Genomic DNA, 123,138 nt, shown 5'->3' on the forward strand with positions numbered 1-123,138 from the left:
ACTTGACTTCACAATCCAGGATGTCTGGTTCTAGGTGAATGACCACACCATTGAGGTTATCTGGGTCATTAAGACCTTTTTTGTATAGTTCTGTGTATTTTTGCCACCTCTTTTTAATCGCTTCTGCTTCTGTTAGGTCTTTATCGTTCCTGTCTTTACCCTGCCCATCCTTGCATGAGATGTTCCCTTTATATCTCCAGTTTTCTTGAAGAGATTGCTGCTCTTTCACATTCTATTGTTTTCCTCTATTTCTTTGCATTGGTCACATAAGAAGGCTTTCTTTTCTCTCCTTGCAGTTGGGCATACCTTTCCCTTTCTCCTTTGCCTTTTGTTTCTCTTTTTTTTCTCAGCTATTTGTAAAGACTCCTCAGACAACACACGTCAGGTTCCCCAAGTAGGGGTCTGGGTTCTGTCTCCTCACAATGTGACCTGGCCTTAGCCACCTGATCACCAGGGAAGTCCCTGAAGTATGGATTTAACTCTATTTTTTTCTTGAAGACGCTACATAGCAGTTTTCTCAAACCATTTATTGAATGAAATCCATCTTAACCAGTTTGAAATACCACCTTTATTGAATATTAAATGCCTACATGAGTTTGGGTCTATCTGGGAATTTCCTTTCTCCTCCACTGATTCATGGAACTTATTAGATACTAGTACCTAATAGTCTTAATTATAATAGTAAAGGCTTTATGATACATTCACTACGTGGTCAGGCATTTTCAGAAATGTTTTCTTGTTGATTTTTCCATAGGAATTTTAGACATGGTTCATCTAGTTCTAAAACAAAACCCTGTTTGTGTTGTTCTTGGGCTCTCATTAAATGTCTATTTTATATCTCATTAACCACCCTTATGGCAGAAAGTGAAGAGGAACTAAAGAGCCTTTTGATGTAAGTGAAAGAGGAGAGTGAAAAAGTTGGCCTAAAGCTCAACATTCAGAAAACTAAGATCATGGCATCTGGTCCCATCACTTCATGGGAAATAGATGGGGAAACAGTGGAAACAGTGTCAGACTTTATTTTTAGGGGCTCCAAAATCACTGCAGATGGTGAGTGCAGCCATGAAATTAAAAGACGCTTACTCCTTGGAAGGAAAGTTATGACCAACCTAGATAGCATATTCAAAAGCAGAGACATTACTTTGCCAACAAAGGTTCGTCTAGTCAAGGCTATGGTTTTTCCAGTAGTCATGTATGGATGTGAGAGTTGGACTGTGAAGAAACCTGAGCAGTGAAGAATTGATGCTTTTGAACTATGGTGTTGGAGAAAACTCTTGAGAGTCCCTTGGACTGCAAGGAGATCCAACCAGTCCATTCTAAAGGAGATCAGTCCTGGGTGTTCATTGGAAGGACTGATGCTGAAGCTGAAACTCCAATACTTTGGACACCTCATGGGAAGAGTTGACTCATTGGAAAAGACCCTGACGCTGGGAGGGATTGGGGGCAGGAGGAGAAGGGGACGACAGAGGATGAGATGGCTGGATGGTATCACCGACTCGATGGACATGAGTTTGAGTAAACTTCGGGAGTTGGTGATGGACAGGGAGGCCTGGAGAGCTGTGATTCACGGGGTCGCAAAGAGTCAGACACGACTGAGCGACTGAACTGAACTGAACTATCTGGTATCTTAATAATGTAGAGTCTTGCTGGCCATGAACATAGCTTATATTTCTATTTGTTGAAGTTTTTCCTGTGTCAATCTATTAAATTTTTTCTTCACATAGGTTGTGAATTTTTGTTGTAATGTTTATTCCTAGGAATTAAATAATTCTTGCTTTGGAAATGGGGTCTTTCATTATATCTTTTGTTGCATCCCTAAGATGTCTGAAATAGCCCTAGGAAATCGGTCTACCATTAATAATCACTCTGACTGGCAAGTAGTTCTCAAGCACTTTCCCCTTGCAACATGTAGTATAGGTGACCTTGACATACGCCATTCAATCCTACAGGTGTTCCTTGTTTTTTAGAGACTCCGGCAGAGAAAGAAAGGCTCTGGTTCTTTAGCAGTTGATGGAAATTTATATGTATCAGCTATTGTGTTGACAGTTAGGGATACCATGGTGACCTGAGTCCCCGCCCTCATGAAAGCTGATCACATAGTCCTAGCCAAACAGAACAAACTCAGCAAATAATTGAGTAATTATAAAGATGCAAAGTTCTGCCAAGGGGCTATGAGATTGGAGCAGTGATAATTGTCAGGTGTTAACATCAATTAACACCCACACTGAAAGCTTCAATTACCTCGCAAATGCTGCTCACTCACCTGCCGTGTCTCCAGTCCTGACTTTCCTTTAAACTCCATTTCCACTTCTCCCTCATGAGGTAGAGTGTAATCGCCCTAACCCAGTCTGGACTGGCTTGTGTTTTGCTTGTAGCCAGTGAGTGCCTAGTGAGTGGGCCAATGAGTGGCTTAAAGCTCAACATTCAGAAAACTAAGATCATGGCATCCAGTCCCATCATTTCATGGCAAATAGATGGGGAAACAGTGGAGACAGTGGCTGACTCTATTTTTGGGGGCTCCAAATCACTGCAGATGGTGATTGCAGCCATAAAATTAAAAGCCGCTTACTCCTTGGAAGGAAAGTTATGACCAACCTAGATAGCATATTAAAAAACAGAGACATTACTTTGTCAACAAAGATTCATCTAGTCAAGGCTATGGTTTTTCCAATAGTCATGTATGGATGTGAGAGTTGGACTATAAAGAAAGCTGAGCACCGAAGAATTGATGCTTTTGAACTGTGATGTTGGAGAAGACTCTTGAGAGTCCCTTGGACTGCAAGGAGATCCAACCAGTCCATCCTAAAGGAGATCAGTCCTGGGTGTTCATTGGAAGGACTGATGTTGAAGCTGAAACTCCAATACTTTGGCCACCTGATGTGAAGAGCTGACTCATATGAAAAGACCCTGATGCTGGGAAAGATTGAGGGCAGGAGGAGAAGGGGACGATGGAGGATGAGATGGTTGGATGGCATCACTTACTCAATGGACATGAGTTTGGGTAAACTCTGGGAGTTGGTGATGGACAGGGAGGCCTGGTGTGCTGCAGTTCACAGGGTCGCAAAGAGTCGGACATGACTGAGTGACTGAACTGAACTGAATGAGTGCCGAGGAATTGATGCTTTTGAACTATGGTGCTGGAGAACTCTTGAGAGTTCCTTGGACAGCAAGGAGATCAAACCAGTCAATCCTAAAGAAAACCAACCCTGAATATTCATTGGAAAGACTGATGCTGAAGCTGAAGCTCCTGTACTTTGGCCACCTGATGTGAAGAGCCGACGCATTGGAAAAGAGCCTGATGCTGGAAAAGATTGAAGGCAGGAGGAGAAGGCAACGACAGAAGACGAGATGGTTGGACGGCATCACTGACTCAGTGGCCATGAGTTTGAACCAGCTCTGGGAGATGGTGAAAGACAGGGAAGCCTGGCTTGCTGCATTCCATGGGGGTTGTAGAGAGTCGGACAGGACTGAGCGACTGAACAACAACAAGTGAACGACAGCAGATGTGGCTCTGTGTGCCGTCCAAGGCTCAGTCAGATGAAGAGTGTATGTCTGCCTTGCTGTTGTTGTTCAGAGCCCTGCCTTGCTCTGTGGGATTCTCTCTTTAAGCCTTCAGCTGCCAAGTAAACAGTTTGATCACCCTGAGGCTGCCATGCTGTGAGGAAGCTCAAAGTAGCCCATTGAGAGATCACACGGATAGGCTTTCCAGAGGCCCAGCCGGCACCCAGGTACTCTATCCCCCAGTGGTCCATTCCACACTATGCTATGCTATGCTAAGTCACTTCAGTCGTGTCCGACTCTGTGTGACCCCATAGACGGCAGCCCACCAGGCTCCCCCGTCCCTGGGATTCTCCAGGCAAGAACACTGGAGTGGATTGCCATTTCCTTCTCCAATGCATGAAAGTGAAAAGTGAAAGTGAAGTCACTCAGTCGTGTCCGACTCTTTGTGACCCCATGGACTGCAGCCCACCAGGCTCCTCCGTCCATGGGATTGTCCAGGCAAGAGTACTGGAGTGGGGTGCCATTGCCTTCTCCTCCATTCCACACTAGAGATCCCAAATTAGAAGATCCTTGTCAAGCTCCTTCCAAATTCCAGACCCACAGATCTACTAGAGATAATAAAATGATTGCTGTTCTTTCAAGCTACTAAATTTGGGATCAGTTCGTCTGGCAGTGTAGTAATGAGACCTGGGCCACGTGTCCCAACACAGGGCTTTGCACATGCTTTCCCTCCTACTTGAAACACTTGCACTGCTTTTGCCTAGTTACCGCCTACGTGTCTCCTTGGATCTTGGTAAAGCTACAAAGCTTCTGGAGGCTTCACTCTCCAAACCTTGAAACTGGGATTTCATAATGCCCTCATAACACCAGGCATCTCTGGTACTTGTCACAGCTGTACTTAGAGATACTTTCGCTCGTCTTTTTCACAAGTCTTCAGCTCCATAGACCAGCATTCAGTCCATGCAGTTATGTAGGCCAGGCACTGTAAACTCAAACATCAACAGGAACAGGAGAGTAACATAAATGAGAGATGCGGGGAAGGCAGAGGTTGTGGTGAAATAAAAGTACTCATCTCTAGGACACAGTTGCCACTCAGCAGGCTCTGTGCAGCCAAAACTGCCTCCTTTTTAAAAATTTATCATTATTTGGCTGCACCGGGTCTTAGTTGAGACACTTGGAATCTTTAGTTGCCACATGTAGGATCTAGTTCCTCCACCAGGGATGGAACTCAGGCCCCTGTATAGAGTGTGTGGAATCTTAGCCTACTGGATCACTAGGGAAGTCCCAAATCTGCCTCTTTAAGGAAATGATACAAACCCAGATTATTATGTGAATGTTACAATGACAGCTTCCCTGGTGGCTCAGATGGTAAAGCGTCTGCCTGCAATACGGGAGACCCAGGTTCGATCCCTGGGTCGGGAAGATCCCCAGGAGAAGGAAATGGCCACCCACTCCAGTACTCTTCCCTGGAATATTGCACAGATGGAGGAGTCTGGTAGGCTACAGTCCGTGGGGTTGCAAAGAGTCAGACAGGACTGATCGACTTCGCAATGACAGCAACAAATTAAAACTAAAAACCTAGAAGAAAGAAAAGGAGAGAAAAGAAAAACAACAATCACCTGAAGATTTAATACTCCTTATTTTTTTAGACCAACTTTGAACTCTCACTTTGTATAACCAAGGAACTGTATTTAACTGAGGCACAGGTTAGCCGTGGGCTGGCTGAGGTTCAGGAGTAGGTCACTTGGATTTGTTTTTCTCTATTTATACCTAGAGACTGTCAGTCAAATTCTCTTCCAAGGGCCAGAAGACTTGACTCTTGCCTAATTATTAAAAAAAAATTATTTTTAGGAATTACTTATTTTTCCTTAGGAAGAAGGTGGAAATGAGGAATTGTGACCATTAAGTTACACTAAATCCTGTGCATTCCTTCCCAGAATTTACATTATATGTATTTATAATAAGGAATGGGAACTCACAGAGCTCATGAAGGTCCTGTGAGAGGTTGATATTTATCTAAAGATCATACCTATGATTTCACGTATCGGTTAGAAAATAGAGAAATGAGCTATCAAGCCATGAAAAGATATGGCTTGATATCTTTTCAAGGAATCAAGGAGGATGGACTTCCTGGCTGTCCAGTGGTTAGAACTCTGTGCTTTCACTGCAGTGCCCCGGGTTCAATCCCTGGCTAGGGAACTAAGATCACGAAGTTACACAGCACAGCCAAAAAGAAACAAAGAGCAGTTGGTCACCTTCGCTGATCAGAGCAGCATACTTAATTCTTTACAACACTAAGGCGAGTCCTACGAGTCTTTAGATGGGGAAGCTGAGAAAGGGTGTCTTCAAACTACTAATTCTCATGACCCCTAGGTCAAATGGGAACTTGTTCCTATTTAACTAAGAGGAAAACTGAGGCCCAGCTGTATTGATGCCCAAGGCATAAGATAACCTCCAAGGATTGTGTTGGGGCTGCGGGATGGGGAAGAGAAATACCCCCTCAATATATAGAAGGAGGGAAGAAAGCTGAGACTGGAAGTCACAGGCCCATCAGCTGGGTCACCAGGGGTGACAGTGAAATGGGTCAAAACGCTACCTTCTACTTTTAAACCTTTGAAGAGATTGTCTGATTGTGCAGAGACCTCAGCACTGGGTTTAGGGAAACCTTTCTGTGCTCCTTTACCCAAGTGAACTATAGGATCTAGATTGCTTGAAAGTTAGAAAGAAAAATAAAATTAACCTTTAGCAGAGGGCTGGGCAGAATGTTGCTTAGTACTGTCTTGCTACTGCTGCTGCTAAGTCACTTCAGTTGTGTCCGACTCTGTGCGACCCCATAGACAGCAGCCCACCAGGCTCCCCGGTCCCTGGGATTCTCCAGGCAAGAACACTGGAGTGGGTTGCCATTTCCTTCTCCAATGCATGAAAGTGAAAAGTGAAAGTGAAGTTGCTCAGTCATGTCCTATTTTTCCCGACCCCATGGACTGCAGCCTACCAGGCTCCTCCGTCCATGGGATTTTTCAGGCAGGAGTACTGGAGTGGGGTGCCATTGCCTTCTCCGTAGTACTGTCTTACATGGGTACTAAATGGACAGTGAGGTTCCTTTGACTGTTTTTGGTGTCCTAAAATTCAGGTTTCTTGTATTTTTTTTTAAGACTACATAAAAGTGCCTTTTAATTTAGCTAATTTATTATTTTATATACAGATTATAAGTAAGGAAAATAAAAAATCTTTTTTAGATCAATGGGGGAAAATAATAAAATCTTTAACTCAATATTACTTTCTCATCAACAAGCTGTTATTTCAATTGTTTTTTAATTATTTTCTTTTTTTCCCCTAACTTTAAACTTTTTATTTTGTATTGGGACATAGCGGATTTAACAATTTTGTGGTAGTTTCAGGCCAACAGTGAAGGGACTCAGCCATATATACATGCATCCATTCTCCTCCAAACCCTGTTCTCATCCAGGCTGGCAAATAACATTGAGTAGAATTCCATGTGCTATACATGGAATTCCATACGTAGGTCCTTCCTTGTATTTCATAAGGAGCAAAGTCAGGAGGCTTGCCCGATCCGGAAAAGGGAGTCCTCTATGCCTGGGGCAAGGTCCCAAAGCACTGTTTGGAGCAGCCCCATCAGCCACTTGATATTATGAACTCATGCAAATTAAACTATATTGCCCTGGCAAGAGAGATTGAGCAATAGTTAGATTGAGAGATCCCGAGAAAGAGATAGAGAAACTATTTTTAAAGAGTAAGGACGCAGTCCTAGAATAAGCAAGAGAGAACGTGCCTGGACATCAGCAGCCCCTTCGTTTACTGTTCCCTCAACCTCCAACAACGTGTGCGGTTCTTAACAGTGGCTGATTCAACGTTCCCCATGCGCAAACCTCAATCTCTTATATGAGGGCTGCAAAACACTACTTAGTTCATCTAAAACTCGGCGAAAGAACTAAAAACCCGGCCCTTCTTGCCTTTTAACTCATTATAAAAGTTGGGGCTGTTATTGTGTTTTACTCTCCTTAGAACGTAAGTTCCATGAGGGGAGGGGTTTTGTCTGATCACCACTATATTCTCAGCCCTCGGAGCAGTGTTCTGCACGTAGCCGGCGTTTCATAAACATTTACGAAATGAGGAATTGAGAGGCGAGAAAGGAGTAACGCAGGTCGGAGGAGACGATGACGGAAAGGGGAAAAGGGAAGAACCAAGCGGAAGGAGGAAAGAAGGAAGGCCCAGCCTCCGTTCCTCTCCAGCGGGCAACCCACACCTGCCCCCCCGACCCCCAGAGAACTACAACTCCCAGCAGGCCCCGGGCGCCTAGGGCTGGCCGAGGAAGCACAGGCGGGGCCGGCCCGGCTCCAGCCAGCCCGGTTCCCGTCGCGCCTCATGTGACGGCGGCTGCCGCAGCGCCCGCCGGGACCTGTAGTCTGGGCCGCAGGTGGGGGTGGGGTTGGGCACGGAGACGGGCGGGGGCCGGCAGGGCGGGCGCAGGCCCCTCCCCCGTCACTTCCTGCGGGGCTGCGGGCGCCGGGGCGGCTCTTCAGCGTTTGCGCCGGCGGCGGCCGAGTCTGGCTCGGCTCCCCGCCTCCCTCAGACCCCCCCCGGCCCGGCGGCGCCCGCCTCCTTTGCGGCCACTCCGCCTCTCCCAACCCGACGTCCCTTCCTTCTGCCCCTTCCTCCTTCCCCTCCTCGCCGCCGCCCAGGACCGCCGGCCGGGGGACGAGCCCGGGGCAGCAGCCAGGTGAGACGGCCGGGCCTGACGGGGCCGCGGGGGCCGGTGGGCCGCGCGCCTGGGGCTTAGGCCGCGGCGGGCCTGCGCGCTCTCGGCCTTGCTCGGCGCCCCCTCTCCACCCCCCGCCCGGGCCTCTCTCTCCCGCCCGCGGGGCCTTCCCGGAGGAGGCGGGCTCTTCCGCGCCCCCCAGCCCCCGGGCGCCCCGCGCGGCCTGGACCCCGGGGCGCCCCCAGCCACTCCGTCCCGCGCTGGGCGGCCCAGAAAACAGGTGCCACGCCGCCTTGCTTCATTCCTTTTCCTCGCGCGGCGTTGCCGAAGTTATTCTCGGGGCCGGGGCGGGAGGGGTGCGGGGGGGGGTCCCCCCGCTTCCAGTCCCTGGGGGTCCGGGACACCCAGATCACCTCAGCCGGGTATGGAGCGTGATACGAGCCTGGCCCAGGTGTCCCACGCGGGGGTTGGGGGGCAGATCCCAGCACTATCCCCCCCCTTCGGCAAGTCGCTGGAAGTCTTTTGTGTTTTGGTTACTAAAAAAAAAAGGGGGCGAATGCCGTCCCTGCCTCCGAAGGCTGGTAGGGTTCAGTGAAACGGGGCGTGGGAAGCGCTTATCAGGGTGCCAGACCCACAGCGTGTCCCAATACACCGCCTGCATAGTTTATTAGCGTGATGTTAGGGTCAAACTTAATGGGTAGAGAGATTGGACCAGAGTTGACCTACCTACCCGTTTTGGGTTTCCTTAGAGGCGGAAACGTTTCAGCTTCGTGCCCACCGCCAGCGCCGGGGCATTGTTTTGGGGTGGTCAGCATCTGAAAGGGGCGTCTGTTTCATGGGGACACCCTGAGCCGGCAGTCTGTGAAAGATAAGTGGTGTTATTTCCATCTCCTCCGCTGAGTCAACTGCAGGATTTTCACCAGTTCCCTCAAGTCTATGAGCAACCTGTCCTTTTTTTTTCTTTCCCCCTGCCCATCATCCGGCTTCTTGTTGTCATTCCATTTCTGGGAAAGTTTCCTTGAGTTTAGCAAACCATTCTGGAGCACTTGCTGTGTTTTGTCAGGCTCTGGAGGGAGGGTGTCCGTGTCCGGAGCTGGAAAAATGTCTTGTCTTTTCTTGCCGCTGCATCTCTAACTTCTGACTTTTTTTCCCCCTCACCGCAGCTTTGCTTTTAAGTCCCCTCTGTCCCCGCGGGCCGGCCTTGCTTTTAAGCCCTTGCCCCACCTTCGTGTTGCAGTGTTGCTTATGTGGACGTTTCCTTCTGTTCGGCGAAGATGTGTGCTTCCGTCTGTTCTGCCTCTGTTCTCTGGCTGTGGGGACGTTTTTAAGGTCACTCTTGCCCTTTTGCTTGTCGCTTTCATCGTTTAGAGGGTGGTGGAAAAAGAGACCAGATTTTTGGTTGATTTTGGACTTTTCAGGAATCAGTGTGCTTACCAAAGGTAGATTGCACTGCAGCTTGTTGAAGTCAAAACTAAAAATACAGTGGGGTGGTGGAGGGAGCTTCAGTCATCCTGGTCACGGGTGGGATTTTTAGTTTTTAATTTTTATTTCTTTTGTTGGTGGTGATTATTTAGTTGGAGCATAATTGCTTTCCAGCGGTTGTGTTAGTTTCTGCCGTACAACCTTGTGAATCAGCTGTATGTGTGTCTATATCCCTTCCCTTCTTAGCCTCCCTTCCAACAAGTGGGATTTTTACACAGCAGCTTGATTTGAAGGTACTGAGTTTCTTTTAATTCTGTTTTCAGTTGTCCAGTTGTCCCCTTCATTAAGGAAACTCAGTTTATGGGGGTTCTAACTTATGGAAGAGTGAGGAAGGTGTGTTTGCTCTGCTGACTGACCCTCCTATATCATAGGGTTGTTTTAGGGAGTACATTTCCTTCTGAACTTAAACTTTGATTTACACCCATCTCTCAGTAACACACTGGATGCAAAGTGGCCTCCTGGATTTTGACGTTTTCCTAGAATTTTTTGACACAGTCTTACATCCAAGAAATAGTTTAAGTCTTTGGATGACTCTCTAAAAACAGCTATACAGGCAATACAAAGCATGTCTTCTGCCATATTCAAAATTGTAGTATTAGGGAAATGACTTTAACTCTGCAGTTGATAATCTAATTTAAAAAAAAACATTTTATTATGGAAAACATACAAAAGTCGAATAGTACAGAGAACCCCCTGAATTGATCATTCACATTTGATAATTATTAACTCATAGCCAAGGTCAGTCTTGTTTCATGTAGTGCCCCCTCCCCCAAACTAGGTTATTTTGAAATAAATCCTGAATATCATACAATTTTACCAGATTGCCCCAGACTCTTAATCTGTCACAAGGTTGACTTTTAGTGGAATCATAGTTCTTATTTTGTTTGTTGGGCTTCTTATCTCTGTTTATACATGATTACTGTATATCGGGGGGGGGTGGACTTAACCACCCTCAAAGACCTATCCAAAATGCTGCCCTGCTTCTTTGTGTACAATATCAACAGTTCTTGAGCTATTCACTGTAATTGAAAAGCAATCATAAATACATAGATCCCTAATCTTGTTTTGGTGGAGGCCTACCTGTTAAACCACTTTTAATGGAGAAAAGCTTTGTGTCAAAGTTAAAGTACAGTTAATAATTCATTATGAAACCTCCAAAGTTTCTTTACAGTAGTTGTGTAAATACACTATCACCTTAGGGTAAGAATTAAGCAAAGGATATTTTATTTCAAAGATTTATTTTAAAGATGGCCACTCCCCACAATCTGCTGTATTTATAAACCAATTTTGTAAATAAGAATTCACAGCATGAATATTCATGTTTTTCCTTCTCATCTAAAAAGAGATCTCTCTTAGAATGGAGGTTGACAGGAATATTGTGTTTGTTACTGTTACTTTTGAAATTTCTGGTTATGAACAGTTTTCAACTTGTAGACCTGTCATATCATTATTTCAATTGTTCAGATTTACTTTTGAGCTTAATCAGTTAATTTACTTGTTAGTTACTACAACCTGGGAGATGAGCAGGAATATGCCTGCCTCTTAAAATTAGGGAGGGGGGAAACCCAACCATTTTGATATCTAAGAAAGGACACAAAACATAGTTTATTTTTAAAAAATGCACAGTGTTTCCCAGTAGGCGTTAAGTAAAACTTTTAAATATTTGGAATTGTTACTGTTAGTTCAGACTAAAGTGCTCACTTTTAAGATTCGGCCAGAAAGCCTATTTATATACAGATTATCTTAAGTTTAGAGATGAGCATGACTCATGGAACTTCCCCCTCTGCGATTCTGAAGTCTAAGCCATTAACATTCTGGATATAATTATTAAACATGGGCTATAGCGTGCTGCTTTATCCAGAGTTTCTCTCCAATAAGACTTGACCGTGGGCGGAGGCATAGAGTGGGTCTCAGCTTATGGGGCAGTTTTCTCTGATGTGCTTTGACTGGATGGAGTGAGAAAGAGTGAAATTCACCAGCAGAAAGATGAAACTTTCATGAAAAAGGTATCTTTCTGTAGGATGTCGTATATCAATACTAGAAGCCTAGTTTATGAGTTTCCAAACTGGATCATATTTGATGTCCTACTTAGTAACAAAGAATTGCTCAGTTTGGGGAAATATTAATTTCTCTCCCTCAAATGAGAGCTTTTGGAGTTGCTTTATTTCTCTCAGAATAGGATTTGGCGCCTTCAAAATTATTTAGAGAACTTTTGTTTCCCTTATGTATGTGTACGTATTATATATGTGTGTTCATTGAGTTGTTGTGTAAAATTATTTTTTCAATCAGTAAAGTTCACAAGCTACTATTGTTAAGTTATATTGGTGCTGCTGCTGCTGTTGCTGCTGCTAAGTCACTTCAGTCGTGTCCAGCTCTGTGCGACCCCAGAGACAGCAGCCCACCAGGCTTCCCCGTCCCTGGGATTCTCCAGGCAGGAAGACTGGAGTGGGTTGCCAATTCCTTCTCCATATATTGGTGCAGATTCACCTAAAAAAAAAGTTTAGAGAATTTTATAGCATATTTTTGTTTCACATTAGATCTGTAACAGATTGTTTCAGATTAACTTCTTGTGACAGAGACCTTTGTAGTTAAAATGCTTCTGGTGAATTTTCTGCATGGGCTTTTCCTTAAATGCTTGGTTTTGACCAGGTTTTATCCAAAAAATATAATTTATACATTTAACCATGAGAAGACATTTTAGTTGCTATGGTTATTTTTCCCTAACATTTTGTTATGAAATTTTTCACACATATAACAGTTTCAAGAATTTCAGTGTACACCTCTGTATTTACCACCTACTTTCTGCCATTATTTTACTATATTTGCTTTATCATGTGCCATTTCTGTCTGTCCATCTCTTTTAATTCATTAATCTGCTTTATTTTCAGTACATTTCCAAGTAAATTATAATATCAGCACACAGCATGATTATCTACCAGAGTTAATCTTAATTGAGACAATTCTACAAGGTATTCCTTGATCCTGAAAGCCAAGAGCTTTGTTGACTTTTGTTTCCAAATTTTATTTTAGTTACAGAACTCTTTGCTTTATTTTTTTGGCTGCACTGTGCAGCATGTAGAACTTCCCTGACCAGGGACTGAACCCGTGCCCTCTGAAGAAGAAAACCAGAATCTTAACCTCTGGACCACCAGGGAAGTCCCAGAACTTTGCTTTCTAAAGGGAATTGTTTTAAGAACTTTTTGCATGAAGATGTGCTTATCCATGTATCAAGTATTATAAAGTTTGAGTAATGTTGATCAGATCCTTTCTTCTCACATAAGGAGATAGTAAGATTATAAATATGCAGCTATGTTGATCTTAACAAATGCTGCCAGATGGATGGCTTGGATATATTTTGCTGACAGCTTCATGCTCTGAACTAAAAAGTTCTCTGAACTATCAAAGATAATTATTTATTTTAATAAAATGGTAGAATGAGGAAATTACTGCCAATAGCTTGTTTATTTTAAATATGTACATTTCCATAGAAGTGAATAAGGCTGATGTAAAGTGATTTGTGTCACCAGATAAATGGAGGTAGAAGCAAACTCTCTTCAGACTTAATTATATTTTCTGAAATAACACATGTTCAATTGTTAAAGGAGTATATTCAGGGGACTCCCTCAAAGTATATTTACTGAAAACAAAAGTAGGAAAATCTATCCAAGAATGTATTTGCTTTCAAATAAAAATTGGTCTTCTAAATATTAAATCTGTAGCCCATCTGCTTCTGTTTAAACTGGAATCTAATTTGGAAAAGTGTGATGACTTTTTGAGTTTTTAACAGTAATGAAAGCAAAACAGAAAATTGTTTTATCATATAATAGAGGTCATAATTATCCTAGAGGCCTTTTGAAATGTCTGCTGAACTACAAAGTCTAAGAAAACCTATTTAAATGCCCTGGGGTCTTTTCCCAAAATGAAATGGTTGCTCATCAGATTGTGTGTCTACCTGAGGTATCGGTACAGTTGGTTACCCAGTGAGTGTGGGTTGATTTTAATCAGCATGTTCTCTACTTCCATTAAAAAAAATTTTTTTTTACAAGTGGTGTGTAACTGTAAGTTTATATTTATAGATGTTTTATGACTGAGGACAGGATCAGTGAATTTGCTGGACAATTTTTGCTACTATTTATTGAGCTCTTACCATGTGCCAGGTTAGGATTACAGGGTGAGAGTTACTTGATGCAGCAAAGGAATCTGAAAGGTCAGATTGAATTTATTTAATAATATAAAAGCTGCTGTTGATTGAGCTCTTCCTTTGTGCTAGAGGTTGAAGTGGACACTTTATGTTGTATTTCTGATCCTCCTGAGCTGCCTTTGCAGTGAAGGGTTGTAATAGCTGAGATCCATCCAGGAGGCCTGGTACTGGAGCGGGTCCTGAGCTCCTCCTACTGAGCACGCCGTCTCTAATTATTCTCAGGTGCTTTTTGTTTAGGATGATTGATTCTGCCGGTCAACAGTGCTTTCTTCCCAGTTTTCCCACCCAGGGCAGTTAGGATGAATTTTGTTCACTAAGGCTTTAGACCAATCCGGGAAAAAGTTTGGCTCAGTAATACTCAGTCTTTTAAATGAATGCTGTGTCATTTCCTTGAAGTAGCTTGGATTTACAGTTTCCTTTTATTTGTTGTGATAGATTGCTCCAGTCAACTTATCAACTGTTAGGCTGATTCAAAGGTTGAGGGTAGGGCTTAGAAGTAAATGGGGAGGAGGAGGTTTCCTTAGCCTTTCCCTAAATTATTGCTATAATCTCCCTTCATGAAGTTTATTATAAATGATTGATTAACTATAGACAAGATTGTTGCTAAGAAAACTGGTTTCTTTAGAGTCGCGTTATTCTACTTTATTGGAAATGAGTTAACTAAGCCTCTAACTTTATAGAGCTGTTGCCCTCTTTGGTTCCCAGCCGTTTCTAACATTCATTTCCTGGCTGACGGTACTCAGAATATTTAATGTAACTTTCTATTTGGTATTGGACTGCCTCTTAAACAGTTTTTTTTTTACTTTCTTTGAATCGATGATCCCCTGAATGAGAAGCCTCTTTGGTTCTCCAACTCTGCAGTCGTCATCTCTTATGGCTAATCTTAAAAGGCTAGATCAGTGAAACTAAGTGTGCCTTTGGTTTTGGCGTTTTAGTGAGATGGTATTTGAGTTTCCATTCTGTGTTTAATCTCAACCAAGGTGTTGTAAGTGTGTCTCATTAATCAGGAAAAGGTGTTGGAAATAGGTCTTTTCTGGGAAGGGAGTGAGCAGATAATGCTTCTTAAGTGGCTACTGTATTAGCTCCTCTCAGGCAGGATCTTTGGGATCTACCTGCTGCTAAGTCACGTCAGTCATGTCCGACTCTGTGCAACCCCATAGACGGCAGCCCACCAGGCTCCCCCGTCCCTGGGATTCTCCAGGCAAGAACACTGGGGTGGGTTGCCATTTCCTTCTCCAATGCTTGAAAGTGAAAAGTGAAAGTGAAGTCGCTCAGTCGTGTCCGACCCTCAGTGACCCCATGGACTCCAGCCTTCCAGGCTCCTCCGTCCATGGGATTTTCCAGGCAGGAGTACTGGAGTGGGGTGCCATTAGATCTTGTCTAATTCTCGCACATTTTTTTCTTTTTTGAAGTCCATGCTTTCTATAGATTAAAATTAACTGAGGCATGAATTTTCTACCCTTGTAGATTCCATCCTGATACAGATAGGGCCACTGTCTGCCGTTGCCATTGTGATTTGGTATAAAATGCTAGGTGGTCCTTTCCTCTGTTAGCAGAGAATTTATATGTAATAATAAGTCTGATTATTCTTGGATGCTCATGTTCTTTGTTGCACAGTTTAACCTGCTCCTTGAAGCTCCATGACACTTTACCTAGATGACAGTCAAATATGGTTAGGTAAATAAGTTTCCTTTTGGTTTGTCGTAGAATGAACCTTTAGAGTCTGGAACAGTTAGAGGATGACTGCCTCAGGGAACTATTTTTCCCTGTTAACTCAGAATTTATTAAACACCAAACAAAAAAGAATAAAGTAAAAAAATTTTTTGGAGGGGATGAGGTTGTTTTTAAGTTTGTTACAGTCTTTTTTTGCCCGTTTACAAGGCATGTGAGAGCTTAGTTCCCCAACCAGGGATCAAATCCACGCCCCCTGCAGTGGAAGTGTGGACTCTTAACCCCTGGACCCCCAGGAAAGTCTTATATATTTTTTTCTTTCTCAAATAATGTATCTTAAGCATAATTTATTAGTATTATAATGTTGGTTACTGTGTACCCTAAGAAAGTGATGTTTAACAGCTGACTTTGGTGTGACATGTCATCATTTACAAGCATTTCACCTACATTACCAGTTAATCCACCCAGGAATAATATGATTATGGTTTATTAATCATGTGAAATTGGTGGCAGTAACTCTATTTAACATATTAAAAGGTTGAGCCTACAGAGTAAGTTGCTCAGGATGATTCAGCTGAGCACCAAAATTGGGACCCAGCCTCAGATCCCCAGTCGAGAGCTTTCTCGGCCACTCCTTCTGGGTTGTCCTGCCCTCAACGCTTTGAGGGTGCACTGTCCTTTGTTTACCAAATAAAATTCTGAGGTGTAATCAAGCTGTTAAAAAAAAACAGGTTTCTGTACCTCACCCAAACAGCCCTGTAATAGCTAGTCTGCCTTATCCTACATCAGTGTCTTGCAGCCAAAGTGCCTTTTATGTTTTGTTGTGTCTTCTTTAGTGATGAGGTAATGTGTATTACAAATGATGTTACTACTAATTAAAATGCTACTGTAAATTATTTGGAGAAGGCAATGGCAGCCCACTCCAGTACTCTTGCCTGGCAAATCCCATGGACGGAGGAGCCTGTTAGGCTGCAGTCCATGGGGTCGCTAAGAGTCGGACACGACTGAGCGACTTCACTTTTACTTTTCCCTTTCATGCATTGGGGAAGGAAACGGCAACCCACTCCGGTGTTCTTGCCTGGAGAATCCCAGGGACAGCGGAGCCTGGTGGGCTGCCGTCTATGGGGTCGCACAGAGTCGGACACGACTGAAGCGACTTAGCAGCAGTAAATTATTTATTTAAATTTGTGTGGGTTCAAGGTTGTTCCTATACAAATGTGGAGTCCGTGAGGACAAGAACTTGTGTACTCCTCTCTCCCTAGTGCCCAGAATAGTGCCTACAATGTAGTGGGTGTTCAGGAAGTACTTGTTGAGTTGAACACAACAGTGAGTTTAATTCACTCTCTTGCATTCTAGTGTGTTTCTTGAGTGGGAAAGAAAGGGAGTTGGGCTTAACCTATAGTCTTCTCTGCTGCTTCTTGGCGTGAATGCTATAAACATACACGGATAATAACCATGTTGGCTTTGGAAATGGTTGGGGGTTTAAAGAATAAGTTTGCTCATGGAAATGTGAACGTGTATGTGAATCTCAGCTATCACTTACATGTGTTGAGACATTTGAAATCCAGGTGGTTGTAGACTGCCCTCCCCCCACCCCTATTTTCCTTGCTGTTAAGTTGCTGGCAGTTGTTTCTCACTGTTTTCTGAATCTATTAATAGCAGCTGCTTTATTCCATTTGAATTTTTTTAAAATTAATTAATTTATTTGGCTGTGCTAAGTGTTAGTTGCAGCATGCGGGACCTTTCGTTGAAATGTGTGAATTCTTAGTGGAGGCATGTGGGATCTAGTTCTCCAACCAGGGATCAAACCCAGGGCTCTTGCATCGGGAGCACGGAGTCCCAGCCACTGGACCACCAGGGAAATCCCCCATTTTAGTTTTTTAACTTCAGGTTTGGGCTGGAAAACCAAACCTACCAAAAGCATTCAGCATAGATTTAGATGGGCTTGGATTGAGGAAAGCCCCATTGATCAAAGGCACAGGCTCTGTTAGGTGGCCTTAGACACCTGTTTGGGCTCTGCACAGGCCTTTTCAGTTCCATTCATGCTAGTCTTTGAATGGGCAAGATTGTGGAACAGTAGGGTTCTAGATTGGAAAATTGTTAGTGTAGTATACTATTTACAGGAAGAACTTGGGTTGTTAAAATACTGTAGAACATTAGAACTCATGATTTTATTTCTGAAATTAGTTGGACAGCAAAGCTACTTTTTATTGCTTATTAATCACAGTAGCAGTGTGTAATTGAAATGAGCAACATTAAAATTATTTTATGTTGTAAGAATGCAAAAAGCATCTCAAGGTAAGGAATTCTGTTTGTTACTGACTATTGGCCATTTAAAGAGGAGGAGCCGCTAGGTAAATGAGACTTGGGAGTTTGAGAGTTAAACTCTTATGTTACCTGAAATCCAGTCCTAAAGAATGATTATGGTTTTAGATTTACTAGAGGTAATGTGTTTTTTCATATTTTGCAGTTTAATATAAGAATACTTGTGTACAGAGTGCCTTTTTGTAAATTTTCCCATGTAATTGCATTTGCATCATCAAGCGTATGGTAAGGACATTTATGCCCTAAAGTATTTAACCAGTAGTTAAAAGAGGGGGGCTGCAAATTTAAAAATCAGACTTGTGTGGTTGGAAAATATTTTATGTCTGGATCCTCTTTTTCCTTTTCGGCCACACCATGTAGCTTGAAGGATCTTACATCCCCAGTGAGCAATCGATTGAGCCCGTGCCCTAGGCGCTGAAACAGTGGAGCCCCAACTGCTGGACCACCAGGGAGTTCCCTTGAGTTCCTTTTAAAAAATTAATTTCCGAGGTATTCATAGTTCGCTTAGCAGGAAGTAATTAAGGCTTAAGAAGGACATTTCTGTTGTCCCTTATGTCTGTGTCTGCGACGCGCTTTGCACCCAGTCGGCTCCCAGGCAGGTGTGTCTTCTAGTAGATGCTACAGTGTGCTGCTGCAAGCCTTGACTTCACGCTTTCAGAAGCTTCCTGGTAAATTCAGCAATATATATCTTTGTTTTCAGAAAAAGATTGACTCTAGTAAAGTACCATGCTTTCTTATTTTCCAGGAGTTTCCTAACCACGTAACTAACCTCTCAGAACTGAACCAAAACGACATTGTTGCTGAAGCACTTGTTTTTAAGGTATGCATAGTTTGGCTCTATAATTTCAGGCTTGTTCATAATCTATAATGTTTTTGAATTCTTCAGTGATTTATATGGCAAATGGCTTTTACTTCTGGCTATAATATTAGAGAAACAGAAGAAACTTTTATGTAGTTTGATTTCTTTTTACTTTTAGGATTTAATTCGAAAGTAAATACAGGGGAAATTGTTGAAATAATGTAAAACCTTCTAGCCAGCCCTACCATGTACTTTAAATGTAGAGACATGAAAATTGACCACTGAAGCGGCATTAAACATAGCATCTTGGTTATAGAAACTTTATTTAGTTTGCCTTTGATTTAGAGATTTATTTAGAGATTTGCCTTTGATTTTTGCTAAACTTGGTTTTTAAGCTGGTGGGAATAATTCAGCATTTTCTATTGTGAATGAAAACAAATTCCATTTCCCACTGGCTGCTTTTGATTGTCTCAACCAAAAAAGGTTTACAGTAAGCGTGTTCAGGATTTTACAGTCCTTGATGAGGAGACTGCAAAACACACTGCAAGCACTGGCCCTGCTCTGTGCTCTGTAGCAGTCTCCCTCTAAGAGCTGGAAGCCCATCATCAACACCCTCTCTCTGAGGTGGCGATTAGGAGACAAGTGAGCCCTTGCTTTCCTTGGGAATGAGGAAATTGATGCAAAAGAAACTTATACAAAGCCCAGGGAAATGGATATGTATGCACTCAACACACTGAATTTGTAAAATACTTTTCTTTTCAAAGAACTGAGTAACTGTTACAGTGCCTCAGGATTCCGTCAGGGTTGTAGCTTTCAGATCACTACAGCTGAGGCTTTGTCAGAGAGCCTTTATGTGGCGCTTTGGGCAAACTGAGGCAAGCAAGCAGTGGATTGCCAGGAGCTGGACATAGAATTGCGGTCTGAGGTGGGAGTAGAACTGAAAGCTACAACTCAAAAGTTTGATCTGATTTAACATTGTTGGTTGCTACTTAGCAACAAAGGGCTTCCCAGGTGGCTCAGTGGTAAAGAATCCACCTACCAATGCAGGAGACGCGGGTTCAATCCCTGGGTCGGGAAGGCCCCCTGGAGAAGGAAATGGCAACCCACTTCAGTATTCTTGCCTGGAAAATTACATGGTCAGAGAAGTCTGGTGGGCTGCAGTCTATAAAGTTACAAGGAGTTGGACACAACTGAGCACACAGCCTTAACAGCAAGGCCGGTTTCTTAGAAACGTAAGTCTTGGCACTGGTCCGTTTTGCCTGAAGATGGTGGTAAATGCTGTTGTGTTTCTAGGTAGATGGCACAGGGCTACAGTCTACAATTTCTCTTCTCTGAAAGGAAAAGCCAGTTAACGGAGTTGAACCAAGCCCCTTCTTATTCAAGATATGGTACACAGTACTACTCTTAAAAATCTCCAGCGAATCACAGATGGATATTTTGATTTAAAAACATTTCCATTTTGGGAATGCCCTGGTGGTCCAGTGGTTAGAACTCCTTGCTTTCACTACCGAGGGTCCGGTTCAGTTGCTGGTCAGTGAATTATAGAAGATCCCACAAGTTGTGCTGCGTAGCCAAAAAAACATACCAACCTCTCAAACCCACTTCCGTATTTACAAAAATAATGTATTTGTGTTATTTTTAAGAGTTTCTTCTAGAAGAAGGGAGATTGGCGGGGCGGGGAGCTCTTGATAAGGTTTCAAGCCTAGAAAAGAAAGATTTGCAACTTGCTAGGCTGCAGAACGAAATCTTTTTTTTTTTTTTTTCACTTTAGCCTATGGTATGGTGTGATAGCTTTTCTGTGATAAACAATTAATAATGAATTCTCTTTTAGGAAGTATTTCTTTAAATGGACTACCCAGTGGTTACATTTGTGTGGAAAGAGAGTTGCCCACTGCCCACATGGCATTGGGCCAACTGTGTGAGGGCTGCAGTCAGGCTCTTGTATTGGGTGCAAAGGTCTTGACGAGTCCGGGTTTCCAGGTGTTATTTTTGGCTCACTTTATTGCCTTGCAAGTGATTGTGCCTCAGCATGGCTGTTTGTCCTGTGTCTTTCTCCTGGGCACCAAGTACATTGCTGTCTCTCTTTCTTTTTCCTCTTAAGTAGTTCAGTCATATTTCTTTTGAAGAACCTTTTATTATTGTGTGATTTGGTATATGGGCCTGTTGTTGAACATTATTTGCTCGACATTGACATTGTCTTTTTGGAAATGATTATGTAGGATGATAATGACTGCCGTGTTTCTGTGCTTCTGGTGCTCTGCCTACGGGTGTTTGGATAACCTTTGGAGTCAGTGAAGTGCTGTCTTTGTGGGGGTAGGGGGTGGAGGATGCTGCTGGAGGGGAGGTGAAGGTAGGGTGAAGTGGTGGTTGGGGGAGTGAGTTCACTTGCAGAAAACTGTATAACCTCATTGCAGCTAGAAAGATGTCTGGGAGAAGGATCTTGGAAGTAACCTGTTGGATGTAAGGGAATGATGTGGGTATTTTAGGTATATTTCAAGACTTTTATAGGAAAAGTGGTTTGTTCCTTAACTTTTTGTTGTTGTTGACGAAGTTGCTCTAAGTAAAGCCTCTCAGAAGCTGTAGAGAACAGATTAATAGATGTACAGTTGGTTGCTTAAAGAGCTCTTCTTGTGTCTTTGAGGAAAAGTTTAACAAGTAGTTCTAGCACTTGAGAATGTACAGTCTGCCATAGAAGAGTTCACATGTAGTAGAGGCTTAATAGATTTTGTTGAATAGTGAATAAATGTATCCTAAAATTGCCGTTGGTACTGCTAAAGCTGTGTTATGGTGAAGCACAGATCCTTCATATCTGTGTACCCATACTATGTAAGATTTATTAAGTTGGCACAGAAGTAATTGTGGTTTTTTCGGATCGTGAATTTTAAATCACTATAACTAGGCTCAAACACATCTTTGTTACTTAAAGTAGGGATCATTACAATCAACATATTTTTGTCAATGAGAAATAAGTTAGTTTATTCCTGTAGCATAAAAATCTGTGCTTCAGGATTCAACGAACTCATGGAAAGCATCTTCTGCCTCCTGCTGGTTGTGGAAGCGTTTTTCCTGCAAAAAGTTCTCGAGATGCTTGAAGAAGTGGTAGTCGTTTGGTGAGAGGTCAGGTGAATATGATGGAGGAGGCAAAACTTTGTAGCCCAATTCATTCAACTTTTGAAGCGTTGTGTGACGTGCGATTGGATGTTGTGGAAAAGAATTGGGCCCTTCTGTTGACCAATACCAGCTGCAGGCATTGTAGTTTTTGGTGCATCTCATCAATTTGCTGAACAGACAGAAAGCTGTAGTGGATCAGACAGGCAGCAGACCACCAAACAGTGACCATGACCTTTCTCTGGTGCAGCTTTGGCTTTAGGAAGTGATTTGGAGCTGCTTCTCAGTCCAGCCACTGAGCTGGTCATCGCCAGTTGTCATATAAAATGACAACTTTTTTTAATGACACTTTTCGTCGCATGTTACAATCTGATTGAGAAATGGTTTGTCGTTGGCGTAGAGCAAGAGAAGATGACACTTCCGAACGATTTTTTTTTTTTTTCTGGTCAGCCCACAAGGCACCCACTTACTGAGTTTTTTCACCCTTCCAATTTGCTTCAAATGCTGAACGGCTGTAGATGGTAGATGTTGAGTTCTTTGCAGCCTCTTGTGTAGTTGTAAGAGTATCAGCTCTGATGATTGCTCTCAGTTGGTCATCGTCAGCTTCTGATGGCCGTCCACTACACTCATCTTCAAAGCTCTCATCTCCTTTGCAAAACTTCTTGAACCATCACTGCACTGTATGTTCATTAGCAATTCCTGGGCCAAATGTGTTGTTGATGTTGTGAGTTGTCTCCACTGCTTTACAACTCACTTTGAACTTGAATTAAAACTTGCTCGAATTTGCTGTTTGTCTAACATCATTTCCATAGTCTAAATATAAAATAAATAGCAAATAATGTCGTTCGCAAAAAAAAAGTGAGAAATGTGCATTAAAATGATATATTAATACAACATAACCACATTTAAGGATGCATTTCCAGTATCAAATGGCAGGGTTTAACAGGGCAAAATTGCAATTACTTTTGCACTAACCTAATAATAAAGGCAAGAAGGGGAAATACTTAGTGCGGTGTTTTGGCTTTTAAAAGCTTGTCCAGAATTGGGATGACTTTTTTCTTTTCTTTTTCTTTCCTTCCTTCCTTTTTTTAAAAAATACATCTTGTTTGGAAACATCACTTATTACAAAAGGGAATGATGTGTAGATTGCACAAAAGTATGGACACTTATGTGTTAACGCTGTTAAAAAATGGGTATTAGTAATAGAAATGATGTTTTCCCATAATTGCTGAAGTAGATGTTTCATACTGCGCAGTTTAGCAGTCTGTTAGTTGAAAGGGATTGGTACTAAGCAGTACTGTAGGTGGTTCTGTAAACTGTTTCTAGAAGGATCTGCCTTTTTGTGTATTAAGTCACTCAGGCTGTGCACTCAGTATGGCCCAGTTTTGGTAGATTCATTGGCTGAGTTAGGAATGTGCATTTTGTACCTGATCACTTTTTAGCACATCATGTACAATTTTTCAAAATGCTTTTATAATGTGCCCATATTCCCCTTACTGCAACCCATTAAAAAGTACTTGACACTTGTAAAGTGGAAATTGCCAGGTGAGACTGTTTTTTATGAGATTTTTATGTCGCCAGGCCCAAGTTAGGATCTGGGGGGACTTGGAATTAGGAATCTTTTAAAAAGAGGTACCCATAACTCTTGTCATCTCACCACTCACAATGTTGTAGTCCTTTATTTGCATTCCGTAAATTTAGGATTTGAGAACAGGATGAAAATGGTTTCTTGAGTTGGTATCTCAAGCTCCCCAATTAGAGGAAAAAATCAGTAGATGAATGGTTCTCATCTGTGCTGGAGGCAGGAGGCAGGGAAACAGCACAACACAGGCTTCACAGTCAAAAGTGTTTCCAGCCTCAGGGAAAACTGTAGTCTTTGTGTTTTAAACTTTTCAACCTAATTTTCCTGTGTGTGAAATACTCTTCTGTAAGAAGACTCTAATAAAGCATTTACATCTCTTTTAAGTCCCTAATTTATCTGATGGAAAACAATGCTTAAAGACAAGTGTAAAGGAAAGTGTAAGTTTTCATTTAAGGATTTAATCTCAGTATGGTTGAGCAAAAGGTTCTTAATTTATGCAGAAATAATATCTCTGAAATTCTGTGATTCCCCTGAATGCTTCCATGAACTATATAGATGGCAGTAGTGAAAAGCTTTATTTGTAGCTGCCTGACTTCTCTTAGGGGAAGAGCATCTGTTTGGGTAAAATATTAGCATCAGTATTTCAGGGCCTTTTGAGATGAAAAGGGGTTTTCTTTCCTCTCTGAGAATATGAGCTCCTTCATACATGAGTAGGGTTCTGCTCTGTGAATGCATATGTATGTGCTAGAAATGGCACCCTTGCTCCTCTCCCCACTGGGTCACCAGTAGGTTCTCCCATTTCCCGGATGTGACGGCCAAATGATGTCTCCAGATATTGTCAGGTGTCCTTGGGGAGCAAAATTGCCTCTTTAAAACTATTTCTTTAGATTCTATTTTCAGGCTTAAAAACACATAGGAAAGTTAAATTAGTAAATGACTTAAAAGGAGTACTGTGCTGAATTTTTATTGGCCATATTGCAAACTAAAAAATTATAAAATATAGAGCCTTATTAGGGTTTAAAATATTTTCTGTCTGCAGTTTTGAACTATTTATTTCAACCAGTTGTTTGAAAGATAAAACTCCTCCAGGTGTACATGAGGTTAGCATTTTTGGGGCAGTCTTAATTAATATCCTGTTTGTTTCATTTCTCAACTTCTAGCAAACCTATGAATTTATGCCTGTCATTGGAAATGCTGGCAGTGGGCCTGCTGTAAAGAAGCTAGCCAACAAAGATCCCTTTGGGCCCCACCCTTTCTAAATTTAGTTCATTCAGTCTCAGACTCTCAAGAGCCACCCAGGGCAGAGTTGGGTTGCTTCCCTGGGTCGGGAAGATTCCCTGGAGAAGGAAATGGCAACCCACTCCAATACTCTTGGCTGGAGAATCCCATGGACGGAGGAGCCTGGTGGGCTACAGTCCACGGGGTCTCAAAGAGTCAGACACGACTGAGCGACTTCACTTTCACTTTCTGGGATGCGGGTAGACTCTGGAGCAAACACTGTGCTTTTGGCTTATGTTTGGACCTGTGATCTGTGGTTGGTGTTGTGAAGTTGTGAGTACAACTCTCAGTGGTTTTTTTTTTTTTTTTTTTGCACGGGAGGGTAGAAAAATGCCGTCAGGACAGAGTTGAGAGAGAGGGAGAGAATGAATAAGAGCAGGAGGGGAAGATTGAGAGAGAAATATTTATATTTTGGCAGCTGATTGAACAATGAAAGGAGGTCATAGCTGCCTTCTAAAAGGTTTTGGACTTGTTGCTTGACACTGGCAACTTGTCTGCTAAGACCAGTACCCAAATCTTCAGTGCATCTCCTCTGGTATTTTGTTCTGATTTCAAAAGTAGACAGGAAACAACTGTAATGTTGGAGAATTGTGTCGTGTAAGGTAGTATTTATGCCTGTTACTAACCAAAGTCATAGTTTAGCCAAGGTGCTTTTGTTTCTGATTTTTGCCTTGTTTTGAGTTTTGTAGTCCTTTTTGCTCTCTGCAAAGGGCTTCCCTGGTGGCTTAGATGGTAAAGAGTCTGCCTGCAGTGCGGGGGGAGACCAGGATTTGATCCCTGGGTTAGGAAGATCTCCTGGAGAAGAGCAGGAGCAACCTGCTTCAGTATTCTTGCCTGGAAAATCCCACGCACAGGAGCCTGGCAGGCTACAGTCCATGGGGTCACACAGTCCATACAGTCCATGGAGACACGACTGAGCAACTTCACTTTTTCACTTTGCTCTCCACAAGGGAGGGTGTTCCAAGACTTCAAGTAACTTACGTGCTTTGGTCATTCATCTGTTTGTAGAGGTTTGGCTTTAATTAAAAATCATTTTGAGACTTAACAAAAAACGAAAGTAACAAATTACTTTATAGTAGAACTTCTAATTTGTTAGTTTGCTGGTTTCTGCCTTGCTTGGCTTTTTCTGTTCTTTGTTGCTTAATGGTTATTTTTGAGTACTTTCGATTTGCTTAAACATTTTCAGCTTTTTGAACGATGGCCATGAAAATGAGCAGAACTGTCCTTATTTTTGACTGGTGCAGAAATTTAAATGTATTTAGAATTAATACCTTTGGAACTTACAAGATACAATAAAAATCTTCTCTGTTCCCTTCATAAGCCACACTAGTAAAATTGTCAGCCTGAAATCTGTTCCTCTCTTCTGCATCTTCTCCACTTTTGCTTTTAATAATAAACATACTATAGAATGTTCTTTGCTATTCTGAGGATCCATGAGCATGGTTGTGGGTGCAACAATTCTTGTTTGGAATCTGTAAATAAATGAGACTATCTCAAACAAACCTTACAGGAGAACAAAAAGGTCTTTTATCATCATAAGGAAAAAGAAATGGCAAAAAGGAGGAATTAATTCTCTTTCTTCAGTCAACTTAAAGGAGAGCTCCAGAGGTGCCATTCTGAGCACATGGCCAAAAAATGGAAGCCGTGTTTACGTTCACCAGTAATGGTGTTACAAACCCAGTTTACTTTCAGTTTCTTATCATTTTGAGCCCAGAAACCTTTACCATATCCCATATTCAGTGGAAAAGCTCTTCATGTTTTTAATTTGATTTTTTAATGCAGGCTATAGTTTATAATTCTTAGTATTCAACAATAAGTATTATTGTACCCTGCCGATAGTCTTTGTAAAATGAGCGTGCAGGGTATGTGGGTGTTGTAAGTCATTTTAAAACACTCTGGGGGAAAAAACACTATGAGAAATTCACAAAGCTAGTGAATCTTACTGTACATCACAGTTACAGACTGAACGGGCTGTTTTCATACTTGAGTAGGTGACACCAGTTTTTGACTGAATATTGGCAATTACATATCTCTTCTATAATTTATCTTTTTATTTTCTTTCCCTTACAACTTTCAGGTAGAACTTTAGACTTCATAGCACTGAATTAACCTGCACTGAAAGCTGTTTACCTGCAGTTGTTCACTTTTGTTGAAAGTGACCATGTCTCAAGTTCAAGTGCAAGTTCAGAACCCATCTGCTGCTCTCTCAGGGAGCCAAATACTGAACAAGAACCAGTCTCTTCTCTCACAGCCTTTGATGAGTATTCCTTCTACTGCTAGCTCTCTGCCCTCTGAAAATGCAGGTAGACCTATTCAAAACTCTGCTTTACCCTCTGCATCTCTTACCTCCACCAGTGCAGCTGCAGGTAAGCGTGTGATCCAAGTGTCTTCTGTTTCAAATGTTTTCTTAGCCTGTTTGCTGACCTGATAAGTAGATTGCAGATACAGGGAGCTCTTGCACATTTACCTTCAAGAAGCAGGAGAAAGTATACTGCCCACACTTCTTTATATCAGATATAAAACACACTTGATAATATACTGGCTCAATAGAGGCCTTTTACAGACTATTTCAAAGTGTAAGGAGAAAATTGGAAACCAAACTGTAAAGCCTACTCTGTTATAAACTGGTAGCTGGCAGAAAAAAATTGAGCAATAAATACCACTTGGGATATTCATTGTTATATGGGAAAATTCTGCTGTTAAAATGATTTCCCAGAACTGATTTGTAGCTGTAAGTACCCTTTTTGGAGGTCTGTAAGATTTATCCCAAGCAAGGGGACAGCCAGATTTTGGGATACAGAAGAATGTGTTGGCATTTGCTAATTTTTATTTTGACTAAGTTTAAATTGCCATCCAGAGGTGGTTGAGAAATCACAGTGAGGGCCAAAGAGAAATTGAACAAAGCAGCAGAGATGTTTAAAAAGGAAGGCCTCAAATTTGAATATTAGGAAAACAAAAATGAAATAAAAATATCCATGGATTGGAAAAGACTTGGAACCCCTGGGGAAATAACCCTTAAAAACAATATTCTGCTCCCCATATCTCCCCCTCTCCTCATCCCAAGTTGCAAAGCTAGTTAACGGGGGTGTCCACACAGGTGTCTCTGTACTGGAGTCGCCTTATAATAAGCTCTTCGCGGCCCTTGATGCCTGACATCTCCCTTGCATTTCCTCCTCCATCCTCTCGCTTCCTTGCTTTGTACCTCTCTCCTTAGGGTTTCAGCTCGTCCCACTCTCCGCTGCACAGACTCGGTCACGCTGCTGCCTCTGGACTTCTTGGACCAGCTCCCCAGATGGCGTTCTTGACTTGTCACAGTCCCCTAGAGGCTCAGGGTTCCCCCTGTTTGCCATTTGAAAACCATCTTAATAGGCAATGGCACGGACTAGTTCAGTCCTCTGGGATTTAATTGCTATCTCTTCTAATGTGTTCTTATATCCACATTTTGTTGACTTTATAAAACTCCCGCCCTCCAAGACCATTTTATTTTACTTACATAATTATTAAAGATAGGTAAAGTCTGAGGATGGCAGCCTCTGGAGATAAGACGAGAAGATGTCCCAGGAAGGAGAAGTTAACTATTTGGAAAAAGACAGTCGTTTAAGAAATGGTATTGGCATATTGCGTTTTGTGAAATAATGAACAGGGTACAGCTGACAACTGTTGTAGTAACCAGTGTGTGTATGTGTCTCTGCTCAAAAGACCTCATTGTTATTCCCTTGGTTATAATAGCAGTCCCTCATCCGATTTCAAATCTTGTGTGCTTGCCATGGTTTAGTTATTCCTGTGTTTTCTGTTCTCTCTCTTTTGAAGACACACCCCCTCCTAGGTTACCTGACTTCAACTGGTTCAGAAAAGATCCCAGCTGTGTCTTCAGATACGTGCCCTCAGTGTGGTTTGCAGTTTTGCATTGCTGTTGGCTCTAAATCATTAGACGTTGCGTTTGTTTTCCCTCTCTTCATAGCCCTGGAGAGCTGCCGTCTCTAACACTGCTAGTTGACGTCAATGCTCTCACATTATTTTTCAGTTCCTTCTAACATGGCACACCCTAAAGAGAAAACCCCAGTGTGTCTTGTGAATGAGTTAGCCCGTTTCAACAAGATTCAGCCTGAGTATAAGCTTTTGCGTGAGCAAGGTCCAGCTCACTGTAAGGTAAATATTGTCCATACTGCTTGTGCATTTATAACCCACTAGGAATGTTTTCTTTCTTTTCATACAGTTGCAAGTGATGCAGTGATTCAAAACACATATTTGAAACTGCTGAGGTGATTTTAAAGAGATGCAGAAGTATAGATTTTGGGCGAGTCACTTCTTTTTTCCATCCTTGCAGAGTGGGTCAAACAAAAGAGATGCTTCTCTGGGGGATATTTGGCTTTTAAAACTTCAGTTAGCATGTGGTTGTTTAGGATTCTGAATCAAGACAAGTCCCAAGCACCTGTGAATGGTTTCCTGTGAGTTTTCCGGGCTCTGGGCCTCCTGGCTGCAGCCTCCGTCTGGCTCCTTTCCTGTTCGTTTGCACATGCATAGGTACCTTAGGTCCGGGCAGGGAGAGGAGGTGAATGGGAAATCAGTGTTGCTTCTTGTTCAGAATCAGATACAAGGTTTGAATGTGAGAGGTGGAAATTAATCTCCTTGTGAGAACATGGGATTATCTCTGATTTCAGGTTCCCTTGTCACTGTCACCTTAAAGGATGAAAGACTGACTGCAATTTGAATTTTTACTATTTGTTATTCAGGAGTTCAGACTTTTAAGCTTGCTTGATATCTGTGCTAATGTGCTTGGACCCTAAATGTTTGTGTATCTGGTTTTATCTTTTGCAACTACAGTATGAGAGAGAAGGAATTAGGCCTATTTCTGATTCTAGCCTTGAAGTAAGATAATACAGTTTTATAAGGATGAGTTGTTTGTCTCTTTGTGCCTCAGTTTTCCTGACATGCAAACCTCAAGCCTTGAATGATACCAAGTTTCTCTTTTTTCTTGGACTAAAAGTAGCATTGACCACAATTATGAACAGGCCCCATAGGGTAGCACATTTTGGTTAGTTGCCTTTGGAGTCAGGCAGATCTGGGTTTGAATCTTAGCTTCTTACTAACTGGGTGACCTTGTGCAGGTTACTACTTTTTTTGAAACTTTGTTTCCTCATCTGTAAAATGGAGATAATAGTACCTACCTGATAGGTCTATTGTGAGAATATATGTCAAAGTGTGGAGTGCAGTGTCTGGCACATAGTAAATGCTTGAGAAATGGTAGCTATTACAATTAAGCAATTATACATTTAAGAAAAACAGAAATTTCCCACTCTCATGAAAGTAGTTTTAATATTATTCTAAAGCATAATTATATTTGAAATATTTCTTTACTTTTAAAAGGCAATTAGCCAATTTTTTGGTAACTGTTCTGTTTCTTCTACAGGATTTTTTTTGCAGATCTTAACTTTGGGATTCCCTTTATTAACTGTTTTTGGTATTTTTGGAAATATGTACTGTCTCACTTGAACTTTGGTACCTTTTAGGTAATTTGGCTGTGTGTTCAGTCTGTAGCTGCTTTTTTTTTTTTTTTTTTTTGCCTACAAGTTCAAAGAGAAAATTTTATTCCCTCCTAGATGATTATTAGACTATTTAAAAAGTCAGAGGTCTGGTGTACTTTTAATTCTGTCTGAACTGAGATCTAACCTCACCACTGCCCCTCCACACAGAAGGCAGCAGCATGGCAGCAGCACCATCGGGACAGTCGTGGAGAAAGGCAAGACTGACCGTGAAATTAACTCTTTTCTGTCTTATAGCGTTTTACCCCTTCGATGTGTTTCTGTGAAAGGATCACGAAAATGACTGAGGGGTTGCACAGCATTGCAGGCTGCTTCTGCTGTTTGACTTCTCGTGCCAGCCAGGGTTTTGAGTTCATGCTACGGTGCTTTAATGAGTAACTTTATAAACTGCAACATAAATACAGGAGACCCCTAATATTTCAAGGAGGGTGAAGGATTCTTTAATTTTTCGCCCTGTAGTGGAAACTGTGCACTGAGGGAATCCTGAAGTTAAGACCTACAAGAAAAATCAGCTGTAAAGGCAAGTTGCCCCCATCCCTAGAGGCACCAAATTTAAATGACCTACTGCTAAGTCACTTCAGTCGTGTCCGACTCTGTGTGACCCCATAGACGGCAGCCCACCAGGCTCCCCCGTCCCTGGGATTCTCCAGGCAAGAGCGGGTTGCCATTTCCTTCTCCGATGCATGAAAGTGAAAAGTGAAAGTGAAGTGCTCAGTTGTGTCTGACCCTCAGAGACCCCATGGACTGCAGCCCACCAGGCTCCTCCGTCCATGGGGTTTTCCAGGCAGGAGTACTGGGATGGGGTGCCATTGCCCTCTCCGTTAAATGACCTGGACATACTCAAATCACCATTTCTCATGTGAATTATTTGTAAGTTAAATAAAGTGATAGATTCCGTGATAAAGAAAATCAGAAGAATAAAAGCTCCAGAGCAGTGAATCTCAACCATTGAAGTGCATCAGAATGACTTTGGGAGCTTATTGAAAATACACAGGCTCAGGCCTCCCTTCATGCTGTTCTTTTCAGTCAAAACTCCTGGCACGTGTATTTTACCAGGCTTCCTGGGTTATTCTTCAGATGCACACAAGTGTTAAAGAATCACTGTGCTGTGGTGGGTCCTAGTGTTTTTTGGATGAATTATTTGTCCAATTCTGATGGGATTAACATAACCTAACTTTACGAATGGAGAGTGCACACAAGTTCCCTTTATACTTAAAAAGGAAAAAAGAGGCTTGTCATTGTCTGCAGTTGTTAAGGGCAAAATTAGCTCTTTTGAATGCCTCCTTAGAATTGAGTTCAGAAATGTTAGATCTTTGCTTGCAGTGAATCTCATCTTCTGAAAGAGGGGGCAGTGTCTGAATAGCACAGTCTTAGAAAAGTAGAAGGTAGCATTGCACTACCTGAATGACATTCCCAAATTCATTTGAGGTTTTGGCCTAATGAGATTGTATTTTCAGACAAGAATCAGTGAACAAATTACAACAAATGCTGTCTTCATTTGTATGAGGTACTATTACGTGTCTAAATTAAGCTTGCTAAACTTCTTCCATGAGAAGAAATGGGAAGACAATTTTTATTTGGATGGCTTCCAGATAATTAGCATTTAATATTTTAATATATAAGAGAACAGTTTTTAATTTCTGTACTTATACCCATCTTTCAAAAGATGTTTTTTCATGGAGTGCTGTGCAGTACAAGTTGATGATGTTTGTATCTTTTCATGTTTCTAGAAACAGTGAAAAGGGGGTGAAGGGATAAATTACAAAGATGATGACAGGCCTTTTAAACCATGACCGTAAATTATGTTCAAGGTCCAAGTGACATATTTTAGTCAATATCAGGTTTCCTGAATTGAGAGCTCACAATTTTCATTTGTAGGTGTTTACAGTACAGCTAACACTTGGAGATCAGCACTGGGAAGCTGAAGGAACTAGTATTAAAAAGGCCCAACACACGGCTGCTGCCAAAGCTTTGGAAGGAGCAAAATTTCCTAAACCTATAGTCCGCCCTTTTCGTAGCGAAGGAAGAAATCCAGGTATTATGCGTGGGCCAAGACAGGTTCCTTTCAAAAGTGTGTCTAGAGGTATCCGTTTAGTATGTATATGAATTCTTTCTTAACTCACTTGTTGATTTTGAAAGCACAGAGTCTGCACTACCAGTGGCAAATGCTTATCTTTTAGGAATCTTAACCTTACTCTAAAGCAGTGGTTCCCAGTCTTCAGCCCCTTGATGCTTGATGATCTGGAGAGGTGGTCACGGGAGGTGGGGAATGTCACCAAACGATTTCGGAGACTTTCAGAAAAGCTTAATGAAAGGAATTTTTTTTTTCTTTTTATAAGGGTTCTATAGATTATGAGAATGTGGGTTTTAACTAAAATCACTTCAACTTTGTGTGGTAATGTTGATTATAACATGTTGATCGTAACCCCAATTGTCGGTTTTATGTCTCTTGATAATTAGCAAGAATGAGAAAATAGATATTTATTTCTTAAATTCAGATTAATAGATATCTCTTCAGGCAAGGGTCCCAGTTGGGGAGAATACTGTTAAAGAGGAGTGTCCTGTGAAAGCTTGGGGACCACTGACCTGGCAGCTGTAGGTAGTAGTGGCTGTTTGAGGAGAGTCACCCTCAAGTGTGTGAAGTCACCCAGGCCCTTCGCATGCAGGAATGATCCGGGAAGGCCTCGGCCACGCCTTTCTTGTCCTTTTGCTTTCTCTGTGGGATCTTTGCTTCACATTTATCCTCTGCTGCTGCTGCTAAGTCACTTCAGTCGTGTCCGAGTCTGTGCGACCCCATAGATGGCAGCCCACCAGGCTCCCCCGTCCCTGGGATTCTCCAGGCAAGAACACTGGAGTGGGTTGCCATTTCCTTCTCCAGTGCATGAAAGTGGAAAGTGAAAGTGAAGTTGCTCGGTCGTGTCCAACTCTAGCGACCCCATGGACTGCAGCCCACCAGGCTCCTCCGTCCATGAGATTTTCTAGGCAAAAGTACTGGAGTGGGGTGCCATTGCCTTCTCCGACATTTATCCTCTGCTGCAGATAAATTTTATGGGTCAGAGATGCTCTTACTTAAAACACAACTATTTGAATTGTGTAAAAAGTATAGTTCATATGTTAGCTAAGAAAGAAAAAGAGAGAGCCTAATTACTTATGTGACCCTCTGACTTTGCAGACTTAAAGATATTCTTATAAGTTTGATTTATGCACTAGATTAATGAAACCAGTTACGGTACAGAATCAAGTCATTTTTATTTTCCTCTACCTACATCCTAAAGATGCATTTTCAAGTGGATTTTTGTGTGCATTTCAATTGAACTTTGCCATTGCTAGTGTTGTTCTGTGTTTGATATGAAGCTGTTGATTTTAAATGTGATTGTGCACTGATGCTAATCTTTCCAGGTTGGTTTTCCTTTAAAATGATTTTTAAAGGTTTATGAATTGGATGAACTTAGAGGGGAAAAAAGAGAAGGAAGAATGATGAGTATTTTCTAAAATTGATAATTTTGAGATAACCTAAGATATACTTGTTCCTGTTGTATATGGAAACAGAACTCATTTTTCTAACAAGTATTACCACAAATCAAATCCGATTATAAATATTAAGAAAGAAAACATCTAAGTATTTTGTGGATCTCATCTGACTTCTCCAGGTAGAATTTACAGTCTTCTCCTCGGCGATTCTGCACCTTTCCTTACAGCACACATAATGTTGTATCAGAGTTCTTGAGTGTGTCTTGTGTTCTCTGGACTCCTCTGGGACAAGAATTGTGTTTCTCAAGCTCAGCACAGTGCTTTGCCTCCAGTTAGTACTGAATAAATGCATTGTCCTATGAAATAATGTGTATGGACGTCCTTCTAAGTGTAAGGCAGTCAGTCAGTACAACCAGAGTTATATTGGTTGAGTACTGCCAAACAAATGATTTGGACAGTCCTGTGGGATCTTTTAATCATGAAATTTGATGTGTATTGAAACCTATTTCTGACAACTGATTCTCACTGCTAACATCTTGTGTTACATTGCTGCTCCTCAATAGCTGTTACCGTATATTTTGTGCTGTTGATTTTGTATTAAGACCTAGAAATCACAGCAGATTCTTGGATTTCCTGACCTGATGCCTAGCAGTGAAGTACTTAGAGCCTTTCACGAAATGCATCAGGAGTCCATTAGTAGAAAGCATCCTGTTCTCTTTGATTTTAGTCAGTGTCATTCTCATATCGGAAAAAAAGTTCTTTGTTTTGATTCTGTGTTGCAGAAAGCATAACCCCTACTGTAGAGCTAAATGCACTGTGCATGAAACTTGGGAAAAAACCAATGTATAAGCCTGTCGACCCTTACTCTCGGATGCAGTCCACCTATAACTACAACATGAGAGGAGGTGCTTATCCCCCAAGGTACGTGTCTGTTTTGTTTTAAATCCAGGTGAAAATATATTTGCTCTTTCATGTAGAATGGTGAGATGTATAGATTGCAGCGTGCATAATGGTCTGGCCCTCTTTGCCTGCCAAAGGCTACCGTCAGTCTGAATTGTCCTGCTGTCACTGGAACTGCATGTTGATGCTCTTTGAACTCCTGTCATTGGAAAGGTCTTGGGCACATTCCTCACAAGCAGTGCAGCTCGTGCCCCAAGCAGTCTGGTTAAAGGTCACCCGCGTGTAACTGCTCTGTGCAGCTGAGTCATATTTGAACATAATTCCTGTGACACCACAGTTCTCAGCCCTCATCGATTTCTTGATTATTTTTACTGGGTACTTTTTTACTTTTGAACTTACTTATGTGCTTTGTAAATAGCCTTGGTATACAGGTGCAGTGCAACATTAGTTGAAATCTGAAAGTGCCATGCATTTAAAACCTTCTGCTCGAGGTCTTAAGACACTAGTGGAGAGATTGATGATCAAACTGGAGGTCTTCATTTCCCTGCCCTACTTTGGGGTGGGAGTGAGGTGGAGGCCAAAGCCATTTTAAAAATAGAAACCAGCCTCTGCCAGGCTCTAGGCTGTTGGGATTTCTAGAAATGCGGGTCTAATCAATAGTTACTTTAAATATAAATGGATCCAGTTGTCTAATTGAAAGACACAAGAGTGGACGACTGAATTTAAAGAAACAAAAGACCCAATTGTATGCAGTCTATAAGAGACTGCAGTTTCAGGAACACACAAACTCAAAGGTAAAGGCAGAGAAAAAGATATTCCATACAAATGGAAACTGAAAGAAAGAAGAAATAGCTATATTTATGTCAGACAAAATAAAGACTAAAAGACTTTGGTTAAAAACTTCCCATTCTTTTCTGGAGACACGAAAGTGTGAATTTCAGGTATGAGAAAGTAGAGCAAGTTAAGTTTTCTTTGCTAACCAAAGTCTAATCCAGTTTAGATTTTGTAAGTATGGGCTAGCTTTATACATTGAACTCATGTAATTTGTAAGGCAGTTTATTTTGTGAAATGTAAACAGTATTTGCTCATACTGTGTGGCAGTTCTAATCTAGCATAAACGTATGAAATCTCTGGATGTGCTGATGAGGACTCATTATTGGCGAGCAAACACTGCTGTAATTAGGACCTGTGATGAAGGAAATACCTGGAATTTGTCAGAGATGGTATGGTGACTTATCTGAGACTAATTTTCCTCATCCCCTTCTATTTTTAGGTACTTTTACCCATTTCCAGTCCCACCTTTACTTTATCAAGTTGAACTTTCTGTGGGAGGACAGCAATTTAATGGGAAAGGAAAGACGAGACAGGCTGCAAAACACGATGCTGCTGCGAAAGCCCTGAGGATCCTGCAGAGCGAGCCCCCCTCTGAGAGGCTGGAGGTGAGGCGAAGGCCGAGCCGGGGCCCCTGGAGCTTGGGGTGGAGTGGGAGGGTGGTAGGAAGACATCGCTTCAGGTTGGTTTTTCTAAGAGGATGCATTGAGAGCTGTGCTTAATATTTGTTGTTAGATAACGTACAAGTTCTGTGCCCTGTAGGTTCCTTGCCTTTTTGCCCTCCTCCCACCTCAGGAACTTTCGCAGGAACGTCAGGTGCCTTCTTGTGCACTCAGTGGCGTAGTTCTGAACGCGTTAGAAAGATTGTGCCTCACTTGAGTGGTGAAGAGCATGCGATGAACTCTTCCGTGTTGAACATTATTCTTGTCGGAATCTGTGTTTTATGGTATCAGGTTAGGGAATTTTCTGAAGCCATTTTGACCAGATGTTTTCTTTATTATCTTGAAATGCCTGTTAACCATTTGTGCTTAACGAACTGTCCCAAGACTTCGTGGCTTAGATACCTCCAGGCCTTTATCCTGCTCACAAGCCTGCGGTCTAGGGAGAGAGTGGCGTGGAGACCTCATTTCTGCTGCGCAGCTCGCGCCGATGTGGCGCTGCGGGGCTGGAGGGTCTGTTCCAAGGCAGCGCTCTAGCCAGTTGGCTGTGCTGTCATCTGCGATCAAAGAGGGGGCCTCGGTCCCGCGACCTCAGTTCCCCTCCTCTGTGGCCTGAGCAGAGACTCTGTATACACCCTCACGGTATGGTGGCTTGGTCCCAGGAGGGCGCGTTCTGGAAGACAGGAGGTGGAAGCCGCTGCCAGTGTCTCAGGGCCCTGGCTTAGAATTCAGCCTAGCACCACTTCTGCCGTATCTTGTAGGTCAAACAGTCAGGGACCCCAGACTCAAGAAGGGGCTACAGGAGCTCACTTTTATTTATTGGTTTATTTTTGTATTGAGACAAAATTCACGTAATTTCATAGTTTTAACCGTTGTAAGTATACAGGTCAGTGACCATTGGTACGTTCACAATGTTCAGAACCCCACTTGTGGATGAGAGGAGTATCAAAGAATTGGGGACTTATTTTTTTTATTTTTGGTTACAGCGTGCAGCTTGTGGAACTGTTCCCCAACCAGGGATCCAGCCCAGGCCCTGGGCAGTGAGACTGTGGAGCCCCGTCCACTGGACCTCCAGGGGACTCCCCTGGGGGCTGTGTTTTAAAATGATCATGATAGGTATAGGATGTTGTGACTAAATAGGAATATAGGTCTTAGAACATCACTAAGTCATCACTAAAATGACTCCATGCTATTGAGCGGCCAGAGCATTAGTGGCTGGCTCTGATAAAGCAGTTGGATCACCAAAGGTCCAGGAGAGCCCACTGAGTAGAAAACGTTGTGATTTCATGGTTCTGTTTATCACAGCGGGAAATGCCTCCTGAACACATCCCTTGGAAGCATTTGACTTTTCTTGCTCGAGAAACAAGTTCTCAAACAACCAGAAGATCTTGCACAGAACGTTGAGCCAAATGGGTGATGATAGGTATGAAGTCGGGGGGCCCTTGGCGGGGTGCTTGCAGAGGTCTGTTGTGTCCAGCTGTCCCCTAGGGCGACCCAGCTCAGGGCGGTGCTCTGTGGCTTCGTGGCTAGCCGCATGGGAAGGTTTATTTTCCTTTTGTTTCGGTGCATTTTCACAGAGATGTTCTATTTCCAGAGTTCACTGAGGACCAAATAGAAAGGAATGGACTATAACTTAGGAAGGTTTATTGAAGTGAAAGGATGAGGCCCTTAGTGGTGAAATTTGTTAAAGTACTGAAGGTAGTGAAATCTGAATCATTTTTGGAGGCATTGCATTTGTTGAGTTGACTTTGGTGCTAATCTAATTGGAATCAGATGGAGTGGGTATTTCTTGGTTCCTTCTAGCCAGCAGTTGTTAAACGATTACTGAACACTGGTATGTGGGCCGTCTGCTTTGGAATCACTTGAGAATTAAAAAAAAAAAAATTCCTTGGCCTAACCCACACGATTCTAGATTCTAATGCAGTAGGCTAAGACCCATGAATCTGGCTTTTTTTTTCTTTTTTTTCCTGGCCATGCCACATGGCATGTGGGATCTTAGTTCCCTAACCAGGAATTGAACCCATGCCACCTGCATTGGGAGCACAGAGTCTTAACCACTGAACTGCCAGGGAAGTCTGACTTTTTATTTTATTTTTTCCTTTTTAACAAGCTCTTAGAGTGACTGAAACAGTCAGGGTTTGGGAATCACAGGTCCTAAATATTGTCAGTGGTTCTTAGGCAGTTTTTGGCCTTTGAATCCTGCTTGGAAGTTTGAACTCACTGTATTGCTGCAAAGGGAAAGTGCCTGTCAGAGCCTTAGAGTGACCCATCGCCCACTGGAGCAGTTGGTTGCCTCAAGCCTGAGGGCAGAGGCTAGAGCAGCGGACGCCCTTTCCTCGGCTCATCTGACTTCTGTAGGCAGCTTGGATGGGAGTCATGGGCATCATTTGTCCCCTTGTTTCCTCCTCTTTGCCCGTTTTCTAGTTCTGTGTGATTTGAAGTAGAGACAGTTCCCTTAAGAAATGGTGCAAAGACTGGCCCAAACAGTGCTTCAGAAATGACATTTTCTTTGAAGTTGTAAGTGAAACACGCTTGGCTTTCCACCTGACTGAGCTGTCGCTGGTCTACCAGGCCCTCCGGAGAGTGGGCAGCAGGGCAAGGAAGAAAGACAGTTTTAAAAGATAGCTTTAATTTTTTGTTCTCAACAAGGAATGCCTGTAAACTATAACAATTTTTAACTTCAAAAAAAGAAAAAATAAATTTCCCACTTGTAGGTAGTCACTGTAAACATTTTTGTGTATATCAGGGCATATGTAAGTAAGCACACACTCCTATCTATTTCACACAAATGGGATGATATTGTATAATAACCGCTTTTTTTTTTTTCCCACTGAAGTGCTTATTATGATGTGTTGATGCTATTTACTTAAAATTCCATGGAGGACTCAAATTCAGCATGCCTCTAAGCCATCTTCAAGGGCTGCAGAGTGCTCCACATTGTGAGCATACCAGTTTAGTTTTTCAACAAAAGAGGCTTGATTTTTGGGTTGTTTGCAATTTTTCCTGTTATAAAATAGGTAGTGAAGAACATTGTTGTCATGAAACCTTTGTGTATGTCTGTGGTTATTTTTGTGAGCCATAGTCCTCAAAGTGGAATTGCCTGGTAATGTATGTGGCCAGGTTCCCCACCAGGAAGATGGTACCTGTTTAGGCCTCTGCCAACAGGGCCCGAGGAGCCTGTCTGCCCACAGCCTGGCTGCATTGGAAGTTCTCATTGTAAATAGTCTGTTTTGTTCTTGATAATTTTATTTTTTTATTTTTATTTTTTTTTAAATTTTATTTTATTTTTAAACTTTACATAATTGTTCTTGATAATTTTAGCACTTGTGATTGTGTGGTGGATCAGTTCATCTTCTCTAGAGCATAGCCAATAAAGCCAGCAGTTTCCCTCTGTAAGACAGGTGTAGTCTGACCCCTTGACAACAGGCCCTGAGCTTGGCCAGCCCTGCAGTGCCCCTCCCCGTGTGGAGCTTGGTTGGATGGAGTGTCACCGAAAAGTGCAGCGAGTGCTTGGATGAAGGTAGCACGTATCACGAGAGCATAGAGTGTCTGTTCAGGTTGGAGTACTGATGGCGCCCTGAGGGACGAGCCATTTAAGCTCAGGGTGAAGATGAATAAGAGAACAGGACAAGTACATTCCCAGCAGAGGGAGCAGCTTGTGCAAAGGTCCTGAGTTGGGAAAGCGGTTCTTTTCTGTTCTATCTATTCTATTCCTTTCTTTTCTTTTCCCTTCTATGGCTTGTACTAATAAAAGATGACTTAGTGTTGAGGTGTTAGGAGTAAGATGGTCATAGCGACAGTGTCTGTGATAGGGAAAAACAGGAGCTAGCCTCATATAGCCATTCTTAGGGAAATGGTTAAATATAATAAATGAATACATTTATCCTAAGACTACCAGAGTGTGGTAGATCTATTTACGCAGACCTAAAAGAAGGCGTATAATCTATTGAATGGGCGGGGGAACCATGATGCAGAGCTATTACTGCAAGTATAGTGCTGTTGTTTGAGTTAAGTAAATGCAGGCGCCAGCTGTGTGTGTGTGTATCTCTGTATATTTGGATGTGCATAGTTTCTGTCTTTGGAGAAGGCAATGGCACCCCACTCCAGCACTCTTGCCTGGAAAATCCCATGGACGGAGGAGCCTGGTAGGCTGAAGTCCACGGGGTCGCTAGGAGTCGGAGACAACTGAGCGACTTCACTTTCACTTTTCACTTTCATGCACTGGAGAAGGAAATGGCAACCCACTCCAGTGTTCTTGCCTGGAGAATCCCAGGGATGGGGGAGCCTGGTGGCCTGCCGTCTCTGGGGTCGCACAGAGTCGGACACGACTGAAGCGACTTAGCAGCAGCAGCAGTTTCTATCTTGAAGGTTATATCAAACTTTAAAATTAGTTTTCTCTTGGTGGTAGTGTTAGAAGACAGATTTCTTAAAATTGTACTGTTTGAAGTTTTCTTTTTTTAAATACCGTGCCGTGCTTAGTCACTCAGTTGTGTCTGACTCTTTGCGACCCCATGGACTGTCGCCCGCCAGGCTCCTCTGTTCATGGAATTCTCCAGGCAAGAATACTAGAATGGGTGGCCATGCCCTCCTCCAGGGGATCTCCCCAACCCAGGTCTCCCGTGTTGCAGGAGGATTCTTTACTGTCTGAGCCACCAGGGAAGCCCAAGAATACTGGAGTGGGTAGCCTATCCCTTCTCCAGAGGAACTTCCAGACCCAGGAATCAAACTGGGGTCTCCTGCATTACAGGCAGATTCTTTACCAGCTGAGCTACCAGGGAAGCCCTGGTTTTTAAATACTACTTCTGTAAAAATACATAAATGTAGCTCTTCCTGTTCTTGAGTTCTTATCTTCACTTGAGCCAGGGATGTGTTTAAGTAGGAATAAACTAAATTGGAGACCTTACTTTTCATTATACTATCTATATTTCACTATACACTCAAGGTCCATTGAACCCAATTTTTATTTTTGAGCTTTTTTCTAGTTCTGTAAGAGTTGATATTACGTGACTTATTCTTTTTCTAGAGGTTTAAAAGAACAAGGTAAAAATATACTTAATTTTGAAAGTAGAATGATAATTTGTCTTACAATCATGAGGGTCCTTTGGACCCTTTTATAAATCTTAACATTATGGACTCTTAATTTTCTTGTGTTTTGAAACATTTTGCTGCTTGTCATCCTACATTCTATTTCAGCACTATTATGTATTCCCAAATCTGCAATAAACAAGACTAAAATAATAAGGAAGTGGAAGAATGATGAAATCCCTCAATGGATGATATGGTTGTGAAATAACTGTCACTGTTGCATCATCTTTAATGCTCTTATTGCATTGCCTAATGTATCATGTTATCTTTCAAGAAGATACAAAGGAAGACTGGAGACACCTGTCTTTTTACTCTGCTTTTAGCTTTTGTTGAACCCAGGTGAGAATTCAGAATTTTTTTTTTTCCATCCCTATTGGCAAACAAAAGAAAACTGATGGAGGAAGACATTTTCCTTGTTAGACCAATTGGAAGATGAATGCAGAGAGACAGACAGCAGCACTCTGGCCTCTCAGGGGGACAGGGAGATTGAGTGTGGATGTGACTTGGACTGGGGGTCTTCAGATGATACCTTAGATAAGTTTGCCCAGACTCAGGAGTCTGCGAGGGGACTGTGTTTCTGTGGTATATGAAAAAGAGATGTGCATTCTCTCCTGGTCACTCATTCAACAGGAAGGACTTTTACCACGCAGTATTTTCCAAGAACTGAACCATCCTGTTTTGACTTTCTAAAAATATTTGTATGACAGATTTCTTGCATATGATGCTTAGCCACCAGAATTTTCTTGCCACTTAATATCTACAAAATAACTGGATCATGCAGAAGGAGGTGTGTGTATTAGAAGGAAATTGATGATACAATAATGACAAAAAGATCATTAGGCTGATCCTTCTCTTGGTGTTTATAAACCTGGAAATGAAAGCATTTTGTAGTTATGGAGCAAAGGAGAAGGCTGTTCTCCCTTCAACAGTTATGAGTCATTTTCAAAAGTAATATGTTTTGACAATACGAGTACAAGAAGAATTGGAATCACGATAGGCTGGCACCCACGGGAGTGGGCTTGCAGTCTGGCGGCGTTACTGTGGGCTGTGCTCTGAGGTTCAGGCGTGGCAGCTGGAGAGCTGTTAGCTGTGTTTAGTGTCTTTGCCTGTTTTGGGTATATTTGCCTTCATTCCTGACCACAAACCTGGAATAAAAAGTTAAGTTTGTTATTTTTTTTTATGAAAATCTATAATGGAATGATTTTTTGTTGTCCTTTTATTCTGTATGTTACTTGTAAAATGACTTTAAATATAGAAAAATCTAGAGGGTCCATTGGAGCCAGATGGTAAATGGTCATGATTGTTTTTCCCTGGCAAGTTGAGGGTTAAGCATGGTTCAGTGTTTTTGTTTTTTTCCCTTAATGTTGCCTAGATTTTATTGCTGAACCATGCACTATGGGATTGATGTTAACAATAATTCCCACTTCCTGAAGGTAAGACTGAGAGCCCGCTACAGTTTCTTCATCTCACTGGGAATGGTATTTGTGGATTTTTTTTCTTTTTTTTGAGTCATTTGCTGCTTCCCCCATTGCAACATTTTGTCCAGTCCAGATAATATTAAAATTATTTATGTAAAAGAGCAATATAATCTCTCTTATATCTTTGTTTTCTGTTTTGCATTTTTATTTTACTGGCTGCTTTGTCCAGTCTGCAGTTCTGTTTGAAGCAGTAGCTTCGAGCTGTGAATCTCAACTCTGGTCGCTAGGGGATTTAAAAGAAACCATATATAAAATGGATATCCAGGCCCTACCTGAAGAAATTTGAGTTCACGTATCTGGAGCGGGGCTCTGGCATCTGTGTTTGTACAGCTCCCAAGTAACCCTGATGCTGCTATGCTTGAGAAACACTGGCTGAGAGTTTAGAATTCAGTAGTAGACTTAGGTAGTTCCTGATGGATTTAGGTGGAACCTCAATATGCAGAGTACAAAAGTAAGTTCATTAGTAGAACTTGTCAGTTTGAATTTTAGAGTATTTATAAAGGCAGTCAGTGAGAATGATTTATGTGAATTTTCACAACACCAAATTACCCTATATATTGTTTTTGTCCATTAAAAAACAACAACAAAAAACCCACATGGCTGGGAAAGATCCGGTCCCATTTTAGAGTAGTGGTTAACTCTCCTGTGGGAAGGAGTGTGAGAAGGACTTAATTGTTTTCCTTATCAAAGGAAAAAAATAATGTCAGTGGTGTTTAGTGTTGCCGTTTGTTATATCCAGTAGAGTTGTGGGTTACATTATTATCTGTACTTTTCTGTATGTTTGAAACAGGTCATAACTAGAAGTAAAAATTAAAAGGAATTGAACTGGTATAATGAACAAATGGAAAATTGGGGTGCAAGTCTTGTGTCAGCAGCACCTGGTTTGTTTCCAGATTTGGTTCTGGTTGCACCTGAGGAAAACATTCTCATTGACAGTTATGTATCATGAGAGTGTGTGAATAGCTCATGTATTGTAAAAATCTCTGAACTCTTCAAATACACAGCTATCAACAGACGTGGTTATGCACAAAAAGTGGCCTTAAATACATTCTCGGTGCGTGCCTCCGTCACCACTGTCCATTTTCAAGACCCTTTCTCCACGTCACACCCAAACTGCAGGACTGACGGACACCCGCTGTCCTAGGCCCGTGGTGAACCTCTGTCCTGCGTCTGTCTCTGTGCTTACTATTGGAGATACCTTGTGTCAGTGCACATTTGTCTTTTGTGTCTGACTTACTTCATTTATCATAATGTTTTCAAGGTTCCTCTGTGTTGTAGCTTGTTTTATAATTCCAGTCTCCCCCCCGCACCCCATTACTTTTTAAGACTGACCGTTGTATCTGTACATTTTTTTCATCCATTCATCTGTTGATGGACGTTTGTGTGATTATCATCTTCTGGCTATTGTGAATAATACTGCTGTGAACATTGATGTACAAGTATCTGAATGCCTGCTTTTAATTCTTTTGAGTATCTGTTTAGCAGTGAAATTGCTGGATCATATTGTAATTCTATGTTTAAATTTTTCAGAAACGCACCATACTGTTCTCCACAGAGGCCATACCATCTTACATTTTCAACAGAAATGTGCAGTTTCTTTCAACAGAAAGATTGCAATTTCTACACAACCTTGACAACACTACCATTATCTGTGGCTGTCCTTATGGGTGTGAGGTTTATCTCACTGTGGTTTTGATTTGCGTTTCTCTTTGCCATTCCCTTCTCCAGTGGACCACATTTGACAGAATGTGGTCCACTGGAGAAGGGAATGGCAAACCACTTCAGTATTCTTGCCTTGAGAACCCCATGAATAGTATGAAAAGGCAAAATGATAGGATACTGAAAGAGGAACTCCCCAGGTCAATAAGTGCACAGTATGCTACTGGAGATCAGTGGAGAAATAACTCCAGAAAGAATGAAGGGATGGAGCCAAAGCAAAAACAGTACTCAGCTGTGGATGTGACTGGTGATAGAAGCAAGGTCCGATGCTGTAAAGAGCAGTATTGCATAGGAACCTGGAATGTCAGGTCCATGAATCAAGGCAAATTGGAAGTGGTCAAACAGGAGATGGCAAGAGTGAATGTCGACATTCTAGGAATCAGCGAACTGAAATGGACTGGAATGGGTGAATTTAACTCAGATGACCATTATATCTACTACTGCAGGCAGGAATCCCTCAGAAGAAATGGAGTGGCCATCATGGTCAACAAAAGAGTCTGAAATCCAGTACTTGGATGCAATCTCAAAAATGACGGAATGATCTCTGTTTGTGTCCAAGGCAAACCATTCAATATCACAGTAATCCGAGTCTGTGCCCCAACCAGTAACGCTGAAGAAGCTAAGTTGAATGGTTCTATGAAGACCTACAAGACCTTTTAGAACTAACACCCAAAAAAGATGTCCTTTTCATTATAGGGGACTGGCATGCAAAAGTAGGAAGTCAAGAAACACCTGGAGTAACAGGCAAATTTGGCCTTGGAATACGGAATGAAGCAGGGCAAAGACTAATAGAGTTTTGCCAAGAAAATGCACTGGTCATAACAAACACCCTCTTCCAACAACACAAGAGAAGACTCTATACATGGACATCACCAGATGGTCAACACCGAAATCAGAATGATTATATTCTTTGCAGCCAAAGATGGAGAAGCTCTGTACAGTCAGCAAAAACAAGACGGGGAGCTGACTGTGGCTCAGACCATGAACTCCTTATTGCCAAATTCAGACTTAAATTGAAGAAAGTAGGGAAAACCACTAGACCATTCAGGTATGACTTAAATCAAATCCCTTATGATTATACAGTGGAAGTGAGAAATAGATTTAAGGGCCTAGATCTGATAGATAGAGTGCTTGATGAACTATGGAATGAGGTTCGTGACACTGTACAGGAGACAGGGATCAAGACCATTCCCATAGAAAAGAAATGCAAAAAAGCAAAATGGCTGTCTGGGGAGACCTTACAAATAGCTGTGAAAAGAAGAGAGGCTAAAAGTAAAGGAGAAAAGGAAAGATTTAAACATCTGAATGCAGAGTTCCAAAGAATAGCAAGAAGAGATAAGAAAGCCTTCTTCAGCGATCAATGCAAAGAAATAGAGGAAAACAACAGAATGGGAAAGACTAGGGATCTCTTCAAGAAAATCAGAGATACCAAAGGAACGTTTCATGCAAAGAAAAGGACAGAAATGGTGTGGACCTAACAGAAGCAGAAGATATTAAGAAGAGATGGCAAGAATACACAGAAGAACTGTATAAAAAAGATCCTCACGACCCAGATAATCATGATGGTGTGATCACTGACCTAGAGCCAGACATCCTGGAATGTGAAGTCAAGTGGGCCTTAGAAAGCATCACTATGAACAAAGCTAGTGGAGGTGATGGAATTCCAGTTGAGCTATTCCAAATCCTGAAAGATGATGCTGTGAAAGTGCTGCACTCAATATGCCAGCAAATTTGGAAAACTCAGCAGTGGCCACAGGACTGGAAAAGGTCAGTGTTCATTCCAATCCCAAAGAAAGGCAATGCCAAAGAATGATCAAACTACTGCACAATTGCACTCATCTCACACGCTAATAAAGTGATGCTCAAAATTCTCCAAGCCAGGCTTCAGCAATATGTGAACTGTGAACTTCCAGATGTTCAAGCTGGTTTTAGAAAAGGCAGAGGAACCAGAGATCAAATTGCCAACATCCGCTGGATCATCGAAAAAGCAAGAAAGTTCCAGAAAAACATCTATTTCTGCTTTATTGACTATGCCAAAGCCTTTGACTGTGTGGCTCACAATAAACTGTGGAAAATTCTGAAAGAGATGGGAATACCAGACCATCTGATCTGCCTCTCGGGAAATTTGTATGCAGGTCAGGAAGCAACAGTTAGAACTGGACATGGAACAACAGACTGGTTCCAAATAGGAAAAGGAGTTCGTCAAGGCTGTATATTGTCACCCTGTGTATTTAACTTATATACAGAGTACATCATGAGAAACGCTAGACTGGAAGAAACACAAGCTGGAATCAAGATTGCCGGGAGAAATATCAGTAACCTTAGATATGCAGATGACACCACCCTTATGGCAGAAAGTGAAGAGGAACTCAAAAGCCTCTTGATGAAAGTGAAAGTGGAGAGTGAAAAAGTTGGCTTAAAGCTCAACATTCAGAAAACGAAGATCATGGCATCCGGTCCCACCACTTCATGGGAAATAGATGGGGAAACAGTGAAACAGTGTCAGACTTTATTTTTCTGGGCTCCAAAATCACTACAGATGGTGACTGCAGCCATGAAATTAAAAGACGCTTGCTCCTTGGAAGGAAAGTTATGACCAACCTAGATAGCATATTCAAAAGCAGAAACATTACTTTGCCAACAAAGTTGCGTCTAGTCAAGGCTATGATTTTTCCTGTGGTCATATATGGATGTGAGAGTTGGACTGTGAAGAAGGCTGAGCGCTGAAGAATTGATGCTTTTGAACTGTGGTGTTGGAGAAGACTCTTGAGAGTCCCTTGGACTGCAAGGAGATCCAACCAGTCCATTCTGAAGGAGATCAGCCCTGGGATTTCTTTGGAAGGAATGATGCTCAAGCTGAAGCTCCAGTACTTTGGCCACCTCATGCGAAGAGTTGACTCATTGGAAAAGACTCTGATGCTGGGAGGGATTGGGGGCAGGAGGAGAAGGGGATGACAGAGGATGAGATGGCTGGATGGCATCACTGACTCGATGGACGTGAGTCTGAGTGAACTCCGGGAGTTGGTGAGGGACAGGGAGGCCTGGCGTGCTGCGATTCATGGGGTCACAAAGAGTCGGACACGACTGAGCGACTGATCTGATCTCTTTGAGTAGTGATGTTGTGTAATTGCATGTCTCCTTTGGAGAAATGTCTGTTCAAATCCTTTGTCCATTTTTGAATTGCATTATTTGTTGTTGAGTTGTTACAGTTCTTTATGTATTCTGGACATTAATTCTTTATCAAATATGTGCTTTGTGAGTATTTTCTTCCATTCTATGGGTTGTCTTTGTTCTCTTGTGTCCTTTAATGTACCAGCGTTTTTGGGGTAGTTTTTTTGTACTAAAGTTTTAAATTTTGATGATGTCAGAATTTACGTATGCTTTTGGTGTTCTATCCAAGAAATCATTGCGAAATTCAGTGTCATGAAGCTTTCCCCCTGTGTTTTCTTCTAAGAGTTTTATACTTTCTGCCCTTACATTTAGGTCTTTGATCCATTTTGAGTTAATTTGTGAATGTGGTATGAGGTAAGAGTCCAACTTCATTTTTTCTGTGTGTAGATATCTGATTTTCCCAGCACTATTTGTTGAACAGGATTACTTTTAAAAATGCTTTTTAATAGGTTTGTTTAAACCTATTTAAAAAATAAATTTCAAACCAAACCTCTGTGGAAACCTAGAATTCTAAGATACCTTGCTTGGAGATTTATGGCTTTAAAGATTCACTCATAAAACGGCAGGCCCTCTTTCTCTTTAGGATTTAAACAACAAGTGTAAAAATGTGTTCAGCTTATTAAACCATCAGAAATTGCTATGTAAACAGTATATCACCAGGCAGGGGTAAAATGAAACCAGATGGAAAGAAAATTTTATCATGAAAGGAGAGACGAAATTACATTGTCTGGTTAAATTTGTGTTTATAGGATCCTATTCTTAATTCTTAATTTTTTTTTTAATTTAGAACTTTCTTTTGTTTGTAGCTTGAAATATGGATCCTAGGTTAGGGTTAGACTCTACCTCAGGAAATACACAACAGATCGAATCCTCGATTTGGCTACACATTGCCTGTTCAGTAATTTCAGCCACAGGTTCCTGTCAGAGAAATCCTGATCTTGAAACTAAGATTTTACAAGTTCTTTGATTAAAGAATCCCCAGAAATAAGAAAAGCACGGTGCATTGCCCTTTTTAGGATCACTGCTGATCTTGTTTCTCATATTACCACCCCTGCACAGTGTAGAATCCTTGTGGGCCACGTGCACAGAGATCTCTGCCCCTCTTAGTCCAGCCCCTGCAGGTTGTAAATGGACCTTGTTACAGAGCTGGAGGCAGCTTTTGTTCAAGGCTAGTGGTGCTAGTGGTAAAGAACCTGCCTACCTGTTCAGGAGACATAAAAGTCATGTGTTTGATCCCTGGGTTGGGAAGATCCCTGGAGGAGGGCATGGCAGCCCACTCCAGTGTTCTTGCCTGGAGCACCCCGTGGACAGAGGGGCCTGGGGGGCTGCAGTCCATGGGGTCACAAAGAGTTGGACACGACTGAAGCAACTAAGCCGGCAGGCAGTTTTGTTGGTTTGCATCTTGCGTTTTCACCAGCAGCAGTGAAGTGTGAGACCCATAGTGGTTTTATAACTGTTGCACTGCAGCTTTTTTTTTAAAGTGGTTTCCAGCGACTTTTCGTCCAAATCAGAAACCCACATACCCAGGTGGAGAGACGTCCATTTGTCCTTGCTGTGGCCCACATAGACTGACTGCTTGTTTCTAGAGTGTGGCTTGCCTGTCCTTTGGGGGCGGGGGGACAAATCCAGGGGGCTTCGGGAGCGCCGCTCCTGAGTGGCCGTGGCTCTCACCGTCAGGCTGATTATATGTAGAGCCCTGCTATGTGTAGATTGCTTATGGTGGATTTATGAGGTGTAAACTGACCAGAATTTGATAGGACGTTTTTTAAAACCTTTTAAATTTCACTGATGCACAGTCCACGTGCTGCTGTGTTCATGGGGTTAGTGCTCAGTCCATAGAGCCTCGGTTCAGTGCTTTTAATTTTAAGGTTTATCATTGCAGCTGGGATATTGACAGCTTTTTAACATGAGTTAACTCTAACCGGTTATTCTTCCTTTAGGTAAATGGAAGAGAGTCAGAAGAAGAAAATCTCAATAAATCTGAAATAAGTCAAGTGTTTGAGATTGCACTTAAACGGAACTTGCCTGTGAATTTTGAGGTAAGCTTATTTTACGCATCTGTTATACTCCTGGTGTTCATCATCAGAATAGTATTTTTCCTAAATAACATTGGAATGATGATCACATATATGCAAATCTTCACATCTAAGATTCAGACTTCATATTTAGCAAAGCAGTATTTGGTCCTAGGGCAGCCATGAATCTCCAGACAGTCCGTAGGTGGCCTCAGTATGTCTGTGAACCTCCTAAAATGGTCTGAAGGGGATCGTGTTTATGTTCCCATGCGTTTTCTTCTGGAGGGAGGGTCCATTGCCTTCATAAGAGTCTCAGAAGCATATGCTACCCCCCAATATCAAGACTCTGCTCAAGTGTCCAAGTAGTTGTTAAAAGAACTTAGGTTTTGTCATTGTGTGGTGTGTGCCTCCCAGTTCGCCCATTTAGTAACCTCAGTCTGTTATTGGAGACTTTGTGGTCTAAAAACAGTAATTAACAATTACCAGTTCAAAATGGAAAATAAGATCATTTAGTGTATGTTTCCTTCAAAGGCACAGTGAGTCCAGATAGATTAGGCAGGTTGGGGGAATTTTTTTTATTTTAGGTTTCCCTAGGTTTTGAAAATTCTTTGTAAATTCTTTCATTTGAGTTCTGTGCTTGGCTATGCAGGGTTGTATTTTAATAGTTTTTTTAATCAATTATTTGGTTTTTCAAAATTATAAAGTATGTATATATCTAGTTTTCCAAAGAGCTTTAAGCTCAACATACTAGTTACTTGAGACAAATGAAATTTGAGGTGGGACATCTGCTTAAATGGAGAAGGAAATGGCAACCCACTCCAGTATTCTTGCCTGGGAAATCCCATGGACAGAGAAGCCTGGTGGTCTACCAGTCCATGGGGTCACAGAGTCAGACCCAACTGAGCGACTAAGCACAGCACGTCTGCTTAAAACAATTTTAAGTGGTTCATAAGTTCTTTTGGCCTTTTTCTGTTTTAAAAAGCCTACCTGAAATTTATTATCCTGTAAAATACTTTAGCTCTGTAGTTTTAGGTAATCCCCAGATTTCATGTCTGAGTTATATGACTTTTATAGGATATCTCCTGTTATGTACTAGTACCCTAAGCTGGCTCCTGAGTTCAGTCCTTACTCTCTCATTCGAATAGAGATGATTTCTGACCTAGCTGGCCGTGCTCACCTGCTGCCATGAGGCCCAGATGGGGCTGGGGAGCTGCCCTTGGGTCACAGGGCCACCCTGCATCCTGCGGCAGTACCCCGCCCTGTCGCAGCAGGCAGGACCAGTGTCTTTTCCCCGCTTCCAGAGCACAGCATGCCAGATGGGGCTGGCATCTTCCTCCCTGGCCCCGCATCCCTTCCAGCCTTTCTCTGTTCTGGGAGGGAGGCAATGAGACAGGACATTCAGAATAACAAGGCTGTTGCTGGGTGGGAACCAGGTGGGCGCTCCACCCAAGGAAGCCACAAGGTCTCCCTGGGAACCTGTTGTGGAAAAGGGAAGAAACACTTTTCCCCACACTAATCCCTGCTGAAGAATTAGTGTGGCACACGAGTGGGTGTTTAAAGACCGGAGGGAGGGATCCGAAGACTGTGGGGTGGGAGAGGCCTGCCTTCTCAGGTCAGACAAAGGTCACAGAGATGACTGCTGGCCAGGGCCCGAGACCCTGGTGATGTGTCTCGCCTGCTCACACTAACCTCTGCTCTGCCTGAGGGTCCCCGAGCTCCTTGGACCTCAGTAAGGGATTGCCAGTTTCTGTTTTTGCTTTGGAATTTGGGAATGAGATTGCCTCTGCCCCACCTCTACTTGTGTTTAGGTTTTAGATTTGGCTTTCAGACTTTGCTGTTCAGGAATAAATAACATACAGCAGGGAATTGTCAAGTAGTCACAAAAGAAATTGTGGGAATGCCCTCTGGTGGTGACTGTCTCTTAAGGTAATTATTTTAGAACATGACAGTTTGTGTGTACGTGTAGCATCGAGTTTGTTAGTATGAGTGCTTTTATTATTAATTAGCTCTCACGGAGCAAATGTTCATCAAAAGCCAGATGTTAGCTTCCATTGTTAGGCTGGGCAGGAGCTTGCATTTTCCCCACAGTTCTGTCCTGGCACCTGGAAGATTAGTTGGCAAATATTGGATATTGGATGCTCAGGGAACAGTTACTAAGTAAATGAAAAGAATAGGTTTTTTTTGTTTTTTCGTTTTTCGACAGCAAGATATGTCATGTTGGAAGCAATAGGAGAAAACAAGAACCATTCGTATAATTTTTCAGAAAAGTAGAGACCGCTTGCTTTTTGATAAAATCGTTGTAGTTAAAAGTATTGTGCTCATTGACAAGTCCCTGGGAGGCAGTCGTGACTTGATCCCACTGAATTCAAATGGGCTCGGTGGCGGGGCTATGATGTGAGCAGGCAGTGAGAGTGGGCCCAGGATGGGCGTGGATTTGACGTGAGCATCAGGGTGGATACTGTTAATTCTCGGGTCTCGTCTGAGGACGTGAGAACCTTGCTTAGGGAGGTAGCGCTCGGCAGGTGGGCTGTCGGGGTGGGGGGCAGCCAGCCGGCTTGCCGAGGTCAGCCTGCGGGCGCCATGGAGTGAGGCTCTTTTCCGCAGCCTCCTTCATAGGGCAGCCGTCCGCTCCCTGAGCTGAGGTGCTCCTGCTCTCCCCTCGGGAGCACAGCACATGTGGGCTCACACGCTTTTCCTCATCGCCTTTTCCACTTTTTACTTTGCAGTTTTTCAGGCCAGTGGCAAGTTGTAAGGCTAGGACTGTGACTGTGGCCTTCACCAGGGTCACCAGCCTCCACGTTTTAGTACCTTTGCTCTTCTGTTCTCTAAACCTACATGTTTTTCTACAGTTTATTTAGCTGAATCATTTGAGAGCAAGAAGCAGATCTTTGACTCCAAATATTTCAGTATGTGTTTCTTAAGAGCAAGGACATGATCTTAAATAACTATCATCTAATTGTCCACACAGGAAGCGTAACACTGCTGTAGTACTGTTTCCTAATGTGCGTCCCAGATTCATGTACTGGCATCGTCCCCATGGTGTTCCTTTATTTTCCTGGTCTTGAGCCTGGTATAGGATCACACATTGTGTTTAGCTGGTGCATCTCTTTAGTCTCCTTTAATTTGTCACTCAGCTTTTTTTTGGTCTTTTATGACATTGGTATTTTTAAAAGTCAGTTTTATGTAATGGCCCTAAATTTGGGTTGGTTGGATTTTTTGCCTCATGATTAGTTTCAGTTTATGCTTTTTTTTTTTTTTAAACAGGAGCACTGAAGAACTGACGTCAGTTCTTCTCAGCATTGCATGGTGTCGTTTTACCTGAGTTAGTGACGCTAATTCCGTTGTCTGCACCAGATGTGCGCCCCTCCAAGGAGACTTTCTTTCCCTTTGTAGTTAACCCACAGCCTGTGGGAAGATGCTTGAAGGCTGTGTATGTCCTTACAGAGTTCCTCAGTGTTTCTAGCAGTCATTGATGATTCTTTCCAGCACCAGGTATCACTGTGGTGGATGTCAAATGTTCATCTTCTGCATGTCCAAAGAAAATCTCCTCCTGCCTTATATTGTTAATGTGCGTAGTCACTCAGTTGTGTCTGCCTCTTTGCAGCCCCATGGACTGCAGCCCCCCAGGCTCCTCTGTCCATGGGGATTTTCCAGGCAAGAATACTGGAGTGGGTTGCCATGCCTTCCTCCAGGGAATCTTCTCAACCCAGGGCTCGAAGCCAAGTCTCCCACACTGCAGGTGCATTCTTTACTGACTGAGCCACCAGGGAATGCGTTAATTTATATTAGTATAGATTAATTCTACATGTTACTCCATTATTCTCGCTTGTCATTTTAATGTTCAGATTGCCCTTCAGACTAGCTCCAGTATCCTTTGACATGCCTCTATTAGGTTATTTTTGGGGGGTGAGGGGATGAGAGGTCAGACTTCTTGAGTATAATTTACATGAAGTAAAACTGGTCCTGTTTATGTGTCTGATTTGATGTGTTTTGATAGTGCAGTTGTGTAACTGCTGCCACCACTGTGATAAAGAACGTCTTTCATGCCGTTAAGTTTCCCCTAGTCCCCTAGCGGTCAGTCCCTTTCCCTCCATCCTCACCCTTGGGCAGGCATCAATCTGCTGTCTGTCCATACCTTTTGCTTGTTTCCAAAATATTACATACATGGAGTTATTGAATATACTGCCTTTTTTTGGTCTTTTGGGGCTTTCCCTTTGTCTATTTATTTAACAGGAATGGGTAATAACATTTTGAGAAGCCTGGAAAGAGCACGTAAAAATATAAAGCCGTCTTAGAAAACACAACCCAGACATGACCTTTTTCCGTAATTATATTGTAAATCATGATAAGAAAGGCCATCGTCCCTTGTTCTGTTCCTGCCCTCAGGCCTCTCATGTTGTAACAGATGGTCCACCAGGTACAGTGTGTTCAGTGTTGTCCCTTTAGAAAGTTATAATCTGAAAGATTACAGATCTCCTGGCAAGAGTATCTTATTGCCTATTATGCAGCTTCTTTAATGTAGTGTAGACTTTGAGTCCATGCGTTGTATGTATCAGTAGTTTATTTCTTATTTCTGAGTAGTATTCCATTGTCTGAATTCACCACAACTTACTCATCCATTTCCCAGCTGAAGAACAGTTTCATGGTTTTTAGTGATTCTGATTAAAGCGATCACGTACATGTATCATCTCATAATCACCAACAACTGAAAACCATGAAGATGCTCTTCAGCAGAGAAATGGATGAATTCAGTTCAGTTCAGTTGCTCAGTTGTGTCCGACTCTTTATGACCCCATGAATCACAGCACGCCAGGCCTCCCTGTCCATCACCAACTCCCAGAGTTCACTCAAACTCATGTCCATTGAGTAAGTGATGCCATCCAGCCATCTCATCCTCTTTCGTCCCCTTCTCCTCCTGCCCCCAATCCCTCCCAGCATCAGAGTCTTTTCCAATGAGTCAGCTCTTCGTATGAGGTCGCCAAAGTACTGGAGTTTCAGCTTTAGATCAGTCCCAGGGCTGCTCTCCTTTAGAATGGACTGGTTGGATCTCCTTGCAGTCCAAGGGACTCTCAAGAGTCTTCTCAACACCATAGTTCAAAAGCATCAATTCTTCAGCGCTCAGCCTTCTTCACAGTCCAACTCTCACATCCATACATGACCACAGAACCATAGCCTTGACTAGATGGACCTTTGTTGGCAAAGTAACGTCTCTGCTTTTTAATATGCTGTCTAGGTTGGTCGTAACTTTCCTTCCAAGGAGTAAGCGTCTTTTAATTTCATGGCTGCAATCACCATCTGCAGTGATTTTGGAGCCCCCAAAAATAAAGTCTGCCACTGTTTCTACTGTTTCCCCATCTATTTGCCATGAAGTGATGGGACTGGATGCCATGATCTTCGTTTTCTGAATGTTGAGCTTTAAGCCAACTTTTTCACTCTCCTGTTATAAGGGTGGTGTCATTTGCATATCTGAGGTTATTGATATTTCTCCCAGCAGTCTTGATTCCAGCTTGTGTTTCTTCAGCCCGGCGTTTCTCATGATGTACTCTGCATATAAGTGAAATAAGCAGGGTGACTATATACAGCCTTGGTGTACTCCTTTTCCTATTTGGAATCAGTCTGTTGTTCCATGTCCAGTTCTAACTGTTGCTTCCTGACCTGCATACAAATTTTTCGAGAGGCAGGTCAGATGGTCAGGTATTTCCATCTCTTTCAGAATTTTCCACAGTTTATTGTGATCCGCACAGTCAAAGACTTTGGCATAGTCAATAAAGCAGAAATAGATGTTTTTCTGGAACTCTCTTGCTTTTTCGATGATCCAGCAGATGTTGGCAATTTGATCTCTGGTTCCTCTGCCTTTTCTAAAACCAGCTTGAACATCTGGAAGTTCACGGTTCACGTATTTCTGAAGCCTGGCTTGGAGAATTTTGAGCATCACTTTATTAGCGTGAGAGATGAGTTCAATTGTGCGATAGTTTGATCATTCTTTGGCATTGCCTTTCTTTGGGATTGGAATGAACACTGACCTTTTCCAGTCCTGTGGCCACTGCTGAGTTTTCCAAATTTGCTGGCATATTGAGTGCAGCACTTTCACAGCATCATCTTTCAAGATTTGAAAGAGCTCCACTGGAATTCCATCACCTCCACTAGCTTTGTTCATAGTGATGCTTTCTAAGGCCCACTTGACTTCACATTCCAGGATGGCTGGCTCTAGGTCAGTGATCACACCATCGTGATTATCTTGGTTGTGAAGATCTTCTTTGTATAGTTCTTCTGTATGTTCTTGCCACCTTTTCTTAATATCTTCTGCTTCTGTTAGGTCCATACCATTTCTGTCCTTTATCGAGCCCATCTTTGCATGAAATGTTCTCTTGGTATCTCTAATTTTCTTGAAGAGATCTCCAGTCTCTCCCATCTGTTGTTTTTCTCTATATCTTTGCATTGATCGCTGAGGAAGGCTTTCTTATCTCTCCTTGCTACTCTTTGGAACTCTGCATTCAAAAGGTAAATCTTTTCTTTTCTCCTTTGCTTTTGGCTTCTCTTCTTTTCAGAGCTATTTGTAAGGCCTCCTCAGACAGCCATTTTGCTTTTTTGCATTTCTTTTCCATGGGGATGGTCTTGATCCCTGTCTCCTGTACAATGTTACGAACCTCTGTCCATAGTTCATCAGGCACTCTATCTATCAGATCTAGTCCCTTAAATCTATTTGTCACTTCCACTGTATAATCATAAGGAATTTGATTTAGGTCATACCTGAATGGTCCAGTGGTTTTCCCTACTTTCTTCAATTTAAGTCTGAATTTGGCAATAAGGAGTTCATGATCTGAGCCACAGTCAGCTCCCCGTCTTGTTTTTGCTGACTGTATAGAGCTTCTCCATCTTTGGCTGCAAAGAATATAATCAGTCTGATTTCGGTGTTGACCTTCTGGTGATGTCCATGTGTAGAGTCTTCTTTTGTGTTGTTGGAAGAGGGTGTTTGCTATGACCAGTGCGTTCTCTTGACAAAACTGTATTAGTCTTTGCCCTGCTTCATTCCGTATTCCAAGGCCAAATTTGCCTGTTACTCTAGGTGTTTCTTGACTTCCTACTTTTGCATGCCAGTCCCCCATAATGAAAAGGACATCTTTTTTGGGTGTTAGTTCTAAAAGGTCTTGTAGGTCTACATAGAACCATTCAACTTTAGCTTCTTCAGCGTTACTGGTTGGGGCACAGACTCGGATTACTGTGATATTGAATGGTTGCCTTGGACACGAACAGAGATCATTCCGTCATTTTTGAGATTGCATCCAAGTACTGGATTTCGGACTCTTCTGTTGACCATGATGGCCACTCCATTTCTTCTGAGGGATTCCTGCCTGCAGTAGTAGATATAATGGTCATCTGAGTTAAATTCACCCATTCCAGTCCATTTCAGTTCGCTGATTCCTAGAATGTCGACATTCACTCTTGCCATCTCCTGTTTGACCACTTCCAATTTGCCTTGATTCATGGACCTGACATTCCAGGTTCCTATGCAATATTGCTCTTTACAGCATCGGACCTTGCTTCTATCACCAGTCACATCCACAGCTGAGTATTGTTTTTGCTTTGGCTCTATCCATTCTTTCTGGAGTTATTTCTCCACTGATCTCCAGTAGCATATTGGGCACCTATTGACCTGGGGAGTTCCTCTTTCAGTATCCTATCATTTTGCCTTTTCATACTATTCATGGGGTTCTCAAGGCAAGAATACTGAAGTGGTTTGCCATTCCCTTGTCCAGAGGACCACATTCTGTCAGACCTCTCCACCATGACCCGCCTGTCTTGGGTGGCCCCACGGGCATGGCTTAGTTTCATTGAGTTAGACAAGGCTGTGGTCCTAGTGTGATTAGATTGACTAGTTTTCTGTGAGTATGGTTTCAGTGTGTCTGCCCTCTGATGCCTCTCGCAACACCTACCGTCTTACTTGGGTTTCTCCTACCTTGGACATGGGGTATCTCTTCACGGCTGCTCCAGCAAAGCGCAGCCACTGCTCCTTATCTTGGACGAGGGGTATCTCCTCACCGCCGCCCCTTCTGACCTTGAACGTGGAGTGAATAAGTTATGGTGAATCCAGACAGTAGAATACTACTCAGAAATAAGATGAGCTACTGATTCATACAACATATGGACTCAAAATCTGCACTACATTAAAGAAGCCACATAAAGGGCAATAAGATACTTGTATACATGGGCTTTCATGACAGCTCAGTTGGTAAAGAATCCATCTGCAACAGAGGAGACCCCAGTTCGATTCCTGGGTTGGGAAGATCTGTTGGAAAAGAGATAGGCTACCCACTCCAGTATTCTTGGGCTTCCCTTGTGGCTCAGCTGGTAAAGAATCCACCTGCAATGCGGGAGACCTGAGTTCAATCCCTGGGTCAGGAAGAGTCTCTGGAGGAGGGTATGGCAACCCATTCCAATATTCTTGGCTGGAGAATCCCCGTGGACAGAGGAGCCTGGTGGGCTACAGTCCATGGGGTTGCAGAGAGTCGGACACGACCGAGCTACTTGAAAGCACAGCACTGTCCGTGTGTGGGGGCTTTGGTGGTTCTGTGCCCTCTCTCACACTCAGTGTGGTCCGTTTCTAGTTGGTGTGTAGTCGTAACTTTCGGTTTTAATTTTTATCTCCCTGCATACTAGCAGTATTGAGCATGTTTTTCATACGCCTGTTTACTATCTGTACATCTTCTTTGGAGAAGTGTCTGTTCTTATCTTTTGTCAGGGTTTTGAGTTATCTTTTATTATTGGATTTTATATGTTCTTTATATATTCTGAATACAGTTCTTTTCTCAGATAGGTATTTTCCAAGTATTTTCTCCCAGTCTGTGGCTTGTCTTTTCATTTTTAAACAGTATTTTCCCAAAAAGCAAAAATAATTTAATTTTGGAGCAGTCTAGTTTGCTAAATTTTTCTTTTATGGCTCATGGTGGTTGTGATCCATCTGAGATAATTTGCCAAATCTAAGGTCCTTCTCCTTTGTTTTCTTCTAGAAGTTTTGTCTCTTAAGTTTAGATTTACGGTTCATTTTGAGTTATAATTTTTATGTGTACCGTGAGGTAATAGGCAAGGTTTTTTTTTCTTTTGTGTTTTGTATTTGGAGGTCTTAGTGTCCCTTTGTGCTGGCTCTCAACTCCCCTTTTCCGACTTTGAGAGACCTTCATTCCTTTGTGATACAACAGTGTTTTCGCCTTACTTGGAACTTTCCCTGTTCTAACTTTGGCCCTGGCAGAAATGGAGATTCGAATACAAATGGTCTCAACTGTTCTTCCAAGGAGCTCTGGTTCCCTTTAACAGAGTGGCACGTAGGGGCTGGACTGAGGGGAGGTCAGCTTGTTGCTGCTGCAAGTCATTGCTTCCAGACCCTGTTAGCAGAAGATGGCACTAGGAGATGGGTACGCTGTTGACAGAACCACAGGTTCATCCCTCTGCTTTCAGTCCATCATCACAGGGCTCTTCCTCGGTTTCATTCCTCCACGTTTGGATCTTTTCCCATCATGAGACTCGGGCTCCCAACAACATCAATATATTTATCCACACCCTCACCCGCAAGCGTCCTAAGTAAAGTCCAAGTTATCTGAGCTTTTTATCTGCACACTGAACGTGTCTTCAGAGCATTGCTTTCGTGACTTGACTATTCTTCCTCTATGCTAAAGTCTATTATATAGTGAATGTAGGTATCTTAAGTGCACAGCCTACTACATTTTAGTGTGTGTTAAAAAAAAAAAGTTCATTACCCAGATCAAGATATGGAACTTTATCATAACCTCTGTAAGTCCCTGTGCCCCATTCCACCCAGAAACAGCTGCTTTCTGCAGTCTCTGTAGCCGTGTTTTCTGTGTTCTTAGACTTCGTGTACAGTACGGATTGTTTGCTGTTAGGTCCCATCCACATGTTTCAGTAGTTTGATGCCAGGTGCTGTTCCCCTGTACGAATGGAGTGCAGCGTGTCCGTTGCTCTGTTGGTGGACACTGGATCGTTGGGAACTGCTGTGAATGAGGCTGCTGAGTCGTCCTGGGTGCATGTGCAGCCAGAGCTGCTAGGTCAGAGGGCAGGTGTTCATGTAAAAATTATCAAACTATTTCCCAAAGTGATACACTTCTACCACTGGCTCCCTGTCCTTGCCAAGAGTGCCTGTTGAAGTATTTTTTTAATTGAGTATTTGTCTTTTTATTATTGACTTGTAGGATTTCTTTCAGTGTTCTGGGTATAATTCTTTTGTTTGGTACATATATTGCAAATATTCTCTCCCATACTCTGAGTTCCCTTTTTTACCTCTTCCCCCCCCCCCCCCCCCCCCAGATTTTAAACTTTTTATTTTGTATTGGGGTATGTAGGCAGTTAACAATGTTGTGGTTGTTTCAGGTAGACAGCAAAGGGACTCAGCCATACATATGCATGTATCCATTCTTCCCCAAACTCCCCCTTTTTTACTTTTTAAATATTATCTTTTGATGAGCAGTATTTTAATTTTGAGGAATTCTAATTTTACTTTATGGTTTGTGTCCAAGAATTCTTTGCCAGCCTCATGGTCATGAAGTTTTCTCTTATGTTTTCTTCTGAAAGCTATTTTATAGTTTTAACTTTCATATTTGTGTCTGTTTTAGCTTAATTCTTGTTTGGGTAGAATTTGAGATCTTGGTTATCTAGTTGCTCCAGTGGCATTAAAAAAAGAGAAGGACTTTGCTTTTGCTTTGGTTCGTGTTTGCTGAACATCAAGAGGCTGTATATGTGCAGGTCTCTTTCTGCATTCTGGTTTATTGATTTATTGGTTTATCGCTAAACAATACCATGATGTCACAGATTCTGTAACTACAGGACGTCTTGACGTTTGGCATTGTAAGTCTGATAACTCAGTTGTTCTTTTCAAGGGTATCTTTCCTAATGTAGGTTGGATTTGATTTTTATCTTCCTTCTGTGTGATTATGTAATCACTTTAATATAAAGTTAGGTTTCTGTTCATAATCCATTTTAGTATTTCCCCCATTTCTCTTGACTTACATTTTTAATATGTGTAACAGTAAATGGTCCAAAGTGTGAAAACTACACAAAAAGATTCTCAAAAGTGTCCTCTTGTTCGCCTACCCCAGTCCGTCCCCCCACCTACTGTAGCAAACTGTTTAATTCCATTGGTTTGTGCTTTATCCTTCCTGAGTTTCCTTTTGCAAAAAAAGAAGCATATAAACACATACGTATGTCTATTTATGTGTGTGTATGTATATATAGATTTAATACGCCGCACCTTTTTTTTTTTAAACACTCTTTGCAGTTTGCTTTCTTTACTTACCAAGTGCTAGAAATCACTTTACGTGTTTGGAGATTTTCTCATTCCTTTTTATAGCTCAGAGCAGCCAGTATTTAATAAGCTTGGTCTTGGCTGGTGGCTCAGCGCAAACATTAAACTTGAACTCTTAGTGCTGCGTTTATTTCTGGGCTTTGCTGGGCTAGCTGCCTTGCTGCCATTTGCAGGGGAGCACGCTAAACTCAGGACTGTCTGTGATCCTGGGTGGTGGAGGTAGAAAATGGTGCCCTGTTCCATGGTTCTTTTGGACTCATCAGACCTGAGAACTTTAACAAGTAGGGGGGTAAAAGAAATGGGGAAAAAAGCATTCAGAATTCTCCACGTTGACACTGCCTTCATTTAGTGAGTCTTGTCCTTACGCGCCCTTTCCCGGCTGCCACGCTGAGCAGTGTGCCTCGCAGCCGGTAATGCGTGTCTGTCACGCTTTCACTCAGTCTTTCCCTCCAACACAGGTTGCCCGGGAGAGCGGCCCACCCCACATGAAGAGCTTTGTGACCAGGGTGTCGGTTGGGGAGTTTGTGGGGGAAGGTGAAGGGAAGAGCAAGAAGATTTCAAAGAAAAATGCTGCTATAGCTGTTCTCGAGGAGCTGAAGAAGTTACCACCCCTGCCTACAGTGGAGCGGGTGAAGCCTAGAATCAAAAAGAAAACAAAATCCATAGTCAGGGTAAGAACGTGCCTGAAAGCAGAGGGCGTTTCCATTGCCTGAAGACAGCTGGGGGTTTGCAAGGCTGGTGAGAGAGGCAGGGCACTGGCCTGCACACGCCCGCCTCGCGAGTCCTTCTGGGGCCGCCTGGGGCCGCTCCCAGGAGCCCCGGGTCTCGCAGTGCCAGGCTCGGCGGAGGCCCTGGGTGTGGACCCCGCGAGCAGCTGTGGTCATCTGCGGGGAGAGGAAACCCGGCTGCTTGTCTCGTGCCCGCTGCACGGTTCTGCGTGAGCGGGAGACTCCTGGGCAGAGGGGTGTCCGGGGCGGCCAGGAGTCAGACGCATACAGTACAGTACCTTCTGCTAGGCTTTTGAGTCATGCTCGTGAGCCATTCAAGCATTGCACTGTCCCCCAGCCTCCCAGGGAAGGGAGGGTCCCTGTGGGGCGTTTAGGAATGCCAGGGTCCGTTTTGCTCTCATTGTCCGTACAGTCTCACGTTGTGTCAGAATACAAGTTTTTGTCACACACAACTTAGCATTCTTTGCGTAGGAACGTTAGGAATATATATATATTTTACATATATATAAATGATCTCTGGAGTTTGAGTCATTGTTAAGAAAGCTGGAAACCCATCCTTATAATGTAGGCTTTGGGGTAGTTTTAGGGAGTGTTTGTTAAGTTTTTTTACCTCTTCATTTATTATCATCCATTGACTTACTGTTCAAAAGCACACATTACAACGATGCTTGCCTACTCATGATGAATGGTGACATTGGTTTGCTAAGAAGACCTAAAATCACCTCAGAGCAATCAAAATCATTGAGGCATCTTTCAATGAAAAAAAAATTTTTTTTTTAATGTGATTAATTCTCAGCCATTAGATCAACATAGAGGTGTTCAGCTGTTGTGTCCCGGTCTCTGAATCGGCAGGGTCTTCTCTGTGACTAACTCAGCACATGGTTTCTACCTGGACTGTTTCTCAGCTACAGGGCGGCCCCGAGTGTGGCCAGGGGATGAACCCGATCAGCAGACTGGCCCAGATCCAGCAGGCGAAGAAGGAGAAGGAGCCGGAGTACCTGCTGCTCGCTGAGCGGGGCCTTCCGCGACGCAGGGAGTTTGTCATGCAGGTGGGCCAGCCGGGCTGTGGGCGTCCTCCTGTCTCGGCCGGAAGCGGTCCAGGGCTGGGCCCCTCCCTCAGGAGGCCGGGCCCAGTGCGTCGCCCTGCCACCCAGTGTTTCTAAGATCACTGCTTGCCGTAACTTGATGCCTTAACACGTGCTGCACAGCACACGTGCTGCTGTGTCAGCAGGAAGGCGCCTGTTTCTTCTTTGTTACCCCTCAGAGGTTTATATTGTCTTATAAACTGTGTAAAGGATCTATTCCCGCTCCTCCTGATCCTTCTGTAGGATCTGGAATCCATGGACTGGGGTTACACTTCAGATTGTGCAGAGGGAACAGTTACTCGTACAGGCAGCTGAATTTGTGATGGGAATTTCATAGTGTTTTCTGGAGAAAAACAGGAAACTCTGTGCAGCAGTTTAGAGCTCATAGAGCACCAGCAGTTAGCCTGGTGTCTCACTCCACTGTCAGGGCAAGAAGAGGAATGATCCTTCCACATACAAGAGACAACTGCAGTGTGCTCAGTAATTTGCCCAGAGTCAGATGGCTGGTGGATGCCAGGTTGGGATTCAACCTCATAGCTCTCCTCACAGGCCAGGGTTTCCTTAACGTTTGTGACACGGGGCTTTTGGTTTTGGTCTGTCGTCAAGACCCGCTTCCCAGGTGGCCCGGTGGTAAAGGACCCGCTTGCCAATGCAGGAGACACAGGTTCAATCCCTGGGTCGGGAAGAGTCTCTGGAGAAGGAAATGGCAACCCACTCCACTAGTCTCACCTAGACAGTCCCATGGAGAGGACCCCTGGCAGGCTACAGCCTGTGGGGTCACAGAGTCAGACATGGCTGAGTGACTCACACACAGCAGCAACAAGACCAGCTTGGAAGGGGATGCTGAGCTGTGGTGTGCTGGTGTGTTTAACGTAACGGCCGCTGTTAGGGGAGGCAGTTAGTTTAATAATAACTACCTTTAACCACCAGCCCTCCAACCAATTCCTCAGTGTTTCATGATGCGCTCTTGCGGGCTGGTACAAACCAGCTCCAGGGCAGCACTGTGAAGCCATCCGCGTTCTGATCATTGTGGCTTCTCTTCCGTTCCTGGCGGGTCTTTATTCTGAAGGTTTGAGCACTGATCCGAGTCCTGCCTTCCGTATGCAGGTCAAGGTGGGAAACCACACGGCAGAAGGCTCAGGCACCAACAAGAAGGTGGCCAAACGCAACGCGGCCGAGAACATGCTGGAGATCCTCGGTTTCAAAGTCCCGCAGGCCCAGCCCTCCAAACCTGCCCTCAAGTCAGAGGAGAAGGTGCGCTCGGGCTCTGTGTCCTTCTAACTGCAGGATGACCTGCTCAGCTCATCTGCGGGGCCTCTGGCTCCTCCAGGGCAGAGCTTTAGGGCACGGCCGCCTCCTCTGGCTGCAGAGCCGCCGTGCTGAGCAGGGTCTTGGCCGTTGCACCTCTGCAGGGTGCCCGGGAGGGGAGGCGCGTGTCCACGGCTCCAGGCATGGCGCTGGGTTAGGTCGTTACTGCGCCAGTGTCTCCGTGCTGCGGGTGCTGTGCTGGAGGGCAGCTTGCTCCAAACCAGTGTACGATTCTCTCATCTGTGCCCCTAGAGTGAGGCCTCCATAAAGGCTCATCAGCCTTAGGCTTTTGTTGTAGAGCAGGCTGTAGTTTTCCTGGGACATGGGGATAGCGTGATGTTAGATCCAGGGCCAGATCGTAGTCTGCGGTTTCTTTTTCATTATGAATTGAACATTAGATAGAAATGATCCCATGTTGAAAATTGCACTTCTGCCGAGGTTGGTAAGCAGGACCCGCAACGAAAGCTGTGGCTGACCTTGTTTCCAGACACTGGATGGTCCTTTTGGGATAAACTTGAAAATACCAGGACTGATTGAGTTCTGTCAGCCAGTGCTGTCAGCAGAGACAGATGGATGGCATCAGCTGTGGCCACATAGTTAATAACGGGGATCCCAAGCACTCACCAGAGAATCTGTAGAGATCCTGGACTTGGCTTTGGGGGCTTTCATTCCAAAATCTTGCAGGGCATCACAGGCGCCTTTGTCTTCCCAGAAAGGAGACTGCTGTGTTTGGCATAATTTTTATTGTGTAATATTCTCCCCTCTATTTGTTACCTTTGATTTGTCACCTTATCCTTTAGTTGGACATTTGCTTCAGGAAATAGTCTTTATTTAATTGTTTAGCATCAACCTAAAAGTTTCTTTCTTGGTCAGCTCTATCAGTCTCCTATCTTCTGGCTCTTTCCCGTTAAACGTTCCCCTCTCCTCTCTTGAGCACAGAGCAGAGGCCCCTCTGTTAGATGCTGTTCACGGACAGGCTGACGTGGCTGCATGTGTGCCTGGGGAGGAGATGGGCTCTGCTGGGGGGCAAGTTGCACAGGCCTTCCTGCCTGTGCCCTCTTATTTAAAAGTTAATAAACCAAGAGTTGTTGGTTGGAGTTTGTGTAGTTTTGGACAGCAGGAACTAATTTTTGAACGGTTTCATTGATGCTCATGGCCTTTTTTTTTTTTTAAGACACCTATAAAGAAACCAGGGGATGGAAGAAAAGTAACCTTTTTTGAACCTGGCTCTGGGGATGAAAATGGGACTAGTAAGTGTGATGTTAACACTGTCCTGATCTGATTGTGCTTCTGGCCTTTGCGTGGTTCCCGGTGGTAGCAGGTACCTGGTGAGCGAGGTACAGAGTTTGGTGTTGGGCTCCGCCTTGTCCCTGTGCTGTGCTGAGGGCGGGCCAGGGTGGGGCTATGTAACATTTTTCCAGGCAGTTGATTTGTCCTTGTCCCTCTGCAGGCAATAAAGAAGATGAGTTTAGGATGCCTTATCTTAGTCATCAGCAGCTGCCTGCTGGAATCCTTCCCATGGTGCCCGAGGTTGCCCAGGCAGTAGGAGTCAGTCAAGGACATCACACCAAAGATTTCGCCAGGGTAGCTCCGAATCCTGCCAAGGCCACGGTAACTGCCATGATAGCCCGAGAATTGTTGTATGGGGGCACCTCGCCTACAGCCGAGACCATTTTAAAGAGTAACATCTCTTCAGGCCACGCACCCCACGGACCTCTGACGAGACCCTCTGAGCAGCTGGACTATCTGTGCACAGTCCAGGGATTCCAGGTAACCGTTCAGCCCGAGCTGTGCGGTCTGTACCTCTGTGGTCCTCTCTGGTTTCTCTGAGAATCAAGTACCTTGTTTTTTAAAGCAAGCTCTTGGTCTAGGTGGATGGTTGGGGGATGCCTGGTGAAGGATGATTCTGAGGAACGGAGGAGGCATGGGAAATGTTAGAACCCTGGACAGTAAGAATATCCTCAATCTTTGGTGAATTTTAAAATTCCAGGGCAACCATAATAATGAAGCCTCTAATCCAGTGGTCGTTACAAATTTAGACTTTAGTGAGAACAGATGTGTTGTGCTGGCCCTTTCCAGGGCTAGGAAGGGACACGGGTCTTCCAGACCAGGGTTTTTGAGTAGATGTCTAGATTCTTCGGAGATTCTGGAAGCTGAGGCTCTGGTATCATGCCTGCCCCTTCACAGCAGGCCCCACGGATGGCCTTTCGTGCCTGCAGAGCAGAAGCTGGTGTAGACACGCTGGGCTGAGACAGGGACGCAGACCCAGAGCCACAGCCCTGCGCCCCCTCGACCTCGCCGCCTCTCCCAGTCCCTCACCTCAGCTCTCTTTTCCCTTGTAGGTTGAATACAAAGACTTCCCCAAAAACAACAAGAACGAATTTGTATCTCTTATCAACTGCTCCTCTCAGCCGCCCCTGATCAGCCACGGTATCGGGAAGGACGTGGAGTCCTGCCACGACATGGTGCGTCCCCCACGCGGGGCCCGGCCCCAGCTTGCTGCTGGCCTCAGAGACAGGGAGAGGGTTGTCCGCGGACTGTGGGCACAGTTGGCTGTTCTGTGGATGTCATATTTCTGAAGACTGCTCCTAGATTACTGGCACGATGTCTCATTCTGTTTGTCAGAACTCAGGGGCTTTGGCCAACCCTTTCCTGCCTTTCCTTGCTGACCTGAGGGGGACCCGAATCTTGAAAGGCTCTAGATACTGAATTCATTTCACCTCTGACCAGAACAAGGAATTGCAGCCCCAAGTTCTAGCAGCTTAGACTCTCATTTTAATGTTCTGTTCAGATGAAATTGTTACTGTTAAGAAATATTAAAACCAAGAAAAGGAATTGATTAAATTAATAGACATAAACTATGGTATATTCATCTAATGGAATATAATGCATTCATGATATGTCACTGAGGGGATGTATTCTAATGCTAACACAGAAACAGAGGTTTTACATTAAAGTGGGGATATAAAATTTGTAGCCTGGTGACCACAGGATGAAAATACTGTAATGTGATACATAATAAAATTAACAGAGGGTATGATTCAGTGAGGTAACCCTGGATAACTTTGTACATTTATATTTTTAATTAAAGATGCACGCGTGAGAGGGTTATTCAGTGGCCCGTGTATTTTCTTGGGCAGGAGAAGCCTCGGGTTGCTGTGCAATGTCGTGTACTCGAGTCCTGAGCGGTGGCCACGGTTTGACTTTGACTTTTCATTCTCACCAGGCTGCACTGAACATTTTAAAGTTGCTGTCTGAGCTGGACCAACAGAATACAGAGATGCCGAGAACAGGAAATGGACCAATGTCTGTGTGAGTGAGCTGATTTACATGGAAAGGCAGTTCTCTTCCTCATTTGCATTAAGTTCAAATTGTCTGCTCAACTTCCTGGGAAACACTTGCTGATTTAGCCACTTTCTGTCCCTTTCCCCTGAAAGTTTCCAGGTTTCGGGCAGAGGTGCCACCTTTAAAGAAAAGAAATGTGTGACTAGGTAGCACAGTCACAGGGCGCGAGTCACAACCATGTACAAGGCGGCGAGCCCCGCCCTCACGCGGCCCGCACGCTCTGCTTGCCAGGGCCCCCGCCAGGGCCCGTCTGTGCCAGTTCCTTGTGCACCTTTCCTATGTTTTGTTTTTAATGCAAATACATTTCTTTCCTTATTTTCTTCCTTTCCCCCCTGGAGATAACATACTATCTACCCATTCTCTTCTTTGCTGTTGTCTCTTGATTGTATGTGTTGGGTGCTCAGTCATATCCGATTCTTGGTGACCCCATGGATTACATAGCCCACCAGGCTCCTCCGTCCATGGACTTCTCCAGGTCAGAACACTGGAGTGGGTAGCCTATAGCTTCTCCAGGGAATCTTCCCAACCCAGGGATCAAACCTGGGTCTCCTGCATTGCAGGCAGATTCTTTACCAGCTGAGCCACAAGGAAAGCCCAGGAACACTGGAGTGGGTAGCCTATGCCTTCTCCAGCGGATCTTCCTGACACAGGAATTGAACCCAGGTCTCTGGCATTGCAGGCAGATTCTTTACCAGCTGAGCTAGCAGGGAAGCACCCTCCAGCCCCCAGTGTGCATCAGCTATCATAAACTGGGCCCTGAATAGCAGGCTTCTTGATGTCTGCTCGTTCCATTTTTAACAGGGCTTAATTCTCTTAAATTTTAAAACTTAAGATCATTTTCATGTTTTTCTTCCTTAAAGGTGTGGGAGGTGCTGAACTTTATCTGGCCATGAATCATCGAAAAATCCCAACATGTATACTGAAAATGCTGAAACTGCTTTGAACATTTGGAATTTCTGATACCTCCAGTGGGCCGAGAGACACGATGGGTAAAGGCCTGGAGATGGCAGTGGTGAAGACGGCAGGGCTGGAGGAGGCAGCGGCGTGGATGGGGGCGCGTGGCTGTGGCTGCTGGGGGCCGGGCGGTCTGCAGCCGCCCCTGGCTCCCTTGGGAAACCGCAGGCCTGTGCCCCAGGCAGTCTAGTGTTGGTTTTGGTGGGGTTTTTTTGTTTGTTTGTTTTGGGTGTTTTTTTTTTTTTTTTCCTTGCTGTGCGAAAGAAGAAACAGAAAGCACCGCCCCTTCTCAGACTGGCTCACTCGGAACACTTTGGGATAAACCCTGGACACCCGCGCTGGAGAGAGGGCTGAAAGCCCCAGAGAAAATCACATATGCTTCCTGCTGGGCCACAGCTGACCTCGGCACGCTCTGGCCCACGCCTCCCGCGGTACCCACACTGTCGCCACTGCTCTCTTCCAGGAGAGATATGTATTCTTATAGTTTCATTATTTTCTTTTGATTGAAATGACACTATATAAATTTTCATTCGAGAGTTTCTCAGTTGTATCTAGTTACATAGCACAGTTTAGAAACTTGTCTGAGACGGACTTTATCAGTAATCTAACCGGCAAAGATCATATCCGTGTGTGTGTGGTTATACACTTTTATTTCATTGGACTTAACCCAGGACCATTTCAGTGATGCAAATTGTGTGCCCTCTGGTTTAGCTGAAACAGTCCTGGCCTTGATGAAACCTTGATGAAGTCTCCCACAGTGGTATAAATTGGACAACTTAGGAATTTTAAACTTTAACCGATCATTTGGTTCCTTTTCTATTTTATTTTTTTGTTAATGCAGCAGGATTTAAATGAACTTTGATCTTTGTTTTAAAGATTAGTAAACAAATTGTGTGTATATAATACAACTCTTGAGGACACACCGCTCTCACTACACTACAGGATATGGTCTCCATGTAGCACATATACAACTGCAGATTGATCTTCCTTGAGTGCTTTATACTGTTGATTACATCTCCATGAGGGCTGGAAAGAATAGCCCATGTTTCTCTCTCTAACTGTTGCTTCTGAAGTCGTGTTGCTGTGCACAGAGATGTGTGCGGCGAGGTCCCGCATAACAGCCCAGATGACAAGCACGGTAGCCTGGCGAGTTAAGTACTGCTTGGATTCGTTGTTTATGCTGGAATTTTTTCTCCCCATGGAATGTAAGTAAAACTTAGTGTTTGTCACCAATAAATGGTAATACTAAATTTTTTTTTTTGTTAATTTATTCTCAAATGCCACTACTGCTAGGTTGGTCCTTCCCAACCTGCCCCTGACCCCTTTTTTATTTTTAAGAGAAAAACTTTGTAATGCTTGTGATTCCATTTGGGCAAAATTCTGAAGATCTGAAATAACTTTATATCAAACCATTGATCAATAAACAGCTACTAATGAACGTGTGGTCCTGTTGAGCAGTAACTGAAGAAGTAAGGGAAGACGTGAGGGTATGAAGTATGGTGCTGGGGGCGGAGCTGCCAGCGAGGGGCGCGTGGAGCTTGTTGCTAGTGGGCTGTTAGGGAAGAGCATCTGTATCTGTCTGTATGTACACACGCCTGCTGATGCCTCCGGCACCTCGGCATTCTTCAGCCTTCCCTGCTGTGTTTTTATTTGGCTGCGTTGGGTCGTGCAGGATCTTTCACTGTGGCGTTTGGACTCTCTGGTGCGAGCTCAGTTGTGGGCTTAGTTCCCCAATCAGGGATCGAACCTGTGTCCCCTACACGGCAAGTTGGAGTCTTAACCACTGGACCGCCAGTTAAGTCCCTTGGCTAATTTTTCAACTGTGTATTGGCTCCAGCTGCCAAAGTCTTATGCGGGAAATGACCTAAGATTCCCCTGGGCCTTCGTTTTTCTGTGCGTGTCCCCCGGTCCAGGTACGTCTGCCTGTCTGTCCTGTATGCCAAGCATATGCTCACTGGGTGGATTCAGAATGCGTACCTGAAAACGCTTCTCTGGATTGTAATAATTTTGTCGACCGGCTCCTTGGGTTCACGGTTAAGAATAGTGTAAACCAGGCTGAATCCAGCTAAGAAACCTGGGAACACTCAGGCCTCCCACAGCCCAGGGACCGTGACTTCCGGAACAGTGGGTGGCTAAGGGGGGGTTAAGCCTAGACTGTGTGGGCAGCCAGGTAAGCGTGTCCGAGATCCCCAATGCCAGAGTGGGCCCAGACCCGGCCTGGTTCTCTCTGCAGTGGTTTGTCATCGCTCCCTGCAGCCAGGCAGCGTTTTCCCGAGGCCCCGGAGGCGGGACAGCCCGGTAGATGGTGGTTGTGTGTGGCCATATCTTCTGTGCTGTGAAGAGCGCCTGTAACTAGATCACCTGGTGAAGGGCCCAGATGTTTTAACGGGTGGACGCTGGTCCAGAAGCAGCTCCGCAGTGTGCAGGGCTGGTACTGCTTAGTCAGCACCTTCCACTGTTCTGCAGCCCAGGCGGATGCCATTTCATAGTCCCCCCTCTCGGGGGCTGAGGCACGCCCTCATTCTGTCCTCCTGTCCCGTGCTCAGGGCTCTCCTCTCAGGGACGCAGACCCTTGTTTACTCCTGAGACTCTCCCAAGAAACAGGGCCACGAAAGCAAAGAGTTCCTGTCCGTTTCAGCTCGGTGGGAGAGAATGGATGACTTCTGAAGAGGTCCTGAGGCCTGCGGCTCTGTCGGCCCACAGCTGTGATGTCTGCCACCCTTTATGCAAAACTGAAGCCGTTCATTCCGTATCTTTGAAGTACGATCCCTTCTCCCTTTTGAGCCCATGCAACGTTGAGACTGACCGTGTTCACAGCTTTTGCCATGCCCACTTGTCTTTCCAATTCACTTTTACTTCATCCAATCCTTGTTCAGCTGCTTGAGCACGAGCATCCACTCCCCAGGAAGACTGTGTTGAGGCTGCTGGGTGCCATTCTCAGAGGTTCTGTCTCAGTAGGTCTGGGTTCGAGAACACGTTTCTAATAAGGTCCCAGGTATTTGTACATGTACTTCTAGAACTAGTGTCCTGTGCAGCAAGACCACGACATTGCTAGTGATTTTTATTCTGATACAAAACACAACTCTAAATGATGGATGATTCTTTGGATGGCACCCCCAAATTCTGCAAATTATGGCAAGACGTGGTACCTTTGACTAAATAGGAAAGATGACTTTGGCCTCACTGTTGGGGGCTCCGCAGGCCACTGTCCCAGCGACTGGAGGCAGTGTTCTCAGCTGCCTGTTAGGACAGGGGTTTGGAATGTTCAGCCTGCTGCAGTTGGCTTCTTTCGTTTGTCATCCCCAGCCCTCACCCCCGGCTCTTGTTGGGAAGGTTTCTCTGCAGGGACTTCTTCCAGCCTGAGACCTGCAGTCAGAACAGTGGGGGTGGCCTCAGCTCAGCCATGGCTCAGTGGGACTGTCGGCCTTCCGAGGACACCCAGCTCTGCTTTCTTGAGTGGCGGGACCTGGTGGGAGCAAGGTTCCTCCCCGCTGCTCTGCGGACCCACCTGGAGACCCTTTAGGATCTGTCTCCTTAGGGGACATCTCCTGAGAAACCCAGCTTCCTGGAGCATTTCCCTCTCTAGACTCTGAAAGGTTAACTCAACTGCTTGCAAGGAGCCGGACCCTCTTCCCAACACAAGGTAAACCCCTCCTTTCGCTCCCTACCTCTCCAGTCGTCCTCCCTTTCACGTCAGGTCTGAGCAGCTTCTCCCTGTCTACAGTGGCTGCTCTGCTCTTCCTTCCATGTTGCCACGTTTTGCTCTCACATCATCCACTTTGAGGGAGAAAGTGGACTTCTCTAACTTTTAAAAAAGCCTGCTGTCACACAGCAACCCCAGAGAAGGGTGGGTGGATGAGGGCGGCTGCCTGCCCAGGGGCAGCGTGTTCGTCTGTTATCGCATTCTTAGCTCTTAAGATCCACAGGAAACTGCCTTGTACATTCTTTTCACTGGATTTCAATACTCCTACCAAGAATATGCCAGGGTGGACCCAAAGCTGTATCTTGCCTTGTTGCACATGTAGGTCATGTTTCTCAACCAAGGAGCAGGGAGCATAATGAGTTGGGTTACAGAGCCAACACTCAGGTTTTCTGAAATGGAGTGAAAGATCACAACCCAACAGAGGGGAGAGACCGCCAACAACATTCCCGGTGTTTACCTCGCAGTCACACCTGTATTAACAGATTGCACGTGTGCTACAATGCTTTAGTTGTGTTACTCTGTGACCCATGGATGTAACCCGCCAGGCTCCTCTGTCCATGGGATTCTCCAGGCAAGGAGTGGGTTGCCACGTCCCTTCCAGGGTGTCTTCCCAACCCAGGGATCATGCGTCACCTGTGTCTCCTGCATTGGCATGTGAGTTCTTTACCACCAGCACCGCCTGGGAAGCCTTGTTTCTAACTTCCGTGAAGCCACGGGTTTCAGTCCCAGTGCCAGCCAGCTGTGTGGCCTCTCAGACCAAAGCCTCACACCTGCTTCTCAAGTTTCCATGAAGACACTGGATGAAGGAGGCACAACTGGAACTCCCGCAAGAGCCAGTCAGTTGTATAAAGAACATCTCAGAGAAGAGTGGAAAGGATTCCATGTAACCCTCAGAATGAAGAAGGCTAATAAAAACCCATCAGGATCCAAGTATATCACAAGATAAAATGGGGCATGGCTTGCTCTGAGCAACTCATGGAATATGAAGGAAAAATAATCCATTTGACCTTGACTCTAAGAATGGCCTCTTTTGAGGGAAAACAAACACTGGACCTTGGGAGGAAAAAACAATCTCTACACACTGCCAAGTCCAGTTCTGAACACTATTTATACCATTATAATAGTTCACTTACTGATTATCCATTTTTACCTTTTAAAAGAGCCCTACAGACGAAGCACAGAAAAGGGCTACTGCACAGGATGAAATGCGAGCTGCTGTTAACGGTGTGAAAACGAAGTCAGAGGTGGAGGGTAGGGAGACATCAATCCAGAGGACAGTACAGAGATGAAGGCCACAGCTGATGGGGACGAGAGTTAGGACTACTAGAGAGAGAGGAGAACTACAAAGTGTAGGCTGGAAGTAGTGGTGTGAGCTAAGTTCTTATCTGTCACAGCAGGGAAGGATGAGGCCTTATGGTTGATAATTAAACTGTAAAGATTTAAGAATTACAGGCAGTGTGAGTTGAAAGGTGTTGCCTCTGGGAGGGCAGAAACGCACCGCTCAGCTACATCTTAGTCGCTCAGTTGTGTCCGACTCTTTGCGACCCCGGACTGTAGCCCGCTAGGCTCCTCTGTCCATGGGATTCTCCAGGCAAGAATCCTGGGGTGGGCTGCCATGCCCTCCAGTGGATCTTCCCAACCCAGGTCTCCCACACTGCAGGCAGATTCTTTACCAGCTGAGCTAGACGCCCTATTTATTAGACTTTTACCACATGCAGCTAATATTCTGACTGAATGCCAGATTTGTTGTGCCCCACAAATAATGAAGTAATGCCCAGTGCGGGTAGGGACGTGTGACAGAAACTGGCACAACCTTTCCCACAGGATAACTGGCCCAATAATTCCACCTTCAGGAAAAAAAGAGATGAAGATTGACCTAAAAGGTTGTCTACTTCAAGATTTATAAAATAAAAACTCTACATACCTAACAATGATTGTATAATTTGGGACTGATATATCCAAATGATAAAACTACAACCACTGAAAATTTTATTTGCCAAGTAAATGTTTTAAATGGTAAAAGGTTTTTCTAAAAAGCATATAAAATTTTATTTGCAGAATGATCTAAACTTTGCTTAGAAAGAGAATAAAAATGCTTGAAGTTAGGAATATGAATGATTTTTAATTGTTAAAATATTTTCCTGTATTTGCTACAAGGAAAACATTTATAAAAGAGAAAGATACAGTCAGACAGCAGGGAGACTCAATGGGTCCAGCAGGAGACTCTTAATGAAGGACTCTGCAGTGACAATGGCCGCCGTGTCTAGAACCATCCTGAGAGAGGGCCTTGCCTGGGCCAGGAAGCCCCGTCTTCCCGTCTACGGGGCTGCTGTGCAGGCAAACACCGCCTCCCAGGCATGTCCACACCCCGGCCTAAACAACTCAACCAACAGCTTTGTACTGATTTGTCCTCCAGAGGTTCTCCTAAGTACTTCAGTGTTTTGTTAAAACCATCCTGACGGTAAGTAGTGGTATTCTCCTTTTTCAGAAGAGGAAATAGAACCGTGGAGGTCAAGGCCTCAGTGGCAGACATGTGATTTAAACCCAGGTTGGCCTGATCCCAAAGTATGAACCCAGCTCGTCATACACACAGAGAGCTGGCCCCACCGAGGAACAGTCACTGAGAAGTCTTGAAAACACACCATAGCAACTCCAGCCTCCCATCTTTAAACTCTTTATAAGATAGATACAAAAACTGTCTTGGATGCAGTAGGAAATCTCAATTTTAAACATTAAAACAAAATTTAACAAAATATTCATGAATTATGCTAGAGTAAAAGAATGCAAGTAACCAGCCTTCCTGTTCAGAAACTATTTTAAGAGGTGCAGTTACAAAGTGAAATGGTTTCTCATTCGTTTTAACCGAAAAAGGAAAAAATTCAGAACTCGAACTCAGAAGACTGATGAGGATGCTAAGCCCAGGGTCCTCCAGAACAGTGGCCTGCCTGCCCCCCTCAGCTGTTACCCAGCAGCTTTAGCAAGCTCAGGACCAGAGCTCCGCCGAGTGCCAAAGCAGCACCAACTGTTTGCCATTCCAGACGTTTCACCCGTATCAGATCATGTTCATAGTTCAAAAACATCTCAGTGCTATCTCAATATTCATCTGCCAGTGACGACTTAAGCCACATAGTAAATATGATTTAATGCTCCCATTACTATTCAAATCAAAAATAATTACTAGGTTGGTAGGTATGAGTACACTAGAGTAAACTGGAATCTCTCAAGCAACACAGCAAAACCAACATGAAGAAAATAAAGCATTCAAGTCAGGTGGGAAAAAAACACCACATAATCTGTACAGACATATCTGTACAGAATCAGATTTCGGTCTCACTGCACTAAACAGACAATCCCCACATCCTCTGTAAAAACTGCACCTCCCCACGTCGATAGTCTGATTCTTTATCCTCTAAAGACAGAGGCCACGGAACCCTGGACTCTGCCAAGGAGGAGCCGGGCTGGCAGCCTTTGCCAAGATGGATGCCATGGTTCAAAAAGTTCCAAGGAGCCTGTGATCTGCAGAGAAGACACTGTAACGGGCAAACGCCTGCACCAGCTAAAGCAGTCCCACCAGCCTTGTGAAGCCAGGCTAAGCATTTCTTCCCAATTCAGAGGAAACCATTTCCCACAGTTCACGGTGCCACCCAGGACCTGGGCTAACTGAAAGTTCTAACACACAAGCCGCAAACCTGCAGTGATGGTTCCCTTTCCCTTCTTAAAAAAAGACTAGGTAATCTGAATTGGAATTGTTTAGAAATTAGGATTTTATGGAGTCCAGGAGAGGAAAAACTTAAATTCTTCATTATAAAAATAGCAGCACCAAAAACCTGTCCTTAAGATGTTCTTAGATACATATTTTAGGGCTTTTTTTTATTGCTCATTACAGATTTAAAACTATGAAATGTGCATTTCTTGGCAAGTTACACAAGTGATTTCTTTGCTTATTCACATTTCCAGTAAAAGCTTAAGGAAACGGACAAAACCACAAAGGACAGGACAAACACGAACGGCAGCAGCCTCGAAACAAAAGGACTTGGTAACAGAAAAAATGTCTCCACAGTCAGTGTCCGTCAAAACTTTAGAATTGCCAAAACAGTGCAAATGCTCCAATCAATGTCATACACTAAGCTAGTAGTAATACTTGTCTTTGTAGCTGCAAACTGAAAAAGTCACTCACTTATATTTATGATCACACAAACTAATCTGCTCAAGGTTCAGCTTAAAACAACATTTAATAGACAAGTTCAAAACGAACACCTTTTGTTTTAATGCAGCTGTGCTCAGATGTCTACATGATGTCCTCAGAAACCATTCTGGACTAAGACAATTCAAAAAAGGCAGTTCAAAGCAGCGTCACACTAGCCGCCTGAAGGTACCCCTGGAGATACTGGAGCGCTTCTGCATTGAGGCTGGTGCTCACCATTGAGGGGACCTACAGATGGGAAACAGATGACAGGTCTAAAACGTGGGCCCACAGGAATTACTGTTCTATTGTTCAGTGTGGTAGTGGTGTTATGGTTGCTTAAATCATGTCCCGTTGGTTACCGAAACCTAATGAAGTACTCATGGTGAATACATGATGCCTAAGGCTTGCTCTCCAATTACTTAGTAAAGGTCTGTAATAAATATAAGTATTTATTACAGTTTCTAAGTTATGTTCTAAATTTTCCATAATAAAACAATCAAAAATATAGATTTTCTGACAAAATTTCTAAGACTGTTTCTGGCTAATGCAATATAAAGCCATTATTATTAGATTTACTCTATGGTTCGTTATTTCTGAATATGTTGCACTTAAAAACATTAATACCTCCATTTTAAAAATGGCAGGATTATTTCATTCTGGGAAATAAATACATTTCTAGTCAAGGGTTTTATCCTCCATTTTGTCTTTACTCCTAAAGTTACTTGAACATCATCATAAAGGAAAAAAAGAGTCTTATCACTTAAAGAGACCTTGAATGCAACTGCCTGAGGGTGACTGTGCTGAGCAAGGAAGACAGGCACCAGAGCAGCTACCCTCAGCGCTGTCCCATGGGGGCCTGGGAACCAATCAGAGTGATTCAGAGAAGACTAGAGTTCTCCGAGGTAACAGAGACACGTACCCTTCCTGGACAGGCAGTGGACAGCTTGTGCAGTGACTGAGCCAGGTGGATTTTGGGGTTGTTCACCATCTGACCAACAGGGTCGTGCTCCTTTTTCCCAGCAAATGCCAACTGTGAGAAGGCAGTCTGGTATCCTGGGGTATCTTCTATATCAATAAAATGTTCTTCGTCAGGAATGGTATCATCCTCGGGTAACTCGAATAGGCCAATCAGAGACTGTAATAAAGGAGTCCTGGATTGGAAAATGACAAGATTTAAGTAAGCTCTTAGAAGATTTAAATTATTAATAAAGGAGCAATGTCTTCAGAGACACAAAACTATAGACGCGTGGTCTCAGGAGGAGGAAGGGATCCTTGAGATTAAGATGGACACCAGTGATTTTGTCTAACTGGAAAGCATTCTTCAATTCTTTGGGCCACAGCATGCTGATGTCCTTTGCCCAGAACTCTGTGCTGGCTGTGTGACCCAGGCTACTTAGGAGGCCATGTGTGTGAAGTCAAATTGAGAGTCAATGGTTTTAAGTTAGAAGAAATAAGCTTCCAGTTGTCAGATCATGACTGAAACCGTAAGGGAGAAGCAAGAGGTCAAGAAAGCTAGGTCGTCATGGAGGCCAACATCAAGCACACACGTAGGAACTTCTGCCTACTCAGTGTCTCCTTCTAAAGACTCAGGCCAGTTTAATGGAGTGACTGTGTGGACCGGCACTCTCAGCAGTCTCTCTAAGGGGTCCGTGAATCCCCCACGAACTTCCCTGCTGGTCCAGTGGTTACAACTGTGCGCTTCCACTGCAGGGGGCACAATTTTGATCACTGGTTGGAACTAGGATCTTACACGCTGCTAAGCATGGCCAAAAGAAATAAAAATAATCAGGAAACAAAATCTTTCTAGGCCCCGAAGAATCCACAAGTCATGTCTTGGATTTGATGGTAGCTACAGAGGAGGCTAAGGTCAAAACCCATTCTCTTGGCCCCCAAGAGAATAAGCTTGGTTAATTTTGCCATCACAGGGGAAGGAAACTAATTTCCCCAAACTCCAGAATGGAGTACTTACCACAGTTTGGTGTACTCTGTGTCCATCATTGGGGGACATTCTGTTAGTAATTTGGTTATCCCAACAGCACAAATCTTTTTCTCTACATTTCCAGATACTTTCTGAATTTCAGGAATAATGATTTTTTCCAAAACCATTCCAAACATTCTGTTAATTAAATCAAAATAAATTCACTCAATATTTAATTACAATAGTCTAAATTATTTACACTCAGTGACTCCTTAGGAATATAATAAAATACCAAAAAAGGCTGCTAATTTTGGTCAACAGAAAGAGACCTAAAAAATCAAACCGCCACTCTGACCAACTGTCACCATCTTTTGTGAATACTCCACCTTAAGCCATGCTCAAGGAAATTCTTTAGAGCCATTTTTTGGTCTTGCATGTTTTTTTTTAATTACTCAAGAAATCTTTAAAAAACTAACAATCAGAGCACAGATAAGCAAGAAGAAAAAAGAATCACTATCACCTCACCATCCAGCAATGACCAGTTTTAACATTTTTGGATTATAAACTTTCCAACTTTCTATGCTTACATAACTCTCAGTATGTGAATGTTAAAGGCTGTCTTTTAAAAAAATGATTTGGCTAATCAATACTGTTGCAAACATCCTGGAATTAAAATTTTCCATACTTCTACATGGTATAAATTCTTAAGTTTATATATATACTCCTGTTATTAAGAATTTATCTTATTAAATTCTTTGAAGTGGAAATGGTAAATAACAAGGCACGTGGACATTCTGATCTCTGGACAAGTGCGTATTTTTTGCTCTGTGGAAAGACCATGCTAATTTAGGCGCCATGAGCACTGAGTCAAACTGCTCCTTTCTTCATGACTTCCTATAGCTAGAAAACATTTTCTGGTACTTCTCAGGTTAATTCATTTTTCACATTTGAATCAGGAATTATTTTTGATTTACTACAGATATCTATAAAGTTTTTCTCCAAGAAGTTATTCTCTATCATTACTTTACTGCCTTCCTTCCCTAGTAAATGGGTAATGCTGCTTAACTGTATTCTTAATGCATATACACTAAGTCAAGAGCAAAATTTCACTGATCCAAACTATTCTCACTTGAAAAACCACTGTTGGCCTTAACAGAGGGAGGCTCCTGGAGACACGTCAGACATCTAACACAACACAGAGCCCTGGCTGTAAAGAGTACAGCGGGTAGGGGCAGGGACCTTTAGGAATTAGAAAAATGTTTGCAGGTATTTTCTTCTTTACAGCCCAACCACCGCCCCCCACCCAAGAATATTTTGGAAACCACAAAGATACTATCACTGCATCAAGAACTATACAGTCATCTATAAAACAGAGACTGAGAGGTCAGATGTTTTGTTTTTAAAAACAGGATGATAAATAATAAAAGCAGACTTACTTTGGTTGTATACCATCGAATATTTCCTGCAGTGCCAGCGCCCCGTATTTTATACAGTACAAATTAATAAAGACTAAGAAACCTGTCGAAAGGAGATGCAGAGTATCAATATAGAGGACTGCATTGAATAAGCAATTTAGTCAAAGTCTGACAAATAGTTTGGCATCAATACTGGCCTTCCCCCCCCCCGCCCAATACTGGCCTTTTAATACAACTTAGCATTAGTTGCTCAGTCATGTCTGACTCTGTGCGACCCCATGGACTGTAGCCCACCAGGCTCCTCTGTCCATGGATTTCCCAGGCAAGAATACTGCTGTGGGTTGCCATTTCCTTTTTCAGGGGATCTTCCTGATCAAGGCATCGAACCCACACCTCCTGCATTTGCAGGTGGATTCTTTACTATCTGAGCCACCAGGGACAAAAGGTTTACATATGGTCTCTCTCTGATTTCTATTTCTTTATGATTTTTCTATTAAAAATATTTTGATATTTAAACTTAGAAACTAACCTTTGGAGCATAGTATATTGAAAATGATTTCGTTTAGAGAACAGAACCGTCTTAAAATATTTTATATATAAAATTTATAAATGATTAAAAAATTTCTGTAGGAAAACTTAAATGACTTTACTTACTCTTGATAAACTTTGTTGTTTTGGAATTCTGAAGTCTTTGGAATAGAAGAATGAAGATTTGCTTTCTGTATTGGTCAACTGACTCACTAAAGAATTGAAGAAAAAAGCAACAAAATAAATCCAGCATTTTTCTGAGTCCTGAACAGAATCCTCAATTAAACGTACAATGAAGCTGTATTCATACTCACGGGGGCATGTGCTCTATTATACTATTTAGAAGATAAAAACCTTGGTGGTCGTTGGCTTTGGATGCAATCAGCTTCTGGAAGACACCTAGTAACCCAGGCTACAACAAATTAGATTAAATAATAATTAGTTAAAGAGGCAAGGATTAATTTTTCTAAAAGTAAAACAGGTGATCTGTTTTAGAAAAGAGTGCATGTTGTAATTATCTAAATAGCATTTTCTCCGTCTGTCTGTTGAAGTATAGAGGGGGGAAAAAATCCCAAATAATAAGCCCGCAATGTTAAGTTTCTACCAAAGAGATAAATAACTAAAGGATACCTAGTTCTAACAAAATGTATGTTAACATTTTCTACTAATGAATTCCCCTTAGAGTACGTTCATTTTAAGAAATTTTTAAAAAATTAAAAAGAATCTGCCATCTCTAGTTTCCCAGTTATCTTAAAAATTAGTTATATCAAAATAAATCTGACTCACAATTTTGTCAGCTGCAGCACTTGCTATTGTATTTGAACCTCGTTCTAAGAATGCCTGGAGAAGCCTCACTAGAGCAGGAATATTTCCTGTTCTTTCCCAAAGCACTGGCTGAAGGAGATGAGGAAATAAGGCCATGTAGGATGACGGGATGTCATTTTTGTGTGTTTCCAGAAGCAAAGACATCACTTGAAAGACATACGGAATAAATTCTGTTGATAGAAGTAAAAACAGAGCTTTCAGCTTCAGAATTAATGGCTCTGACACAAAAGACACATATCTCTTAGGCAGATTGCATTTTATAATCACTTGAATAATTTTTAATCAACCAGAAAGAAAATAACTTTCTTCACTTACCTTGTACATCATTTTGTAAAATTTCAGTAAACACCAGAAACAAAGCCTCCTCAAAATTTACAACAGCAGCAGGGTTAGACTTGCAAGTTATTCTTATGGATAAACATATTGCCTCAAACATATAGTGATTAAAGTGAGGTTTGCTTGGGTTCTGAAATTTAAAAAAAAAAGAAAAAGCTTATGTCTAATAATCTAATTCACTACCTAAAATACATTTAACCTTACTGAAAACACTATTAAGAAAAAAACACCAATTATACGAAAAAGCCTAGATGTTAAAATTTTATAGTGACTTGAAAATTCAGAACATGAAATAGTAATACTAATGCCAGTTTGGACTTTATTTTTAATGGGCAAATGTCTACTTATGAAAAACACTTCAGAGGCACCGGAAGGTGACTGCACGAACCTCAGTTCCCAGTGTTTATAAGGAGCTTTTTCACGCCTGAGTGCTCCCCCAGAGCCGTCACTGTAATAGTGATGGAGGAGACGGACAGGGACGTGCGGGGCCCGACCCTGCCTCTGGCCTGGTGTGGGACCTCAGGCAAATCTTAACCTCTGCAGGCCTCAGTATGCCTACACCTGCAGTAGCTATCCTTCAAACCAGCGTTTTTCAATTTTCTCTTTCAACCACAATCCTTTGAAGGGTGCCATACAAAGTTGATGAACTGAAGATGAGCGTGTATCACAGGGCCAGGTCAAAGTGGAGAGACCTTACGTCTCTTTTCTTTCAATTCCCCCAAACCCAAGTAGGCCCTAGAGGCTTACCCAGGATTCAGTGGAAAAATAATCACTATTCTCAAAGTCTCCCTTATACTTCCTATGACTTTTAATAGAATAATTAACAATAACACAAGAATTTTATTGGCTTTAAACCAATTTTTCTTTTCTAAAACTTGGTATTTATATTTAAATACAGATCAAAATATCTGTAACATTTTTGACCAAAGAAGGAGTAAACTTTATTTTTGAGGAAATGAGTCAGAAAGAAGAGACACAAAAGGACATTAATCTGAATAGCCTCTTTTGTGTCCATTTGGGGCAAAGCCCACTTCTTCCATCTAAGATTATTTCAGATTGTTTGTACTTTCTCAATTCTCTTCAATGAACACGTTACTTTTTAAAGTGAGAATAAAACATTTTAAAGTTTCCGAGCTTACACTTAAAGGTGACTGCTGCCATGTCTCCAATCTATGTCACCCCACACTTTCAGAATCATATATTAACTGCTGGTCAGGAAGAATTCATACATCTTTCCCTGTCCGACTGATTGCCAAGGAGTTCTGAGGCTCAAACAGTTTGAAGCATTTAGGTTAAAAAGCAACCGCACTTTCAAAACTGGCTCTGTTACCTTACTAACAGCTAATAGCTTCTGTGTGAGCTGAGTGATGAGAGTAGGGATGTAGGGGATTATGGCTTCCTGTAGGAGGGAAAAACTTCTCATGATAGCTGTAAAATATAAGAGCAGAAATAAACAGTTTAGTTAAACCTCAGAATAACACTTGTTAGGGGGAGAAAAAAGTCTTTTGATTCATAAAATAAAATTTTAAGACTCTGAAACAACCCTCAGATAGCTCTCTACATTTAAAAATAATCTAAAATTTCCCTTCCTTTTAAAATGCGACAACAAAATGTATTTATGTTATTTCCAGAAGGCTTAAGGGACTGTAAGAAACACGGAAGTGACTACAGGGGCAGGTAGAGAGGAGGCGAGTGAAACAGGAGGTGGACACGGAGCAGCAGTGGGGAGGGAGCTCCCTCCATCAGCAATCAGGGCCGTGGGATTTTACCCGCAGTCTACTGGAAATATCACAGCCCACCACAAGCTGAAACATAAGGCCACCTGCCCATCTTCCCACAAGAGAGAGACTAGGAGCCTGAGAAAAATCCAGAAATACACATCAAGAGATAGAGGGTCCATGTTGTGAAATTAACTGTTCATTAACAGACACCCAAAACACACCGGGCATCGGAGATAAACACATTATTAGGCTAAAACCACACGGTGGCTCTTCCTACGCAAATGGAACAGACGTTACTGAGTAGAGCATCCATGATATGCCAGGCGCACGGAACAGAAAGCTATGCTCTTTCCTCCTAAACTTGGCTGTGATGCCCAAGGCTCATCCTCCAAGTAGCTAAGTGCTCCCTATCCTGCAGCTCAGCTTAGATACCACTTGCTAGAAAGCTGAGGTTACAGGATGGATCAGCGTCCCTCCACTGGGCTGGCAGAGAATCCCTGCATTCACTCATGCAACAGTCTTTACTGGGAAGCTGCTACATACTACATACACGCTCCTGCACACCCTAGGAACACAGCAATGAAGGCCACAGACCAGTCAGCTGCCTCAAAAAAATGGACATTAAACAACAGTAGTTACACATCACTGTAGGGAGAAATACAGTGCTGAAAACACAAATACACCTAGATACACACTTACAAACAGAAACACATGCACACACACCCACCCATCCACCTAAGGGTTCTGACCAACCAAGCCAGAGGCACTGGGAACAGTTTCTTCGAAAAGCATTTCCTGCTGCTGCTGCTCAATCGCTTCAGTCCTGTCTGACTCTGTGCGATCCTATGGACAGGAGCCCACCAGGCTCCTCTGTCCACGGGATTCCCTAGGCAAGAATACTGGAGTGGGTTGCCATTTCCTTCTCGAGAACATTTCCTATGTGTCATATAAACTGTGCTGGACTCTTGGAATGTCCCAGAACTGTTACTAAGACACTCCCCTAACACAGCACAGATGCCTACAGCTAGCTGCCTGCTTCCTCGGCAGTGCTGTCTATGAAGGCAGATCTGTGTGGGGTCCATTAGACACACCCAGGTTTCACACCCAGACCTAGCAGAGCATGCTGTCAATAAATGTAGTCCCAGCTCATCTCTGCCCTCGAGAATGTCAGTCAAGGAAAAGAAAAAAAGAGTTTGATACCTTTTAATAAGAGGAGTTCTGTATCAAGTTAGGGTAAACCTTTCTCCGAAAACACTGTTAACAGTAGTATTTTTCACTTAAAAATATCTAAACCTATCAAATTCTCAATATAACCTGAACTACAACTCAGTGTTGACCACCCCTGAAGTCTACGAGATTAGATACTTAGAGTCTGTATACCAGGGAAATGGCCTACCTTTCATAATATATTCATTTTCTGAAGAGCCAGGAAGTGTGAGAGCTTTGAAAAGGTTTGTTAGCAGAATCTCAACAAACGGTGCGATTTCTGCAGCTGTAAAACTATAGATGAAAAAACAGCTTTCAGTCACCACCAACTCTTGACGGTCACTCTGGAATACCCTTGGCAACTACGGAATCACACTTCTTGGCATAAAGCGAGCCATCTCCCACCACAGACAACTGGAACACAACTTAGGAAAAGGTTTCTTTTATATATGCTCAAGTTAAGTTCCTAAGAAGGCATGTCTGAGACCAAACACAATTAAACAAACCCCAAACAAGGCAAACCCGACACTGTCTAAACTGCTGAGGCCATAACTAGTTTACATTTGTCAACGCTGAGAATGGAACTTGGACTCTCAATCATCCAGCTTTCCAGGGGGTGGAGCAAGTTCAGAACTCTTTTCTGCATAAATTCTGAGCCTGAAGACAGTACTGTCTTAACTTACCTCGAAGGATAACCTTTTAACCCTTAACTAGCCACTAAGTATATCTGGAATTCAAGTTCTTGATGAAGAAAAGAACCCAGAATGCTTTCCATCTCAGTTCTCAAGAAATAACACTGTTAAAGAAAGGCCTGAAAGGCACGCAGACCATCCAATCCCCTCTTCTTTTTATCCTTGTAATAGGCCTCAAGAGCCACTACCTTGAACCCCAGAGAATTACTTTCACTCAGCTGTCTCTTGTCTCAGCACTAAGTAAGATGACAAGAACAGCCAGGTCTAAGGGGTACTACACAGTATTCCCTTAATCAAGGTCTACTTCTGAGATGCCTTCTGAGAAACCATTTTAATTTTAATCTCATAGACATTATGGACATTTTAACTCACCACGTTTCTCTCTTTGCCTTGGCTGCTAGAGGATTCCACATAAAACTCCTGACTTTCTTTACTATACAGGATCCTCTGACAAACCTCTCTTTATTAACGTCACACCTCAGTTATTTTCCTTTGCTCCAATTGCCTCCACTTAACTTTACTGTCGTAACACAGCTACTCTGGCATGCAGTCTCAAATCCTTTCGGAATGAGACACAGTATAAATGAGTGAAATATTCACATTTATTTTTCTAACTTCTAATGAAATTATGAATACACTGAGCTATCTCTAACCAGTACTGATGGTCTACACCCCAAGATGAAAAAATACACACATCAAATACTTACAGAGTGGCGCTGTTAGGCCCTCTCATAGTAAACAGTCTCTCAAGAGCATGTGCTGCATAAGTATGAACAACAATGCTTTCAGCCTGAAGATGATTGATTAAGAGGGGAATAGAGACTAAAAGATGCTCTTTTGGTACCTGAAAAAAACAACAATATATATGCCATATACATGCCAACAATATATGCCATAACTTACTGATGCCATCTTTGAGTAAAAGCCAACTGGAAGAGAGTGCTTTGCTGACTCTAAAAAGTCAGAACCTAATTTTAGAAATCAGAATCTGATTCTAATTTCCAGCTACTATTATATTGGAGATGATATGATATGGGTGAGAAATCAAAACTTCTTCCTCCACACAACGGTTCAACTCACATTCACTTTTCCAACCAATTCTCTTGCTCTGAGCAAGAAACTATGACTTAAGGGTAAAAAAAAAATCATGGAGAAGCAGACTGATTTAACTCCTCTTAGGAACTATACTTCCCACTAGGAAGTTTCTTAGAAAAATCAAGCTCTTTGTGCCTCACTTTCTCTTCTTCAAAAAACAAAGTGGAGAAGGGAGGCATAAACATAAGCATACTACTCTTCGTTAAAAACTTCTAAAACTTTGGAATATCTAAGATCCCACAAGCCATGTGGTATAGCCAAAAAAGAAAAAAACAGAGAAAAACTGTTTAGCATACTCTCCTGTGTAGGAGAGCAGGAAATATATAAACAGATATAGGACAATTTTAGGTTATATTTTCAAAATTAAATAATGGAAACATAAACCAAAACTCAGTAAAAAATGGTTACCTTCAGGAAGAGAGAAGGAACAGGGAGGAAAGCTAGACCTTTCTGAATGTACCCCGCCTGACTCTGGAGGCATGGACAGTAACCTTTCTCAGGCCTCCCGCCAAAAAACAAAACCCCACAAAGTGGGAATCTAATTATTTATCAAGTTAGTGGCAAAAATGCAGAATAATTTCAAGTTGTTTTAAACAGTTATTTCTTGACTATCCATCCAATAGGATAATATGCTAAGGATATAAGATGCACAAAGAAATCAAACGGCACTCAGCAGTATTACTTTGGTGATAATATTGGTTTTACTTATTTCCCGGGTATCTTCATGAAAAAGCCTAGAATCAGTTTCCCCAGCATCTAGATTATGGTCTCTAAATAACATTTCCCACCTATAAGGGTAGCAAACTCAGGTCTGGGACAGGAAATATACAAGATGAACCTGAAATATTGTCATATATGAAAGAAAATAAGCTGCTAAAAAGTTACTAAATTTATGTCAAGAAGACACGGGAAAGGACGTATGTATACCTATGGCTGATTTATGTTGATGTACATCAGAAACCAACACAATACTATAAAGCAATTATCCTCCAATTAAAAAAAAAAAAAGAAGAAACGAAACCCTACATAATGGTACCCCTACTGGCCAAAGATGACACTGCTGCTGTTAAGTCACTTCAGTCGTGTCCGACTCTCTGTGACCCCATAGATGGCAGCCCACCAGGCTCCTCTGTCCCTGGGATTCTCCAGGCAAGAACACTGGCGTGGGTTGCCATTTCTTTCTCCAATGCATGAAAGTGAAAAGTGAAAGTGAAGTCGCTCAGTCGTGTCGGACTCTTAGCGACCCCATGGACTGCAGCCTACCAGGCTCCTCCGTCCATGGGATTTTCCAGGCAAGAGTACTGGAGTGGGCTGCCATTGCCTTCTCCGGAAGATGACACTAGAGAGTCAAAAAATAAATTCCATTTGTCCTCTGGAGGTTGGTAAGGCACCAAACTCACTACTCTGAACTTATAAAGGGGAAAAACACACAAACATGTATCCCGTTTTCCCTATTCAAACTGGTAATTAACCTATGAGGCAGTAATGTTGGTTGTGCAAAAGAATAAACGTATTAAAAAACTACACAAGTATACATTTAAAAATGGTGAATTCTATATTAAGGTTACCTATATCTCAAAAAATGTGATCATCACTCTTAACCTCACATTAGAAATACAGGGAACAGAGGAACAGGGGTAAATCATACCACTGAGGATGCAATCAGCCAAAGGTAGAATGAGAAACTCTACAAGATAAATGACTGGTTTCTTTACAAAAAAAGGGGAGGGTGCGTAGGAAAGGGGAAGAAGGACCCCTCTGTTATAAACTAAGGGACATGAGACATATCAACCGTAAGCAATGTGTAAACAGTATTTTTGAGAAGCTGAGAAAAATTAATCAAGGCCTAGTATCCTAAGTTCTTAAGAAGATATTATTAATTTTGTTAGATGTGGATATCAAATATGACTGCACAGTAGAAGGGAAGAGAAGCTGGCATACAATAAAGCTCTTAAGAGAGTAAGTGGCATGTAACATATAAATGAAAAGCTACTTACTTGATTCCTAAAAATCATAATGTATTTGATGCCATCAGCTTTAAGAACAGGAAACTCATTTACTATTAAAAGAAATAAAAAGTCACAGTTATTTAACTGTTACTCTCAAATCAGTCACAATATTATCAGATTTTAAAAACATGGTTCTGGGAAGCAAATGTCAAGTAATTATATAACGTCAAGTTATATTTAAGTTACATAATGTCAAGTTAATTATATAACGATCCACCACACAACTATTAACTTGGGTAAGTTTATGAATAATTCTGTTTTTTCACCTTTACCTTTAATTTTCACTACAAAGGAACATACGTTACTTATGTAATTGAACAAAAATGATTTGGGCCACAGGAAATAATGACAGTATCTCTTCCCAGAACCGAAGCTATTCTGAATCAGGAGCAGGCCTCTCCAGATGAGCTTACACGAGCAGTGGGAAGCACGCTGACTAGTGAAAGGGACAGAGTATCGGGCAGTTGTCAAAGCTCTTGAAGTGACGGTGACGAGGGAGTCCTCTATGTTATGCCCGCTGTGCAGTGATTTTAAGTCTCCACAACTTTACATGTCTGTCTGTCTTGATTAACATACTTTCATAAACATATGGAAGTATCCTGAGCATCTATTAGTCTCAACTGCTTTAAACTTACTTCCATTTTTATGAGTTCATTTTTTTTCAAGTTTTATTTTATTTTTGGCCATGTTGTGAGCTCTTAATTCCCTGACCAGATACTGAACCCAGGACGTCAGCAGTGAAGCACAGAGTACCAACCACTTGACCGCCAGGGAATTCCCAAGAGTTCTTTTTTTTTTTAAATGAGAAAGAAGGAAAACAAAAACCAAAGTATGATTTCTAGTGTGAAATTATTCGGGTAACAAAGCTGAATGACAATTCAGTCTCACTTGTTTCTATTTTCCTTCTATATAAACAACATTTTCTTTAGGCAAAGTTAATTTCACCTGGGCAAGATTGAAGGCACCCATTAGAAATTTTATCCGACAGAAGTAACTGCAAGGATAGGAGCCACTGTTTTCGGTATCATGAATGATACAGAGCCACGACAGCACTCATTTGGTAGTTTAAAATAACAGTGCACGTAAGAATTATAGGTACACTGTAAGTTGTATTAAAAACATTTCACAACTCACCATTGGCTGATTTTAAATCAGGGAGAATGTGATTCACGAAGAATTCAGTGAGGTTTACAAGCTCATTTGCTTGTGTAATCCCATGCTAAAAAACAAATTCATAACAGTAACATGAACTACCTGTATAAATCTACCACAATGGAAATTTAGGCAGCTTTAGAAAACCAGGTTAAAGATGGAGATAAATACTTCAAAACATAAACTGCTTACATATAAAATAAGACTGGTTTAAAAGATAATAAAGAAACTTCCCTAAATTAAAGAACAGCTAAACTTAAGCTTAGCAAGTTTCTTATACTGAGTCTCACCTAAAGAAACAAATGTACCATCTATACTTTGGTCTATGAGAAACATGTAACTAATAAATCAATATAAAGTCATTTCTGGAGACTATGAATTCTAATCAGAACACATTATCTAGCAGAGTAGGCTATATAACCAGAAATATATCACTTCTTTTTGACTTCTGTGCTAAAGGACAACTATGTTTTGGAAACAAAAATAAACTGAAAAGAGTTACCTTCTGTGTTTGGGCTTTCGATGCCAAAGATGTCACCAGGTAAATGGCTGCATCTTTGTGTTTCCAGTTGACAGATGGATTTTTGGCATATTCCTGCAGCATGGAATTAACATAACCAGAGAAGATTCCTGTCACGGGTCCCTCAAAAAACTTGCATAATCCTCGAACTAGATCACAAGCAGCCCTGCGTCTAGTATCAATATCTACAAAATCAAAGGGAAATACATCATGGGAGAAAGAAGCAACCACCAACCAACTGATTAAGTTTATAAGAAAACAAATTGCCATCTGATAGCTATAAGCAACAAAAAACAATGAGAAAAAATTCTCTCCCCACAAACAAAAAAATGATAATGAAACTAAAAGATCATAGTATGATAAATACTAATAAGTATATAAAAAAAGAGAAGACAAATGATTCACCATCTGATACTTTGATATAGCTCATATAAGGGCTGCTTTCTACCACGCACAAGTTAAAGAAGGAAAACAGTTCTCCAGAAAAAGACAACTGAAATGACCCGCTTACCCTGACTCCCTTACTTCCCCAAATCTTTCAAAAAAAGCGCAACTTTAACACTGGCTCCTAAGAGACCAACAGTTAAAAATCAACATACCAGATCCTTCCAGATCTCTTCTTATGTACTCCTCAGAATTATCTTCAAAGGCTTCTTCATCAGCAGCTGCAAAAGCAAGATGACATTCAGATCACCTCTTACAAGACATGGCAAGTCATTCTAGCTTTACAGTTGGGTATGCAGAAGAGCATGTGGAACCACTGTGTTTTGCAGCAAAGTGTTCTTTCCCAACCAATGACTATTTCACATATTCTTATTAATTGTTCTTAGAGCAGTAAATGCTACCCTGAAAGCATAGGTAACAGGTAATTTACACAACTGTGAGACAGGCTCACTGTTTTAATGTGAGCGTCCACAGAACTGCACTTTATCACCAACTTTCACAAGTGCTGGAGATCAATACAGGGAGGCCAGCTCTTTATTCTGACAAGTAAAGACAATAAACAACAGCCTAACCACTACCATCACCATTATTTCAGAAAAGTCACTTCAACACCAAAATAAGGAGGACAGTATCAGAATAAAGATCTGTCCTTTAAATATGGTTTTACGAAAAGGAAAGGAAATAGAACCCCATGTTACACTTTTATTTCCTCATTCTGTTCCAGACTGAATGATCTAATGACTGCTCTTCCTACTCATAAGAAAGACATTCTGTACAAATAGTCTCTTAGGACTATTTTAACCTTAAAGCACGAACTAGGTGGGCTTCAATTCTGTATTTAAAAGTTATCAATCACTTCTAGTCTCAAGTCAGCTATTCAAAAATAGCTTTTGCCTTGGTTAAATACTAAATCCAATAAAACGTAGACTGAATTTGTTACTAAAAGCAACACAGAGAAGACTTCTTAAATACACTCTTTTAAAAAATGAGCTTTTAATTAATCTCCTGAAAAAGCTTTTTACAATTACCTCTAAATTCCATGTTAGGCACAATAACCTTTTCACAGATACTTGTCAGCGTGTTCTGGTCCTCAAAGAGATTCTTATAGTGAGGTCTCTCACAAACTGAAGCCAGAAACTGAATTGCATTACTTACCAACTGGAATAAAACACAAAAATAAGCATATTTAAGAGCAAACTGAACCATTTGCTTCATGGGGGAGGGAGGGGATGCCTTAATTACTTGTCTCCACCATCATCTTACCAAGTCGTATTTAACCTCTTGACCTGTTGTAACTAGTAAATTCCAGATGGCTGTGACAAAACGAGGCAGGTACCGTTGAAATTCTTCATCGTATTTTTGTGCATAAAGTGCAGCATTATCACAAATCTGGGATTTTAAGAGCTCCAGTAAGCCTGCTTCCTCTTCATCCTCACATAAGAGAAAACAGAAAACTCAAACATACAACTTCAATGCTACCATAAACACGGAGAGTCGCCAGAGTCTTCAAAAATTATAAATTCAAAGTGCTGTAAACACATCTATGCCACTGCAAATGTGTTCACCTGGTCTTTCAAATAAATAAAATATGAAAATGCTTCTTATTTATTCATCAATGAGAACAGTTATCAAAAGTTTTCAAGTTAAAGCCCTTTCTTCTGGTTGCTGAATTACAAAATATTTATGCATTAAATTGAAAATAATATATTCCTTAAAAAACCTGAGTAATAAACATCAATCATTTCACACTTCCACTTCTAACATAGTCTTACTATCTCTCAAAAGGTTCTCATTTTCAAATATATTAAAATGTGTTCTCTTCCCCATAAGTTAATACTATAACATTCTCACAAATAATAGGTTTGCTCCTGTGTCCAGGGGATTTCCCAGGCAAGAGTACTGAAATGGGTTTTCATTTTCTACTTCAGGGGATCCTTCCTGACCCTGGGATCAAACCCAGGTCTCCTACATCGGCATGCAGATTCTTTACTAGGGTGCCATCTGAAAGTGAAGTTGCTCAGTCGTGTCTGACTCTTTGCGACCCCATGGACTGTAGTCTACCAGTCTCCTCAGTCCATGGAATTTTCCAGGCAAGAATACTGGAGTGGGTTGCCATTTCTTTCTCCAGAGGATCTTCCCAACCCAGGGATCGAACCTGGGTCTCCTGCATTGCAGGTAGACGCTTTACTGTCTGAGCCACCAGGGAAGCCCTATAAAATGTTGGAGAAGGTCGCAAAGAGTCGGACGTGACTGAGTGACTAACACTTCACGTTTACTGTAAAATGTTAAACAACCACCTAAAGCAGGGGTCGACCTGCTGCCTAATTTCTGAAGCACAGTTTTATTAAAACCCAGCTACACTCATCCTTTGTTTTCATTTATACAACTTATAGTATTGCCCATGGCCGCTTTCAACTACAACTGCAGAGCTGAGCACATAGTGCCCAAGTCCAAAATACCTGGACCTTTACAGGAAAAGTCTGCCAGCCCCACTCGCAACCATGACAGTGGCTAACAGAATAATCCTTAAGACATATAGCAGCAATCCACAAATACTTTCTGAGCTATATTATGTGCCAAAGAACTCAAATTGAGAAGAGATAAAAAGTACAGCTCCTCAAAGCATAAATATCAGGGATGCTACACACCTATGACACACAGTTAAATGGGCAAACAGCTCCCTTAAGAATCCTGTGTGAGAAACTTCCTTTAGACTTAAGTGTAAAGACAAGCTTGTTTTCTGAGGGACTGGTTTCTCCCTAGTGGACTGAAGGAATTATTTTTCTTGGTTGCACCCTCTGTAAATCTCAGGTAAAACGTGCTGTATACCCACAGTAATATTCTTCCTCTGTATACCACTCCCCAAACAGATCTGCATCACCAATTGTAACTTTTATCTGGTGTTGAAGTATTCTTACTATATCACCTTTTACATTTTTTTTTGTTTCTTGAGAAAGAGGTAAATCATAAATATAATAATAAACAAGCAAATAAGTAACACAGAAGAAGCGTTATTATGTTGAAAATCACTTTTTACAAAACCCAGATCAGAAACTTACACACATTACAAACTTTCATATACCCTCTTTCCCGCACTGCAGATGACTTTTTCAAGAGAGGCTGTTATTACAAAGGTTGAAGTTTTCTTAGTATCTTCAACGACAAGTGATTTTCTATTTCATAAAATGCTCACAATGTGAATATTCTTGAAGACTTACTTTCAATAATGTAATAAAATAGCCTTACCTATAAATTGTGACATAAGTCAGTATTATAAGAGTAATTCTGCACATTATAAATAATCAAATGTGGAACATCCCACATAATCAAATTTCACTTGCATTCTTAGAATTTTATCTATTAACGATGCAAGAGTAAATAAATTATAAGGAACCACAATGCTAAATGTTCTCAAATAACTTTCATTTTTCTGAAGAATTAACTATCCTCCCTCCAATATTCTCAGAGGTACTCAAATAATTCTTTCAACATTTAAAAATACTGAGATACAACTGACATTTAATATTGTATTCCAAATAACTCTTAGTTTAAAAAAGCCTACTTAGGAAATAAATAGTACTCACATCAGTTTGTAGAAGCTTATTATCTAATGTTAAGAGGGTATGAAAATTGTTCATCCAAGTTTCCATATTATCTTCAAAAAACTCAGGGAGATCCTAAAGAATAAATGGTGACTTGAGACTCTGGGTTGAAATAATTATATTTCAGTAAGTTTTCCCCGCAACGGCAAATGTTTTCCACATGCCTATAGATTCAAGTCCACATTTCTCAGCTGTGTCAACCAATATCTACTTTGACAAGAATTCGCTGCCCCAGCTGGGTCTGGCAGCTGAGTAAACTATTCTGACTGTCTCCGTAAGCTTTCAATCACAAATGATGCCGCCTGTTTCCTGTCCCAATGTAAATCTACTTATTCCTTTAAGGTCAAGCTAAGGCTAAAGACTTTCCTTACACAACACAGTGCTTACCAATACATTTCTTTTCCTTTCTGAATTACTGCAATTTTTTTTTAAGATGACCACTAAGTCAGGCTTCCTGGCTGATAGTTACTGATTTCCTATGGCACAGAACTGCCCTCTTAATGAGGAATAATCCCCCAAGGGTAAAGATTATGCCTCCTTCCTACTTAGGCTTCCGTGACTAACAAATTATTAAGCACCTCATTCTACCCGACTTCTAGGAAGCAGAATTCAAAGGTGTTAAAAAAAAAAACAAACAAACCAAAAACCCAGTGATATCCTTTAAGAATTTCTCAAACTGCTGTCCAGCTGGACACGGATGAAGGTATGCCATTTTGGGCTATTTGTCTCCTATTCATTCTATCTATTCTCTTCAGGAACGCTGTCCCTACCACTGTGAGAGAGTAATGTTGGGAGGATCAAGTCTGGTACTTGGCTCTGGCTAAAGTCAACGAAAAGGTCACATCCTTCCTCTTAAATCTCAGTATAGGAATCTGTACCAGTAAGACTTCCTTCTTGTCCTGAAACCCCAACTCTTATTTAAAGTAATGACGCAAGGACAGAAACAAAGACTGGAGCCACTACCTCACTAGCAACAGAGTGACCAGGCATTTTCTACTCGAAGATTGTAGCTGTGTTTCCTATGAAACACAGAGGTTCCGGTTCTTACACTTTCCCAAGCCTGCTTCTTCACTGTTTTGTCTCCCAGATAAGCTTTCATTAAAAGCTATAAGCTTTTTTTGGTATTACCTACCTAGAGGCCTCTAATCAAAACATGGTTCCCCCAGCGTAAACACCCACTTAAACGAACTAGAGGAAGGCTTGGAAATGTGCTGTGTCTTCAGTAAAACAGAATATAGGATGACACTCCAACAGTCATTTAGGATGTGGGGTTTCCCTAACTTACCAGACTAAGAGAATGCTACTTTTCTATATATCCACCCACTAGCATGTCTAGGAACTACTATAAAATAGAACACAGTTTGTAGTTAAAAGTGGAGGGAATGAGAAAACAAAACAACTAATACTTATTCTTTGGGCGGGAGGTGAAATCAGTGCTAGCAAAGAAGTCTTTATCAAGTGAAAAACTTTACATTTGACATCAAAGAATAAGAACCAAAACCAAGAAATAAAACAAAACTTACCTGAAAGTTTAAACTGTAGAACAATTTTGAGATTAGGATCAGGGAAGAAAATAGAATCCTCAGAGCAGAGGCATCATTTGCATGGGTGCTGCAGAGTTCAATAGTGGCCTTGGAAAAGAATTTAGGAAGATGGCTTTAGTGTATCATAAACCTTAGTGAAAAAGCCTTGTACTATGCTGAACCCCTTGGCCAACTCAATATTTATATATCTTCTCCAAAATTTGGCTTTTAAATAGTAGTGTGCACTCATTTAAGATTTTTGAAAAATACTTTAAAGGATATATTTTTAAACTGTCCATAATAACACTACTGCAAAGTCCAATGTTAATATTTTGGACTAGATCCTTCTATTCTCCTCTGTGTATATATGTAACTATTAAATGTCTTCATATGTGTTCATTAAATAATTTCCTGCAACCTGGCCTTTAGGTTGTTTGCAACTATTTGTTATTCTAACTGCAATAAACAAGTTTATCTACAAAACTTTGTGCACATACTTCTAGTTTTCTGAGTTTGAGATTCTAGAACTATTACCAATGCAGAATGGTATGCTGTGAGTAAGGGTTTTGGAAGCCAGACAGATCTAGATACAACCCAGACTCTTACTGACAATGAGCATGACTCTGAGTTATTTCAGAGCCCCCATCTCCTTATCTGTAATTAAGCATAATACCTATCTAATATATATCAAATGCGAAGATATACATAAAAGGTCTTGGTAATTTGTGCATGTCTATTATGTAAAACATACACAACAAATGTTGCTAACTATATCCTGGAGTCAGGAAATACGAATCTTATGGTTTTCTCACTGAAGTGTCAAACTCCAGAAAGCTAGTACCATTTATAATCTGACGGGGAGGACACGAGTGTTCATTTCAGTGCACTCTGGCTAAAAGATGCCCCCCACCAGTTCTACCTGTTCCTGGCTAAAACTTTTAACGTCACTGAAAAGAAATAAAAAATCTCTGCCAATCCAACAGGTGAAAAAAATGATCACATTTGTCCAATTTTATTTTTGAAAATAAGAATGTACCATCAGTAAGATATCCTAACCATGAAAAATTCTGTGCATACTCTATAATTTAGAAGCTGTGACAATCACACAACCTTTCCTTTTTGAAAACAGGAAATGAGCAGCTTTTCTTGAGTTAGAAAAACTACTGAGGCATGGTTCTTTTTATTGTTTGTGAGACTAAACACTCCTCCTTCCTTATCGGGGGGAAAAAAAAAGGTTGACATTACTTCTTTTTCAATCTTAAAGGATTCTCAGAAAGATGAAGAACATGTTTAGGGAAGTTGCTTATGTACTATACAATGGTGTATATAAATTAAATTTCATAAACAGTAAAATCAAAATATAGACCTATTCCTTTAGAGATACACAAATACTTGAGTGAAATACTATGATGCCTGGAATTTGCTTTTAACTATTCATACAAAATCAAAAAGATAAAACAAAGTAAAAAGAAACAAAATGCTAGCAACTTGTTAAACCTGTGCAGTCAATACACAGGAATTCACTATACCATCTTCTCTATTTAGATATAGGTTTGAAAATTTTCAAAAGAAATGTTGCTCTAAACCATGACCTATCAAATAAGCTTTCAAAGCAATCTCTTAAAATGTATACAAATATTAAAGTGCTCTAAAATGTTAACTAAAAAATACCACCAAAATGTTATTGTATACCTTAAATAGATTCGTCAAAGGCAAAGCAAAGGCATCCAGAACAAGTTTAATTTCAGTCCATAACTCGTTTGACTTAAATTCATGGCGATATCTAAAAAATCAATGTAAAATAGGTAAATCCACAAATTTTTGTTAACTGACTTTAGGTTTTCAAGGCTAGATTAGACAAAAATCTATGGCTAGACAGCTTTCTGAAATAAAAAGGGAATTCAAGCACAGTTTATCAAGACCAGGTATTTTGCAAGTAATAGGGCAACATGAAATTAAAACCCTACACTTAGTAAGAAATAAACATGATAATGAATTGAGAGGCTTCTGTTCTTATTCTAGAATTATCAAAAAGAATGACAACAGTCACAAAAATACACACAAGGAAAAACACCTGAAAAAAATATTTTTAAAATACCAATTTACACATCAATACCTTTTAAATAAAGAATGTGCTGTACGAAGGACCCCGTTAATAACATGGAAATCTCCACTCTGAAAGCGATTCACCATTTCCGTCAACAAGTCAGGCCATTTCTGAGGGAAATCTTCTCTGCCAATAATGCTAATAGCATCACTTAACTGGGGGCAGGAAAGAGACTCATTAGATGAAACCTCTACAAACAAGCCCCCTAACAAGCAGGGCCTCACATACCTGCTTCTGAATTTGCTCCGGGCTGCTAAGCATCAAGTGCACTATGTTAGCTTTAATGGCTACTCTGTCGGCTTCACAAATTTTATTTGGTTCATCTTCAACCTAAAAGCAAAACATTAATGAGCAAGTAACATAAATTCATAGCCATGACTGTATGCATTTGTAGATAAAACAGAACCATTTCTTATTTCCTGGTTTCCTAAGAAAAACAGAAGACAGGGCCTTTCTTCTGTATGAACGGGTCACAGATTTCTTTAATAATCAGCTTCTCTGACTCTCTGATGTTAATTGAGAATCTCAGTTCTATATGATAATTAACCAAAATGTGGTTAAAATCTTCATAGATATATGCTACTCAGCCCATATTCATCCTCAATTTGATCATTACCTTAAGTTAAAGAAAGGTCTAGTCAGTGAAAACTTCTTGACCATTACCAGTTCAAATGCAACCAGGACTACATCACCCAAAGAGATTCTGAGTCTCACTAGTTTTATAAATCAAGACAGAGGGGGCTTGAATGTCTACACGTAGACGCATGGATTTTTAAACATTCTAAAATTCACCAACTCATTTCTTCACTACATGTGAGAACACTTGACTACACAAGTTTAAGAACAGTTTTTACTATTTTTAAATTCTTCTATGGAATGAAGAAAAGAGACTCAGTGAATAAGCAGATGTCAAGTTGATTTTTTAGAAAAACTGACCATTTCTGTCAACTTTAATATCCTTCTAAATGTGATTATTACTAAAAACATTCCCTTTTTCTTTATCCTAACCCAGGTTTACCTCAGCCGTGCCATTACTGACATTTTGGGTCAGATAAATCCTGGTTGTGGGGGTCTTTCTTGTGCATTGTAGGATGGTTACCAGTATCCTTGGCTTCTTCCCACGAGTTGTCAGAAACACCCCCCATCCTCCGTGACAACCAAAAAATCTCTAAATATCCCCAGATGGGCAAAACCACCCCCAATTTTAGAATCTCTGTCAAAAGCTAAGCTAGGGAAAATACCCATTTCTGTTTCTCAATGTATAATTTTATACTGATCATTAAACTTATAGCACAGTAAGATTCACCTTGGAGTGGTGGCAGTTTAGTCACGAAGTAATGTCTGACTCTTTGTGACCCCATGGATTGTAGCCAGCCAGGCTCCTGTCCATGGGATTTCCCAGGCAAGAATACTGCAATGGGCTGCCATTTCCTTCTCCAGGGGATCTTTCTGATCCAGGGATCGAACCCACATCTCCTGCTCAGCAGGCAGATTCTTTACCACTGAGCCACTTGGAAAGCCCCCATTAAACTTGCAGCATATTAAGATTCACCTTATAATTAGAAAATATTTCCATATCCAAGACAGAGGACAAATCCCTTACCAAAAACTTCAAGTGCATTATACATATTATATATATATATATATATATATTTAAAATGTGGTTTTTCCAGCTTTATGTAATTTTTCTTTGTCCACAATAGAAACTGCTTCAATTATTCATTTAGACTGTGTAACTTTCCACATAATGTCTCTTCAGCAGAGAGCTAAAGTTAAATTTCAACCATGGGACTTCCCTCTCGGTCCAGTAGTTAAGACTCCATGCTCGCAATACAGGAGGCACGGGTTTGATCCCTAAGATCCCACATGCTACAGGGCGCGACCAAACAAAAAAACAAACCAAAACAACAACAACAGAACACAAATTGGAGGTTAAAGCAAAGTCTCACTCTCTCGAGCAGCCCAGGTTATGAAGCTGACTCAATATGAGTTTAAATAAAACGGGAACTCTCTGTGAGCAAAGACAGTTTTAAAAATATCTTTCTTCCCAAATGGCATACTCCTTTACCTACTGCATTATCAAGGACCTCCAACAAAATATTGCAAAGGAGTGGCGAGAGTGGCCTTGTTTTGCACCTGACCTTAGTGGGAAGGTTTCAAGTTTCTCACCATTATGTATATTAGTTATAGCTTTTTCACAGTCTTTATCATGCTGAGAAAGACCCCACTATTTCAAATTTACTGTTTTTAACCATGAACAGATGTTGGACTTTGACATAGGCTTTTTCTGCACCTATTGAAATAATAATATGACTTACGTTTTCTCAGCCTATAGGTTTTTGAATGCTGAAAACAGCCATGCATATTTGGGATAAATCTCACTTGGTTATGGTATTTTTATACTTTTTGTATGTTTTTGGGTTTGACTTTTTAATATTTGGTGAGGAGGGTCCTGTTTTTTATCTTTAATCTGTGTCCGAATCACTCAGGAACACTGCACATATAAATCTTTTAAACATGCAGGGTCTTAAACTAGGCACTCATAAAATACTTACAATTCTCCAATTTCTTTTAATATAGTTCTTGAATGTTACAGAGGCACACACTTTAATAACATTATCCTGGGACTTTTCTAATAATGTTAACAGCAACAATGGGTAGTTCTGATTTCCTTCTACAGATTCAAGAAACTTCTCAGCTGGAAAACAATACCCATGTTAGAAGATATGTTATTAAAACCAAATCTTAAGACTGTATGTATATGTGAACTATGTATATTTCTGACTGAAGCATCAACAAATGGAAAGATTAGGATTGTACATGATGTTACATTAAATTTACATAGTATCTCAGTTTTCAGATCACTTTACCATCCATTAACTCATCTCACAAACCTATGAAGTGGCCTGATCAGATGATCACCTCATGTGAAGGAGAATCTGCTTTTCAGAGACAGTAAGTGACCTTAGGGCAAAAAAGTCATATACCCTGTCTTGTTCCAGAAGGATTATTATGAGTACTATTAGTAATGGTAGTAACATTTCTTTTATAGGACTGTGACTAAGATTAAATTTGTTGATTCATTTTAATGTATATTATTATTAACCATATGGGTCTGATGTTTGACTCCCATCTGTTACGTTGTCACTACTGCCCAGAGAAGTAGGTAGTATTACCCTCACTTTAAGGACAAGGCCACTGAGGTTAAGTAAGCTTGTCAAAGATCACGCAGCTAGCGGATTTCATCACTGAAAAAGTTTTAGTCCAGTCCTTATTCTATCCTACTAGCTCTGAGTATTCCTTTCAAACTAAACATTTCTAATATCAGCAATAACCTTATACAAAGATTTTACTCGTATATTTTAAACTCATACTACAGTTAGGGATAATAAATCTCCTGGGTTACAGATCAGACCATGATGATTTATAGCACTTCCAATTTTTCCCTATCTTAAGCTTCTTAAGGCAGCATCCAGTCCAAGGTTTCAATATTTACTGAAAAGGTCAGCGGTTAGCATCTATTATTCTACAATTTAGTATGATTTAACACCTTCTTTCCAAATTAAGTCCCGAGTTTAACTTCCACCCTCAAACCCTCCCTGCTTTGTGTCTACCATGTGTTTCTTGAAAGATAAAGAATGCTGAACTGAAAAAAATTTTTCAAGAGGGGACACACTATGGTTTACATGGTTTTATAGAAAGCTTTGGTTGCTTCAATATTTGGTTGGTCAATATTTCATATCCGGCAATCCCTGTGAAATGTATGGTTGCAACTCTTATCAGAACATCAATTTATTCCTACATTTTGTCCTGGATTCATAAAACAACAGCACCTCCACCTTACAAAGACACAGTTATTAAAAATAATTTTCATTAAACAGTGTTGGCAGAGGCTTTCTGGGGAAGTCTTAGAACCATTAATTTCCTTTTATCCAAGAATAAATTACTTCTTTAAGCACTGACAGGAAAATCACAATTTTCCCTCACAGAAATCACAAAAGCCTTTCTAGACTAGGATGGATGCATTAACATGTAAATAATAAACAAATAATTCTATTTACTATATATAATATACAACATATTATATACAACATGTATAATATACAACAATATAATATATACTATATATAATATACAACACATATGTGCACACATTCATCTGGGTCTTCATGGAATGCTTCCAAAATCCTCTTTATGAGAATGCACATCAGTAAATTCTGAAGAAGTAGATTAAGAGCATTTCTGGTTAATATGGCTTACAACAAGGATCATCAGCGTACTACCCACAAGACACATGTGGCCCCCAGAAGTAGTTTGTTGGTTTGCGTGTTATTTCAAAAGTTTTTGATGTTAATCACTATCATTTAAAAATGAGAACGCTTCATATAAGTATCCTTATTTTTCAAGCAAAGCTGGAAATCTGATCTTGCAAGACTGGTTTGAATCCCCCCGAGTTAGATGGTTCCAAATATTAATAATATCTGTCCCTTAACCAAGGCAGTTAACCCCGCAGCCTGCCCCCTCACCCCCGGCTTTTACCTTCATGTGCAACTCCTACAGGCATTCAAGTTTGCAATTTTAAGCTTACACTAAATCTCTAATGAAAATTGGTCAAATCTGGGAGGAGGAGAAGGGGAGGAACCCTAGGTCTTAAAATATTAATTAAATCCAACATGGGGATTACCTAGTTTCACTCACTTAATCACTTTTAAGGCAGTTAACTCTTACCTCTATGCTCTGATTATTGTATCTCTAAAACAGGAAGGTGTAGGGATTTTCAGGAAGGTCAATGAACAAAGCACCCTAAACTTACTAGTCCTTTTTATTCCAAAAGGGATAAAAGTTATTTTACTCAAGAAACAAAAACACAACAAACAAAGAAGGAAAAAACCCACTGCCATATGTTATAAATGAAAAATAAACTATACCTAAGAATTCAAGTGTTAATCTCTTTTTAAAATTTTACAAACAGATTGCACAAAGGTTTCTCTCACCTGTCCTTTAAGAATAAATCAACCACAAGAGAGTATTTATTCACTTTACCTGGACGCCTGATGGCAGGATCAGGATCAAGAGTCTTCTTTAAATATTCTGTTAGTGTTTGCAAATTTGCATCACTGAGCTCCATTGCCATTGAGCCTAAAACAAAAATGAGGTTTGAGTAATTGATCACATGAGGACACAGGGATGTACAGAAGAGAATCATTTTACATTTTGGATGTCCCCCTCTCTGAAAGTCATCTACTTGATATGCTCTGGGTATCACCTATAAGCTTTATTCTTAGCCAAGACAAGGTTCCAGAAGACGGGCTTTTTTGAATCAGTGATGAGACAATTTTGAGATACAGAAGAAAAAACATATCACAAACTAAAGGTTAAAAATATGAATTATTAGATTTTTTAAAAAACCCACAATAAAATAAGGATCCCATTGAGTTCTGAGATTAAAGAAACTAGAGTAAATTCTTTTGTGTACAACATGCAGCCATAGGTATTGACAACACACTATATACTGAGAATTTGCACCTGGGAAGATAATTTTGGGTTCCTAAGATGACAGCTGCAGTTGTAATTAAAAAGCAACTTTCCACACAAAAGCTAAGTCAAAGCAAAAATAAACAAGCAGAATGACATCAAACTAAAAATGTCTGCGCAGCAAAGCAAACCATCAACAAAATGAAAAGGCAACATACTAAATAGGAGAAAATATTCGCAAATCGTATCTGATAAAGAATTAATATCCAAAACATAAAAAAAAAAAAAAACAAACTCATACAACTCAGAAAAAAAGAGTCCAGCTGAAAAATGGGCAGAGGAACTAAACAGACATTTTCCCAAAGACAATATGAAAAGGTGCTCAACATCACTAAACACAAGGGAATGCAAATCAAAACCACAATGAGATTATCACCCCGTACCTGTTAGAACGACTATAATAAAAAAGACAAGAAATAACAGGCATTTGGCGAGCATGGGGAGAAAAGGAAACCCTGGTACCTGTTGGTGGGAATGTAAACTGGTACAACCACTCTGGAAGTAAGTATGGAGGTTCCTCAAAAAATTAAAAACAGAATTACCACATGCTCCAGCTATTCCACTTCTAGGTATTTATCTGAAAGAAATGAAAATTCTAACTAGAAGAGATACTTGTACTCCCACTGTCTGCTGTTCACTGCAGCGCTATTAACAACAGTCAACACATGGAAGCAACCTAAGCATCCATCGATGGATAATGCAACGTAGTATACACACAGAATGGAGGATTATCCAGCCACACACAAAAAGGGAAACCCCTGCCATTTGTGACAACATAGATGGATCCTAAGGGCAGTATACCAAGTGAAATAAATGATACATAAATACCACAGACTAGAGATCTCTTCGGAGAAGGCAATGGCACCCCACTCCAGTACTCTTGCCTGGAAAATCCTATGGACGGAGGAGCCTGGTGGGCTACAGTCCATGGGGTCGCTAAGAGTCAGACACGACTGAGCGACTTCACTTTCAGTCTTCGCTTTCATGCATTGGAGAAGGAAATGGCAACCCACTCCAGTGTTCTTGCCTGGAGAATCCCAGGGACAGGGAAGCCTGGTTGGGAGGCTGTCTATGGGGTTGCACAGAGTCGGACACGACTGAAGCAACTTAGCAGCAGCAGAGATCTCTTCAAGAAAATCAGAGATACCAAGGGACCATTTCATGCCAAGACGGGCACAATAAAAGACAGAAACGGTATGGACCTAACAGAAGCAGAAAGTATTAAGAACAGGTGACAAGAATACACAAAAGAAGTGTACAGAAAAGATCTTCATGACCCAGATAATCACGATGGTGTGATCACTCACCTAGAGCCAGACATCCTGGAGGGGCCTTAGGAAGCAAAAATACTACAAACAAAACTAGTGGAGGTGATGGAATTCCAGTTGAGCTATTTCAAATCCTAAAAGATGATGCTGTGAAAGTGCTGCACTCAATATGCCAGCAAATTTGGAAAATTCAGCAGTGGCCACAGGACTGGAAAAGGTCAGTTTTCATTCCAATCCCAAAGAAAGGCAATGCCAAAGAACGTTCAAACTACCACACAATTGCACTCATCTCACGCGCTAGCAAAATAATGCTCAACATTCTCCAAGCCAGGCTTCAATAGAATATGAACCATCAACTTCCAGATGTTCAAGCTGGATTTAGAAAAGGCAGAGGAACCAGAGATCAAATTGCCAACATCCGCTGGATCATCAAAAAAGCAAAAGAGTTCCAGAGAAACATCTACTTCTGCTTTATTGACTATGCCAAAGGCTCTGACTGTGTGGATCACAACAAACTGTGGAAAATTCTTCAAAAGATAGGAATACCAGACCACCTGACCTGCCTCTTGAGAAATCTGTATGCAGGTCAAGAAGCAAAAGTTAGAACTGGACATGGAACAACAGACTGGTTCCAAATCAGGAAAGGAGTTATGTCAAGGCTGTATATTGTCACCCTGCTTATTTAACTTATATGCAGAGTACATCATGTAAAATGCTGGGCTGGATGAAGCACACACTAAAATCAAGATTGCCAGGAGAAGTATCAATAACCTCAAATACGCAGATGACACCACCTTTATGGCAGAAAGCAAAGAAGAACTAAAGAACCTCTTAGTGAAAGTCAAAGAGAAGAGTGAAAAAGCTGGCTTAAAACACAACATTCAGAAAACTAAGATCATGGCATCTGGTCCATCACTTCATGGCAAATAGATGGGGAAACAGTGGAAACAGTGACAGAGTTTATTTTTGTGGGCTCCTAAATCACTGCAGCCATTAAATTAAAAGATGCTTGCTTCTTGGAAGAAAAGCTATGACCAACCTAGACAGCATATTAAAGAGCAGAGACATTACTTTACCAACAAAGGTCTATCAAGTCAAAGCTATGGTTTTTCCAGTAGTCATGTATGGATGTGAGAGTTGGACTATAAAGAAAGCTGAGCACTGAAGAACTGATGTTTTTGAACTGTGGTGTTGGAGAAGACTCTTGAGAGTCCCTTGGACTGCAAGGAGATTCAACTAGTCCATCCTAAAGGAAATCAGTCCTGAATATCCATTGGAAGGAGTGATGTTGAAGCTGAAACTCCAATACTTTGGCCACCTGATGCGAAGAACTTGACTCACTGGAAAAGACCCTGATGCTAGCAAAGACTGAAGGCAGAAGAGGATGGCAGAGGATGAGATGGTTGGATGGCATCACTGACGCGATAGACATGAGTTTGAGTAAGCTCCAGGAGTTAGTGATGGACAGGGAAGCCCGGCATGCTACAGTCCATGGGGTCACAAAGAGTTAAGACAGGACTGAACTGAAATACCACATGATCATGTTTCTATGTGGAATCTTAAAAACAAAAATTCATAGATAAAAAGAGCAGATTAGGGAACTTCCTCAGTGGTCCAGTGACTAAGACTCTGCCTACCAATGCAGGGGGCATGGCTTCTATCTGTCCCACATACTGGGGTATGCGGCAAAACAATAACAAAAAAAACAGATTGGTGGGCATGGCAAAACAACAACAAACAGATTGGTTAAAAAAAACAAACAGATTGGTGGTTGACTGCATGGCAGGGGCAAATGGATGAAGGTGGGTAGAAAGGTACAAATCTCTAGTTACAAAATAAATATATAAATCAGGAGGATGTAATGTCCGACACAGAGACTCCAGTTAATAGCAGCGTGCTGTATATTTGAAAGTTATTAGGACAGTAAATCCTAAAAGTTCAGAACAAAAAAGACAAATATATTTGTAATTATGTGTGATGATGAACGTTAATTAACTAGGTTTATTGTGATCATTTCACAATATATACACCATTATGTTGTGCACCTGAAATTAATGTTACATCTTAATTATATCTCAATAAAAAGCAACTTTTCAAATATTTAAAGCTTAAAACTAAATATAAATCACAGAATATGCTATGACTGACCAAAAAAATCCACATCTAATATATTACAAATGATTAATAGGCTTTATAAAGGGCTACAGCTAATGCTGAGGTTGTGAAGAGTACTCCTCCACAGCCAGAAACCACAGCCTTCTAAGGAGACCAATCTTTGAAGCTATCTGTATTCTCCTCAACACGCTCGTTTTTACCACAAGGGAAGCCAACATGATGGCTGATTTGGTAGACTCCACCACTTATATATATTACTTCCTTTGATACAGGGCAAACTACTCTATGGAGTTCCACTCAACCACACACACAATTCACTGAGAAGCAACTCTTCCTGTTTTTTACACCAAAGGTTTGGAAAATGCTATGCATCATATTCACCCTCTTTTGGAGATGCGCTTTAAAAGCTTCAAGAACCCAGAGCCTGGCCACAGAACCATTTTATTATGGAACACAGGCCGGAAAGCAGTGATTTAATCAATTTATTTCCCATTCTTTTTTCTGTGTTGAAATGCTGAATCTGTTATGAAAACATGAAAGTTTGCTGTTGCCAAGGAAAACCGTTTACACCAGTATATATGAAATAAAAAAAAAAAGTCTTTACTACATGCAAATTATTCTACCTTTTGGGATTTACACAAGGCAGCATGTGTGTTTGGGGGATTACAGAAGGTAACTGAACCTATTTTGTTGAGTTTAAATTTTAAATACACTCCTTAATAAATTTGCATTTTACTAACTTTCTTCATGACAGAGTCCCATGCAAGCTGGCACCTGTCAACCTTATCTCTGACCTTCTTGCTGTCCAGCCACCAAAGCCTTCTTTCTGTTCCTCAAACCAGACAAGAGTTCTCCCTGACTGTAATAACCCTTCCTTCTAATTTGACATCAGGCATCATCCAGCCCACTGTCAACTCCTCAAAAAAGCCTTCCACAATCATCATCCACCTCATCCCTATTGCACTGTTCACAGCACTTATTCTCATCTGAGGTATCTTTGACTTGTCATCTCTTATTTGTAAGCTCCCTGGGGCAGGGACTTTGTAGGTCTTGCTCACCTCTGTAGCCCAGGACCTTCAACATTGCCTGGCACACAGTATTCACTAAGCATTTGCCGCATGAACTAATGGATAAGCTAATATGTCAGTCAAGCGGCTAAAACATGGATCCAGTCTGGATTGGAGACTATCCTCTGAGCATCAGTTATTAGCAAGCATGACATAATGTAGGAACTCAATTATATCTGTCAGATAAATAGTGACCAACATACTGACATAATTGGTTTCTGTTCATTCAAAAATGCTTCAAAGAAGATGGGAGTTTGAACTTTATCCTGTATATTGTTCATACTTGCCAGTGCTTATTTCGGGGGTCAGGACTCACTGTCTCCTCCACCTAGACGGCTCTGCCCCTGGAGAGCTTTGTAGTTCACTCCCTGCTTCATTCAGGTCTCTTTTCAAATGTCACTTCTGTTTTGAGCTGCTGTCCTGGACCATCCTATCTAAAACAGCACCCAGCTCAGTCACTCTCCATTCTCTGGTTCTGCTTTTCCAATTTTATCAGGCCTATAAACTGCTTTCTTGTTTACTATGCTTTCCCCTCCATTAGACTGTCAGCAACATGGGAGCAAGGACTTTGTGTTTTGTTCACTGCACTCTCCCTCGATTCTTAAAACAGTGAAGAGCACCTACTGTGTATTTGTGCCCTATTTTCAAAAGCTACATACCCTTTATTGATCTTTTTTCCCCCATCAAAAAGCAGTCATGCTTCGCATTTATTCAGTCAATTGCCTGTGAGACAGAAGGGCTGGAGCCAACCGACTCTAGGAGACACGAAAGTGACCCCCACAAAACGGTGAAGCTGAAGGGCCAGGTTAAAAAAGTGTATGGCGGGAAACTGTGTGTGTGTGTGCAGTGGTGGTGGTGCTGGTGGAGGAATATAAGCACGCATGCTACAACCCCCAAAAGTTAAAATACTTTATAAATCTTATATTTTTAATGTTAAGGGACTAAACGTTTGTCCAAAAATCCCTTTTCTGTCTCCTCAGTGACAGTGTCTATAAACCCAAATTGTAAGCTTAAGTCCTGATTTGTGAAAATATGACACATCAGGTAATTTTAGAGAATACTCCAGAGGCAGCAAGATTAAGGTCTAGTTATCTTTATTTGCCAGAGGTGGAGGTACACTGACATTCTGAAATATGTGCAATATATAAATGTAAAAAGCATTACTGACTTTAAAGACAAACTAGAAATGAAAAAATTCACTCTTTTGCCTTTAAATGAAGGCTGATACTTTACTTCTCCATTGAGCTATTTTTGGAAATCTCTACCCAAAAATACATGAAAAATATGTACCACAATGGGCTTCCCTGGTGGCTCAGCTGGTAAAGAATCTGCCTGCAATGCAGGAGACCTGGGTTCGATCCCTGGGTTGAGAAGATCCCCTGAAGAAGGGAACAGCTACCCACTCCAGTACTCTGGCCTGGAGAATTCCATGGACTCTACAGTCCATGGGGTTGCAAAGAGTTGGACACAAATGAGTGACTTTTGCTTTATGTACCACAATAAATCAATTATGCCAGACTTTTTGTTGAAAGACTGGCTGGACCTAAGTCTAGCCTCTTCTCAAAGGTCCTCAATTACAGATGAAGACATTTGGAATAAAAGCTTTGCTTTCCAAGGCCACCACACAGAAATGTGTGACGTAAGTTGACCCAAGATGTATGCCTTTTCCTTAAGATATTTCCTCTGCATTAGAGAACCACTCCAGAGGCCCTACATCTGGGGGAAGGGAGAGAGATCCAATAAATGAAAACCATCTGGCACATACACATTAAGAACACACTGCAGCACCTCAGTCCACCTTCTGCTTTCTCATCACAGGAACGTACCACTGAAATGCAGAGCCAAACTTTTTACATTGTCTACAAAGCCCAATGTGATCTGACCTCCAGACACCTGTTCCTTCACATACTACTCTGTGAAAGCTAGATTTTCCTCGAACCCTTTGTACTTTCTATTCGCTCTGCCTGGAATGTTCTGTTCCCTCATCTTTCCATAGCTGGTCTCAGCTCAAATGCCACCTCCTCAGAGAAGTCGCCTTCATCTGTCATTTGTCTGGAATTATTTAAGCCATTTATTTGTAACCTTGTCTCTTTCCCCCTCTAGAATATAGGCTCCCCAAGGGAAGGAACTCTGTCCATTTTGTTTGAGACAAAAGAAGATAAATTTCACTGTATTCAAAGAGATTAAGTGGATTAAATGAAGTTATTTACCAAGTTATTAAATGAATAAAGGAACAAATTAATACCAAAGGTACAGCACTGCCCCCAAACCTATCTAATACTGTACAGAAAATGGTTCTCCTCTATCCTAGCTCTCATAGCAAAAATCAAAGTAAACAGAGGGGAATAAAGAATTCCCCTGCACTGGTGTAAAGAAATGAAAGATATAGGGTCTTAAGAAGTAAGAGGCTGGGTAGATCCAGTCCCACGAATTATGTGAAAAATGCAGACACACAAAAAAGGGCCAAAATCTTCACTGTGGTGGTCCAAGAGGAGGCGAAAAAGAGCACTGGCAGGATCCAAAAGTAAAAAGTCCCTTTTCATGCATGACTCTTCCGAGGAATAATACTTGTGCATCTACCATGTGGCAAGCACTGGCCATCTGCTTACAGCAGCAACAAGACAGGTAAGGTATCAGCCTTTGAAATTTGAAAAAGACAATAACCAAGTAAACTATTAGTGATTCTAGAACATGATAAAAAAAACTATGAAGTAAATAAAACTAGAGTGATATGATCAGTTGAAAGAGATCCTTTGAAAGGTTGGTCAAAAAGAGGCGTAACGTAAGTGAAACCTGAAGGACAGGGAACCAGCCTTGCAAAGATCTGCTGTTGGCATGTCCAAGCAAACGAAAGGCGCGTCCGAACGCTTTCTGGAGGACATGCGCTCGGAACACGTAATAAAAAGAAAACGTAAGCAGCGTGGCTACAGTGGTCAAGGAGAAGAGGTGGGTGGGAGAGGTGGACAACGGTCACCCCAGATGGGGCTTGGTAAACCAGGGTAGTAACTCAGGGGATCCGCAGCCACTTTATGAGGTAAATGTTTTCAACCCCGCTTTTCCAGATGAGGAAGTGGAGACTCGGAGAGATGAAGTGACCAGCCCTAAGGAGGGGTTAAATCTGAAAACGAATCCAGGCCTTCTCGTTCCTAAGCTGAATCCCAAAGCTCCGAACATTGTAGGTGTTCCCTCAAGAGGTGGACCCTGGTAACCCGACAGGTGCACGGACCTCCTCGGGGACACAGACCAGTCTAACCCTCACGAGCAACTCAGCAAAGTGAGATCACCGGGCCCGTTTCACAGCCGCGGAGACCAAAGCCCTCGGCGGTGTGGCGCTCCGCCACCACCGCCGCCGCCCTAACGGGAAAGGGAGGCCCAGGATAGCAGCGGCGGGCGGGGCGGCGGCTCGTACGCCCGCTCCGCAGCCGGCCAGGCCCCGCAGCCGCACTCGCCTCACGATGCGGGCGGCCGGGTGCGCCGAGAACGGACGCACGGGTGCGACCAATGAGAGCAGGCCGCCCCGAGAGCGCGGCCAATCAGCGCGGCGCTAAGGAGGAAGAGGCGGGCGCTCGCGCCGCACGGGCCAGGCCTAGCCCGGGCCGCCCTCGCTCCTCACAGGCCCGGGCGGGGGTGGGGTTGCTTACCCGAGCCTGCACCTCAGACCTGGGATGCCGCCAGGACAGGCGAGACGCGAAAGCGAAGCCCCTGCCCCCGGACGCTTCCGCAGACATGGGCCAATGTTCCGCTCTCGCCCGGAGGTGCGGTCCTGGCTTCCCAACGTTCGGAAGCGCAAGGAGCGCTTCCACCCTCCCCCAGCCGGGTCCCGAGAAGCCCCGACACTAGGCCGTGCAGGCCTGCGCCTCACCTCGTGGGGACGCGGGAACGGAGAAGGGAAGCCCAGTCACGGACCGTAGCCGGCACTCTCCACTCCTACCGCCACTCCACACCTCACATTCAAACCCCGGCAAAATGGCGCGGCAGGGAGGCTGCGGCCGGGGCGCATGCGTACAAGGGGCCGAGTAAGGGGCGGGGCCAAGGGCGCTCGGCTCCACCCAGATTCCAATCACCAATCACGGCCCCGCTCTGAGGGGGCTGACGTCATGCGCGGCAATGGTCTTTGACCGCGCTAGTGGGCATCCCTCTCGCGGTTCTGAGAAGGGCACACATGAGGCGCGTGTCCGCTGAATTGTGCCCTCTTTTGATGTCAGGGCTAGAGTCAGGCATCTAGTGGGTCTTATACAACTATCGAAGGAACTGTCCAAAGTCATGGCCAAAGCATCTCCGATAGAAGAGAACTTTTCTGCCCCTCGTGGAGCTTGTTTTAAAGAGAGGAAAGGAATAAACAAGATCTTTTCAGATTTGATAAGTGACGTAGATTGTCAAGGGGATGGCCAGAGGAGATCTCTAAACAAGTGACCTGAAGTTCAACAAGAAGACAGCTATGGATTAGCCTGCAGAGCTTTCCAGGAAGAGGGGATGCTAATAGCAAAGGCTCTGAGACAGGACCCGGCTACACTGGGGCTTAAAAAATAAAGTGGAGCATGACAGGAGGAGTTAGATCTGCAGGGGCCAGATGATGTAGGCCTATATTGCATGGAACATACACTAAAACAAAACAAAAACTGTCTATCTGAAATTCACATAGAACCAGGTGTCCAATATTTTATTTGGTGGTCCTATCTCCATTATATTTTCTTCACAGCATTTATCACTCCTTGCAATTAATTGTCTCTTTTTTCAACTGTCCCCCAACTGTATACCTAAGGACTCTGTTCAAACAAGGGCATTCTCTTTACAGCTGTATCCCAGCACCTAACACAAGGTAACTTCAATAAATATTTGCTGAATGTTGAATTAAATGCCGTATATAAATAGGTGAAGTCCATTGCGAAAGGTGTACATTATTAGAACACTGGTGGAAAAGATGTATTTCTACCATTGCAGCAGTAGTACAAGCAATCATCTTGGTCATACTAGTTCGCTTTTCTGGACATTTTCCTCTAGTACGGGTGAGAGCAACCCTGGTGACTTAACAGTTTTTCATCCCTGAACGCCAATCAGGAAGGAAGCTGGCTGGCATCTTGTGTCTGTCTAGCATGATTACCAGGTTTTGTAGGAAGCCCCACACTTCCCAGGTGGCGCTAATAGTAAAGAACCTGCCTGCCAATGCTGGAGACTCAGGTTCAATCCCTGAGTCAGGAAGATCCCCTGGAGAAGGGCATGGCAATCCACTCCAGTCTTCTTCCTGAAGAATCCCATGGTCAGAGGAGCCTCGTGGGCTATACAGTCCATGGGGGTCACAAAGAGTCGGTCACAACTGGGGTGACTTAGCACACACATAGGAAGCCCGCAGGCTGTGCCACTTTTATTAAGTCTGTGGAAGTGGCTCCAGCAGGGCCATCTCCCCTCGCCCTTAGCAGCCAGAGGAACCATGCAGGTGAGGGCCATGGAAAGGCTTGTCCTCCCTCTCTACTTTCTGTGGGGCCCAGGTGACCCGTGAAAATTCCCTAGGAATTCTCATCCTGCTCGCTCACCACATGCACACACTCTTAGGTTTGCTACAACTGCTGCTGTGTTGAAAACCAAAGAAAACAGTTCAGCCATTTTCAGGAGCAAAAAGTCAGTACGCATGTAGTCGTCTTTCTTTCCGAATCCTGATAAAATAGTACATACATTATATGTATACTGTATGGAAAGACTTGCTGAAAGTGGAAGACACTTCCATTTGATTTGGATTCAGAAAAGCATGGACACATCTGACTGTGCTTGGAAAACAAGTCTAAGTTTGATTTTGTCTCACTTTTAAAAAGTCCAGTTGAGATCCAGAAGAGTGTTGATATCTAAAGTTGAGACAGGTCTGATTGCTTCTTACCTTTTATTTTATTGCTTATATTTTTAATGTTGGCATCTTTTTTCTTTTGGTGTGCTACATGGCATGTGGGATCTTAGTTCCCCCGCCAGGGACTGCACCTGTGCCCCCTGCAGTGGAAGAGGGGAGTCAACCACTGTGCCACCAGGGAAATCTCTCTCACTTTTTTTTTAATGAAGGCAACTTCCTTTCTTGGGCACAGGGTGGAATATTCACATGGTACAAATAGCCTTTGGTCTTTCACTAACTAGGATATTGTTGTTTACTCGCTAAGTCATGTCCGACTTTTGCGACCCCATGGACTGCAGTCCTCTAGGCTCCTCTGTCCATGGGATTTTCCTGACAAGAATACTGGAGTGCATTGCCATTTCCTTCTCCAGGGGAGCTTCCTGGCCCAGGGATGGAACCCGCATATCCTGTACTGCAGGTGGATTCTTTACCACTGAGGCACAAGGGAAGCCCAGGTAGAACATTCTGTTCAGTTCAGTTACTCAGTCGTGTCCGACTTTTTTTGACCCCATGGACTGCAGCACGCCAGGCCTCCCTGTCCATCACCAACTCCCGGACTTTACTCAAACTCATGTCCATTGAGTCGGTGATGCCATCCAACCATCTCGTCCTCTGTTGTCCCCTTCTCCTCTTGCCTTCAATCTTTCCCAGCATCAGAATCTTTTCCAATGAGTCCGTTCTTCACATCAGGTGGCCAAAATATTGGAGTTTCAGTTTCAGCATCAGTCCTTCCAATGAATATTTAGGACTGATTTCCTTTAGGATGGACTGGTTGGATGTCCTTGCAGTCCAAGGGACTCTCAGGAGTTTTCTCCAACACCACAGTTCAAAAGCATCAATTCTTTGGCACTCAGCTTTCTTTACAGTCCAACTCTCACATCCATACATGGCTCCTGGAAAAACCATAGCTTTGACTAGATGGACCTTTGTTGGTAATGTCTCTGCTTTTTAATATGCTGTCTAGGTTGGTCATAACTTTTCTTCCAAGGAGCAAGCGTCTTTTAATTTCATGGCTGCAGTTACCATCTGCAGTGATTTTGGAGCTCAAAAAATAAAGTCTGTCACTGTTTCCCCATCTATTTGCCATGAAGTGATAGACCAGATGCCATGATCTTAGTTTTCTGAATGTTGAGTTTTAAGCCAACTTTTTCACTCTCCTCTTTTCACTTTCATCAAGAGGCTCTTTAGTTCTTTGCTTTCTGCCATAAGAGTGGTGTCATCTGCATATCTGAGGTTATTGATACTTCTCCTGGCAATCTTGATTCCAGGTTGTGCTTCCTCCAGCCCAGCGTTTCTCATGATGTATTCTGCATATAAGTTAAATAGGTAGGGTGACAACATACAGCCTTGACGTACTCCTTTTCCTATTTGGAACCAGTCTGTTGTTCCATGCCCAGTTCTGACTGTTGCTTCCTGATCTGCACACAGATTTCTCAAGAGGCAGGTCAGGTGGTCTGATATTCCCATCTCTTTAAGAATTTTCCAGAGTTTGTTGTGGTCCACACAATCAAAGGCTTTGGCATAGTCAATAAAGCAGAAATAGATGTTTCTCTGGAACTCTCTTGCTTTTTCGATGATCCAACGGATATTGGCAATTTGATCTCTGGTTCCTCTGCCTTGTCTAAATCCAGCTTGAACATCTGGAAGTTCACGGTTCATGTACTGTTGAAGCCTGGCTTGGAGAATTTTGAGCATTACTTTACTAGCGCGTGAGATGAGTGTAATTGTGCAGTAGTTTGAGCATTCTTTGGCATTGCCTTTCTTTGGAATGAAAACTGACCTTTTCCAGTCCTGTGGCCACAGTAGGACATTAGCTGTAGGTACTTTATTGAATATTTAAGTTCTTTATTTCTTATTTTTAAATATTCTTTATCAATGTTCTCTGAATGGTATACGAGTCTCCCATCGTGATTCTGACTTTGTCAGTGTTAAATGGTACGTCAGTCAGCTTCTGATTTACATTTTGAAGCTATTAGGTCAATACAGGGTTCCTGCTGTTTCTTCTTGATGATGTCTACCATCTTATAATGTGAAATATTCCTCTTTGGCCCTTTCAGAGCTTTCCTCTTCCAATTCAGTCTTGTCTGATATCAACACTGTTGGACCTGCTTTCTTTCTGCAAGAGTTTCCTGGGTCTTCTCCTCCCCGTTTTATTGAAGTATAATGGACATCCTTTTCAGCCTCTCTTTGTTGCCAGAATTCTTTAATCCTTTTGTATATCATAGTAGTTAAGAGCGTGAACTTGAGCCAGACTACCCAGGTTCAGACCCCAATGCCATCTGTGTAACACTGGGTAAGTTACTTATAACTTGGTTGCCTAATCTCTAAAACAAGGGTAATAATATGATTCTTCCTCTTACGGTGGTTGTAAAGATAAAGAATGATATGTATGAAGAAATGATAAGTATGAAAAAATGATATGTATGAGGCCCATGAAAAAGCAACTGGGAAACAGTACCCAACAGTGTTAGCTGTTATGACCATTTCTTATGACCAGTTGAAGTGTATTTTTTTTTCAAATATCATACCACATCCCTTGGTGTGCTGCAGTCCATGGCGTCGTGAAGAGTCCAACACGACTTGACGACTGAACAACAACAGCAACCACATCCCTTATATGTGGAATCTAAGAAGAAATGATACACATGAGCTTACTTACAAAATAGAAAGAGATTCACAGACTTAGAAGATGAATTTATGGTTGCCAGGGGTAGGGAAGGGATATTAATAGTTAGGGAGTTTGCGAAGGTCATGTACCCACTGCTATATTCAAAATGGATACCATCAACAAGGACCTATTTTATAGCACAGGGAACTCGACTGGATGGTATGTGGCAGCTTGGATGGGTGGGGGTTTGGGGAGAATGGATACATACACATGTACAGCTGAGTCCCTTCACTGTTCACCTGAAACCGTCACAACGTTGTTAATCGGCTACACCGCAATCAAAAAAAAAGTTTAAAGTTTGAAAAAAAAAAGATGTTTTTTGATGTGGACCATTTTAAAAGTATTTATTGAATTTATTACAGTATCGCTTCTGTTTTATGTTTTTTTTGACCGAGAGGCATGTGGGATCTTATCTCTGACCAGGGATTGAACCTGCATCCCCTGCTTTGGAAGGTGAAGTCTTAACCACTGGGTGCCAGGGAAGTCCCGGGAGAGTATTCGTGATGCCCTCCCATTGTCCCCGCCCTCGGCTTTTCTCAGGTGGTGCTGCTTTAGACCTGGGCAAGCCTTTGGACCCTTCCCTTGGCCCCTGTATTTTAGAGGCTCCACACTGGCCCTCCTCCAACCACTCCCTGTCCACGGACCAAGTGCGGGAGCTTCTGTGCTCCCCCAGAACCTGTGCCATTCCCTTTCAGGTCATGTTCCAGTCGCCCAACACCCTGGAAGCCCCCAGCCTTAGGCCCTGAGTCCTTTTCCAAGATCTGTAGAAATCTCTTGCCTGGGTCAGTTCTGAGAGCAAATGTACAGCCAATGGGAGTGCCCCAAAGCTGGAAGTGTGACAGAGGCAAACGAGTTCGCAGCGGGTTTGGACGGAGCTGAGTATCTATACACAAGTTCAAAGCCCTGCGGTGCTGCCTGTGGCCTGAGGAGGAGACAGGGTGCAGGACAAAGGCCAGTTCTCCCTGCCCTGCTCTGTTCTGGCATGGAACGCTGGGGAGCCTGAAAATGCAACTTTTGAACCGAGACTTGCAGGTACTATAAAAGTATTTATGGAGGAAGTAGGTTCAGTTCAGTTCATTTGCTCAGTCGTGCCCAACTCTTTGCAACCCCACGGACTGCAGCATGCCAGGCTTCCCTACCCATCACCAACTCCCAGAGCCTATTCAAACTCATGTCCATCAAGTCGGTGATGCCATCCAACCATCTCATCCTCTCTTGTCTCCTTCTCCTCCTGCCTTCAATCTTTCCCAGCATCAACAAAGGAGGTTAGGATGAGTTTTATTTGAAAGCTCATACCTTGATATTTGACTTTGAAATATTTAGACTCACTGCATGTGTGTAGTCAAAGCTATGGTTTTTCCAGTAGTCATGTATAGATGTGAGAGTTGGACCATAAAGAAGGCTGAGTGAGTGAAGTCACTCAGTCGTGTCTGACTCTTTGCGACCCCAGCCCACCAGGTTTCTACGTCCATAGGATTCTCCAGGCAAGAATACTGGAGTGGGTTGCCATTTCCTTCTCCAGGGGATCTTCCCAACCCAGGGATCGAACCCAGGTCTCCCGCATTGCAGGCAGATGCTTTAACCTCCAAGCCACCAGGGAAGCATATAAAGAAGGCTGAGTGCCCAAGAATTGATGCTTTTGAACTGTAGTGCTGGAGAAGACTCTGAGAATCCCTTGGACAGCAAGAAAATAAAATCAGTCAATGCTAAAGGAAATCAACCCTGAATATTCATTGGAAGGACTGATCCTGAAGCTGAAGGTCCAATACTTTGGCCACCTGATGCGAAGAGCTGACTCATTGGTAAAGGACAGGACCCTGATGCTGGGAAAGATTGAGGGCAATAGGGGACGACAGAGGATGAGATGGTTGGATGGCATCACCGACTCGATAGACGAGTTTGAGTGAACTCCAGGAGACACTGAAAGACAGGGAAGCCTGGCGTGCTGCAGTGCATGCGGTTGCAGAGTAGGACGTGACAGGGCCAACTGCATGAGCCCGTGGTGGTTTTATTTCTGGCCCAGAGCCACCAGATGTCAGTAGTGGGCTATGTGCGCCCTCCCGAGCCACTGCCCCAGGGAGCTATATTCATTCAGTTGCTCTCCAGCCCCGGGTTGGGAAGATCCCCTGGAGAAGGGAAAGGCGACCCACTCCAGTACTCTGGCCTGGAGAATTCCATGGATTGTATAGTCCATGGGGTCGCAAAGAGTTGGACACCACTGAGCAACTTTCACTTCACTTTCCAACGCATTAAATAGCCCTTCCCTTGTGTGAGATCCCTGTTCAGGGAAGGCCTGAAGGGAACATCAAGACTGCAGGTGGAGGGAAATCTCTGCTATGCAGTATGGCCAAAAAAAAAAGGGGTGGGTGGGTGGGATGAATGGAGGTGAGGGATGCAGACAGGGACTAGGTAGGCAAACAGGAGGTGAGGTTTGTTCTTTTTTTTCCAAGAAGTTAGCTTTTGAGTTGGAATCCAGGAGGAGGAACTAGCCATTAAGTTCAGAGAAAACACATCCAGGAAGAGAAATAGCAGGACCAAAGGCTCGGAGGCAGGAGCAAGTGTGGAACTCTAAAGAAGTCACAAATTTGTGCCTTTAAAGAAAAAAATTGAAGTGTAGAGGCTTCCTTGGTGGCTCACTGGTAAAGAATCTGCCTGCAATGTGAGAGACCTGGGTTCTATCCCTCGGTTGGGAAGATCCCCTCGAGAAGGGAAAGACTACCCATTCCAGTATTCTGGCCTGGAGAATTCCATGGGCTGTACAGTCCAAGGAGTTGCAAAGAGTCGGACACGACTGAGCGACTCTCACTTTCACTTTCATATTTGATTTACAATGTTGTGTTAGCTTCAGGTGTACAGCAAAGTGATTTATGTATATATATATATTTTTTCAGATTCTCTTCCATTGTAAGTAATTACAAGATATTGAATATAGTTCCCTGTGCTATACAGTAGGTCCTTTTTTTGTTTGGTTTGTTTTATTTTTGCTGCAAAAAGCTTTATTGTTTCCATTTGGTCCAAGGCTTGAGAGAGGGCTCCAGGGTGTTAAAAAGCTGCCTAGTGGCTGCAGAGAGGGGCTTCAGGCAGCCCTGATGTTAGGTGGGTTCTTCAATGGCCACTGGTCTCCAGAAGCTCCTAGTCGTGCTTGAGGGTGAGCCTTTCGAAGAGATACTCGCCCAACCCAGCCTGGGGGCCAGCCAGCCTGCGGAGGTTGGTCAGGTGGTCACCCATCTTCTTGATGAGTTTCACTTCCTCATCTAGGAAGTGGTTCTCCAGGAAGTCACAGATGTGGGGGTCTCCGCGGGCAGAAGCCAGGCCATGCAGATCCAACAGGGCTTGACTCAGGTTCTTCTCTACGAGAAGGGCGGCTTCCATAGCGTCCTGGGTTTTACCCCACTCATCTTGAGATGGCTTCTGTACATCCAGAAAGAGGGCGCGGCCGCCATACTGGTTTTGCAGTTTCAAGAGTCACTCCGCGCCCTCGTGCTTCTCCTTGGCCAATTCGCGGAAAAAGTGACCCACACCCTCCAGGGCCACATCGTCGCGGTCGAAATAGAAGCCCAGACAGAGGGAAGTGTAGGAGGCCCGCAGTTGCATGTTAACCAGGTGGTTGACAGCCGCCTCCACCTCGGTAGAATAATTCCCACGAATCTGGGAGCTCATGATTGGTCGGTAATAATAAGGAGTTAAAAAATGGTGGCTGGTCCCGGTGATCGCGGACAGCTCAGTGGCTGACTCTGGAGGTTGCGACTGGAAAAAAGGTTGGACGGTGGTCGGAGGCTGGAGCAAGGGGCATCCCTGGGTCTGTTCCGTCCAAGCACTGTTGAAGCAAGAGACAGATCCGCGGGGCCAACGAGCCCACTTCCTATACAGTAGGTCCTTGTTGTTTAATGTTTTATATACAGTAATGTGTATATGTTAATCCCAAACTCCTAAATTATCCCTTCTTCCCCTTTCCTTTCCCTTTGATAACTCTAAGTTTATTACTTCATTTAGGATGATAATCTCTAGGTTCATCCATGTTGCTGCAAATGGCATTATATCATTCTTTTTAATGGCTAATATTCCTGTGTGTGTGTGTGTGTGTGTGTGTATACCACACCTTCTTTACCCAGCTTCCCCAGTGGCTCAGTAGTAAAAGAATCCACCTGCAGGAGACACTCAGGGGACCCAGGTTCAATCCCTGGGTTGGAAGGAATTGGAGAAGGAAATGGCAACCTGCTCCAGTATTCTTGCTTGGGAAATCTCGTGGACAGAGGAGCCTGCTAGGCTACAGTCCGTGGGGTTTCAAAGAGTCAGACCCGACTGAGCGACTAAACAACAAACAAACAACATACCACATCTTCTTTATCCATTCAACTGTTGACACTTAGGTTGCTTCCATGTCTTGGCTATTACAGATCATGCTGCTATGATCATTGGGGTGTATGTATCTTTTTGAATGAGAATTTTTGTCTTTTCTGGATATATGCCCAGGAGTGGGACTGCTGGATGGTGTGGTAATTCTGTCTTTAGTTTTTTAAAGGAACCTCCATACTGTTCTCCACACCCTCTCCAGCATTTATGAACTGGTGACTTTTAAAGGTGTGTATTAAAGTGGAAAAATGAAGGCACAAACCACGAGGGCTTACTGGCCCAGCCTTGGCATCTGCTCACTTCCTCTCATATTTTCTCTGCTAGTCGCTATTTCTTTCCTTGACTTCTGAATGTCTGTGCTAGTCAGGAAAGGGTCTGAAGGTACAACCCTGCAAAGGCAGTATAAGAGATCTGATAACAATGATTTCCAACTCAGGTGTTTGTAATACCCAAGCAGTTCAACTTACAAACAGGATCCTGAGAGACCAGGACTGTGTTTTGTTGCATGCCCTGCTGGGCTTCCCACCTCACCCCAGAACGGGCACAGTGGGTAGTGTGTGTGCTCTGAAGACAGAGTCTGGGCCAGAGTCCCAGCTCCGCCGCGTTCCTGCTGTGCGATCCAGCCTCACTGAGCCTCCGTGTCCTCATCTAATGCTGCTACCCACTAAGGGCAGAAAGTTCACACAACAAATCCTTCTGAAAAAAAGTTCTTCCTTCCAGCTTCCATGATCTGACCACTGGCCTCTCCTACACAGCTTTTTTTTTTCTCAGAAACCCATGAACTCTGGAGAAGGAAATCAATATGCCATTATTTAAGCCCAAATTTACTCAAGCTAAGAAGTTTATTAGAACACCTGAGTATTTCCTGGACATAACTCGACAAATTCTTTAAGCAAATGTGAATTAGGTTAAAGGACAGGAAGCTATAGAAGCGTCATGTGAAGATTAGGAGTCTCTGCTGCTGTTGCTGCTAAGTCGCTTCAGTCATGTCCGACTCTGTGCGACCCCATAGACAGCAGCCCACCAGGCTTCCCCATCCCTGGGATTCTCCAGGCAAGAACACTGGGAAAGATGAAAATTGACTATGACATAAAATTATCCTCAAAAGCTCAATCTTCAGTTGAATACCAGATAAGGTTGGCTTGTGTCTGGAAAGAGGCATTAAAAAAAAGTACTAAAATCATTTTTTCCAGAATCCTTACAGAGTGCTCATCCCTTCTCCTCTCGCTGTTGGTATGCAACTGCATTTACTAAGCTGGACGTTCCTAAGATGTGACACAAATCACTAACCCAAGGACAATTTAGATTTCTTTTCATTTTCTTGGGCTCCAAAATTACTGCAGATGGTGATTACAGCCACGAAATTAAAAGATGCCTGCTCCTTGGAAGAAAAGCTATGACCAACCTAGACAATGTATTAAAAAGTAGAGACATCACTTTGCCAGCAAAGGTCCGCATAGTCAAAGCTATGGTTTTTCCAGTAGTCATGTACCGATATGAGTTGCCCCATAAAGAAGGCTGAGCACCAAAGAATTGATGCTTTCGAACTGTGGTCCTGGAGAAGACTCTTCAGAATCCCTCGGACAGCAAGGAGATCAAATCAGTCAGTCCTAAAGGAAATCAACCCTGAATACTCATTGGAAGGACTGATGCTGAAGCTGAAGCTCCAATACTTCAGCCACCTGATGTGAAGAGCTGTCTAATTGGAAAAGACCCTGATGCTGGGGAAGACTGAAGGCAGAAGGGGATGACAGAGGATGAGATGGTTGGATGGCATCACCAACTCAATGGACATGAGTTTGAGCAAGCTCTGGCAGATAGGAAGGACAGGAAGTCTGGTGTATTGCAGTCCATGGGGTCACAAGGAGTCAGACACGACTTAGTGACTGAACAGCAACAAAACCTAGACAACGGGCATGTTACACAGGTTTGCAAAAATTCCAGGGAAGGCAACCACTCTGGTCCTCTGAAAAAGGAAATGTACTTTTGCCTAAAATGTGCACCAGTCTGTTAGGTTACAAAATGCAGTATAATGCTAAAATTACCTTTTCAAAATGCTTAAATCAGTAACCTGAATAAGCCAGTGACCTAAGCATACCCTCCACTTGGGTGAGCAAAAGAGACTTTAACGGGACGGCCAAAATAAGCTAAAAGTATCTGCCACAGGGGGACTTTCGGGTCCTACAGTACATGGTGAAGGAGCCCTGTTACTCAGAGGAAGTCACTTTAGTTCAGGGTGTTGAAACCTTGGCACTACTGACACTACAGCCCCCACTCCTGCCCCCAACTTGCGGGTCAGAGTGGGGGGCTGTTTAGCAGCATCTCTGGTCTCTACTCACTAGATGCCAGGGAGCACAGCCACCCCCACCCAAAAATGTGACAACCAAACATGTCTGCAGACATTGCCAAGTGTTGGGGCAGAACTGAAAGCCACTGGTTGGCAGCAGGTTGAAAACCAGTGCTCTAGATAAAACTCAGGCAGTATCTGCTCTGAACAGATAAAAGACTCTTTAGAAACCTTTTCAAAAAGAAAAGAAAGTGAAAGTGAAGTCGCTCAGTCATGTCCGACTCTTTGCGACCCCATGGATTGTAGCCTACGAGGTTCCGCCATCCATGGAATTTTCCAGGCAAGAGTACTGGAGTGGGTTGCCATTTCCTTCTTCAGGGGATCTTCCCAGCCCAAGGATCGAACCTGGGTCTCCCTTATTGCAAGCAGACGCTTTGACCATCTGAGCCACCAGGGAAGCTCTTCCAAAATAAAGGGCCGTTCTTTTGTTCTTCCCTGGAAGCACCTGAAATGTGGTACCAGAGAAAGATGTTTTATACCAATGAATTACTAAAGATGACCATGTGTTAGTCAATTTCAGCAGTGGAATATTTTAATTACAGTCATAATTTACAACGTGAGGTATTTCAGAATGGATTCTGCAGGGGAATTCCTTGGCGATCCAGGGGTCAAGACTCTGTGCTTTCACTGCCAGGGGCTGGGGGCGGGGGTGGGGGTGGGG

At 42.5% G+C, this 123,138-nt stretch overlaps 2 protein-coding genes and 1 pseudogene across 33 annotated transcripts; 1 reads left to right on the forward strand and 2 right to left on the reverse strand.

Annotated features, from left to right (window-relative positions):
- Positions 1 to 8,003: 8,003 nt before the first annotated feature.
- STAU1 (staufen double-stranded RNA binding protein 1) lies at positions 8,004 to 69,705 on the forward strand. Of its 29 annotated transcripts, none has more exons than XM_086331454.1 (16): positions 8,004 to 8,239; positions 18,643 to 18,717; positions 26,742 to 27,030; positions 28,689 to 28,813; positions 32,086 to 32,242; positions 34,461 to 34,599; positions 35,852 to 36,017; positions 49,462 to 49,560; positions 61,288 to 61,518; positions 62,481 to 62,624; positions 63,768 to 63,914; positions 65,143 to 65,218; positions 65,419 to 65,738; positions 66,311 to 66,433; positions 67,195 to 67,280; positions 68,174 to 69,705. In XM_086331454.1, exons 3-16 carry the CDS (start codon positions 26,826 to 26,828, stop codon positions 68,187 to 68,189), a joined length of 2,034 nt encoding a protein of 677 aa, XP_086187580.1. In that variant the 5' UTR covers positions 8,004 to 8,239; positions 18,643 to 18,717; positions 26,742 to 26,825; the 3' UTR covers positions 68,190 to 69,705. The 29 variants fall into 29 exon arrangements, with proteins under 29 accessions (XP_086187580.1, XP_086187581.1, XP_086187583.1 ...); XM_086331455.1 differs by having other exon boundaries at positions 61,306 to 61,518; XM_086331457.1 differs by lacking the exon at positions 61,288 to 61,518.
- Positions 69,706 to 76,183: 6,478 nt separating this feature from the next.
- CSE1L (chromosome segregation 1 like) lies at positions 76,184 to 111,202 on the reverse strand. Of its 3 annotated transcripts, none has more exons than XR_015138926.1 (25): positions 111,097 to 111,202; positions 102,293 to 102,388; positions 99,805 to 99,947; positions 97,478 to 97,579; positions 97,259 to 97,404; positions 96,835 to 96,925; positions 95,143 to 95,250; positions 93,602 to 93,694; positions 91,281 to 91,448; positions 91,046 to 91,175; positions 90,173 to 90,238; positions 89,556 to 89,758; positions 89,036 to 89,120; positions 87,890 to 87,951; positions 85,505 to 85,641; positions 84,296 to 84,399; positions 82,318 to 82,606; positions 81,158 to 81,308; positions 80,804 to 81,012; positions 80,332 to 80,429; positions 80,144 to 80,229; positions 79,511 to 79,592; positions 78,126 to 78,272; positions 77,076 to 77,307; positions 76,184 to 76,402 (listed from the first exon to the last, which is right to left on the reverse strand). XR_015138926.1 is itself a non-coding variant. In XM_086331452.1 (25 exons), exons 2-25 carry the CDS (start codon positions 102,381 to 102,383, stop codon positions 76,313 to 76,315), a joined length of 2,922 nt encoding a protein of 973 aa, XP_086187578.1. In that variant the 5' UTR covers positions 102,384 to 102,388; positions 111,097 to 111,202; the 3' UTR covers positions 76,184 to 76,312. The 3 variants fall into 3 exon arrangements, 2 of the variants coding, with proteins under 2 accessions (XP_086187578.1, XP_086187579.1); XM_086331452.1 differs by having other exon boundaries at positions 82,509 to 82,606; XM_086331453.1 differs by lacking the exon at positions 111,097 to 111,202 and adding an exon at positions 103,247 to 103,364 and having other exon boundaries at positions 82,509 to 82,606.
- A 7,633-nt stretch (positions 111,203 to 118,835) lies between these two features.
- LOC147360046 (ferritin light chain pseudogene) lies at positions 118,836 to 119,637 on the reverse strand (annotated as a pseudogene). Its single transcript, XR_015138927.1, has one exon. The product of XR_015138927.1 is annotated as a ferritin light chain pseudogene (transcript).
- Positions 119,638 to 123,138: the final 3,501 nt, after the last annotated feature.

The sequence above is a fragment of the Bos grunniens genome, chromosome 13 (genome assembly GCF_055505025.1).
Source record: "Bos grunniens cultivar Pamir isolate PY7600 chromosome 13, Bosgru_T2T1.0, whole genome shotgun sequence".
Classification (NCBI taxonomy): domain Eukaryota; kingdom Metazoa; phylum Chordata; class Mammalia; order Artiodactyla; family Bovidae; genus Bos; species Bos grunniens.

Coding starts and splice junctions, on each gene's coding strand:
- CSE1L (XM_086331452.1), bottom strand. CDS start 102,383: ATGGCAATGGAGCTCAGTGATGCAAATTTGCAAACACTAACAGAATAT. Junction 89,121..89,555: donor CGAAAGCCCAAACACAGAAG/GTAACTCTTTTC, acceptor TTTGTTTTTTAG/CATGGGATTACACAAGCAAA. Junction 87,952..89,035: donor TGATTTAAAATCAGCCAATG/GTGAGTTGTGAA, acceptor TTCTTTTAATAG/TAAATGAGTTTCCTGTTCTT.
- STAU1 (XM_086331454.1), top strand. CDS start 26,826: ATGTCTCAAGTTCAAGTGCAAGTTCAGAACCCATCTGCTGCTCTCTCA. Junction 65,219..65,418: donor TGGGGATGAAAATGGGACTA/GTAAGTGTGATG, acceptor GTCCCTCTGCAG/GCAATAAAGAAGATGAGTTT. Junction 66,434..67,194: donor TGGAGTCCTGCCACGACATG/GTGCGTCCCCCA, acceptor CATTCTCACCAG/GCTGCACTGAACATTTTAAA.